Source organism: Vitis riparia, chromosome 19 (assembly GCF_004353265.1).
Source record: "Vitis riparia cultivar Riparia Gloire de Montpellier isolate 1030 chromosome 19, EGFV_Vit.rip_1.0, whole genome shotgun sequence".
Taxonomy (NCBI): Eukaryota; Viridiplantae; Streptophyta; class Magnoliopsida; order Vitales; family Vitaceae; genus Vitis; species Vitis riparia.
The window spans coordinates 844,390-959,901 of NC_048449.1; the positions used below are offsets into that span (position 1 = coordinate 844,390).

General features: G+C 31.3%; 7 protein-coding genes across 8 annotated transcripts; 1 reads left to right on the top strand and 6 right to left on the bottom strand.

The window, feature by feature from the left end:
• Positions 1 to 7,591: 7,591 nt before the first annotated feature.
• On the bottom strand, positions 7,592 to 41,842 carry LOC117909208 (putative disease resistance protein At5g05400). The gene is made up of 7 exons (XM_034823149.1): positions 41,803 to 41,842; positions 23,014 to 23,195; positions 22,821 to 22,881; positions 14,924 to 14,988; positions 8,552 to 11,549; positions 8,171 to 8,217; positions 7,592 to 7,848 (listed from the first exon to the last, which is right to left on the bottom strand). The coding sequence occupies exons 2-7, from the start codon at positions 23,160 to 23,162 to the stop codon at positions 7,809 to 7,811; spliced, it is 3,360 nt and encodes a 1,119-aa protein (XP_034679040.1). The 5' UTR covers positions 23,163 to 23,195; positions 41,803 to 41,842; the 3' UTR covers positions 7,592 to 7,808.
• LOC117909210 (probable disease resistance protein At4g27220) lies at positions 34,107 to 41,700 on the bottom strand. The gene is made up of 5 exons (XM_034823152.1): positions 41,623 to 41,700; positions 41,417 to 41,487; positions 35,066 to 38,054; positions 34,679 to 34,731; positions 34,107 to 34,358 (listed from the first exon to the last, which is right to left on the bottom strand). The coding sequence occupies exons 3-5, from the start codon at positions 37,019 to 37,021 to the stop codon at positions 34,340 to 34,342; spliced, it is 2,028 nt and encodes a 675-aa protein (XP_034679043.1). The 5' UTR covers positions 37,022 to 38,054; positions 41,417 to 41,487; positions 41,623 to 41,700; the 3' UTR covers positions 34,107 to 34,339.
• Positions 37,100 to 38,041, bottom strand: LOC117909026 (probable disease resistance protein At5g43730). Its single transcript, XM_034822928.1, has one exon. The coding sequence runs from the start codon at positions 38,039 to 38,041 to the stop codon at positions 37,100 to 37,102; it is 942 nt and encodes a 313-aa protein (XP_034678819.1).
• Positions 41,843 to 52,607: 10,765 nt separating the features above from the next.
• Positions 52,608 to 84,418, bottom strand: LOC117909209 (probable disease resistance protein At4g27220). Of its 2 annotated transcripts, XM_034823150.1 has the most exons (5): positions 84,316 to 84,418; positions 84,100 to 84,162; positions 53,591 to 56,576; positions 53,201 to 53,256; positions 52,608 to 52,878 (listed from the first exon to the last, which is right to left on the bottom strand). In XM_034823150.1, the coding sequence occupies exons 3-5, from the start codon at positions 56,561 to 56,563 to the stop codon at positions 52,854 to 52,856; spliced, it is 3,054 nt and encodes a 1,017-aa protein (XP_034679041.1). In that variant the 5' UTR covers positions 56,564 to 56,576; positions 84,100 to 84,162; positions 84,316 to 84,418; the 3' UTR covers positions 52,608 to 52,853. The 2 variants fall into 2 exon arrangements, with proteins under 2 accessions (XP_034679041.1, XP_034679042.1); XM_034823151.1 differs by lacking the exons at positions 84,100 to 84,162; positions 84,316 to 84,418 and adding an exon at positions 57,825 to 57,907.
• On the top strand, positions 70,834 to 71,847 carry LOC117909027 (uncharacterized mitochondrial protein AtMg00810-like). The gene has a single exon (XM_034822929.1). The coding sequence runs from the start codon at positions 70,834 to 70,836 to the stop codon at positions 71,845 to 71,847; it is 1,014 nt and encodes a 337-aa protein (XP_034678820.1).
• A 5,687-nt stretch (positions 84,419 to 90,105) lies between the features above and the next one.
• LOC117909028 (probable disease resistance protein At5g47250) lies at positions 90,106 to 93,382 on the bottom strand. Its single transcript, XM_034822930.1, has 2 exons — positions 93,317 to 93,382; positions 90,106 to 90,738 (listed from the first exon to the last, which is right to left on the bottom strand). Exons 1-2 carry the CDS (start codon positions 93,380 to 93,382, stop codon positions 90,106 to 90,108), a joined length of 699 nt encoding a protein of 232 aa, XP_034678821.1.
• Positions 93,383 to 102,941: 9,559 nt separating this feature from the next.
• Positions 102,942 to 104,581, bottom strand: LOC117909030 (cellular nucleic acid-binding protein-like). Its single transcript, XM_034822931.1, has 3 exons — positions 104,390 to 104,581; positions 103,380 to 103,472; positions 102,942 to 103,185 (listed from the first exon to the last, which is right to left on the bottom strand). The coding sequence occupies exons 1-3, from the start codon at positions 104,494 to 104,496 to the stop codon at positions 102,942 to 102,944; spliced, it is 444 nt and encodes a 147-aa protein (XP_034678822.1). The 5' UTR covers positions 104,497 to 104,581.
• Positions 104,582 to 115,512: the final 10,931 nt, after the last annotated feature.

Sequence of the window (115,512 nt, forward strand, 5' to 3'; positions counted from 1 at the left end):
TACAATTACAAGACTGTTAGCCTAATTCATATTTCAAAAATTCAATCAAATGATTATGAGCATATAAAAATATGCCATAACTATAAACATTGCATTCTAAAGACACTTAAATGGATATAAAATTCTTGCAGAATATCTTGTATTAACAAAAATTAGCCTAACAAAGAGCCTATATATTATATGATGTCATGTGAGAATAAGACAAGTTCTTTTAGATTAAACAAAATGATTTGTTTTTTAAGATAATAAAATATCATTTAATTATCCGGATTATATTTTTTTAACTATTTTTAAAAATATAAAAATATCGAGAAATTGAAGGCAATCCAAATATTATCATGACAACTCCAAGGGAAGAGTCATGCCCTCCAAAGACACAATTCACAGTTAAGAAGGTGAGGAGAAGTGAAAAAGTACATGGTTGTTTTTAAAATATAGAACTTCTTTAAGTTTTTAAAGATGTTGGAATTGTTTAAAGAATTTTTAAGATTTTCAAAGTTTGTTCAAAATGCTAAGATTTTCGAAACTTCAAGTTTCAAGTTTTAATCTTCAAGGTTCAAATTTGTTAAAAACTTCTATTATAGATTAAGTCGTTAAAGTTTTTAATCAACAATCTCGAAAAAACTTAGAAATTCAAATACCACAAAATTTTTTTCATTTAAAATTAAGCTCTCTAAGCCTCAGTCATATCTTTCAAACGAATCTAAGTCTTAATAAGATAGATTTAAACATTCAAATGATAACTAAAGACCAGGCTAATACCAAATAAGTATTCAAATCATTAATACTCTTATTAAATCAAGAATCAAACCCGAATCTAAACCTAATGCTAAAGTTAAGACTTTGAGGTTGTTTTGTAAAACAACTTAATTACTTAATAATTTAATTTAAATCATAAATAGATTAAGTCATATTTAATAAAATAATTCAATACCATAACTTAAAGTGAAAAATAATTTCAAATATTAAGTTAAAATAGTTTACTTATTTTTAATGGGTATTTGGTAAATCCAACTTAATGATTCAATATCACTTAATAACTTAATTTAAGTTATTAAATAAATTAAGTTTGTTTTGCAAAATAACTTTATATATTAACTATTCTTAATCTCAAAACATTTTTACCCCATTTACCTATGTTTAGTGAAAATATATTTTACAATTATGACTATATCCACAATTCATCTTTCATTGTATAAATTATTTTAGTTATATATCATGTTTCTAAAATACTTTAAATATAAATGTTTAACAAATAAACTAATTATTTAAGATTGGTGAAAATATAAATATTTGTTAAAATTAATAAAGGTAAATATATTAATTTGATAATTTAGAATAAAATTCAAGTTAACTTACCAAATAACTTTAATATTTAAAATAAAAAATGAGTAATAAGTTTTAAGCCAATAACTTAAGAAAAAATTAATTTAAACTCAACTTAAGCTATCAACTAATAAGTTTTACCAAACATCCTCTTAATTTCAAATCTCTTTTGCCTCATGTGCCGATGTTTTGTGAGATATTATACAATTATAGACCAAAAATTAAATAAAATTATTATCTATAATCGGAAAAAAAAAAAAAATGGGGGTTAGATTAATTTATAAAATGAAAACAAATAATAATCACCTCCTCCCATGGTTGTGTTTGATTCTTGCAGAATCCAGCAACTATGCCACCAGGCCCACCACTGGGCCCGTCCTATCTGCCCTTGAACCAATTTTTTAATCCAAGTCTTCATTTTAATATTTTAGACTATGTTTCATTTTTCATTCTTACAAATTATTAAAAAAAAAATGTTTAAAAACGATTTTTTTTTCTTTTTAAGTTTAGTATCATGGAAAAATAAGAAACAAAATTTTTCAATATATAACAAAATAAGGAGAAAATTTTTAAAAACTTTTTTCGTTTCACTGTATTTTTTATTTTCATTTTCTTTCGTTTTTTTTATTTTATATTTTTCTACTCCATTTTTTTTCCCACACACCAAATATAATAATCTGGTTTTTGGTTTTGTGGAGTTCTATATATTTTTAATACACGGTTCATGGATTTCAAATGACTTCTATTTAATGAAATTTTTTTATAATAAAAATGAAATAAATTGAACGTTATTTAATGGAAGTTTTCTTTCATAATTTTTTGTATATTGAGACTTAATTTTTTTTTAAAAAAAAATCTTCAATGCAAAATGTCTCTCCCAATTTTGTCCCTCCTAACTTTATTAAAATAAAAAAAAATCCAAAATCCAAATTACTTCTATTTTTGCTTTTATTCAACTACAAATAAGAGAAAGAGATTGGGATTGATGATATTTTGGTTTTTGTTATTATAGCAAATTTTTCTACCAAAAATCCTAGGCATTTTCTTCAAAAATAAAAAATAAAAATATAAGACCTCACACAAAGGATGACTTTAACTATTTTTGTCATGTATGGTTTAAACTTTTGAATTATTTTTTGATAAGTTGATTGCATAAATAATTATATAAAATAAAAGTTATTAATTAAGGATATTTTTATAACCGTTCTAATTGGTGAAGGGAAAAAATTTAAAAATGAAAAATGATATTTATAGTCTATTCCAAATAGGTAGATATGTGCGAAAGAGTTGAGGGTACTTAATAGAGTTAAAATTTTTGTATTAAATGGGAAATACCAATAGAATGAAGATTGTCCTTGTATAGATATAAAGAATAAAAAATATAAGATATTTCTCGTCTCTAGAACAATTATTTCTCATCCGTAAAAATAAAAATAATTTGACCAAACCATATTAAAAGTCTGTGTATTTTTATAGGTGTAATTTATTTATTTTAATATATTTATGTTATTGTACTAAACTCATGATGCTAAAGTTTCCAATATCCCAACATAATTCTTAATAGCATTCAATGATTCTAAAGGTTAAACCCAATTATAATCATAAAATATAATTTAAACAACTTGGAATGAGAAAATTAAGCAAAAAAATAAAATTGAAATATAAATAAAAATAAAATCTGACCTTGTTCTAATGTTCTGATGGAAGGAAAGAAGATTAGGGCAAAGGGTTGAAGGAGATGAATTATCTGTGTGCTGCAATATTAAACAACAAGTGGTGAAAATCACATAATCCCCTTTGGAATGAAGTGTGTAGCTTCAAAATACATGGGCACATGCTTCAAACCGGAAAATGAAAGCTTTGTTAGATGAATTCAAAGTAAAACTGACCTTGTTCTTAGATGAAAATCAGAGGGATAGAAACTTGATGCCAAAGAGATGAACTAAGTCTCAATGACTACAATATTGAAGGATATGTTGTATGCAAGAGGAGACCTTCCAAGTAAAAAGTCATCATCCAGGGAATCATTCAATTGCATTATTGGTGAAGTGCTTATAATGTAAAGACTATACTTTTTCAAAAGGTGGGGGCTAAGATAAGAAATAACGGAGAAGTGGGGAAAAGGTGGGAGACAAGACAAGAAATAAAGGTGAAGTGAGAAATCAAATCATCCTACTGCTTTTGGAATAAAAAAAGAATATTCTAAGAGTAGAAATATTAGAAAAAAAGAAGATTGTAGAAAAAATTTATTTATTTATATTATTTATTATTTAAATATTCTCCAAAAATGAAATCAAACGTTTTATATGATTAGAAAAGAATCCTTAAATAAAAAATAAAAAAATATTTGAGTCCTAAAAATAAATGCACATAAGAAAGAAACCTAAGAGGCTTCATAGAAGACCACCTTTGGTAGTGGGAAAATAAGAAATTTGACCCAAGAAGATAATGATATGATTGAGGAAAGAAAAAAAGATGTGGGGTTAGGCTGTCCCTTCATTTCTTCCTCTATGACTTTCTTCTCTTTTTCCTCTTCTTTTCCCTTTTTATTTATTTATTTTATTTTATTTTTTAATATGGTGTGAACTGTGAACTTCACTGCTGGGCCCATTGATGAAAAAAGGTTCTTGGGGGGCAGTTGGTCATGCCTAATCTTGGCCTCTAAAACCTTGGGCTTTGTTTTTGGGTCTATGTAGTAGTAGCCCAACAGGCCTGGAACGATTTAGTAATTGGGCTGGGTAGCACATCTTTGGTTCGGATCTTAGAATTTTTGAGAGAGAGGGACCGGAAAATAAATGGATAAGAAAAATTAAAAGGAAAAAAAAATGTTTAAAAATAAGTTTAAACTTTAAACCAAATAAATTATGCGTCCACATGCTTTTAAGGCTGCAACTCGAATGAGTTGGCCGGGTTGGAAGTCAATCAAAGCTCAATCCCACCTCACTTTAGGTTGGACATTTTTATTAATAAAAATATATATTTTTATTTCATATATTAAATATATAAAAATAAAAATAACTTTCATATGATTTAAGCGTAACAAAAGGTTTATATATTACATGATGTCACATGAGACTAAGACAAATGCTTTTTTACATTAAACAAAACAATTTCTTTGTTAAATAATAAAATATCATTTAATTATCATAATTATATTTTTTGATAAATAATTAAATTGCCTTAAATTCTTATTTGATAAATAATTCTTTTAAAAAGAATGCCATAAAGCATAGAATAAGTAACTTTTGTAGGTTCTAATGGAGGGTGAGAGCAATTGTGTAAAAGTTTGGAAATGAGGTGCGAAGTTCAATTATGCAATTATGAGACTATTAGCCTAATTCATATTTCAAATAATCAATCAAATGATTATGAGCATATATTTAAGTAGAAATAAGAGAAAGAGATTGAGATTGATGACACTTTGGTTTTTGTTATTAAAGCAAAATTTTCTAACAAAAATCCTAAGCCTTTTCTTCAAAAATAAAAAATGAAAAAATAAAACCTCACACAAAGGATTGATTTTAACTATTTTTGTTATGTATGGTTTAAACTTTTGAATTATTTTTTGATAAGTTGATTGCATAAATAATATATATATATAAAATAAAAGTTATTAATTAGGAATTATTTTATAACCGTTCTAATTGGTGAGGGTAAAAATTAAAGTCCAAGCACAGAGCCACCCTGAATTAATCAAAAGTATGGAAAATAGTACATTTTGACTCCTCTATATATGGTTTCCAGCAAAGTTTATTTAACATTATTGCCAAGAAAAATCCACCCTTTGACCATCACAATAGCATGGTATTATTTTTTTATATTCCAAACACCCCAGCGGAGAAGAAAAAATTCAAGAAGATTATGAAAATTTACCATTTAAGAATAGCCATGAAAAGGAGGTAAGGAAAATAAAATAGTAACCTTCAAAGCTTAAAAATCCACCAATTTGCTTAATGGCATAAAGATGAATTTTTAAATTATTTATCCAATTTGCCCTTTAGGTGTGTCAACATGAAAGCATATTTTTAAAGCTTTTAAAATGATAAAATCTTCATAAATTATTTTTAAAATTATATTTTAACACATCAGATAAATTATAAAAATTATCCTTATATTTTTAGGGACTAATGTGAAAATGTAGGGATAATTTTATAATTTATTATAATATATTATTATTATTTATTTATTTAATATTAAAATAAAATAATAATTTACTTTACCAGCCTATAATAAATAAATAAAAATATTTACACGTAAAATAAAAGTAATAATACAAAAATAAACAAATTTTTAGATAATGTTTGTCCTTTTATAATCATTTTTTAAAATATGTATAATTAAAAAAGATGGGAGGGTAGTTTAAACATTTAAGCGAAAACCAACACATGAAAAAGCAACTCATTAAAAAGGTATCTGAGAGCGCGCATGAGTCGATGAGTGAGGGTGACGTATTCATAACACGTGGCAGATAGAGAGAGCGACACTTTGTAATCGTTTGGTGGGGGTCTACGGTGAAAACCTTGGGGCCAATGACAGGGGAGCAGCAACGAAGGTGTCAAGCTTCGACACACGTGTGAATGTAGAGGGCCTCACACCACATGATGTGTGAAGTTCTCTGCTGCCTCCCCCTCACGTGCCCTTGACCGTGACACAAATGCGATGGGCCAAGCCCATGATGAAAAAGAAAGGCTCTTGTGGGGCAACAGGTCACGAATGGCCCTCATGACACAAGCCCATTCTTGAAATCTAGAACCTTGGGCTTTGTTTTTGGGTCATTGTGGGCTTAGCCCAATAGGCCTGGAATAATTGGGAAATTGGGTTAGGTGTCATCTGTTTAGATCTGATCTTAGAAATTTTGAGCCCAAGCCCAATCCTGGCATCTCGAATCTTGGGCTTTAATTTTAGTTCTATGTAAGCTTAGCCCAACAGACCTTGGTAATTGGGCAAGTTAGGATCTCTTTAATTCAAATCTTAGAAATTTTGAGAGCCCAAGCCCAATCTTGGCCGTTTTCAGCTCAATGCAGGCTTAGCCTAAAATCATAAATTTTATGTTCACATGCTTTTAAGGCTGCAACCGAGATGTGGACATGTTAGAAGTCAATCAAAGCTCAATCCTACCTTACTTTAAGACCTAGGTTGGACATTTTTATCAATAAAAGTATTATTTATTTATTTCTGCGATAAATATATAAAATAAAGATAATGTAATGTCATATGGTGAACAGAAATGTTTTAGAATAAGTATCAAAGTGGATATGCTTCCTATTTTCCGTTTTTGATATTAAAAAATAATAGTAACTTTAAAATAAAATACAAGAAATCTCAATGGCTCATATAGAAAAAGTAATGGTTTTAAAAATTTATTAAAAAAAATTAAAGTATCAAGAGATTTTGCTATATGAAATTTAAAATTTTTTAAGGATATATAAGGTAAATTTATATTTTTTATATAAGATATTTTACTTTTTATATAAAATTTATTATTATTATTTATTTTAAAATAAAAAAATAAATAAAGTATCTAAACGAAACATTGTTATATTCAACATTGTTTAGTTACATTCAATGAAAAAATGTATGCATAATTTGATATTTTTTTTTTTCATTTTTACGATTGGGCCAAAATTATATGCTATTTTATTGTTTTATGTATAGTTACACATTTATAATATTTTATATTTAAATTCAAAAATCATAGAATATGCAAAGAAATGACTTTAATCTAATAGCATTTGTAAAATTAGAAACATTAGAAATAACAAAGGATGCAACAATTATAATTATGAAAAAAGATGTTATTGATTTATATTTTAATTTTTATTGTTCCATAAAAGTCAGATTTACTAACATTTTATTACAAATGAAGTTTGATGTCTATTGTAATTTCCTTTTTATTATCAATTTTCCATTAGCCTCATTTATATCATATTACTCATCATAAAAATTAGATCTTCCTATAACATTTTTGGTACATGCTTAATTTTTTTTTTTTTTAAATACCATGCCACAATTGATTTTTCTTTTAGTTTAATTAAAAGTGATTTTCTTAAAAGTTGCAATCACAGCTCATACGGACTAGGATAAAAGTTGATATATAGTGAAATATATAGCTACCAAATTATTAAAATGCTAAAAAAGAATGTTAAAATATGTCATTTATGTAAGGTTTCTCTAGAATCGCATAAATGTAGTTTGATCTTTCTAATTCTAATAAAATGATTCATTTAGGTCGTGGCTTGAATATTAAGACAATCATACACTCATATATCATATGATACCATAAAAATACTGACATTACAAGCATAACATAACAATGAGTCATCTTAAATAATATCTTCAAATAAATACAACATTATAATTAGACATGAGATTAAAAAAAAAAGTTTGAAACTTTTAGTGTCTTGCAAATTAAAAGGATCAATATGCATATACAAATGCATTTTGATGTCATGTTGCCCAATCAAGAATCTTCCGAATTGATTTCACATCGTCTCAGCATCAAAATTCCTATTCAAAAAACACCTATCCAAAAAATAAAAATTGTGTTAAAACAAATATATAGGAACTCTATATGCATTCTCAACAAAATAATAAAATAAAGATAATAAAATGTATCAATATACTAGTTCAAGCAATTTAATATATAGAAAATTATATTGATATAATCATACATGTATTAAATGTTTGGATCAATGTCATTGTAAGAGATTTTTTCCATAGTGTGGTTTAATCCTTATGTCATATAAAATAAAAACTAATAAAATGAAAATAAATAATCACATCAATATAAGCATCTTAAAACAATGTCAATATTTATAATAATTTTCAAGGTAGAGCCACTTACACATCTTCAAAAATATCTTGTACATCAATCATGAAATCAGATATTATCTGCATTGAACCAGAAACAACAAAGAAGTTTTAGATCATGTTAACTTGATTGAACAAATATCTTCATGAAGCTACCATTGATTTCAAATTCCATTAATTAGTACCTCTATGAATGTATTTCATATATAAAATTTATTTTTTTGAGAATTATTAAATATATTTATATAAAATATTTTTACCTAAATCTCTTTAAAAATTTAATTTTGTAAATGGAATAAATTTAAAGAAGTACAAATTGACAATATTTAAAAACAATAGCGATTAAATGTATTTTCACCAAATTAATCTTAGGTGTTATCGGAGAAATTAATCCATTATATAAAATGATACTAACCGAATAATAATCCGTGTCGCTTTCAAACGTAGTAAGGGGTTCAAATATAGATTTGGCATGAGGTGTGTTCCATTCCAACCCATCCCACCACTCTTTTTGTCCTCTGATTTGTTTGAGGGGCGGTGTTGAAGCTCGTCTTTCTCCACTACCATCGTTTATTTGCACAGAAAGAGGAAGCCTTCTAAGCTTTGGGCAATTGAATACTGTAAGTTGTTGTAGAGAATCACAAGTCATTGTTCCCTTCCATATGCTCTTCAATTTTGGTAGATCTTCCAACATCAAACTCTGTAAGTTGGGGAAACAGAGGATGAGATTATGCCTTTGATTAATGACTTCTTCTTCTTCTTCTTCTTCTTCTTCTTCTTCTACCTCTGCTGCTACTATTAGATCCTCCATTTGTCTGCAATTGCCGACATGAATGCTTTGAAGGTTTTTGAGGTGGTACTTCACTAACTCAGGCGTGAACAAGTGCTTGAGATTGTGACAGTAACTCACGTACAAGCTCTTGAGACTGGAACAACGTACAATATCGATTGGTCTCAATTTGAAGAGAACCCTTAAGCTTGGCAATTTATCAAGCCACAATGTGTTTAATGAGGCAATGCAGTCCTCTACCCACCACAAGTATTCTATCCCCTTGCATCTTGATATCAAACATGCTTTTAAATCCGTCGCCATCTTGAGGGATTGAGAAACGTCCAATAAGCCAGTGGGAAGATGGCATTGTTTTATCTGGAAAAACTGGACATTGGTAGGGAGCACAAGATGGTAGTCATCATTGTCTTTTCCTCCTTCCAGATTAAATTGCTCCACTGTTACTGCTTTACAAATTCCAGTTTCTCCTGATAGAAAATATCCGAATCCATTTAATCCAACATGATAGTGAGTAAGTCTTCCGTAGTGTTCTGTCATCATGTAGCTATTGAAATTGTGTAGACTGGAAAACTTGACTTCAAGGATCTCCAACTTTCTCAACCCACTCAGCTCCTCCACTCCTACATCCGGAAGTCTTGAATCATCAAGTCTTAGACACTGCAGTTGAACAAGATAGGAAAAAAGATTGGAAAGAGGATTGGAAAGAGGATTGGAATAGAAAGAATCTGAGGACCAATTGAAATGTTTAAGGTGGACCAATTTCTCTATACCATCAGGTATTGTTTCCATTTGACTATCACTGATATTCAACTCTCTCAATTCTTTAAGCTTTGCCAATGAACCTACCCGCTTTAATTTTGGACAATTACAAAGAATTAGAGCTCGAAGTTTCACTTTGTCATAAATAGAATTTGGTAGGAATGCAATGTTTGTGTCTGACAGGTTTAGAACTCTAAGGCCCAGCATGTGCACAAAGGAGGAATTTGGAAGACCTCTATCTAGAGTATGCCGAGATGAATAAGAAAGCATGTTATTTTGAAGAAACAGGGTGGAAAGCTTAGGCCAGTTTGGTACAAACATCAAAGTTGAAAGGACGCCACTTCCCATTAATGAAGCTCTTTCTACATTATTATTTGACCACTCTATATCGCTTGGGAGATCTTCCAGATTTCTTCCGATTTGCACCATGAATCGAGAATTCTTTTTCGATATGTTGATAGCCATGTCCCTAATCACATCATGCATCTTTACATATTTTCCATTGTCACATCTTTCCAACAAACACACATTTTCAAGTTTGTCCAATATAGCATGCCCTCTATCACGCTCTGCTTGCCAACTTCCCATTTCTTCTACCAACACCTCAGCAATCCAGTATCCGATCAAAGACACTCTTCTAATCTTATAATCTTCAGGAAACAATGCACAGTACAATAAACATTCTTGAAGTTTTTCATTATTCAAGCGATTGTAGCTGAATTCCAATATTTTAAATACATCATTTTCCATGTCGATTGTGTGCCCTTCAACATGTTCCCTCAACTCATTCAATGCATTCCTCCATCCAGCAATGCTATACTCAACACTCATACTTCTAGCTGTAGTGACAATGGCAAGAGGCAAACCGCCACATTCCTTGATAATATCCTTGGCTATTTCTTCTTCGTTTTGACTCAGTGCATTGTACCGCTCAAGTGTTTTGTTGAAAAGCTCCCATGCTTCTACCTCAGAAAGTGGTTCCATTTTGATAATTTCTTTGCATCCCATTCTTAGGCACACATCCCTTGATCTGCTGGTTATGATTAGTTTTCCTCCATCAACTCCAATTGGAATTCCAACCGCCCGTGGGACATAAACTTCCCATACGTCATCTAATAGAAGAACAAATTTCTTTTTCTTCTGCAATGCTTCTGATAATAAAGCAGCTCTTATCTTTTCATCTTCCTCTTTTGAGAAATCTAAATTTATTTTTCCAGCAATAGCATCCTGCAACCTACGAATGCTGGAGTCTTTTGATACAGTCACCCAATAGACATGACCGAAAGTGTCCCTATTTTCCAAGAGCAAATCGTGAATATGAGTAACGACAGTTGTTTTGCCAATCCCTCCCATTCCCCAAACTCCAATGCTTTGGATTTCACCTTTCTCTAAGCATGTCCAAATGTTCTCCAAATTTCTTTTGTATGTAGTTTCACCTATTAGCTGTGCTGTTAACAATGCATTTCCTTCATCTTGATGTACATCAATTAAAATCCCATTAGGAAAATTCCCCGACTCAAACATCTCATCTACCTTTTTCATATTCGCTTCAAATTGGCTTAGGAAACTGAATCTTGAAAAATATCTTCTCTCTCCAGCTTCTTGTTCTATCTGTTGTGCATCGTCTTTTACAACTTGCACTTCCATCAACCAATTTTCAACTTCTCTCTTTGCCTTCTTTCGACGGTTGTTCTGTGCATTTTCTAACACAGTATTGATATCTTCTTCTCGACACTCGAGTCTTCTCCTTTTCTCTCTTAGAGTTGTGAGATTCTCATTAAGAATTTTGTGGTAGTTGAAGTAATTAGAAATGGATGACCACATATCTTTCAATAGCTCCACATACTCCATTGCAAAATACAACCTGATTATATTAAATTAATGTACCATAAATATTTAAATTAACAACATATATCATTAAAAAAAACCTCAACAATAAAAGTAACAACTTTTGAGCCATATAAAACTACCACTCAGATATAATAGTCTTTAAGCTTTTTCTTTCTTTCAATTGATTAAATTGCCTTAAATTCTTATTTGATATATAATTCTTTTGAAAAAGAATGCTATATGGTATAGAATAAGCAACTTTTGTAGGCTATACCAGAGGGTGAGAGCAGTTCTATAAAAGTTTGGAAATGAGGTGTGAAGTTCAATTGTGCAATTACAAGACTCTTAGCCTAATTCATACTTCAAAAATTCAATCAAATGATTATGAGCATATACAGATATGCCATAACTACAAATATTGCATTCTAAAGACACTTAAATGGATATAAAATTCTTGAAGAATATCTTGTATTAAAAAAAATTAGCACAACTAAAAGCCTATATATTACATAATGTCACGTGAGAATAAGACAAGTTCTTTTTAGATTAAACAAAATGATTTTTTTTTAGATAATAAAATATCATTTAATTATCTGGATATTATTTTTTTAGCTATTTTTAAAAATATAAAAATTTTGAGAAATTAAAGGCAATCCAAATATTATCATGGCAACTCCCAGGAAAGAGGCAAGCCCTCCAAGGACACAATTCAAAGTTAAGAAGGTGAGGAAAAGTGAAAAAGTGTATGGTTTGTTTTTAAAATATAAACCTTCTTTAAGTTTTTAAAGATGTTGGAATTGTTCAAAGAATTTTTAAGATTTTCAAAGTTTGTTCAAAATGTTAAGATTTTCGAAACTTCAAGTTTCAAGTTTTAACCTTCAAGGTTCTAATTTGTAAAAAAACTTTTATTATAGATTAAGTCATTAAAATTTTTAATCAACAATCTCGAAAAAACTTAGAAATTCAAATACCACAAAGTTTTTTTCATTTAAAATTAAGCTCTCTAAGCCTCAATCACATCTTTCAAACGAATCCAAGTCTTAATAAGATAGATTCAAACATTCAAGTGATGACTCGAGACTAGGCTAATACCAAATAAGTCTTCAAATCATTAATACTCTTATTAAATCAAGAGTCAGGCCTGAATCTAAACCTAATGCTAAAGTTAAGACTTAGAAGTCGTTTGGTAAAACAACTTAATTACTTAATAATTTAGTTTAAATCATTAATAGATTAAGTCATATTTGATAAAATAATTTAATACCAGAACATGAAGTGAAAAATAATTTCAAATATTAAGTTAAAATAGTTTACTTATTTTTAATGGGTATTTGATAAATCAACTTAATGTTTTAATATTACTTAATAACTTAATTTAGGTTATTAAATAAATTAAGTATGTTTGGTAAAATAAATTAATACCACAATTTAAAGTAAAAAATAATTTTATATATTAACTATTCTTAATCTCAAAACTTTTTTTACCTCATTTACCTATGTTTAGTGAAAATATATTTTACGACTATGACTATATTCACAACTCATCTTTTATAGTATATATTTTTGTAGTTATATCTTGTTTCTAAAATACTTTAAATATGAATGTTAAAGAAATAAACTTATTATGTAAGATTTGTGAAAATATAAATATTAATTAAAATTAATAAAGGTAAATATGATAATTTGATTATTTAGAATAAAATTCAAGTTAACTCTACCAAACAACTCTAATATTTAACATAAAAAATAAGTAATAAGTTTTAAGTTAATAACTTAAGAAAAATTTAACTTAAAGTCAATTTGATTTAAATCATCAATATTTAAGAAGTTTTACCAAACATTTTCTTAATCTTAAACCTCCTTTGCTGTCCGTGTTTAGTGAGAGTATTATACAATTATAGATTAGAAATTAAATAAAATTATTATCTATAATTGAAAAAAAAATATATGGGGGTCAGATTAATTTATAAAATGAAAACAAATAATAATCACCTTCCCCATGGTTGTGTGTGATTCTTGCATAATCCAGCAACTATGCCACCAGGCCCACCACTATGCGCACTACTGCCCAGTCCTATGTGCCCTTGATCCAATTTTTTAATCTAAGTCTTCATTTTAATATTTTTAGACTATGTTTCATTTTTCATTCTTACAAATTATTTAAAAAAAACAGAAAAATGTTTTAAAACGATTTTATTTTATTTTATTATTATTATTTTTTTTTTTGTAAAGTTTAGGTATCATGGAAAAATATAAGAAAAAAATAATAAGAAACATAATTTTTCTATATATAACAAAATAAGGAAATTTTTTTTATTTTTTTTCTTTCATTATATTTTTTATTTCCATTTTCTTTCTTTCTTTATATTTTTCTATTTTTTTTTTCTGGTTTTGGTTTTTGTGGAGTTCCATATATTTATTTTTAATACATGGTTTTTGGAATATATCATTTCTATTTGAAGTTCAAATGACTTCTATTTAATTAAATTTTTTATAATAAAATCAAATAAATTGAACATTATTTAATGGAATTTTTCTTTCATAATGTTTTGTATATTGAGACTTAATTTTTGAAAAATTTTCTTCAATGCAAAATATCTCTCCTTTTTTTTTTCCTCCCAACTTTATTCAAACAAAAAAAAAAATCAAAATTCCAAATTACTTCTATTTTTGCTTTTACTTAAGTACAAATAAGAGAAAGAGATTGCAAAAGTTAGTTTTTGTTATTAAAGCAAAATTTTATACCAAAAATCCTAAGCATTTTTTCAAAAATTAAAAAAATAAAAAAATAAAACCTCATACAAATAATTGATTTTAACTATTTTTTTATGTATGGTTAAAAATTTTGAATTATTTTTTGATAAGTTGATTGCATAAATAATTATATAAAATAAAAGTTATTAATTAAGAATATTTTTATAATTGTTCTAATTGGTGAAGGGAAAAATTTTGAAAATGAAAAATGAAAAATGATATTTATAGTCTATTCCAAATAGGTAGATATGTGAGAAAGAGTCGAGGATACTTAATAGAGTTAAAACTTTGTATTAAATGTGAAATACCAATAGAATGAAGATTGTCCTTGTATAGATATAAAGAATAAAAAATATAAGATATTTCTCGTCTCTAGAACAATTATTTCTCATCCGTAAAAATAAAAATAATTTGACCAAACCTTATTAAAAGTCTGTGTATTTTTATAGGTGTAATTTATTTATTTTAGTATATTTATGTTATTGTACTAAACTCATAATGTTGAAGTTTCCAATATCCCAACATAATTCTTAATAGCATTCAATGATTCTAAAGGTTAAACCTAATTATAATCATAAAATATAATTTAAACAACTTAGAATAAGAAAATTAAGCAAAAAATAAAATTGAAATATAAATAAAAATAAATCTGACCTTGTTCTGATGGAAGGAAACAAGATTAGGGCAAATGGTTGAAGGAGATGAATTATCCGTGTGCTGCAATATTAAACAAGAAGTTATGCACATGTAAATAAAGGGGAAAATCACATAATCTCCTTTGGAATGAAGTGTGTAGCTTCAAAGTACATGGGTACATGCTTCAAACCGAAAATGAAAGCTTTCTTAGATGAATTCGAAGTAAAATTGACCTTGTTCTTAGATGAATATCAGAGGGATAGAAACCTAATGCCAAAGAGATGAACTAATTCTCAATGACTACAATATTGAAAGATATGTTGTGTGTAAGAGGAGACCTTCCAAGTAAAAAGTCATCATCGAGGGAATCATTCAATTGCATTATTGATGAAATGCTTATAATGTAAATATTAAACTTTTTCAAAAGATGGGACTTGCTTTATTAGTAAAAATATCATTACAAAATAAAGAAGTATTAACTTTTTTGAAAATGTGGGGGATAAGATAAGAAATAATAGAGAAGTGGAGAAAAGGTAGGTGACAAGACAAGAAATAAAGGTAAAGTGAGAAATCATCCTACTGGTTTTGGAATAAAAAAAGAATATAAATATTTTGTATGTATATTCATTTGATTTTAAGACCTATAGAAAATAAAATGCTTATAATAGGAATCCATATTTAACTGAGAGATCTCTTCAAAGTTCTAATTTACTGGTGAACTTATCTAATACAGGTTTTAGGCTGTATTGGTTATTGTTTTCTGGATTTCTATTATTATTATTTTGTTTTTGAATTTCTAAATATTTTTTAAAGTATTCTCTCTGAAGTTCTTTATCAAGAATATTTTCTATGATTTCTATGAGAAAGTTTGACTTACTAGATATCATATTAACCTATTTGATTTGACAAAGGCAATTTTCTATACAGTCACAAGATGATTGGGAAGAAGAATTGGTTGACTCATTTGAAGAACTTTCTTCAATCAGAAGAAACTGGTTGTCATTAGATGTTTCCATCGGGGAATAACTAGATGAATCAGACTCAGTTTTGATAAGGTTTATCATTTGCCTTTTGAGATGTTTTCCTAAGTCTAGTTCAACAATTATTTCTTTGATTTTGCAATTAGGAGCTATATGCCTCTTTTTGCCACGTTTGAAACATTTAATGTCTTTTTCTTCCTTCTTTTTAAAGGAAAAGTTTTGATATTTTTTATGCTTCTTATGTTTGGGTTTCCTATAAAATGGATCTTTCTAATTAGATTTTTATTCATTAAATCTTTTATTTCTTCTTTACAACACTCAAGCAATTGAGCATTTATTTGAATGGGTCTTGCTTTAGTAGGAATTTGACTTTCATCAAATCCTTCAACACAAGGCAAGGAGTCTTTATGTTTCTTTCTATTCCAAAAAGTATTGGGTATAGAAGAACATAAATGTGTTTCAATTTAGCTTTTTATCTTTTCAATTCTTGTTTGAATTTCTTTTTGTAAAAAATTTTCTTCTATTTTTTGTAATGTATTTCTTTTCCAAGAAATTTGATTTGTTGCTTTTTCTTTTGAATTAGATTTACTTGATTATCTAGACTATTCAATTCTTTTATATCTGGAGAACTAAGAAAGTCAAAGCGAATTTCTTGTCCTTCAAAAATAGTTTTGATTCCTTTTGCATTAACTCTAAAGGGATAAAGAAGACTAAGGAAGGGGGTTCCTAAAATTATTTCTTTGTTCATGTCTTTTACCCATAAAAGAGAAATTTTATAACAAATATTTTTGTTACAAACATGAGCATTTGAAATTTTATAATTTATTTGTAAGAGTTGTTTGTTTGCCCCTATAGTTGTTTGAAGAGTTTGTTCAAAATACTTAAAAGGAATTAATCCTTTTTGGATATAGTTAATATCAGAACCAGAATCAACTGATGCGATAAACTCTTTTGAAAAATTAGGTTTGATAAAAAGTTTTATTTTGATATGCCATTTTTGAGTTATCATTTTCGTTATAATGTTTACAAACATTTGAGAAGATTCCCCTTCTTCTAATTGTGTATTCTCAATATTTTCAGTTTCTTCAACAATTTGATTTTTTCCATTTTCTAAGACTTTTAGTCTTGTTTCTAAGTCTTCATTTTGAATTATCATTGAATTGATTTGAAGTTTTATTTCACTAATCTCATTTTGAAGGTCCTGTATTCCTATAGACCTAGGTTTACCAGTGAACTTCTCTAATACAGTTTTTAAGCTGTATTGGTTATTGTTTTCTGGATTCCTATTATTATTATTTTGTTTTTGAGTTTCTAAATATTTTTTAAAGTATTCTCTTTGAAGTTATTTATCAAGAATATTTTCTATGATTTGTATGAGAAAGTTTGACTCACTAGATATCATATTAACCTATTTGATTTGACAAAGACAATTTTCTACCCAGTCACAAGATGACTGGGAAGAAGAATTGGTTGACTCATTTGAAGAACTTTTTTTAATCAGAAGAAACTAGTTGTCACTAGATGTTTCCATCGGGGAATAACTAGATGAATCAGACTCGGTTTTGATAAGATTTATCATTTACTTTTTGAGATGCTTTCCTATGTCTAGTTCAGAAATTATTTCTTTGATTTTGCAATTAGGAACTATATGCCTCTTTTTGTCACATTTGAAACATTTAATGTCTTTTTCTTCCTTCTTTTTAGAGGGAAAGTTTTGATATTTTTTAATGCTTCTTATGTTTGGGTTTCCTATAAAACGGTTCTTCTTTGAGTTTTGAATATTTTCTATTTGCTCTTTTCCTTTTGGACTTATAGAACTTTTCTTGTCTAACTAAGGGACAAAGAGGAATGTCATACCCATATTGGGCATAGAACGATCCTAACTCTTTCTTATCAGATTTAAAGTCCTTTTTGATGGTAGCATTTACCTTAATCAATGAACAAAGGTTTAATGCTTCTTGGCTAACAAAGTTTGCTAGTTGGCCATAGGTTAAAGAATCATAAGGGATAATACCATTGTACATCTCTTTGATTCTTACTTGTACTCTTTGACTAAAAACTTTAGGTAACCCATTAAGAAAACGCTATTTCCAATAGGGTTGGTTACAACATGTTCTTGAGTGTACTTTGGCAAAGTATACTTCCTTATACCACCTGTAATCACTCAATTTCTTACAATGAAGATTTTGAAGAATTTCTGAACTTTGGGATTGGAAAGAGGCTGGGTCTCTAAGGAAGTGTTTGGTTATAGCATAGATTAAGGTGTGAACTGAATTCTGGTTTCCTACTTCATCTAGGTTATTTTGAATGCATCTTTTCTCCTCTTCAGTGAGAGCATTATCCCACCATCCTTTGAGTTGGCCTGTAAACCCTGCAATGAGGTGTGTAGACATTGCCTGGTCAGAGTTTCCTTTGGATTTGTAGGTTGTGGAGGCCATGATCATTTCTTGAAGAATATTTAAGACCTGATGATCACTAACGCTATCTATGTTCCATTCATAGATGTCATCCCCATCATACTTTGATTGGAATATTTGACTTCATTCTTCATATTGAAGATCAGGAGGTGTTGGCCTAGGATAATAATTTCTAGTGCTAGTTTGTTGTTTGAATTTATGTGCAATCCTATTTACTTGAGGATCCTTTTCCTCAAACATAGCCTAAATTTGTTCTACATTTTTAGGATTGATTTTTTCTGTCATATTGACAGACTTTGTATTTGAAGTTGACACTCTATTTGAAAGATCTAATTGTGCAATTTTATTTGTTAAAGTTTGCATCATGAACAGAAAATAAAGAAAACAATTCTTCTTAAATTTGAAAATCGATTAGAATTTTGAAGAAATCTCCCAGTTAAATCTAGAGGAGTTACAATGGTCTCACTTAAAACTCAGATAACTTTGACAAAGCTTTCATAAAATACTCAGACTTTCAAAAATAGAAGATGAAAGAGAAGATGAATATGATGCACCGTAAAAACTAATGTACGGTTGAATTTGAAATTGAAAATTTCATTCACAAAGATAAAATTTACAAGAACTTTGAAAGAGCTGTAACTTACAATCTTTGAAGCAAGCTTAAAAACTTTGAGAGCTTTGACCTTTCTCAATACAAGGCTTTCAGAGGGAAATCCCACTTGTTTTTCTCTCACTAGAATTCTCTCTCAAATTTTTGTGATGCCTTCAACTGAGAAATGGAGTCCTTTTATAGACTTTTTGAAGCGGATTTGAAGACATTCGAAGTTCGCGGATATGAAATCATTTCTAATCCATGAAAAGTCCTTTATCATTTTGAGCAGCTGTCTTTGCTTTTGAAAGACGGTTTTTCAGCCCACCGAAATGATCCATAGTTTTGAAAAGTGGTTTGAGTTGTTCAGCAACATGTCATTGTAATGAACTCCTGTCATACAATTGTCCTCATTGTCATCAGTTTGAAATGTGAGGTTACCTATTCCCCGGGTTTTGAGATGGTTGAGTAGGCGACAGTCTTTTGAAAAGATGAGACGAGAATATCCCCAAAAATCTTGTGCACATTTGTCATGAGTGGAGTCTCGTAGAGAACCTTTGACAAGTAACCCAATTTGGCTCTTTTGAAGTGATTTGAAAATGGAATTTGAAGAAGTCTTGGATGCATCAACCCAAGGGTGTGTATGGCAGGCCACAACACATGTCTTCGTTAACATCCCCTAAGAAAGCAGAGGATGCAGTATCATCATCATCAAAACTAGAACCAAAAAACTAGGATAGTGTTTTATAAGCTTTTTTCTTTAAAAGTTTGAGATGTTTGATGAACTCCTTATCAGAAGGAAAAACAGTTCAAGATAAAAGAAAAACATCAACGGGAATTGGAGATGGATCCTTTGAAGGAGAAGGAGTTGAAGTAGAATTTTTCCCTGAAATCCAATGGCGAATAGCAGGAAGCTGTTGAGTATTTGAAGGAGAAAAGTTTGACCACCATTTGACTTTGAATTGCTTATCCAAATGCACAGGAAAAGGAAAGGGAATCATCTGAATGAGAACAAAATCCCAACAGAGGATCCAAGGAATTTGAAATTTTGAAAGGAAAAATAAAATTCTTAAACAAGAAGTTAGGACCAAATGACTTCCATGTTCAATAAAATAAGAATATCCTTCCTGAATTTGAGGACAAAGGATGTCCTGAACGACACAAAAAAATAGTCACCATTCCTGAAACCAATTTGGAAAATCATTTTGAATTTTGATTTCATCACCCCAATGAAAAAACCATGAATGATCAAAAGGGCGATAGAAAAAAATATAGAACCAAGCGTTTATATAATCATGATAATCATAAGACTTTGGCCTAAAGTTTTTTAAAAATGTTTTGTGAGTATCAGGAGATTGACCCCACGATTTGTGAGTAAGCACTTTGAAAATTTTGCATTTTGAATAATAAATTTCTGTAGAAGATTCATTTTGAATATGGGAAATTTCTACAGACTCAGTGTCCACCAAAATAAACTCATAAAATCTACGAGTTTTATCCAAATTGTTTTGAAGAAAATATTTTCCTTTGAAAAATATTTTTGAAAGTTTTGGTTTCCTAGAGTTTGAAATTTGAAAAATTTCGAGAACCTGTACCTTCATTGTGTGGGCCTTATCCACATACTGTTGATTTTGACTTGAAGAAATCCTTTGAGCAAAGGTTTGTTTGGGCTGGTTTGAAGGTAGGTTTTCAAGAACTTGGAATCTGTTTAGACTTTGAGATTTGGGCTTTTCTTGTTGGGCCTGGGGCATTGCATAAGAGGCTTTTGTGGTCTTTGAGGATTTATATTTTTGAGAGCTCATTTTCCTTGTAAAATCTCACACAAAAGAAAATCAGGTAGAGAGAGCTCATTTTCCCTATAAAAATCTACCTGATTTTTTTTTCGCGTGAGTTTTTACAAGGAAAATGAGCTCTCTGATGATGATGATACTGCATCCTCTACTTTCTTAGGGGATGTTAATGAAGACATGTGTCGTGGCTTGCCATACACACCATTGGGTTGATGCATCCAAGACTTCTTCAAATTCCATTTTCAAATCACTTCAAAAGTGTCAAATTGGGTTACTTGTCAAAGGTTCTCTGCGAGACTCTACTCATGACAAATGTGCATGAGATTTTTGGGGATATTCTCGTCCTAGCTTTTCAAAAGACCGTCACCTACTCAACCATCTCAAAACCCGGGGAATGGGCAACCTCACATTTCAAACCGATGACAATGAGGACAGCTGTATGACAGAAGTTCATTACAATGACATGTTGCTAAATAGCTCAAATCCATAGTTCAAACCACTTTTCAAAACTATGGATCATTTCGGTGGGCTGAAAAACTGTCTTTCAAAAGCAAAGACAGTTGCTCAAAAGGACAAAGGACTTTTGGTGGATTAGAAATTGTTTCAAATCCGTGGACTTCGAAGGTCTTCAAATTTGCTTCAAAGAGTCTATAAAATGACTCCATTTCTCAGTTGAAGGCATCACAAAAATTTGAGAGAGAATTCTAGTGAGAGAAAAACAAGAGAGATTTCCCTCATGAAAGCCTTGTATTGAAAAAGTTCAAAGCTCTCAAAGTTTTTAAGCTTGTTTCAAAGATTGTAAGTTACAATTCTTTCAAAGTTCTTGTAAATTTTATCTTTGTGAGTGAAATTTTCAATTTCAAATTCAACAGTGCATTAATTTTTATGGGGTATCATATTCATCTTCTCTTTCATCTTTTATTTTTGAAAGTCTGAGTACTTTATAGAAGCTTTGTCAAAGTTATCTGGGTTTTAAGTGAGAACCATTGTGACTCCTCTAGATTTAATTGGGAGATTTCTTCAAAGTTTTAATCGACTTTCAAATTTAAGAAGAATTATTTTCTGTTCATCCTTGATCTTGTATTTTGAGTGGGTTAGAGATTCCCAAGGGATCTCTACAAGTGTTTGAGTGGGTTAGAGTTCAAATGACTTCTATTTAATGAAATTTTATAATAGAAATCAAATAAATTGAACATTATTTAATGGAAGTTTTCTTTCATAATGTTTTGTATATTGAGACTTAATTTTTGAAAATTTTTCTTCAATGCAAAATATCTCTCCTTTTTTTTCCTCCCAGCTTTATTCAAAAAAAAAAAAAAATCCAAAGTCCAAATTACTTCTATTTTTGTTTTTATTTAAGTACAAAATAAGAGAAAGAGATTGCAATAGATGATATTTTAGTTTTTGTTATTAAAGCAAAATTTTCTGCCAAAAATCCTAAGCATTTTCTTATACCATCTAATTACCTTATTTCCTCTATGAGGGAGAAAAAAAATTAACAAAAATAAAAAAAATAAAACCTCATACAAATAATTGATTTTAACTATTTTTCTTATGTATGGTTAAAACTTTTGAATTATTTTTTGATAAGTTGATTGCATAAATAATTATATAAAATAAAAGTTATTAATTAAGGATATTTTTATAACCATTCTAATTGGTGAAGAGAAAAAATTTAAAAATGAAAAATGATATTTATAGTCTATTTCAAATAGGTAGATATGTGAGAAAGAGTTGAGGATACTTAATAGAGTTAAAAATTTTGTATTAAATGGAAAATACCAATAGAATGAAGATTGTCATTGTATAGATATAAAGAATAAAAAATATAAGATATTTCTCGTCTCTAGAACAATTATTTCTCATCCGTAAAAATAAAAATAATTTGACCAAACCATATTAAAAGTCTATGTATTTTTATAGGTGTAATTTATTTATTTTAGTATATTTATGTTATTGTACTAAACTCATGATGCTAAAGTTTCCAATATCCCAACATAATTCTTAATAGCATTCACTGATTCTAAAGGTTAAACCCAATTATAATCATAAAATATAATTTAAACAACTTGGAATGAGAAAATTAAGCAAAAAAATAAAATTGAAATATAAATAAAAATAAATCTGACCTTGTTCTGATGTTCTGATGGAAGGAAAGAAGATTAGGGCAAAGGGTTGAAGGAGATGAATTATCTGTGTGCTGCAATATTAAACAAGTGGTGAAAATCACATAATCCCCTTTGGAATGCAGTGTGTGGCTTCAAAATACATGGGTACATGCTTCAAACCGGAAAATAAAAGCTTTCTTAGATGAATTCAAAGTAAAACTGACCTTGTTCTTAGATGAAAATCAGAGGGATAGAAACTTGATGCCAAAGAGATGAACTTAGTCTCAATGACTACAATATTGAAGGAGATGTTGTATGTAAGAGGAGACCTTCCAAGTAAAAAGTCATCATCCAGGGAATCATTCAATTGCATTATTGGTGAAGTGCTTATAATGTAAAGACTATACTTTTTTCAAAAGATGGGGGCTAAGATAAGAAATAATGGAGAAGTGGGGAAAAGGTGGTAGACAAGACAAGAAATAAAGGTGAAGTGAGAAATCATCCTACTGCTTTTGGAATAAAAAAAAGAATATACATATTCTGTATGTATATTCATTTGATTTTAAGACCTGTAGAAAATAAAATGCTTATATTTCTAGAATATTTCTTATTTAAATACGAAATAAAATGTTTTATGCATTGCATTTTTCATAGACATCATAATTTTCAAGATTAAATAAATTTTTATTAATAATTTCTAAGAGTAGAAATATTAGAATAAAAGAAGATTGTAGAAAAAAAATATTTATTTATATTATTTATTATTTAAATATTCTCCAAAAATGAAATCAAAATTTTTATATGATTAGAAAAGAATCCTTAAATAAAAAAATAAAAAAATATTTGAGTCCTAAAAATAAATGCACATAAGAAAGAAACCTAAGAGGCTTCGTAGAAGACCACCTTTGGTAGTGGGAAAATAAGAAATTTGACCCAAGAAGATAATGATATGATTGAAGAAAGAAATAAAAGATGTGGGGTTAGGCTGTCCCTTCATTTCTTCCCCTATGACTTTCTTCTCTTTTTCCTCTTCTTTTCCCTTTTTATTTATTTATTTTATTTTATTTTTTAATATGGTGTGAACTGTGAACTTCACTGCTGGGCCCATTGATGAAAAAAGGTTCTTGGGGGGCAGTTGGTCACGCCTAATCTTGGCCTCTAAAACCTTGGGCTTTGTTTTTGGGTCTATGTAGAAGTAGCCCAACAGGCCTGGAACGATTTAGTAATTGGGCTGGGTAGCACATCTTTGGTTCTGATCTTAGAATTTTTGAGAGAGATGGACCGGAAAATAAATGGATAAGAAAAATTAAAAGGAAAAAAAACGTTTAAAAATAAGTTTAAACTTTAAACCAAATAAATTATGCGTCCACATGCTTTTAAGGCTGCAACTCGAATGAGTTGGCCGGGTTGGAAGTCAATCAAAGCTCAATCCCACCTCACTTTAGGTTGGACATTTTTATTAATAAAAATATATATTTTTATTTCATATATTAAATATATGAAAATAAAAATAACTGTCATATGATTTAAGCGTAACAAAAGGTCTATATATTACATGATGTCACATGAGACTAAGACAAATGCTTTTTACATTAAACAAAATAATTTCTTTTTTAAATAATAAAATATCATTTAATTATCATAATTATATTTTTTGGTTATTCTTAAAAATATGATAACCCAAAAATATGTAAATCCTAAAACATTAAAGACAATCCAAATTTTATCATGACAGGAAGAGCCAAGCCCTCCAAGGACCAATCTTCAAGTTGGAACGAGAAAAATATTGAAGTTTCCAATGCCATAACATAATTTTTAATAGCATTCAATGATTCTAAAGGTTAAATTAACCATTTTTTTTTTTTTAAATATACAATTTAAACAACTTGGAATGAGAAAAATAAGCAACCAAAAAAAAAAAAAAAAATTGGAATAGAAATAAAAATAAATCCAACCTTGTTTTTAATTAGATGATTGATGGAAGGAAATAAGATTGGGGTTTAAGGAGATGAATTATTTGTATGCTGCAATATGAAAAGATAAATTATGTGCATGTAAACAAATATGAAAATCATACCATTGCCTTTGGAATGAAGTTCCTAGCTTCAAAAAATTATCATTGTGGGAATCATTCAATTACTTTATTGATATTCAAAAGATGGGAATCACTTTAAATTAAAGAAAAATTAAAGAATGAAGAGAGTTAACTTTTTCAAAAGATGAAAATTGCTTTATTAATAAAATAGCATTACAAAATAAAGAAGTATTAACTTTTTGAAAAGGTGGGAGACAAGATAGGGAACAAAAGTAAAGTGAGAAATCATGCATGCTTTTGCTTTTGGTATTAGTAAATAACAACTCCACTGTATCTACAAATCCTAATATTTATATTCATTTGATTTTTATTTTATTTTTTTTATTCTTCCATAAAGGCAGATTTACTAACATTTTATTTACCTTTTATGCAAAATGAAGTTTGAATTCTAATGTTATTTCCTTGCTATCATCAACTTTATGTTAGCCTAATTTATATTATATTACATGGCTCATTACCTCATCATAAAATTTAGCAAGATTGTCCTAGAACATTTTTTTATATTTGCTTAAAAAAAAAATTAGAATGACGAGGTATGACATTAAATATTAAAATAAGGGTAAAAATATTTAGAAATAATGAAGTTTTTTAAAAGAGTGATTGAAAAGAAGAATTTTGATTTTAGAGTTTCATATAAGGGTTTTATAAATGTCATTGTTAATTTAGTTGTTGCTTCACATGACAGTTTATTTGTTTAAATGACATTTTATTTATGCAAAATACAATATTTTCATGTCATTTAGCAAAAAGTCATAAATATAATTTTAAGTGATTAGTCTCCTCGTATGAAATAAAATATGTTTTCATTTGTTTTGGGTTGAAATAGGGAAAATTTAGTTATAATTTTTCATATACTTTCATCTTACTATATCTTATCTCAATTTTTTCTTGTTCTTTTGGTAAAATCAAAAGTACCCTTTGAGGGTATGGTAAAAGGATTATCTTTGTTAGATGCACTAATGATAGACCCTAAATAAAGGAAAGGTTGATTTAGATTGATGAGCTTGTTAAAAGAATAAAAATGAAAATGATCAAATATACCATTTAAGCAAGGTTTCTCTAAACCGCTATGAAAAAAAAATGATCAAATATCTCTATGACTTATTTTAGAGATGTCATAATGTATTAACCTACTAGTTCCATAAATTTAATAAACAAAGAATATATTGAGGTAATCATGCACTTAGTGAATGTTTGGATCAATATCATCATAGAGATAGAGGAGATTTTCTCACCATGTTATTTAATGGAGAATTTTAATAAATAAGCTAACTTGTCATACCTTGTTTAATCTTTGTGTCATAGAAAACAAAAATTAATAAAATAAAAATAGATAGTCACATCCATATAAGCATGGTCAGTGTTTGTAATAATTTTAAAAGTTAAGTTGCTTACACTTCTCCAAAAAAATATCTTCTAATTTGTTCATCCAAGGATGTGGCAGCTACTTTAAACCAAAAAAAAAATAAAAAGAGGTGTTAGATAATCTTGACTTGGTGCTTTATCAAACAACATATATATACACTAAATGATACTTGCCAAAAGAGGAGATTCTACGACTTGCAATCTTTGATTTATAAATAGGGGTTGAAAAATAGATTTGGCATGAGGATTTGTGTCTTATTCCACCACTTGAGCCTTTTAAACTTTGGGTAATTAATTACCTGAATTTGTTGTAGAGAATCACAAGTCGTTGTTCCCTTCCATATGCTCTTCAATTTTGGTAGATTTATCAACTCCAAACTCTCTAAGTTGGGGAAACGGAGGATGAGATTATTTATTTCATTAACGTCTTCTTCTTCTTCTTCTTCTTCTTCTTCTACCTCTGCTGCTGCTGTTACTAATAGATCATCCATTTGACTGCACTAGCGGTCATAGATGGTTTGAAGGTTTTGGAGGTGGTATTTCACTAACTCGGGCGTGAACATGTGCTTGAGATTGTCAGTCACTCACGTACAAGTGCTTGAGACTACAACAACTTATAATGTCTGTTGGTCTCAACATGAATAGGACCCTTAAACTTCGCAATTCATGAAGACACGTACAGTGCATTTACTGAAGCAATGCAATCTTCTTCCCACCACAAATATTCTATATATCCCCTTGCATTGTGATATAAAACATGTTTTTAGCTCCATGGCAATCTTGAGAGATGGAGCTACATTCAATAGACTAGTAAGAAGGTGGAAATTTTCTATATACAAGAGCTGGATATTGCTAGGGAGCACAAGTTGGTTGTCATCATTGTCTTTTTCTCCTTCCTTCAGCTCACATCCGCATTGTCCTACTTTACAAAAATCATGTGGTTGGAACTGATGAAAAAAATATCCCATTCCATGTAGGGGGAAACGATAGTAAGTCTCTGGTAGTGTTGTGTCCTCATGTAACTATTGAATTTGTGTAGACTGGAGAATTTGACAGAAAGGATCTCCAACTTTCTCAATCCAATCAGCTCCTCTACTCCTACATTTAGAAATCTCATATCTTCAAGCCTTAGACACTGTAGATGGAGAAGATTAGGAAGAAAATTGGGATGAAGATTGAGAAGATGATTCAGATGTGCCCACCTTAAATCGTGTGAGATCCAACTGAAATGTTCAAGGAGAACCAATTTCTTTATCTCATTAGGTATTGCTTCCATTCCACTCCAACTAAGGTCCAACTCTCTCAATTCTTTGAGCTTTGCCAATGAACCTACCTGCTTTAATTCTTCACAATGACAAAGAATTAGAGCTCGAAGATTTACCATGTCATAAATAGATTTGGTAGGACTGCAATGTCTATATATGACGAGTCCAGAACTCCAAGGCCTAACATGTGAACAAAGAAGGACTCTGGAAGACCTTCATATGTACCAGGTCTACTTTGAAGAAATGACTTATAAAGCTTGGGCAATTGAAGATTAGGCTACTGGGGGGTTTGAAAAAACAAGGTATCAAGCTTGGGGCAATTTGGTACAAACTTCAAAGTTGAAAGTTCCCTACCCATTAACTGAACTCTTTCTAGATTATTTGACCACTCTAGCTCGCTTGGGAGATTTTTGAAATTTCTTCTGATTTTCACCATGAATCTAGAACTCTTTATATTTTATTTTCATTCCAATTTCTTATTCATTAGAATCAATTTAATGATTTCTATTTTTGTATTTAAATATATCTATTGAAATGATTATTTATTTCCATTTCATTATATAAATTAATATGAAAACAAAAATAATTTAAAAATAATATCTTCAAATAAAATTTAAAATAAGTTTTTATCAATTCTCTCTACCTTTTTTTCTTTTCTTTTTTTCTTTTTTTCTTTTTTTTTATTTTTTTTCCTTTTTTTGTGTGTACTTTAGTTACGTGAAGGGTTAAGAATTAAAATAAAGTTCATTCTTAGTTAATAAATGAAATAAATTATAAAATTAAATTTTTAATTAATAAAAAGAAATTCAGTCGGCCCCACATCACATGATGTGAACTTCACTACTGCCTCCCTCACGTTTCCCTGATCATGACCCGAATGTGATGGGCCGGGCCCATTGATGAATAAAAGGTTCTAGGGGGCAGCAGGCAACACATGGCCCTCATGGCCCAAGCCCATTCCTGGCCGCTATAAATTTGGTGATTGGGCTGGGTACCATCTCTTCAGTTATGATCTTAGAAAATTTGAGAGCCCAAGTCCAATCCTGGCCTCTAGAATCTTGGGCTTTATTTTTGGGTCTATGTGGGCTTAGCCGAAAATCCTAAATTTTAAGGCTGCAACCGAGATGTGTTGGATGGGTTAGAAGTCGATCAAAGCTATGCCCTACTTTAGGACCTAGGTTAGACATTTTATCGATAAAACTAAATTTTTTATTTTATGTCATAAATATATAAAATAAAGATAACGGACGATCATATGGTGAACAAAAATGTCAAACGCTTATGCCTAAAAAATAATGATTTAAAAAATTTATTAAAAAAATTGAAATATTAAGAAAATTTTGCTATATGAAATTTTAAAATTTGTAAGGAAATAAGGAAAATGTACTCTTCGTGTAGAATTTATTACTATTTTTTATTTATAAATAAATAAATAATGTATCCAAACAAATACTAATATATAAAACATTTTTTTATTACATTTCATGAAAAAAAAAAAAATGGGTGCATAATTTGAATTTTTTTAAATTTGTTTTTATGATTGGAGAAAAATTATATGCTATTTTATTGTTTTATTTATCTTTACAAATTTATAATGCTTTTATATTTAAATAAGAAAATCATAAAATATGCAAAAGAAAAAAAAAAGACTTTAATCCAATAGAATTTGCAAAATTAGAAACATTAGAATTAAGGAAGGATGAAACACTTATAATTATGGAAAAATATTTTATTGATCTATATTTTAATTTTTTATTGTTCCATAAAAGTCACATTTACTAAAATTTTATTATCTTTTAAGCAAAAATGAAGTTTGATTTCTATCATTATTTCCTTGAAATTATAAACTTTCAATTAGCTTGATTTATATCATATTACTCATCCTACAAATTTGATATTCCTATAACATTTTGGTATATGCTTAATTTTTTTTTTAAGTGAAATCAATCCTACTTTCAACAAAAAGTCAAAAATGTAATTTTATATGATTCATCTTCATATTTGGAATTATCATTATTATTATTATTATTATTATTATTATTATTATCTTTTTGGATAGAACAATCTTGGTTCAATACTCACTTCCTCTTCTTTCTTTTAGTATAAATAATAACACTCCTTAATAGAAGAAGAGTCAATGATTAAATACAATTAGCTTTGTTAAAAGATTTTTTTTAAAAAAAAAAAAAAAGTCAAAATATATCATTTAGGCGGGACTACTATAAATGTAGTTCGATTTTTCCAATTCATACTATTTTTTTCGAATTACCATGCCACAACGGATTTTTCTTTTAGCTTAGTTAAAAGTGATTTTCTTACTATGATATAAAAGAAAATTGAAATATGTCATTTGTACAAGGTTTCTCTGGAGTGGTATAAATGTAGTTTGATTTTTCTAATTCTAATAAAAGTCTCCATTTTAGGTCATGACTTGAATATTAAGACAATCGTGAGCTCATATATAATATAATACCATAAAAATACCTAGATTACAAGTGTTAAGGTCCTATGCATGTGTTATGGGCCCCACACCACATGATGTGAACTTCTCTGCTTCTTTCCCCTCACGTGCCCCTGACCGTGAGGTCCGTGACATGAATACGATGGGCCAGGCCCATTGATGAAAAAGAATTGTTCATGGGGGCAACAGGTCACACATGGCTTTCATGGCCCAGGCCCATTCTTGACCTCTAGAACCTGGGGATTTATTTTTGGGTCTATGTAGGCTAAGCCCAACAGGCCTGCAATAATTTGGAAATTGGGCTGGAAATCATCTGTTTAGATCTGATCGTAGAAATTTTGAGAGCCCGAGCCCAAGCTCGATCTTGGCCTCACAAATCTGGGCTTTGTTTCTAGGTCTATGTAAGCTTAGCCCAACAAACCTTGGTAATTGGGCTAATTAGCATCTCTTTAGTTCGGATCTTAGAAATTTTGAGAGCCCAAGCCCAATCTAGGACATTTTCAGGTCTATGCAGGCTTAGCCCAAAATCATAAATTTTATGTTCACATGCTTTTAAGGCTGCAACCAAGATGTGTTGGACGGGTTAGAAGTCAATCAAAGCTCATTCCCACCTTACTTTAAGACCTAGGTTGGACATTTTTATCAATAAAAGCTTATTTATTTATTTATGCGATAAATATATAAAATAAAGATAATGTAATGTCATATGGTGAACAAAAATGTTTTAGAATAAGTATCCAAATGGATATGCTTCCTATTTTCTATTTTTAAAATTAAAAAATAGTAGTAACTTTAATATAAAATACAAGAGATTTCAAAGGCTTACAGGAAAAAAGTAATAATTTTAAAAATTTATTAAAAAATTTGATTGTGCTTTGATCACCTTATAAAACTACCACTAAGTTATAATAGTAAAAAGTAATGATTTTAAAATTTTATTAAAAATTTTGATTGAGCCTATCAGATTTTGGTCACCTTATAAAACTACCACTAAGTTATAATAGTCTCTAAGTTTTTTCTTTCTTTTCACTTTATTAAATTGCCTTAAATTCTTATTTGATAAATAATTCTTTTAAAAAGAATGCCATAAAGCATAGAATAAGTAACTTTTGTAGGTTCTAATGGAGGGTGAGAGCAATTGTGTAAAAGTTTGGAAATGAGGTGCGAAGTTCAATTATGCAATTATGAGACTATTAGCCTAATTCATATTTCAAATAATCAATCAAATGATTATGAGCATATATTTAAGTAGAAATAAGAGAAAGAGATTGAGATTGATGACACTTTGGTTTTTGTTATTAAAGCAAAATTTTCTAACAAAAATCCTAAGCCTTTTCTTCAAAAATAAAAAATGAAAAAATAAAACCTCACACAAAGGATTGATTTTAACTATTTTTGTTATGTATGGTTTAAACTTTTGAATTATTTTTTGATAAGTTGATTGCATAAATAATATATATATATATAAAATAAAAGTTATTAATTAGGAATTATTTTATAACCGTTCTAATTGGTGAGGGTAAAAATTAAAGTCCAAGCACAGAGCCACCCTGAATTAATCAAAAGTATGGAAAATAGTACATTTTGACTCCTCTATATATGGTTTCCAGCAAAGTTTATTTAACATTATTGCCAAGAAAAATCCACCCTTTGACCATCACAATAGCATGGTATTATTTTTTATATTCCAAACACCCCAGCGGAGAAGAAAAAATTCAAGAAGATTATGAAAATTTACCATTTAAGAATAGCCATGAAAAGGAGGTAAGGAAAATAAAATAGTAACCTTCAAAGCTTAAAAATCCACCAATTTGCTTAATGGCATAAAGATGAATTTTTAAATTATTTATCCAATTTGCCCTTTAGGTGTGTCAACATGAAATCATATTTTTAAAGCTTTTAAAATGATAAAATCTTCATAAATTATTTTTAAAATTATATTTTAACACATGAGATAAATTATAAAAATTATCCTTATATTTTTAGGGACTAATGTGAAAATGTAGGGATAATTTTATAATTTATTATAATATATTATTATTATTTATTTATTTAATATTAAAAGAAGATAATAATTTACTTTACCAGCCTATAATAAATAAATAAAAATATTTACACGTAAAATAAAAGTAATAATACAAAAATAAACAAATTTTTAGATAATGTTTGTCCTTTTATAATCATTTTTTCAAATATGTATAATTAAAAAAGATGGGAGGGTAGTTTAAACATTTAAGCGAAAACCAACACATGAAAAAGCAACTCATTAAAAAGGTATCTGAGAGCGCGCATGAGTCGATGAGTGAGGGTGACGTATTCATAACACGTGGCAGATAGAGAGAGCGACACTTTGTAATCGCTTGGTGGGGGTCTACGGTGAAAACCTTGAGGCCAATGACAGGGGAGCAGCAACGAAGGTGTCAAGCTCCGACACACGTGTGAATGTAGAGGGCCTCACACCACATGATGTGAAGTTCTCTGCTGCCTCCCCCTCACGTGCCCCTGACCGTGACACAAATGCGATGGGCCAAGCCCATGATGAAAAAGAAAGGCTCTTGTGGGGCAGCAGGTCACGAATGGCCCTCATGACACAAGCCCATTCTTGAAATCTAGAACCTTGGGCTTTGTTTTTGGGTCATAGTGGGCTTAGCCCAATAGGCCTGGAATAATTGGGAAATTGGGTTAGGTGTCATCTGTTTAGATCTGATCTTAGAAATTTTGAGCCCAAGCCCAATCCTGGCATCTCGAATCTTGGGCTTTAATTTTTTGTCTATGTAAGCTTAGCCCAACAGACCTTGGTAATTGGGCCAATTAGCATCTCTTTAATTCAATTCTTAGAAATTTTGAGAGCCCAAGCCCAATCTTGGCCGTTTTCAGCTCAATGCAGGCTTAGCCTAAAATCATAAATTTTATGTTCACATGCTTTTAAGGCTGCAACCGAGATGTGGACGTGTTAGAAGTCAATCAAAGCTCAATCCTATCTTACTTTAAGACCTAGGTTGGACATTTTTATCAATAAAAGTATTATTTATTTATTTATGCGATAAATATATAAAATAAAGATAATGTAATGTCATATGGTGAACAAAAATGTTTTAGAATAAGTATCAAAATGGATATGCTTCCTATTTTCCGTTTTTGAAATTAAAAAATAGTAGTAACTTTAAAATAAAATACAAGAAATCTCAAAGGCTCATATAGAAAAAGTAATGGTTTTAAAAATTTATTAAAAAAAAATTAAAGTATCAAGAGATTTTGCTATATGAAATTTAAAATTTTTTAAGGATATATAAGGTAAATTTATATTTTTTATATAAGATATTTTACTTTTTATATAAAATTTATTATTATTATTTATTTTAAAATAAAAAAATAAGTAAAGTATCTAAACGAAACATTGTTATATTCAACATTGTTTAGTTACATTCAATGAAAAAATGTATGCATAATTTGATATTTTTTTTATTCATTTTTACGATTGGGCCAAAATTATATGCTATTTTAATGTTTTATGTATAGTTACACATTTATAATATTTTATATTTAAATTCAAAAATCATAGAATATGCAAAGAAATGACTTTAATCTAATAGCATTTGTAAAATTAGAAACATTAGAAATAACAAAGGATGCAACAATTATAATTATGAAAAAAGATGTTATTGATTTATATTTTAATTTTTATTGTTCCATAAAAGTCAGATTTACTAACATGTTATTACAAATGAAGTTTGATGTCTACTGTAATTTCCTTTTTATTATCAATTTTCCATTAGCCTCATTTATATCATATTACTCATCATAAAAATTAGATCTTCCTATAACATTTTTGGTACATGCTTAATTTTTTTTTTTTTTTTAAATACCATGCCACAATTGATTTTTCTTTTAGTTTAATTAAAAGTGACTTTCTTAAAAGTTGCAATAACAACTCATACGAACTAGGATAAAAGTTGATATATAGTGAAATATATAGCTACCAAAATATTAAAATGCTAAAAAAGAATGTTACAATATGTCATTTATGCAAGGTTTCTCTAGAATCGCAAAAATGTAGTTTAATCTTTCTAATTATAATAAAAGGATTCATTTAGGTCGTGGCTTGAATATTAAGACAATCATAAACTCATATATCATATGATACCATAAAATACTGACATTACAAGCATAACATAACAATGAGTCATCTTAAATAATATTTTCAAAGAAATACAACATTATAATTAGACATGAGATTAAAAAAAAAAAGTCTGAAACTTTTAGTGTCTTGCAAATTGTTCATAAAAGGATCAATATGCATATACAAATGCATTTTGATGTCATGTTGCCCAATCAAGAATCTTCTGAATTGATTTCACATCGTCTTAGTTAGCATCAAAACACCTATCCAAAAGATAAAAATTGTGTTAAAACAAATATATAGGAACTCTATATGCATTCTCAACAAAATAATAAAATAAAGATAATAAAATGTGTCAATATACTAGTTCAAGCAATTTAATATATAGAAAATTATATTGATATAATCATACATGCATTAAATGTTTGGATCAATGTCATTATAAGAGATTTTTTCCATAGTGTGGTTTAATCCTTATGTCATAAAATAAAAACTAATAAAATGAAAATAAATAATCACATCAATATAAGCATCTTAAAACAATGTCAATAATTATAATAATTTTCAAGGTAGAGCCACTTACACATCTTCAAAAATATCTTGTACATCATTCATGAAAGCATATAGTGTCTGTAACTGTATTAAACCAGAAACAACAAAGAAGTTTTAGATAATGTTAACTTGATTGAACAAATATCTTCATGAAGCTACCATTGATTTCAAATTCCATTAATTAGTACCTCTATGAATGTATTTCATATATAAAATTTATTTTTTAGAGAATTATTAAATATATTTATATAAAATATTTTTACCTAAATCTCTTTAAAAATTTAATTTTGTAAATGGAATAAATTTAAAGAAGTACAAATTGACAATATTTAAAAACAATAGCGATTAAATGTATTTTCACCAAATTAATCTTAGGTGTTATCGGAGAAATTAATCCATTATATAAAATGATACTAACCGAAGAACGATACGTGTCCCTTTCAAACGTAGTAAAGGGTTCAAATATAGATTTGGCATCAGGTGTGTTCCATTCCAACCCTTCCCACCACTCTTTTTGTCCTCGGATTTGTTTGAGGGCCGGTGTTGAAGCTCGTCTTTCTCCACTACCATCGTTTATTTGCACAGAAAGAGGAAGCCTTCTAAGCTCTGGGGAATTCCATACTGTAAGTTGTAGAGAATCACAAGTCATTGTTCCCTTCCATATGCTCTTCAATTTTGGTAGATCTTCCAACATCAAACTCTGTAAGTTGGGGAAACAGAGGATGAGATTATGCCTTAGATTAATGACTTCTTCTTCTTCTTCTTCTTCTTCTTCTACCTCTGCTGCTACTATTAGATCCTCCATTTGTCTGCAATTGTCGACATGAATGCTTTGAAGGTTTTTGAGGTGGTACTTCACTAACTCAGGCGTGAACAAGTGCTTGAGATTGTCACAGTTACTCACGTACAAGTTCTTGAGACTGGAACAACGTACAATATCGATTGGTCTCAATTTGAAGAGAACCCTTAAGCTTTGCAAATCCCGAAGAAACAACCAGTTTAATGAGGCAATGCAGTCCTCTACCGACCACAAGTATTCTATCCCCTTGCACCTTGATATCCAACATGCTTTTAAATCTGTCGCCATCTTGAGGGATTGAGAAACTTCCAATAAGCCAGTGGGAAGATGGCATTCTGTTATGTGGAAAAACTGGACATTGGTAGGGAGCACAAGATGGTAGTCATCATTGTCTTTTCCTCCTTCCAGATTACATGCCTTCACTGTTACTTGTTTACAACTTCCATTTCGTTCTAATGGAAAATATCGGAATCCATTTAATCCAACATGATAGTGAGTAAGTCTTCGGTAGTGTTCTGTCATCATGTAGCTATTGAAATTGTGTAGACTGGAAAACTTGACTTCAAGGATCTCCAACTTTCTCAACCCACTCAGCTCCTCCACTCCTACATCCCGAAGTCTTCGATCATCAAGTCTTAGACACTGCAGTTGAACAAGATTGGAAAAAAGATTGGAAAGAGGATTGGAAAGAGGATTGGAATTGAAGGAATATGAGGACCAATTAAAATGTTTAAGGTGGACCAATTTCTCTATACCATCAGGTATTGTTTCCATTTTATTATCACTGATATCCAACACTCTCAATTCTTTAAGCTTTGCCAATGAACCTACCCGCTCTAAATACTGACAATCACAAAGAATTAGAGCTCGAAGTTTCACTTTGTCATAAATAGAATCTGGTAGGAATGCAATGTTTGTGTATGATAGGTCTAGAACTCTAAGGCCCAGCATGTGCACAAAGAAGGAATTTGGAAGACGTGTATCTAGAGTATGCTGAAATGGATGAGAAAACATGTCATTTCGAAGAAACAGGGTGGAAAGCTTAGGCCAGTTTGGTACAAACATCAAAGTTGAAAGTTCGTCGCTTGGCATTAATGAAACTCTTTCTACATTATTATTTGACCACTCTATCTTGCTTGAGAGATCTTCCAGATTTCTTCCGATTTTCACCATGAATCGAGAATTCTTTTTCGATATGTTGATAGCCATGTCCCTGATCACATCATGCATCTTTACATATTTTCCTTTCTTACATCTTTCCAACAAACACACATTTTCAAGTTTGTCCAATATAGCATGCCCTCTATCACGCTCTGCTTGCCAACTTCCCATTTCTTCTACCAACCCCTCAGCAATCCAGTATCCGATCAAAGACACTCTTCTAATCTTATAATCTTCAGGAAACAATGCACAGTACAATAAACATTCTTGAAGTTTTTCATTATTCAAGCGATTGTAGCTGAATTCCAATATTTTAAATACATCATTTTCCATGTCGATTGTGTGCCCTTTAACATGTTCCCTTAACTCATTCAATGCATTCCTCCATCCAGCAATGCTATACACAACACTCATACTTCTAGCTATAGTGACAATGGCAAGAGGCAAACCGCTACATTCCTTGATAATATCCTTGGCTATTTCTTCTTCTTTTTAACTCAGTGCATTGTACCGCCCAAGTGTTTTGTTGAAAAGCTCCCATGCTTCTTCCTCAAAAAGCGGTTCCATTTTGATAATTTCTTCGCATCCCATTCTTAGGCACACATCCCTTGATCTGGTGGTCATGATCAGTTTTCTTCCATCAACTCCAATTGGAATTCCAACCTCCCGTGGGGCATAAACTTCCCATACATCATCTAATACAAGAACAAATTTCTTTTCCCTTTGCAATGCTTTTGATAATAAAGCAGCTCTTATCTTTTCATCTTCCTCTTTTGAGAAATCTAAATTTATTTTTCCAGCAATAGCATCCTGCAACCTACGAATGCTGGAGTCTTTTGATACAGTCACCCAATAGACATGGCCGAAAGTGTCCCTATTTTCCAAGAGCCGATTGTGAATATGAGTAACGACAGTTGTTTTGCCAATCCCTCCCATTCCCCAAACTCCAATGCTTTGGATTTCACCTTTCTCTAAGCATGTCCAAATGTTCTCCAAATTTCTTTTGGTTGTAGTTTCACCTATTAGCTGTGTTGTTAACAATGCATTTCCTTCATCTTGATGTACATCAATTAAAATCCCATTAGGAAAATTCCCCAACTCAAACATCTCATCTACCTTGTTCGTATTCGCTTCAAATTGGCTTAGGAAACTTAATCTTGAAAAATATCTTCTCTCTCCAGCTTCCTGCTCTATCTGTTGTGCACCGTCTTTCACAAGTTGCACTTCCATCAACCAATTTTCAACTTCTCTCTTTGCCTTCTTTCGACGATTGTACTGTGCATTTTCTAACTTAGTATTGATATCTTCTTCTCGACACTCGAGTCTTCTCCTTTTCTCTCTTAGAGTTGTGAGATTCTCATTAAGAATTTTGTGGTAGTTGAAGTAATTAGAAATGAATGACCACATATCTTTCAATAGCTCCACATACTCCATTGCAAAATACAACCTGATTATATTAAATTAATGTACCATAAATATTTAAATTAACAACATATATCATTAAAAAAAACCTCAACAATAAAAGTAACAACTTTTGAGCCATATAAAACTACCACTCAGATATAATAGTCTTTAAGCTTTTTCTTTCTTTCAATTGATTAAATTGCCTTAAATTCTTATTTGATATATAATTCTTTTGAAAAAGAATGCTATATGGTATAGAATAAGCAACTTTTGTAGGCTATACCAGAGGGTGAGAGCAGTTCTGTAAAAGTTTGGAAATGAAGTGTGAAGTTCAATTGTGCAATTACAAGACTCTTAGCCTAATTCATACTTCAAAAATTCAATCAAATGATTATGAGCATATACAGATATGCCATAACTACAAATATTGCATTGTAAAGACACTTAAATGGATATAAAATTCTTGAAGAATATCTTGTATTAAAAAAAATTAGTGCAACAAAAAGCCTATATATTACATAATGTCACATGAGAATAAGACAAGTTCTTTTTAGATTAAAAAAATGATTTTTTTTAGATAATAAAATATCATTTAATTATCTGGATTTTATTTTTTTAGCTATTTTTAAAAATATAAAAATTTTGAGAAATTAAAGGCAATCCAAATATTATCATGGCAACTCCGAGGGAAGAGGCAAGCCCTCCAAGGACACAATTCAAAGTTAAGAAGGTGAGGAAAAGTGAAAAAGTGTATGGTTTGTTTTTAAAATATAAACCTTCTTTAAGTTTTTAAAGATGTTGGAATTGTTCAAAGAATTTTTAAGATTTTCAAAGTTTGTTCAAAATGTTAAGATTTTCGAAACTTCAAGTTTCAAGTTTTAACCTTCAAGGTTCAAATTTGTAAAAAAACTTCTATTATAGATTAAGTCGTTAAAGTTTTTAATCAACAATCTCGAAAAAACTTAGAAATTCAAATACCACAAAGTTTTTTTCATTTAAAGTTAAGCTCTCTAAGCCTCAATCACATCTTTCAAACGAATCTAAGTCTTAATAAGATAGATTCAAACATTCAAGTGATGACTCAAGACTAGGCTAATACCAAATAAGTCTTCAAATCATTAATACTCTTATTAAATCAAGAGTCAGGCCTGAATCTAAACCTAATGCTAAAGTTAAGACTTAGAAGTTGTTTGGTAAAACAACTTAATTACTTAATAATTTAGTTTAAATCATTAATAGATTAAGTCATATTTGATAAAATAATTTAATACCATAACTTAAAGTGAAAAATAATTTCAAATATTAAGTTAAAATAGTTTACTTATTTTTAATGGGTATTTGGTAAATCAACTTAATGCTTTAATATTACTTAATAACTTAATTTAGGTTATTAAATAAATTAAGTATGTTTGGTAAAATAAATTAATACCACAATTTAAAGTAAAAAATAACTTTATATATTAACTATTCTTAATCTCAAAACTTTTTTTTTACCTCATTTACCTATGTTTAGTGAAAATATATTTTACAACTATGACCATATTCACAACTCATCTTTTATAGTATATATTTTTGTAGTTATATCTTGTTTCTAAAATACTTTAAATATGAATGTTTAATAAATAAACTTATTATGTAAGATTTGTGAAAATATAAATGTTAATTAAAATTAATAAAGGTAAATATGTTAATTTGATGATTTAGAATAAAATTCAAGTTAACTCTATTAAACGATTTTAATATTTAACGTAAAAAACTAGTAATAAGTTTTAAGTCAATAACTTAAAAAAAATTTAACTTAAAGTCAATTTAAGTCATCAATATTTAAGAAGTTTTACCAAACATTTTCTTAATCTTAAATCTCCTTTGCCTGATGTGTCTGTGTTTAGTGAGAGTATTATACAATTATAGATCAGAAATTAAATAAAATTATTATCTATAATTGAAAAAAAAATATGGGGGTTAGATTAATTTATAAAATGAAAACAAATAATAATCACCTTCCCCATGGTTGTGTGTGATTCTTGCATAATCCAGCAACTATGCCACCAGGCCCACCACTATGCGCACTACTGCCCAGTCCTATGTGCCCTTGATCCAATTTTTTAATCTAAGTCTTCATTTTAATATTTTAGACTATGTTTCATTTTTCATTCTTACAAATTATTTAAAAAAATAAAACAGAAAAATGTTTAAAAACGATTTTATTTTATTTATTATTATTATTATTTTTTGTAAAGTTTAGGTATCATGGAAAAATATAAGAAAAAATAATAAGAAACATAATTTTTCTATATATAACAAAATAAGGAAATTTTTTTTATTTTTTTTCTTTCATTATATTTTTTTATTTCCATTTTCTTTCTTTCTTTATATTTTTCTTTTTCTTTTTTTCTGGTTTTGGTTTTTGTGGAGTTCCAAATATTTATTTTTAATACATGGTTTTTGGAATATCTCATTTCTATTTGAAGTTCAAATGACTTCTATTTAATTAAATTTTTTTATAATAAAATAAAATAAATTGAACATTATTTAATGGAATTTTTCTTTCATAATGTTTTGTATATTGAGACTTAATTTTTGAAAAATTTTCTTCAATGCAAAATATCTCTCCTTTTTTTTTCCTCCCAACTTTATTCAAAAAAAAAAAATCCAAATTCCAAATTACTTCTATTTTTGCTTTTATTTAAGTACAAATAAGAGAAAGAGATTGCAAAAGGTTTTTGTTATTAAAGCAAAATTTTCTACCAAAAATCCTAAGCATTTTCTTCAAAAATAAAAAATAAAAATATAAGACCTCACACAAAGGATGACTTTAACTATTTTTGTCATGTATGGTTTAAACTTTTGAATTATTTTTTGATAAGTTGATTGCATAAATAATTATATAAAATAAAAGTTATTAATTAAGGATATTTTTATAACCGTTCTAATTGGTGAAGGGAAAAAATTTAAAAATGAAAAATGATATTTATAGTCTATTCCAAATAGGTAGATATGTGCGAAAGAGTTGAGTGTACTTAATAGAGTTAAAATTTTTGTATTAAATGGGAAATACCAATAGAATGAAGATTGTCCTTGTATAGATATAGAGAATAAAAAATATAAGATATTTCTCGTCTCTAGAACAATTATTTCTCATTCGTAAAAATAAAAATAATTCGATCAAACCATATTAAAAGTCTATGTATTTTTATAGGTGTAATTTATTTATTTTAGTATATTTATGTTATTGTACTAAACTCATGATGCTGAAGTTTCCAATATCCCAACATAATTCTTAATAGCATTCACTGATTCTAAAGGTTAAACCCAATTATAATCATAAAATATAATTTAAACAACTTGGAATGAGAAAATTAAGCAAAAAAATAAAATTGAAATATAAATAAAAATAAATCTGACCTTGTTCTGATGTTCTGATGGAAGGAAAGAAGATTAGGGCAAAGGGTTGAAGGAGATGAATTATCTGTGTGCTGCAGTATTAAACAACAAGTGGTGAAAATCACATAATCCCCTTTGGAATGAAGTGTGTAGCTTCAAAATACATGGGTACATGCTTCAAACCGGAAAATGAAAGCTTTCTTAGATGAATTCAAAGTAAAACTGACCTTGTTCTTAGATGAATACCAGAGGGATAGAAACTTGATGCCGAAGAGATGAACTAAGTCTCAATGACTATAATATTGAAGGGTATGTTGTATGCAAGAGGAGACCTTCCAAGTAAAAGTCATCATCCAGGGAATCATTCAATTGCATTATTGATGAGGTGCTTTAATGTACAGACTAAACTTTTTCAGAAAATGATATCATTATAAAACAAACTAGTACTAACTTGTCTGAAAAGGTGGGAAAAAAGAGAAGAAATAATGGAGAAGTGGGGAAAAGGTAGGAGACAAGACAAGAAATAAAGGTGAAGTGAGAAATCATCCTACTGCTTTTGGAATAAAAAAAAGAATATACATATTCTGTATGTATATTCATTTGATTTTAAGACCTGTGGAAAATAAAATGCTTATATTTCTAGAATATTTCTTATTTAAATACGAAATAAAATGTTTTATGCATTGCATTTTTCATAGACATCATAATTTTCAAGATTAAATAAATTTTTATTAATAATTTCTAAGAGTAGAAATATTAGAATAAAAGAAGATTGTAGAAAAAAAAATATTTATTTATATTATTTATTATTTAAATATTCTCCAAAAATGAAATCAAAATTTTTATATGATTAGAAAAGAATCCTTAAATAAAAAAATAAAAAAATATTTGAGTCCTAAAAATAAATGCACATAAGAAAGAAACCCAAGAGGCTTCGTAGAAGACCACCTTTGGTAGTGGGAAAATAAGAAATTTGACCCAAGAAGATAATGATATGATTGAAGAAAGAAAAAAAAAGATGTGGGGTTAGGCTGTCCCTTCATTTCTTCCTCTATGACTTTCTTCTCTTTTTCCTCTTCTTTTCCCTTTTTATTTATTTATTTTATTTTATTTTTTAATATGGTGTGAACTGTGAACTTCACTGCTGGGCCCATTGATGAAAAAAGGTTCTTGGAGGGCAGTTGGTCATGCCTAATCTTGGCCTCTAAAACCTTGGGCTTTGTTTTTGGGTCTATGTAGTAGTAGCCCAACAGGCCTGGAACAATTTAGTAATTGGGCTGGGTAGCACATCTTTGGTTCGGATCTTAGAATTTTTGAGAGAGAGGGACCGGAAAATAAATGGATAAGAAAAATTAAAAGGAAAAAAAAAACGTTTAAAAATAAGTTTAAACTTTAAACCAAATAAATTATGCGTCCACATGCTTTTAAGGCTGCAACTCGAATGAGTTGGCCGGGTTGGAAGTCAATCAAAGCTCAATCCCACCTCACTTTAGGTTGGACATTTTTATTAATAAAAATATATATTTTTATTTCATATATTAAATATATGAAAATAAAAAATAACTGTCATATGATTTAAGCGTAACAAAAGGTCTATATATTACATGATGTCACATGGGACTAAGACAAATGCTTTTTACATTAAACAAAATAATTTCTTTTTTAAATAATAAAATATCATTTAATTATCATAATTATATTTTTTGGTTATTCTTAAAAATATGATAACCCAAAAATATGTAAATCCTAAAACATTAAAGACAATCCAAATTTTATCATGACAGGAAGAGCCAAGCCCTCCAAGGACCAATCTTCAAGTTGGAATGAGAAAAATATTGAAGTTTCCAGTGCCATAACATAATTTTTAATAGCATTCAATGATTCTAAAGGTTAAATTAACCAATTTTTTTTTTTTTTAAAAATATAGTTTAAACAACTTGGAATGAGAAAAATAAGCAAAAAAAAAAAAAAATGGAATAGAAATAAAAATAAATCCAACCTTGTTTTTAAACAAATATGAAAATCACACCATTGCCTTTGGAATGAAGTTCCTAGCTTCAAAAAATTATCATTGTGGGAATCATTCAATTACTTTATTGATATTCAAAAGATGGGAATCACTTTAAATTAAAGAAAAAATAAAGAATGAAGAGAGTTAACTTTTTCAAAAGATGGAAATTGCTTTATTAATAAAATAGCATTACAAAATAAAGAAGTATTAACTTTTTGAAAAGGTGGGAGACAAGATAGGGAACAAAAGTAAAGTGAGAAATCATGCATGCTTTTGCTTTTGGTATTAGTAAATAACAACTCCACTGGATCTACAAATCCTAATATTTATATTCATTTGATTTTTATTTTATTTTTTTATTCTTCCATAAAGGCAGATTTACTAACATTTTATTTACCTTTTATGCAAAATGAAGTTTGAATTCTAATGTTATTTCCTTGCTATCATCAACTTTATGTTAGCCTAATTTATATTATATTACATGGCTCATTACCTCATCATAAAATTTAGCAAGATTGTCCTAGAACATTTTTTTATATTTGCTTAAAAAAAAATTAGAACGACGAGGTATGACATTAAATATTAAAATAAGGGTAAAAATATTTAGAAATAATGAAGTTTTTTAAAAGACTGATTGAAAAGAAGAATTTTGATTTTAGAGTTTCATACGAGGGTTTTATAAATGTCATTGTTAATTTAGTTGTTGCTTCACATGACAGTGTATTTGTTTAAATGGCATTTTATTTATGCAAAATACAATATTTTCATGTCATTTAGCAAAAAGTCATAAATATTATTTTAAGTGATTAGTCTTCTCATATGAAATAAAATATTTTTTCATTTGTTTTAATTTGGGTTGAAATAGTGAAAATTTAGTTATAATTTTTCATATACTTTCATCTTACTATATCTTATCTCAATTTTTTCTTGTTCTTTTGGTAAAATCAAAAGTACCCTTTGAGGGTATGGTAAAAGGATTATCTTTGTTAGATGCACTAATGATAGACCCTAAATAAAGGAAAGGTTGATTTAGATTGATGAGCAAATATACCATTTAAGCAAGGTTTCTCTAAACCGCTATGAAAAAAAAATGATCAAATATCTCTATGACATATTTTGAAGATGTCATAATGTATTAACCTACTAGTTCCATAAATTTAATAAACAAAGAATATATTGAGGTAATCATGCACTTAGTGAATGTTTGGATCAATATCATCATAGAGATAGAGGAGATTTTCTCACCATGTTATTTAATGGAGAATTTTAATAAATAAGCTAACTTGTCATACCTTGTTTAATCTTTGTGTCATAGAAAACAAAAATTAATAAAATAAAAATAGATAGTCACATCCATATAAGCATGGTCAGTGTTTGTAATAATTTTAAAAGTTAAGTTGCTTACACTTCTCCAAAAAAATATCTTCTAATTTGTTCATCCAAGGATGTGGCAGCTACTTTAAACCAAAAATAAATAAAAAAGAAGTGTTAGATAATCTTGACTTGGTGCTTTATCAAACAACATATATATACACTAAATGATACTTGCCAAAAGAGGAGATTCTACGAGTTGCAATCTTTGATTTATAAATAGGGGTTGAAAAATAGATTTGGCATGAGGATTTGTGTCTTATTCCACCACTTGAGCCTTTTAAACTTTGGGTAATTAATTACCTGAATTTGTTGTAGAGAATCACAAGTCGTTGTTCCCTTCCATATGCTCTTCAATTTTGGTAGATTTATCAACTCCAAACTCTCTAAGTTGGGGAAACGGAGGATGAGATTATTTATTTCATTAACGTCTTCTTCTTCTTCTTCTTCTTCTTCTACCTCTGCTGCTGCTGCTGTTACTATTAGATCCTCCATTTGACTGCACTAGCAGACATAGATGGTTTGTTTTGGAGGTGGTATTTTACTAACTCGGGCATGAACATGTGCTTGAGATTGTCAGTCACTCACGTACAAGTGCTTGAGACTGGAACAACTCATAATGTCTGTTGGTCTCAACGTGAATAGGACCCTTAAACTTCGCAATTCATGAAGACACGTACAGTGCATTTACTGAAGCAATGCAATCTTCTTCCCACCACAAATATTCTATATATCCCCTTGCATTGTGATATAAAACATGTTTTTAGCTCCATGGCAATCTTGAGAGATGGAGCTACATTCAATAGACTAGTAAGAAGGTGGAAATTTTCTATATACAAGAGTTGGATATTGCTAGGGAGCACAAGTTGGTTGTCATCATTGTCTTTTTCTCCTTCCTTCAGCTCACATCCGCATTGTCCTACTTTACAAAAATCATGTGGTTGGAACTGATGAAAAAAATATCCCATTCCATATAGGGGGAAACGATAGTAAGTCTCTGGTAGTGTTGTGTCCTCATGTAACTATTGAAATTGTGCAGACTGGAGAATTTGACAGAAAGGATCTCCAACTTTCTCAATCCAATCAGCTTCTCTACTCCTACATCTAGAAATCTCATATCTTCAAGCCTTAGACACTGCAGATGGAGAAGATTAGGAAGAAAATTGGGAAGAAGACTGAGAAGATGATTCAGATGTGCCCACCTTAAATCGTGTGAGATCCAACTGAAATGTTCAAGGAGGACCAATTTCTCTATCCCATTAGGTATTGCTTCCATTCCACTCCAACTGAGGTCCACTCTCTCAATTCTTTGAGCTTTGCCAATGAACCTACCTACTTTAATTCTTCACAATGACAAAGAATTAGAGCTCGAAGATTCACCATGTCACAGATAGATTTGGTAGGACTGCAATGTCTGTATATGACGAGTCCAGAACTCCAAGGCCTAACATGTGAACAAAGAAGGACTCTGGAAGACCTTCATATGTACCAGGTCTACTTTGAAGAAATGACTTATAAAGCTTGGGCAATTGAAGATTAGGCTACTGGGGGGTTTGAAAACACAAGGTATCAAGCTTGGGGCAATTTGGTACAAACTTCAAAGTTGAAAGTTCCCTACCCATTAACTGAACTCTTCTAGATTATTTGACCACTCTAGCTCGCTTGGGAGATTTTTGAAATTTCTTCTGATTTTCACCATGAATCTAGAACTCTTTATATTTTATTTTCATTCCAATTTCTTATTCATTAGAATCAATTTAATGATTTCTATTTTTGTATTTAAATATATCTATTGAAATGATTATTTATTTCCATTTCATTATATAAATTAATATGAAAACAAAAATAATATCTTCAAATAAAATTTAAAATAAGTTTTTATCAATTCTCTCTACCTTTTTTCCTTTTCCTTTTTTCTTTTTTTTCTTTTTTTTTTTTTTCCTTTTTTTGTGTGTACTTTAGTTACGTGAAGGGTTAAGAATTAAAATAAAGTTCATTCTTAGTTAATAAATGAAATAAATTATAAAATTAAATTTTTAATTAATAAAAAGAAATTCAGTCGGCCCCACATCACATGATGTGAACTTCACTACTGCCTCCCTCACGTTCCCCTGATCATGACCCGAATGTGATGGGCCGGGCCCATTGATGAATAAAAGGTTCTAGGGGGCAGCAGGCAACACATGGCCCTCATGGCCCAAGCCCATTCCTGGCCGCTATAAATTTGGTGATTGGGCTGGGTACCATCTCTTCAGTTATGATCTTAGAAAATTTGAGAGCCCAAGTCCAATCCTGGCCTCTAGAATCTTGGGCTTTATTTTTGGGTCTATGTGGGCTTAGCCGAAAATCCTAAATTTTAAGGCTGCAACCGAGATGTGTTGGATGGGTTAGAAGTCGATCAAAGCTATGCCCTACGTTAGGACCTAGGTTAGACATTTTATCGATAAAACTAAATTTTTTATTTTATGTCATAAATATATAAAATAAAGATAACGGACGGTCATATGGTGAACAAAAATGTCAAACGCTTATGCCTAAAAAATAATGATTTAAAAAATTTATTAAAAAAATTGAAATATTAAGAAAATTTTGCTATATGAAATTTTAAAATTTGTAAGGAAATAAGGAAAATGTACTCTTCGTGTAGAATTTATTACTATTATTTATTTATTTATAAATAAATAAATAAATAAAAAATGTATCCAAACAAATACTAATATATAAAACATTTTTTTATTACATTTCATGAAAAAAAATGGGTGCATAATTTGAATTTTTTTAAATTTGTTTTTATGATTGGAGAAAAATTATATGCTATTTTATTGTTTTATTTATCTTTACAAATTTATAATGTTTTTATATTTAAATAAGAAAATCATAAAATATGCAAAAGAAAAAAAAAAAAGACTTTAATCCAATAGAATTTGTAAAATTAGAAACATTAGAATTAAGGAAGGATGAAACACTTATAATTATGGAAAAATATTTTATTGATCTATATTTTAATTTTTTATTGTTCCATAAAAGTCACATTTACTAAAATTTTATTACCTTTTAAGCAAAAATGAAGTTTGATTTCTATCATTATTTCCTTGAAATTATAAACTTTCAATTAGCTTGATTTATATCATATTACTCATCCTACAAATTTGATATTCCTATAACATTTTGGTATATGCTTAAATTTTTTTTAAGTGAAATCAATCCTACTTTCAACAAAAAGTCAAAAATGTAATTTTATATGATTCATCTTCATATTTGGAATTATCATTATTATTATTATTATTATTATTATTATTATTCTTATCTTTTTGGATAGAACAATCTTGGTTCAATGCTCACTTCCTCTTCTTTCTTTTAGTATAAATAATAACACTCCTTGAATAGAAGAAGAGTCAATGATTAAATACAATTAGCTTTGTTAAAAGATTTTTTTTTTAAAAAAAAAAAAGTCAAAATATATCATTTAGGCGGGACTACTATAAATGTAGTTCGATTTTTCCAATTCATACTACTTTTTTCGAATTACCATGCCACAACAGATTTTTCTTTTAGCTTAGTTAAAAGTGATTTTCTTACTATGATATAAAAGAAAATTGAAATATGTCATTTGTACAAGGTTTCTCTGGAGTGGTATAAATGTAGTTTGATTTTTCTAATTCTAATAAAAGTCTCCATTTTAGGTCATGACTTGAATATTAAGACAATCGTGAGCTCATATATAATATAATATCATAAAAATACCGAGATTACAAGTGTTAAGGTCCTATGCATGTGTGATTTTATGGGCCCCACACCACATGATGTGAACTTCTCTGCTTCTTTCCCCTCACGTGCCTTTGACCGTGAGGTCCGTGACATGAATACGATGGGCCAGGCCCATTGATGAAAAAGAATTGTTCATGGGGGCAACAGGTCACACATGGCTTTCATGGCCCAGGCCCATTCTTGACCTCTAGAACCTGGGGATTTATTTTTGGGTCTATGTAGGCTAAGCCCAACAGGCCTGCAATAATTTGGAAATTGGGCTGGATATCATCTGTTTAGATCTGATCGTAGAAATTTTGAGAGCCCGAGCCCAAGCTCGATCTTGGCCTCACAAATCTGGGCTTTGTTTCTAGGTCTATGTAAGCTTAGCCCAACAAACCTTGGTAATTGGGCTGATTAGCATCTCTTTAGTTCGGATCTTAGAAATTTTGAGAGCCCAAGCCCAACCTTGGACATTTTCAGGTCTATGCAGGCTTAGCCCGAAATCATAAATTTTATGTTCACACGCTTTTAAGGCTGCAACCAAGATGTGTTGGACGGGTTAGAAGTCAATCAAAGCTCATTCCCACCTTACTTTAAGACCTAGGTTGGACATTTTTATCAATAAAAGCTTATTTATTTATTTATGCGATAAATATATAAAAAAAGATAATGTAATGTCATATGGTGAACAAAAATGTTTTAGAATAAGTATCCAAATGGATATACTTCCTATTTTCTATTTTTAAAATTAAAAAATAGTAGTAACTTTAATATAAAATACAAGAAATTTCAAAGGCTTACACGAAAAAAGTAATAATTTTAAAAATTTATTAAAAAATTTGATTGAGCCTATCATCACCTTATAAAACTACCACTAAGTTATAATAGTAAAAAGTAATGATTTTAAAAATTTATTAAAAAATTTGATTGAGCCTATCAGATTTTGGTCACCTTATAAAACTACCACTAAGTTATAATAGTCTCTAAGTTTTTTCTTTCTTTTCACTTTATTAAATTGCCTTAAATTCTTATTTGATAAATAATTCTTTTAAAAAGAATACCATAAAGCATAGAATAAGTAACTTTTGTAGGTTCTAATAGAGGGTGAGAGCAATTGTGTAAAAGTTTGGAAATGAGGTGTGAAGTTCAATTATGCAATTACGAGACTATTAGCCTAATTCATATTTCAAATAATCAATCAAATGATTATGAGCATATATTTAAGTAGAAATAAGAGAAAGAGATTGAGATTGATGACACTTTGGTTTTTGTTATTAAAGCAAAATTTTCTAACAAAAATCCTAAGCCTTTTCTTCAAAAATAAAAAATGAAAAAATAAAACCTCACACAAAGGATTGATTTTAACTATTTTTGTTATGTATGGTTTAAACTTTTGAATTATTTTTTGATAAGTTGATTGCATAAATAATATATATATAAAATAAAAGTTATTAATTAGGAATATTTTTATAACCGTTCTAATTGGTGAGGGTAAAAATTAAAGTCCAAGCACAGAGCCACCCTGAATTAATCAAAAGTATGGAAAATAGTACATTTTGACTCCTCTATATATGGTTTCCAGCAAAGTTTATTTAACATTATTGCCAAGAAAAATCCACCTTTTGACCATCACAATAGCATGGTATTATTTTCTTATATTCCAAACACCCCAGCGGAGAAGAAAAAATTCAAGAAGATTATGAAAATTTACCATTTAAGAATAGCCATGAAAAGGAGGTAAGGAAAATAAAATAGTAACCTTCAAAGCTTAAAAATCCACCAATTTGCTTAATGGCATAAAGATGAATTTTTAAATTATTTATCCAATTTGCCCTTTAGGTGTGTCAACATGAAATCATATTTTTAAAGCTTTTAAAATGATAAAATCTTCATAAATTATTTTTAAAATTATATTTTAACACATTAGATAAATTATAAAAATTATCCTTATATTTTTAGGGACAAATGTGAAAATGTAGGGATAATTTTATAATTTATTATAATATATTATTATTATTTATTTATTTAATATTAAAATAAAATAATAATTTACTTTACCAGCCTATAATAAATAAATAAAAATATTTACACGAAAAATAAAAGTAATAATACAAAAATAAACAAATTTTTAGATAATGTTTGTCCTTTTATAATCATTTTTTAAAATATGTATAATTAAAAAAGATGGGAGGGTAGTTTAAACATTTAAGCGAAAACCAACACATGAAAAAGCAACTCATTAAAAAGGTATCTGAGAGCGCGCATGAGTCGATGAGTGAGGGTGACGTATTCATAACACGTGGCAGATAGAGAGAGCGACACTTTGTAATCGTTTGGTGGGTGTCTACAGTGAAAACCTTGGGGCCAATGACAGGGGAGCAGCAACGAAGGTGTCAAGCTTCGACACACGTGTGAATGTAGAGGGCCTCACACCACATGATGTGAAGTTCTCTGCTGCCTCCCCCTCACGTGCCCCTGACCGTGACACAAATGCGATGGGCCAAGCCCATGATGAAAAAGAAAGGCTCTTGTGGGCAGCAGGTCACGAATGGCCCTCATGACACAAGCCCATTCTTGAAATCTAGAACCTTGGGCTTTATTTTTGGGTCATAGTGGCCTTAGCCTAATAGGCCTGGAATAATTGGGAAATTGGGTTGGGTGTCATCTGTTTAAATCTGATCTTAGAAATTTTGAGCCCAAGCCCAATCCTGGCATCTCGAATCTTGGGCTTTAATTTTAGGTCTATGTAAGCTTAGCCCAACAAACCTTGGTAATTGGGCCAGTTAGCATCTCTTTAGTTCAGATCTTAGAAATTTTGAGAGCCCAAGCCCAATCTTGGCCGTTTTCAGCTCTATGCAGGCTTAGCCCAAAATCATAAATTTTATGTTCACATGCTTTTAAGGCTGCAACCGAGATGTGGACGGGTTAGAAGTCAATCAAAGCTCAATCCTACCTTACTTTAAGACCTAGGTTGGACATTTTTATGAATCAAAGTATTTATTTATTTATTTATAATATAAATATATAAAATAAAGATAATGTAATGTCATATGGTGAACAAAAATGTTTTAGAATAAGTATCCAAGTGAATATGCTTCCTATTTTCTGTTTTTAAAATTATAAAATAGTAGTAACTTTAATATAAAATACAAGAAATCTCAAAGGCTCATATAAAAAAAGTAATGGTTTTAAAAATTTATTAAAAAAAATTAAAGTATCAAGAGATTTTGCTATATGAAATTTAAAATTTTTTAAGGATATATAAGGTAAATTTATATTTTTTATATAAGATTTTTTACTTTTTATATAAAATTTATTATTATTATTTATTTTAAAATAAAAAAATAAATAAAGTATCTAAACGAAACATTGTTATATTCAACATTGTTTAGTTACATTCAATGAAAAAATGTATGCATAATTTGATATTTTTTTTATTCATTTTTACGATTGGGCCAAAATTATATGCTATTTTATTGTTTTATGTATAGTTACACATTTATAATATTTTATATTTAAATTCAAAAATCATAGAATATGCAAGAGAAATGACTTTAATCTAATAGCATTTCTAAAATTAGAAACATTAGAAATAACAAAGGATGCAACAATTATAATTATGAAAAAAAGATGTTATTGATTTATATTTTAATTTTTATTGTTCCATAAAAGTCAGATTTACTAACATTTTATTACAAATGAAGTTTGATGTCTATTGTAATTTCCTTTTTATTATCAATTTTCCATTAGCCTCATTTATATCATATTACTCATCATAAAATTAGATCTTCCTATAACATTTTTGGTACATGCTTAATTTTTTTTTTTTTTAAATACCATGCCACAATTGATTTTTCTTTTAGTTTAATTAAAAGTGATTTTCTTAAAAGTTGCAATCACAACTCATACGGACTAGGATAAAAGTTGATATATAGTGAAATATATAGCTACCAAATTATTAAAATGTTAAAAAAGAATGTTAAAATATGTCATTTATGCAAGGTTTCTCTAGAATCGCATAAATGTAGTTTGATCTTTCTAATTATAATAAAATGATTCATTTAGGTCGTGGCTTGAATATTAAGACAATCATAAACTCATATATCATATGATACCATAAAAATATTGACATTACAAGCATAACATAACAATGAGTCATCTTAAATAATATTTTCAAAGAAATACAACATTATAATTAAACATGAGATTAAAAAAAAAAAGTCTGAAACTTTTAGTGTCTTGCAAATTGTTCATAAAAGGATCAATATGCATATACAAATGCATTTTGATGTCATGTTGCCCAATCAAGAATCTTCTGAATTGATTTCACATCCTCCCAGAATCAAAACACCTATCCAAAAGATAAAAATTGTGTTCAAACAAATATATAGGAACTCTATATGCATTCTCAACAAAATAATAAAATAAAGATAATAAAATGTATCAATATACTAGTTCAAGCAATTTAATATATAGAAAATTATATTGATATAATCATACATGTATTAAATGTTTGGATCAATGTCATTATAAGAGATTTTTTCCATAGTGTGGTTTAATCCTTATGTCATATAAAATAAAAACTAATAAAATGAAAATAAATAATCACATCAATATAAGCATCTTAAAACAATGTCAATAATTATAATAATTTTCAAGGTAGAGCCACTTACACATCTTCAAAAATATCTCGTACATCATTCATGAATGATGCATAATATATCCACGACTGCATTAAACCAGAAACAACAAAGAAGTTTTAGATAATGTTAATTTGATTGAACAAATATCTTCATGAAGTTACCATTGATTTCAAATTCCATTAATTAATACCTCTATGAATGTATTTCATATATAAAATTTATTTTTTAGAGAATTATTAAATATATTTATATAAAATATTTTTACCTAAATCTCTTTAAAAATTTAATTTTGTAAATGGAATAAATTTAAAGAAGTACAAATTGACAATATTTAAAAACAATAGCGATTAAATGTATTTTCACCAAATTAATCTTAGGTGTTATCGGTGAAATCAATCCATTATATAAAATGATACTAACCGTAGAAGGATTCTCGTCCGTTTCAAACGAATCCAACGTAGGTTCAAATATAGATTTGGCATGAGGTGTGCTCCATTCCAACCCATCCCACCACTCTTTTTGTCCTCTGATTTGTTTGAGGGGCGGTGTTGAAGCTCGTCTTTCTCCACTACCATCGTTTATTTGCACAGAAAGAGGAAGCCTTCTAAGCTCTGGGCAATTCCATACTGTAAGTTGTAGAGAATCACAAGTCATTGTTCCCTTCCATATGCTCTTCAATTCTGGTAGATATTCCAACGTCAAACTCTGTAAGTTGGGGAAACAGAGGATGAGATTATGCCTTTGATTAATGACTTCTTCTTCTTCTTCTTCTTCTACCTCTGCTGCTACTATTAGATCCTCCATTTGTCTGCAATTGCCGACATGAATGCGTTGAAGGTTTTTGAGGTGGTACTTCACTAACTCAGGCGTGAACAAGTGCTTGAGATTGTCACAGTAACTCACGTACAAGCTCTTGAGACTGGAACAACTTACAATATCGCTTAGTCTCAATTTGAAGAGAACCCTTAAGCTTTGCAAATCCTGAAGAAACAACCAGTTTAATGAGGCAATGCAGTCCTCTACCGACCACAAGTATTCTATCCCCTTGCATCTTGCTATCAAACATGCTTTTAAATCTGTCGCCATCTTGAGGGATTGAGAAACGTCCAATAAGCCAGTGGGAAGATGACATTCTTCTATCCGGAAAAACTGGACATTGGTAGGGAGCACAAACTGGTAGCCATAATTGTCTTTTCCTTCTTCCAGATTACATGCCTCCACTGTTACTTGTTTACAACTTCCATATAGTTCTGATAGAAAATGTTGGAATACATTTAATCCAACATGATAGTGAGTAAGTCTTCGGTAGTGTTCTGTCATCATGTAGCTATTGAAATTGTGTAGACTGGAAAACTTGACTTCAAGGATCTCCAACTTTCTCAACCCACTCAGCTCCTCCACTCTTACATCCGGAAGTCTTTGATCATCAAGTCTTAGACACTGCAGTTGAACAAGATTGGAAAAAAGATTGGAAAGAGGATTGGAAAGATGATTGGGATTGAGGGAATCTGAGGACCAATTGAAATGTTTAAGGTGGACCAATTTCTCTATACCATCAGGTATTGTTTCTATTTTATTATCACTGATATTCAACTCTCTCAATTCTTTAAGCTTTGCCAATGAACCTACCCGCCTTAATTTTGGACAAGAACAAAGAATTAGAGCTTGAAGGTTCACTTTGTCATAAATAGAATTTGGTAGGAATGCAATGTTTGTGAATGACAGGTTTAGAACTCTAAGGCCCAACATGTGCACAAAGAAGGAATTTGGAAGACCTTTAACTAGAGTAGGCCGAAGTAAATAAGAAAGCTTGTCATTTTGAAGAAACAGGGTGGAAAGCTTAGGCCAGTTTGGTACAAACATCAAATTTGAAAGTTCGCCACTTCCCATTAATGAAGCTCTTTCTACATTATTATTTGACCACTCTATATCGCTTGGGAGATCTTCCAGATTTCTTCCGATTTTCACCATGAATCGAGAATTCTTTTTCGATATGTTGATAGCCATGTCCCTAATCACATCATGCATCTTTACATATTTTCCATTCCCCCATCTTTCCAACAAACATACATTTGCAAGTTTTTCCAATATAGCATGCCCTCTATCACGCTCTGCTTGCCAACTTCCCATTTCTTCTACCAGCCCCTCAGCAATCCAATATCTGATCAAAGACACCCTATGGATTTTAAAATCTTCAGGAAACAATGCACAATAGAGCAGACATTCTTGAAGTTTTTCATCATTCAAACGATTGTAACTGAATTCCAATATTTTAAATACATCATTTTCCGTGTCAATTGTGTGCCCTTTAACATGTTCCCTCAACTCATTCAATGCATTCCTCCATCCAGCAATGCTATCCACAACACTCATACTTCTAGCTGTAGTGACAATGGCAAGAGGCAAACCGCCACATTCCTTGATAATATCCTTGGCTATTTCTTCTTCTTTTTGACTCAGTGCATTGTACCGCTCAAGTGTTTTGTTGAAAAGCTCCCATGCTTCTACCTCAGAAAGTGGTTCCATTTTGATAATTTCTTTGCATCCCATTCTTAGGCACACATCCCTTGATCTGGTGGTTATGATTAGTTTTCCTCCATCAACTCCAATTGGAATTCCAACCTCCCGTGGGACATAAACTTCCCATACATCATCTAATACAAGAACAAATTTCTTTTTCTTCTGCAATGCTTTTGATAATAAAGCAGCTCTTATCTTTTCATCTTCCTCTTTTGAGAAATCTAAATTTATTTTTCCAGCAATAGCATCCTGCAACCTACGAATGCTGGAGTCTTTTGATACAGTCACCCAATAGACATGACCGAAAGTGTCCCTATTTTCCAAGAGCTGATTGTGAATTTGAGTAACGACAGTTGTTTTGCCAATCCCTCCCATTCCCCAAACTCCAATGCTTTGGATTTCACCTTTCTCTAAGCATGTCCAAATATTCTCCAAATTTATTTTGGCCGTAGTTTCACCTATTAGCTGTGCTGTTAACAATGCATTTCCTTCATCTTGATGTACATCAATTAAAATCCCAGTAGGAAAATTCCCCAACTCCAACATCTCATCTACCTTGTTCATATTCGCTTCAAATTGGCTTAGGAAACTCAATCTTGAAAAATGTCTTCTCTCTCCAGCTTCTTGCTCTATCTTTTGTGCACTGTCTTTTACATGTTGCACTTCCTTCAACCAATTTTCAACTTCTCTCTTTGCCTTCTTTCGACGGTTGCATTGTGCATCTCCTAACTCAGTATTAATATCTTCTTCTCGACACTCGAGTCTTTTCCTTTTCTCTCTTAGAGTTGTGAGATTCTCATTAAGAATTTTGTGGTAGTTGAAGTAATTAGAAATGGATGACCACATATCTTTCAATAGCTCCACATACTCCATTGCAAAATACAACCTGATTATATTAAATTAATGTACCATAAATATTTAAATTAACAACATATATCAATAATATATATATATAAAAAAAACCTCAACAATAAAAGTTATAAGTTTGAGAATGAGTTAATACTTATCAACTAATTAACTTAAGAAAAATAAAAATTAACGACAAAGAAATTAAATAATAATAATAATAATTCATTTAGATGTGGGGTTAGGCTGTCGTTGCTGGTAAAAGAGCAACAAAGAAGGAAAAAAACTTACTGATTAAAGTATAAAATTGATGAAAAGTGTGAGACTTTTAATATCATAGTGATATTTTAAATTAGATTATCATATTTTTTAGGGGTATATTATGTAATTTATATCTAGTTATTTAATATTAAAGTAAGTTTTTTTTTTTTTATCTTTTATTTTAGATAATAATGAAGGAAAAACTGAAAATAATAATGTGATAGGGAGATGTCTTACAAAATTATTATTATTTTTTTAAAAGGGTAATACTCGAATTAAAGATAAATATGTTAGAGTGTATTATATATGTGTATAAATCCTAATATTCTAATTTTTCTGGAAAAATTAATTACTTAATATGATATTAAATATAATTTGTTGAGTTCCCATGAAAGTTTAAAAGAGATTTGCCTATAATTTATTTATTTACAAACTTGTTTGTTTCTTTTTATGTCCATGTGTGAGTATAAGTATGAGATCAATAGGACTTCTCATATGTTTGGTTCTTCAATCAAATGCTAAAACAGCATTAAAAGTAAAATTAAGGCATTATAACTAATTAATGTAAAAAATTCAAATTCTTTAAACAATCCTTAAAATCATTATTTTTTCAATATAAATATTTAAATTAAACATGTTTTTATTCAGCACTTATTCAGTTCATGAGTTCTATGTGAATTTGCAAACTACATTAATTTTAAAATTATGCTTTGTAGAATGGTTTTTAATTTTTTTTAAACAAATAATGGTATATAACCACAAACCAATGCTGGATGATCTAAAATAACTTTTGCAGAGTAAATGAACCCATAGATGAAATTAAAATACATCTAACAACATGTTTTATATGGTGTATTTGTTTCTCCAAACAAAACCCAGATGCATAATCACATGTAGATAAGCATGATAATTAAGTTTGAAAATAATTCACTTCTTGTGAACTAATTAACTAGAAAGAAAAAACAAAAAATAAATAAATGAAAAGCTACACTATGATTAAGACAAAACAAAAATAAGCCTTAATTACCTGGTTTATATTGTATGTCTAAGAAGAGCTTTAGAATCCAGACGACCTCTGATTGTGATGAAAAATGCTTCTGAAGAACTTTGAGAAAGAGGTAGAAGATTGTTTGAAGGTCAAGAAATAAAGAAGTCCTTCAAATAAAATAATAATTGTTTTAGATGTGGGATTAGACGGACTTGGTCCAAAGGCCAAGCTAGTCAACAATTAGTTTAGAGAGTAATTACTTTGTTATAAGTACTAGATGGTGGCAATATAATATTATCAACCTTTCTATTTTTCATAGGGCGGCAACAATATTTTATCATGGAAATGATACTTTTAAACAAGTGGTAATAAATTATCAAAAGATTTTGGTAAGACAATAACTTATCACTATAACAAGGTTTGATACAATTTCATATATGTATATAACACCCCAATTCTATTTCTTTACTTTGATTTTTATTGACTACAAGCAATTTACAATAATAGAAACTGAACTCTTATTCTTATCAGTCTAATCCCTAGATATTTGATCATTTCAACTATAAATTCTACTATCTCTCAAAAGAATCAAATTAATTAAGGAAAAATATTATGGGCGTATATAAAAGAAAACCATGTAATTTTTTTTTTAGTATTTTAAGAAAGTAATTAATTGAGTCATTGATAGATGATCCATCCGGAAATTATATATATATAGAATTGTTTAAACTTTTATATATTAACTTTTTATCACATTTATTATTTATAAATTTGTAAATTATATATGTATAATTGCTCCAGAGTAAAAAAAATAATCACATTATTTTTTAATGAATGATAAGGTTGTAAAAATAGGATATTAAATCTTTTAGTTTTCCCAAAGAAAAAAAATAAAAATAAAAAAGGTCAACACTCATATTTTGAAAAAGGAAATATTTTACAACATCGTGGATGGGTCCTTAGAAATAAGGACAAGACACTCTTTAAAAGAGAATATTTTAAAAACATCTTACAATAATTGACATTTGAAAAATGAAAACATCTTATAATATCACAAAGTAGATCCATAGGAAAAAAACAAATTTAAATTTTAAAAACAGGGAAGAAAAATCTTATAAATCAAATGTGGGTCCATAAAAAATAATTTACTTTTTGAAAAAGAAAACATCTTATAAACGTCACATGGTGGGTCCATGGAAAAATAAATAATGGTGCCAATGAAGGTTTGACACTTGTAAACATCTAATAAAGGGCTATTCTCTACATTTTTTTAAGAATAAAAGTATTTTATACTTAGCTTTTCCCTTGCTTAGTATGCCATTTGTGAGGGTTAAAAGTTTTTCTATCAAAGGTTTTTTTCATCTTGTATTTAATTTAATTATAAAGTAATTTAAATTATGAAAATAATAAGATTTTTTTTTTATTAAATTAAAGGTTATAACGTTCTAACTTTTAGAGATAAAAATAATTGTTTAATTTAAATATAAAAATAGAAATAAGTAAATAAAAGTAATTTAATTTATTTTGTAAAATTAATTCCACTTTTAAAATAAAATTAGAAATTTATCTTCCAAAATGAAAACATCTTATTGTAATGGTATACCAAAATAAAGCAATATATAATTAATAATGTGAAGTAGTTGCTTCTACAAAGCAATACTTCACCAACCCAAAACCAATATTAGATTAAAATGTAAAAAATTAAATAAATTACTAATCAACAAATTGATTATATTTGCAAACAACTAATATCTCCATATAGTTATCCTATTTACACATCCACTTTAAAACATAAATCTTATCAATTAATTCATTTAATATCATTGGTACACCTAAATTGCTCTTCTCATTCTTCTCTTTCATACACCATCTTCTGTATTTTATTTTTATTTTTTATTTTTTTATGTTTTCTTCTCAACAAACCTTAATGCAAATTCTTCTTCTCCCAAGCTTGTTTGTCGATAAAAACGTATTTGACTTAAATTTAAAATTAATTTCAATTTCTTTTATGACTTTTTTAATGCATATACTAATATTATGCTCAGTTCACATATATTTAAGAGGTTACTATTTAAAGTAATTTTTGATAAATAGTTACTGTAATAATAGTTAAAAAAAAAACATTTGAAATAATTACGAAGTGGGAATATTTAAGTGACATTTTAAATTATTGTATTAAACATAATTAATGAAGTTAATTCTTTTAATTATGTCACTAGCTCAATAAATAATCAAATTTAGACCATTATACCAAATTAATGCATCTTTATATTTACCATGTATAATTTTCACATTAAATTTGTTTAATAAAATCTATTTTTCTTAAATCTGTTAAGTATGATATATTTATCCTAATAAATATTAAATAATTTCCCCGTAAAATAGGAACAAAGAAGGAAAAACCTAATAATTATGGTACAAAACTGATGAAAAGTATCAGAAGTTAAATATTGATACAGAATTATTTTGGCTTTAAAAAGTCATTCTACTTTAAGTTAATTTTGTTTTTGTACTACAAAATATTTTACGAGTTTAATAATTGAAATTACATCTTTAAATCAATAGTTAAACCAATTTAAATCATTATAACATATCAAACTATTGCATTCATACACTTAAGTGATGCATTAATCGTTCAAACATTTTAGCTTGATGGAATAAGGTAAAAATAATTTATGCCCTAACATCTATTAATTAAATGAAAAAAAATATTTAACCTTTTTTCTATTTTTATTTTTCATTTTTTTCTTCTTTGCCTCCAAAAATTAAACCACATCAAAATAATAATAAAAATGATAAAATTGGTAAATAATAATAATAATAATAACAATGTGTAAAACAAAATAATAATGAAGAAAATGAAGGAATGTAAGAACCCGAGTTCAAATGAAATAAAATTTTCATTTTTTCATGTGTTTGTATCTCAAATTTAGAATAAGTAAAATTTTAGTAAAATAATTAAATTCCTAATGATTAACAATAATTTGGAAAGTTAAATAATCTCAAAACTATGTTAGAAAAGAATTATATTCACTAGACCATCAACGTAAATGTAATTAATTTGGGGATGTATTAGAAGTGTCACTTGTCACACTTAAGGGTTGTCACATATCATATTTAAAAATTATGTTAACTTATATTTAAAAAGGAAATATAAAAAGGAAAGATTTAAAGAAAATCATCTTTCTTCATTGCCCTAGGGTTTTTTTTTTTTTTTTTCTTCTATTATCCTCTTCTTCTTCACTCTTCCTTCAGAAAGTGTTGTTTGAAAATGAGGTTATTAAATGTATGAAAATTTGTACTATTTTTAAACCATTATTTTTTTACTTCATAACTGTTTGGTTGCTAAAAGAGTGAAGGAAAATATTATATTTTTAAATTTAGTTAACATATAAATTGTTGGAAAGTGTACCAAATTTTAAATTATTTAATTTTTATATTGAAGATTTAAAATAAGTTAAATGAGTTAAAAATAACATATAAAAATAATTTATTAATTTTAAATCTATTTTTTTTCTTTTTATTTTTATTTTTTATTTTTTTTCCTTGCATTTTTCCTTAAATTTTTTAAGAATCAAACTAATTTGTTTTAATATTATAAGGACATAAATCAAGCTCAACCAACTCCAACTCAAATATAATAGATTGAGTTAGGCTTATGAAGGTAACATAATAAAAAAAAGGGTTTTCCCATGGATGAGGAATACTTTTTCTTTTTTGCTTTTTTTTTTTTTTACCAGCTTGTGATTTTTGAGTTTATGAGATTTTTTTTGTAAATTATTAAAAACCTAAATATTTTTACCAAATAATAGACTCAATAAATATTATAACAATTTAAGTCTTATTACATTTGGACCATGTTTACCCCATGAAAAAATTTCAAGCAGATTGGGAAGCACATAGGAGAGGCTCATAAGGATAATTTGGACCAATTGTGTTTCTCAAACTTTTTTTCAATTTTTTTTAAATAATATTATACTCTAAATAGTATTAGACTCCTTAAGAAATCTAATTTATAATTTTCACCGAATTTGAACATTGATAACCTAGTATAAAAATTCCAAAGAAATGGATAAAAAACAGAATGGTTCAACTAGGAAAATTTTGAATCACTTAAGTTTCTTAAAAATTTAGGTTGGCTGACCATCATGATTCTTAATTATTTTTATATGTTATTAAAAAAAAAAAAACTATGGAGTCTAATTTTTTATATAATTCCTAATTCATTTTGAAGGGGAATAGTTAAGAAAACATTAATGAATTTTTAATATTTCATAGAATATGATAAGGTTTATAAAAAATTTACATCTTAGTGTTATGATATCCTTTTAGAAAATAATATTTCATAGAATATGATAAGGTTTCTTTGTAAGCTATATCAGAAGGTGGAAGCAGTTGTGAGAGAGTTTGGCAGAGAGAAAGAAACAAGTTCATTTGTGGACCCTGTATTTCGGCTCATGCGTTTCCCACTCGATGGCGAGCTCGAATTTTATTTGAAAAATTGATTTTTATTGATTAAGAAAATGACTTGGAGTCGCCACTTATTTTTGTTTTATTTTTAAAAGGGTAAACAAAATAAGAAAGAAAACCCTAAGTGCGACTCCTAATTTTGGAAAAGATGATCTACGAGAAACCGGATCGGGCTCGGGGGTCAGGTTACTTATCAGGAAGGTACGGTAAAAGACCATAGCAGCCCTCTAAGTCCCTAAAATCGGGTCTCTACTAATAAAATGAAGCTGACGTGGCAATTTACGAGTAAATCAATTAATATCCTGAATGATCATGCACACATAAGAGTCGAGACATGTATAGACAACGATTAGAGGGAAAATGGGTACATACCTGGGCAACGAACCTCCATGCGCTATCAATAGAGAGGGTTAGTACACCATGTGAGTGTTTAGCTAGGTTGGCAATTCCGGACAAAATTCCTAAGTGCCCCCTAACTTGGCTTTCCTATTCCTATTCGGACTACTTGACTTTGAAGACTAAGACTTTGCTAAGAGGCCGAGGTATGTAGTCAAGTGTGGAGTGATTGGGTGTAAATCAGCCCGGTTTTTAATCTTTAAATGTGTTAGAAAGTTGGGAAAAATGGTTTTTGGTGCAAGGCTTTCATTCCTCTGTTTCTGGATCGATCCAAGTGTAGGGGTGGATCTATCCAACTAATGTTTTTTTTATCAAATCTCAGCCATTAGATTAAGGGTTTCTTTTTACACTTTAAAAACCAATCTTCTCTCATTTTCTGGTAAGAGAGACTGTAGAAAACGTGGGGAGAGCAGCCACACCAGGGGTCTCCAACGGGCGGGTCGGGCCGGGCTGTAAATAGGAGGCCCGCGGCCCAGCTCGGGCTGGGCCTATGGGCCCGTTGACTGGTCAACGGGCCGGGCTGGGCCATGCTAAAATGCTAGGCCCGCGGCGGACCAGGCCAGCGGGCTTTTTGATTTAAGCCAAAATGGCTTTCAAAAAAACCAAGGGAAGGGAGAGGGGGGGATTCGAACCCCTCCCCTCATGCTTAAACCTTAAGGGTCTAACCAACTAAACTACATTCTTTTTATGTTTATTAATTGAGTTAGTTATATGTATATAAAAATAAAGTATATTATTTTTTAAAAAAAAATTAAAGGCTCCAACGGTCATGTGACCGTTGGAGCCTAGCTCCAGCCCATGTGACCGTTGGAGCTAAGCCTCCAACGATCACATGACCAATTATTTTGAATTTTTTTTTTTAACCTTCCTATAAATACATTTTCTTCCTTTTCATTTTTTCATCAAATTTTCTCTATTTCTCTCTCTATTTCTCTCACATTCTACAATATTTCAAATTCTTTTATTTTTCCCTCAAATTATACAATATTGTTGGTGGTGCAAAACAAGCATTGGTGGCTCCAAGAGTTCAAATTTGCTAGGAATTTCTGCATCGGTTCTCTAATTGAGTAACATACTTCACCCCTACTACTTTATTTTTTTGTTACATTTTTTTTATATTTATTACTTTATTATTTTTGCATAATATTTTATCAATAATTATAATATGACAAGTGCTTCTTCATCTAGTCCATGTGATGAAATATCATCAAACAAAAAATTTACTTCAAATATATGGAATTTTTTTGATAGAATAGAAATAATTTTAGAAAATAATAAAAAAGAAATAAAAGCAAAATGTAAAATTTGTAATAAATTTCTTACTGGTGGCTCAAATGCAGGCACAAGTCATTTAAAAAGACATCATGAAAATTGTAAAACTAAAAATAATGTAGATATTAGAAATTATATGCAATTAGGTAAATATGAAAATGAAAATTTAAAAACATTTTCTTATGATGAATCTAACTGTCGTGAAGAAATGATTGATTATATAATAAGAGCAGAACAACCTTTCAACATGATGGAAACTCATGATTTTGCAGGAACAATTCAACGAGGTATTAATCCTCAATTTAAAGGTTGGTATGGAAATACAGTTAAAAGAGATATTATGAAAAAAATTTATACACAAAAAGAAATTTAAAAATTTTTTTTTGCAAATTTTGAAGGAAATATTTGTTTAACATCTGATATTTGGACATCTTTAACTCACACTGGTTTTTTATGTATAACTGCTCACTACATTGATAATGAATGGAAATTAAATAAAAGAATAATTTCATTTAAATTAATAAATGCTCCACATAGTGGTAAAAATATAGCATCTTTAATAAATGATCAAATTATAGATTTAGGCATTCGTGATAAAATATTGACAATAACATTAGATAATGCTGCTAATAATGATGCAACAATACATAGACTAAAACTATATTGGCAAGTAAAAGAAGATCATGCTAAAATATTTCATGTGCGTTGTTGTGCACATATTTTAAATTTAATTGTAAAGGATGGATTAAAAAATGTTGATAGTACATTGGAAAAAATTAGAGCCATTGCATATAGTATTAATAGTTCTCAAGCAAAACATGAATTATTTTTTGATTGTTGCAAAATGTTAAATATGAAAAGAAAAAATATAAATTTGGATATGGCCATTAGATGGAATTCCACATATAAACTTTTACAAAATATTACAAAATATAGAAAAGTAGTCAAATTATATGAAATACAATTAATTAACAATGATTGTGAAGCATATATTTATGCATTAAATGATTATGATTGGCATATTGCGGATCTTTTGAGAGATCTTTTTGAAATTTTTGATACTTCAACAAACATTTTTTGTTGTGTATATTATCCAACTTCAAATCGAGTTATTATGCAAATAACTGATATTTTTATTGTACTTCAAAAATATTTAAGTTTTGAAATATTTAATGATACAATATTTGCAATGATAGAAAAATTTAGAAAATATTGGAGAGAAATACCTTTAATTTTTTATATTGCTTTAATTGTGGACCCTAGATTGAAATTTGAAGCTTTGGATGAATGGTTAACAATTATTTATTTTAATGACCAAATAAAAATTGAAGAAATTAAAAATAAAATAAATTCATTATTATATAATTTATATAACTATTATAAAGAAAAATATGGTAATGATATTAATACTATTAAATTACCACCTACATCTACAAACTCCTCATCTTTTTAAAAAGAGCTCTAGAAATGTTGAAAAGTCGAAAAAAGACAACAAATAGTTCTCCAAATAATACATCTGATTTAGATAAATATCTTAATACTGATATAATTTCATTTGAAGATCAAGAAGATTTTGATATTTTAATATGGTGGAAATTACATCAACACAAATATCCTGTGCTTTCTATAATTGCTCGTGATGTACTAACAGTTCCTGTGAGTACAGTTGCATCAGAAGCTGCTTTTAGTGCAGGTGGAAGAGTAGTTAGTAAAAAACGATGCAACTTAGCGCCAGATGTTATTGAAGCAGGGATATGTGTGAAAGATTGGGAAATAGCAGATAAAAGGATGTACGATTCCATTCGAGAAACAGAGATGCTTGCCGATATGGAATCTTTAAAATTATCAAGATCTTCATGGATGCATGATAGTTCTCCATCACCGCCAGAAAATAATGACTAAATGTATATTATATTTTTATTTTTATTTTTTGTGGTTGAAAAATACAGATGATTGACAAATAAATAGGTGCCAACCTAGTTGGGATGTATTTATTTTGTAGTGATGTAAACTTTTCTCACATTTTCAAATGTAATTATACATTAAATGAATAAAATTTTGAAATGAATATTTTTTTTAATACTTTTTATTTTTTTAGTTTTTTTTTAAAGGGGCGGGCCCGGCCCACCCAAAAACGGGCTCGGGCCCGGCGGGCTTGGGCCGAGCCTAAAGCGGGCCGCGGGCCGCGAGCTTTTTGGAGACCCTTAAGCCACACTCCAAGTGTTCTTCATTTTCTCATTTTTGCTTTCCTAATTTGGGGTTTTTGATTGCAAAGAAAATCCACTTCTCTTAATGTTTTCAAAACTAGTTTTCAATGGATTTTCTTGAGCAATAAATGGGTTGATTCATTCCTTCATTCACATCTAAATCTCTCACTCTATTTGGGTTGTGCAAAAACCCATTTTCTTCTTGTGTGGATTCAATAAGAGGCCGAGATTGAGCTTGGTGCGGACTCCAAGTGTGCTCCAAAAGGAGAAGCTGAAAATGAAGGTACTAGTCAAGTATTCTGGGAAGGATTGGTTAGCTTGAGCTAGGTAAAACCTTGTACTCAGTTTTTATTCTTCATAGTGGAGTTTTCAATCGATGATAGGCTCATGGTTTTTGATCTTTTCGGAGGTTTTCCACATTAAAAATCCGGTGTTCATTGTCTATTTCTCTCACTCTATATTTTGATTTATTTTTGAGGAGTGTTGAAGCATTTGCATGTGTTTTGCATTTATAAATTTTTGGGAGAGTGTTGATGCATACATTATTTCTTGTGGATGTTTTGCTTTGTTGAAAAGTTATTGGAAGAAAAAAAAAATTCTTGACATTAAGATAGTCTAAGGTTAGGTAATCTTTGTTGGGAGAATTTTTAAATTGTTCTACAACACCTATTCACCCCCCTCCAGGTGTAGTTCATTATTGAGATTCACATTTTCAATTGGTATCAGAGCGGGTTTTTAAAAGAAAAATCATTTTCGGTCCTTGAATCTCAATCATGGAACCTCATCAAGAGGAAGCTTCCATTGGGAGACCACCATTTTTAATCGGCAAAAATTATTCTCATTGGAAAGTGAGAATGCAATATTTTCTCAAAATGCAAAGTGAAAAAGTTTGGAATACAGTTGAATTTGGTTGGTCTCCACCTAAGGTGTTGGATAGAGAAGGAAGACCAACTAATGTTATCAAGCCTAAGTTGGAATGGGATAGAGGTGATAATGAAGCTAGTGAGAACAATGCTAGAGCCATGTATTCTATCTTTAATGCCATTAGCACGGATGAATTCCGTAGGATAGCCACATGTACTTCGGCTAAGGAGGCTTGGGATATCCTCCAAGTGACTCATGAAGGCACTAATGCTGTGAAAGTGTCCAAACTTCAAATGTTAACATCTAGGTTTGAGACAATTAGGATGGAGGATCATGAGAACTTTGGAGAGTTCTATGCAAAACTGATGGACATTGTGAATTCTAGTTTTAATCTAGGTGAGCCCATCCCTAATTCCAAAGTGGTTAGAAAAATTCTAAGATCTCTTCCGGAGAGATTTAGAGCAAAAGTCACTGCCATTAAAGAGTCCAAGGATGTGGATTCTTTGAAAGTGGATGAACTTGTGGGTTCACTCCAAACCTTTGAAATGACTCTTGGATTACCTAGGAAATCAAAGGGCATTGCCTTGAATGCCATTAAAGAGGAGTCCTTAAGTTCTGAAGGTGAGGGTAATGAGAAAATGTCGGATGGAGAGGTTGCTAGATTTGCTAGAAAATTCAAAAAATACATGAAGTTCAGGAAATATAAGAAGAAGTCCAAGGAAGATGCTAAAAAATGGAATAATCCAATGGGAAAATCAAATGTAAAAGACAAAAAAAAAGACAAGAGTGTCAAAAATGACCTTGAGGTTGAATGCTTCAAGTGTGGGGGAAAGGGACACCATGCCACAGAATGTCCCTCAAAGAAAAAAGGAAAGAAAGCCATGCAAGTCACTTGGAGTGACTCAGAATCATGTCAATCTAGTGAAAAAGAATCCAATGCCAGTGAGGAATGCACTAATTTCACAACCTTTATGGCAAGTGTCATTGATGAACCACTAAAAAAGGAGGTACTTAGTGAGTCTTGTGAGTCAAGTGACTCAAATGGTGATGAGATGAGTTTTGACTCTGCATATGAGACTTTGTACAAGGAGTGCTTAAGTCTCAAACAGGAACAAGTTGAGTGGAAGACTTCTAAAAAGAGTTTAATCAATGAGATTAAAACTCTAAAGGGAGAAAAAAAATCTTTGCTAGATAAGATTGCATTTCTTGAGGGCGAACATTTTGACATGAAGAAAATGTGTGATGAATTGAAGAGTGAAAATCAAGTGTTTAAGAATGAGTTGAGTCTTAGGAAAGAAGAGTCACATCCTAGCTCTAAAAGACTTAGTGATTTGATCAATTTAGGGAGGAAATCATTTGATAAAAGAGGCTTAGGTTTTGTTGATGAAGCTACCACTCCAAGTAGTGGTAAAACAATTTTTGTCAAGTCTTGTGAAGAAGTGGTCCCTAAGAAAATTCCTCCAAAACTGAAACTTCATTGCACTCATTGCACTAAAATGGGACACACCATTGATAGATGTTATGCTAGGATGTTTGAGAGTTTCCAAAGAAAGTTGACCAACCTAATGAATGAATCATTCACTTTGAGAAATAGGTTGTTACAAGGAGGCAAGAGAGTGTTCAAGAGAGATTCAAATGTCCCTCATTATAGTGGCTTCCAAGGAAGCACTTCAAATGGAATGACCAAAGTCACAAATGTAAAACAAATATGGGTGAAAAAGAGTGAGCTTAATTGCCTTGTTGTTCACACTGCATTTAGAGCTAGTGAGTTACACTCATGGTATTTTGATAGTGGTTGTTCACGTCATATGACAGGTAATAGATCATTCTTCACTAATTTCACTGAATTTGATGGAGGAAATGTGACTTTTGGTGATGGCAATGTTGCTAGTGTGAAAGGGAAAGACACAATTTGTGTTCCCGGGATCCTTAACCTTGAAGAGGTTTTATATGTGGAAGGATTGAAAGCTAACTTGATTAGCATTAGTCAAATATGTGACAAGAAGTTCAATGTTCAATTTTCACAAAATTTATGTAAAGTGTTTGATTTGAAGGGAAATTGTGTGATGATTGGTTTGAGAACTTCTGATAATTGCTATGTTGTTTGTCAAAATCCTTCTACCTCTTTTTCTTCTTCTCTTATGTGTGGTAGTTCAAAAATTGAATCAATCGATTTGTGGCACTGTAGGTTGGGTCATTTAAACTACCGTGACTTGATGAAGGTTGCAAATAATGAAGTCATCAAAGGGATTCCTAAGCTTGGAAAACCCTCTAATCCTATTTGTGGTCCTTGTCAAAAGGGAAAACAAACAATGAGTACACATAAGAGAGTTGATGAAATTTTGACCTCTAAACCTTTAGAACTCTTACATATGGACCTCATGGGACCAATGAGAACTGAGAGTTTAGGGGGTAAGAAATACATTTTGGTGATGGTTGATGACTATTCTAGGTATGCATGGGTTGCATTCCTAAGAGATAAGAGTGAGGCATTCATAAATTTCAAGGACATTGGTTTGAAAATTCAAAATGAAAAATGGCATCCCATTGAAAGAATTAGGAGTGATAGGGGGAGAGAATTTGACAATTCAATTTTTTTTGAATTTTGTCATTCTCTAGGAATCAAACATGAGTTTTCCGCTCCTAGAACACCTCAACAAAATGGGGTAGTTGAGAGAAAAAATCGTATCCTTCAAGAAATGGCCCGAACTATGCTAAATCAGCATGAACTCCCTACACATTTTTGGGCTGAAGCCATCAACACCGCTTGCTATACTTCCAATAGAACTCACATGCGTCCTCATACTAGGAAGACTTGTTATGAGCTGTGGAAAGGTAAGAAACCTAATGTGAAGTACTTTAGGGTGTTTGGAAGTAGATGTTATGTCTTGAAAGATCATGAAAATCTTGGAAAGTTTGAATCCAAGAGTGAAGAAGGGATATTCTTAGGATATTCCTCCAAAAGTCGGGCATATAGAGTATACATTTTAAGTTCAAAATGTATGGTGGAATCAATCAATGTGATTGTGGATGATATAGGATCAAGGTCAAGAGAGTGTGATGATGATAGAATTGATGTGTCAAAAGATACTGAAGTGATTGAAGAAAAATCTGAAGATGAAAAGTTAAGTGAAGATGAAGAAAAGAAAGATGAGCAAGGAAAGAAAGGAGATAGGGGGAGAATTGAGCCATCAAAGAAAAATAAGTCAATGGTACCTAAGAACCATCCTTTGAGCAATGTGATTGGGAACTATGAGGATAGCATGGTAACAAGGAGACAATCCAAGCTAAATGAGGTAAGCTATGTTTGATATACCTCCCAAATTGGACCAAAAAATGTTGAAGAAGCCTTGAATGATGAAGCTTGGGTAGATGTTCTTCATGAAGAGCTAAATCAATTTTCTAGAAATGATGTTTGGTTCTTAGTGCCTAGACCAAAAGATGTGAATGTCATTGGAACAAAATGGATTTTCAAAAATAAGATGGATGAAAATGGTGTGATTGTGAGAAATAAAGCTAGGTTAGTTGCTCAAGGGTTCAAGCAAATTGAGGGAATTGATTTTGATGAAACCTTTGCTCCAGTTGCAAGACTTGAACCCATTCGAATACTCTTAGCTGTAGCTTGTGTATGGAAATTTAAATTGTTTCAAATGGATGTCAAGAGTGCCTTTCTAAATGGGATCCTTAATGAAGAAGTGTATGTGGAGCAACCCAAAGGGTTTTAAGACCCTAGGTATCCAAATCATGTCTATAGACTTAGAAAAGCTCTCTATGGCTTAAAGCAAGCTCCTAGAGCTTGGCATGAAAGACTCACATCCTATCTTCTTAAGAGAGGATTCATGAGAGGGGGAGCTGATCAAACATTGTTCATTAGAAGAAATAATGAAGTGTTCTTGGTAGCACAAATCTATGTGGATGACATTGTGTTTGGCTCTACCTCCAGTGAGTGCGCTTTAGATTTTGCCAAAGAGATGAAAAGTGAGTTTGAGATGAGCATGGTAGGAGAATTGACCTATTTTCTTGGTTTCCAAGTGAAACAACTCAAGGATGGGATTTTCCTATCCCAATCCAAGTACGCAAGGGAACTTGTCAAAAAGTTTGGGCTTGAGTCAACTAAACATTTTAGGACACTAATGCCAACCAACCTAAAGCTAAGTAAGGATGAATCCGGGAAAGGGGTAGAGGAAACATTGTATAGGAGCATGATTGGTAGCCTCTTGTACCTCACTGCTAGTAGACCGGACATAGCTTTTAGTGTTGGAGTGTGTGCTAGGTATGAGGCATGTCCTAAGGAATCTCATCTCATAGCTCTTAAGCATATCATTAGGTACATTGCTGGTACTTTAGAGCTGGGTCTTTGGTATCCATTTGACACTCATTCTGATGTAGGTTGCTACATTGATGTCGATTGGGTTGGAAATGTGGATGATAGGAAAAGCACTTCAGGTGGTTGTTTCTATATTGGAAATTGTTTGGTTGCTTGGATGAGTAAGAAGCAAAACTCTGTTTCGCTTTCCACAGCTGAAGCGGAATACATTGTTGCCGGTAGTTGTTGTTCCCAGCTTTTGTGGATCAAGCAAATGTTGAGAGACTATGGGATTGATCAAGGAACCATGGTAGTGTTTTGTGACAATACTAGTGCAATCAACATCTCCAAGAACCCTCTTCTGTACTCTAGAACAAAACACATTGACATTAGACATCACTTCATTCGTGACTTAGTTGAAGACAAAGTGGTGTCATTGGAATATGTTCCAACTGAGGGTCAAATTGCTGATATTCTTACTAAACCTTTGGATGTGTCTAGGTTTGAATCACTTAGAAAGTCCATAGGTTTATGCACAGTCAATTGATTTTCTCTAGAACCTGTCTAGGACACCTTCTTGCATATCCTTGAGTCCTAGTTGTCTTCCTATGTTCCTAACTTTAATCAAGTTGATGTCCTTTTGTTTTGGTTCAATCCTTTCTTCATTTTTGATAAATTTTCAACATTTGTTGAGTTCATGAGAGTGACATGCTTACACTTTTGTTTAAGAGTTAAATTGACTCTTAATGATCTTAAAAGTTTCAAGATGTTTTTATCTCCTTGGCTTGATTGGTAAACATGATATTGAATCCTTGCTATTTTGATTTGATTAGAAAAACCTCAAAAGGTTAGCTTCATTTTTTTTAAGTGAGTAACAGCTCATGGTTGAACCTTGTGATTACATAAATTGTGAGTAATGTTCTTTATAGTCTAAATGCAAACTTATGTTTATCTATTAAGCATTAAAAAGTGAGTAAAGTCATCCAGAATATCCTTGAGTGTTTAATATTATTCTTCCTTGATTGTTTGCCCTTTCTTTGAAATTAAAAAAAAAAAAAGGAAGAAAAGAAAAATATTAAGTTTCCCAGAATGGTTATGGCTCCTTGGCAATGTTTCAAGAGTTAAAAAGCCTCCATTGCAAGAGTGGGACATTCCTTATGTTGTTATGTTGTAAAGGCCACCTTAGTGATCCTCAAATTTAAAAAAAAAAAAAAAAAAATGATCCTAAGAGTGAAGCTCATGTTTGTGAAATCATTTCAATGCTCAATGTGAAAAACAAATGTTGTATGAATTTTTTTTGGGATGTGAATAAGCCGTGTTAAACAGAAATCCGGCCAAGAGAGGTGCAAATTGACTTCTTGGAATATTATATTGAATTTCTTTAGGAAAGAAGTGTGTCTTGAAAATGATTTTTTACCTTATGGGTGGATATAGGTTTATAAGTGGAAAGAAATTAACATACTCACTATTTTATGGCGTCATGAGTAAGTCTTCTTTGAGCTTAAACATACTTGTTAGAATGTTGATAATCATTTGTTTTTTACCTATTCATTTAATAAATTTGGAAGGTTCTTCAATCTTTATGTTTATTAATTTTGTCTAAAGTTAAGCTCTTGGTAGCATTCTTGTTCAATATGAATCAATTCTAACTCATTGATTGAAAGATAAGTATGTCATCCTATTGAATCTTAGCTATGGTGAATCAAATTTTCAATGTTTGGAAAGCTTGTTGGTTTTCTTGTGTTTTTTTGTTGTAAATTTTTTGCCTAAGTCATTTTTCAGTAGGGTGTCGATCGATCTGCTGAATTTGTGGATCGATCCACTGTGTGCACAGTCATGTGACCGAGAGCCCTTGAACGATGTGTGGATCGACCCACCAAGATCGATACCACTTGACTCCAACACTTAGAAATTTTTTGTGAAAAGTTTCCTGCAGTTGCACAATTTTGTTCATTCACCGAGAGCTCTTGAACGAAGTGTGGATCGATCCACCAAGATCGATACCACTTATGCATTTGTGTCAAATTCCATTTTTGCCCTCATCTGGTTCAACTCCTTTGGTTTAATGAATCAGGGGTATTTTCATAATTTTTTTTATATAATTAAAAAAAAAAAACTCAAAATCCCTAAACATTTTTTCTTTGTTTTGTGTGAAAATTTCCAATTGGTGTCTCAGCTGATTCATGTCCAGCTGGTGCTCTTTGATTGAGAGAGTAATCAACAAAATTTATAACCTATATCACCATGCATTAGGATAACTTTAGCTAATATAGCATAGTGGCTCTAGGATCGTTCTCTGGGAAGGGTTTTCAACTCACAACTGATACTAATTTAAAGTAAATTTGTGCTTTTTCATTTCAAGGTTAGCTTAAGAAATAAAACACAAACTTTGGTTAAATGAGGTTTTGTTTCAAGCTAACTAAAAAGAAAGTAATGGAAATTACTTATGAAGAAAAACATTCCTTGAAGGTTTGGGTTCATAGGGGAGGTTCCTTATGCAAAAACAGAGTTCCGGTCATTTGGTTCATTTCCTCGCATTAGAGAATTAACATATAGTCATTTCTCTAACTGGTGTTGTACAAATGTATCCTTTAAATGGATTTCAGCTCTAATTCCCTCTCACTGATGCAACTTGCAATGGCTCGTGCCTCTCACCTAGCATTTTCCATGCAAGGTGATCTTTAACTTTGGACTTCCCTTCTCAAGCTCACAAGAGATAACCAATGGATGTCTCCTTGGAGTCCAAAAGCTTACCAAGTGTTGGCAATTCTAGAACTCGCCAAAGGTAAACTAGTGCATCTCCATGGACGGAGATCACTTGCCTTACCAAGTATTGGCTCAAGTGAATTGAAGGTGTTTTAAGTTAACTAAAAACATAGAAATCATTAAAGGATCACACTTTCTCTTCATTAATGGTTGAAACCACAAAGCTACTAATTCTTGCACTTGGAACCTTTCCCGGCAACCTTAGCTCCAAGGAACTAAAAGTCTAACCACTCATTCTCTGAGGAAACTTCCTCAGAGCTTGTTTGGCTAGTAAGAAAAATTAACAAGAAAACACAAATATGAAGGAAAACCAGAGCAAGTGCTCTGTAATATATATTTTTTTCCTCTCACCGATTACATATGTGATATATGATATCTTTGTAAAGAAGATTACAAAACTATATATATGAGGTTATTCACCCTTTGTTCTTACTTAAAGACTAAGGAATCCTATGATAGGTGGGTTACAAAGAGAGTTTGGGGATTTAGACATCAAATATCTAAAGCAAAATATCCCAAAATGTCGGTCGCAAATATCGGGAAGCTTCAGGAGAACACTGCAGCTGTGCATGATGGCTGTGAAATGGATCCGGCGAATCGCGAGTGTCTGACGAGCCAAGCTGTCCGGAGAATCTGAATAGTCGGCTGTGGATGCTCTCCGGGTAAGTGCTATCAGAGGATCCGAACATGTCTGACCGGGGAAGTTGAAACGTCCTCCTCTCCCATCCGGCGTCAGGTACCGGATGTGAAATATCCGGATAAGGGTGAAATGATGGCAGACAGAATTCCGGATGTGAGACATCCGGAGAAGGTGGAACTTAGGCCGGACAGAATTCCTACCCTCCCCTCCCTCCCGGGTGGAATGAGCTATGTCGCGCGTCGCAAGGGGGACCGTCTACGTGTGCAAGGTGTAGGGACCCCTCCTCCTGATGACACGGAGCGCGCATCGCTATCCGGAGCAATTCTATCCGGATCCCCAAGAAGACATGTGGAGCGCTCCCCTATCCGGACTCCCTCAGGGAGAAACACACGACACTCGTGATCATCACACCCCTTGACGATAGCATATCCTATCCGGATATGTTGTCCGGATCATTGACTAAAGTGAGCAAGCCTTGCTATGTCATTCCGACAGCCTGCCACAACTCACGTTCCGCCGCCCTCCAATGGTGTGTCCGGACGCCCTGTCCGGACATCTTTTGCCAAGGATTCCAAAGAACTCTCCTCAATCTCGGATTGCTTTGGTGATCAGAAAGTTATCAAAACACCAAAACTTAACACAATTTGATTAGAATTGATTGCAAGGGTCCTTAACATGCCAATTGAGTTAAAAAGTAATAACTACTACTCAAAAGTGTTTAAAAGAGTTAATTACAAGCTTATGAAATAGCACTTTTTGAGTAGTAATCACAGGTGCTACTAATGCTTTTCTTGAGATTTATTTGCAGGTATTGTAGTATCTAGGTTGTGGTTTTGAGTGAGTGAGGGGTCTTGTATGAGAGTTAGGTGGGGCTTACTTACTTGTACTCATTCGTGTTGTAAAGGGTTTTGTCTCAAAATTGCCAAAGGGGGAGATTGTGAGTGTTTAGCTAGGTTGACAATTCCGGACAAAATTCTTAAGTGTCCCTTAACTCGGCTTTCCTATTCCTATTCGGACTACTTGACTTTGAAGACTAAGACTTTGCTAAGAGGCCGAGGTATGTAGTCGAGTGTGGAGTGATTGGGTGTGAATCAACCCGGTTTTTAATCTTTAAATGTGTTAGAAAGTTGGGAAAAATGGTTTTTGGTGCAAGGTTTTCATTCCTCTGTTTCTGGATCGATCCAAGTGTAGGGGTGGATCTATCCAACTAATGTTTTTTTGATCAAATCTCAGCCATTAGATTAAGGGTTTCTTTTTACACTTTAAAAACCAATCTTCTCTCATTTTCTGGTAAGAGAGACTGCAGAAAACGTGGGGAGAGCAGCCACACTCCAAGTGTTCTTCATTTTCTCATTTTTGCTTTCCTAATTTGGGGTTTTTGATTGCAAAGAAAATCCACTTCGCTTAATGTTTTCAAAACTAGTTTTCAATGGATTTTCTTAAGCAATAAATGGGTTGATTCATTCCTTCATTCACATCTAAATCTCTCACTCTATTTGAGTTGTGCAAAAACCCATTTTCTTCTTGTGTGGATTCAATAAGAGGCCGAGATTGAGCTTGGTGCGGACTCCAAGTGTGCTCCACAATGAGAAACTGAAAATGAAGGTACTAGTCAAGTATTCTGGAAATGATTGGTTAGCTTGAGCTAGGTAAAACCTTGTATTCAGTTTTTATTCTTCATAGTGGAGTTTTCAATCGGTGATAGGCCCGTGGTTTTTGATCTCTTCGGAGGTTTTCCACGTTAAAAATCCGGTGTTCATTGTCCATTTCTCTCACTCTATATTTTGATTTATTTTTGAGGAGTGTTGAAGCATTTGCATGTGTTTTGCATTTATAAATTGTTGGGAGAGTGTTGATGCATACATTATTGCTTGTGGATGTTTTGTTTTGTTGAAAAGTTATTGGAAGAAAAAAAAAATTCTTGACATTAAGATAGTCTAAGGTTAGGTAATCTTTGTTGGGAGAATTTTTAAATTGTTCTACAACACCTATTCACACCCCTTTAGGTGTAGTTCATTATTGAGATTCACATTTTCACACCATATAGAGCACAAAACATACCACATGCATCACTAAGCAGGGATTAAAATTGTTCGAAGGAAAGCTGGATTTTTGAAATTCATTTGAGAATCGGAATCTTAGAGATTATTTGAAAATTGGATTCTTAGGAATTAAATGTAAGAATGAGAACTTTTAGAAATTAAATTTGAAAGAAAATTGGGATTTTGAAGAATTATTTGAAAGTTCAGGATTTTTAAGAAAAATTAAGTTATGAAAATTGGGATTATGGGAGTTAAATTTCGAAAGGAATCAGAATCGTAAGTTATTTGGGGCGTAGAAATTATGAAAGTTGATGTGTAAAAATTGGAAATCTTAGAAATCATTCGAAGGCAGAATTTATAGAAATAATGAATAAGATGATAATAATAATGATAATAATAAGTAGCGGGGTAAATGCAGGAATTGGAGCATGGGAAACTAGAAATTAAGTTCGGAGATAGGACAATTGGCATTTCAAGTAGCTAAATTTAGGAATCGGAATTTTGAACAATTAGACTCTAATGATTGAAATTTTTAAGAGAAATAAATGGGTAAATATGGAATAATGTTATTAATTAATCAAAACGATATTTGGACGGATGAATAGTGAATAGTGGGGTTTGTGAGATTAAAAATTAAATTGGAGAATTGGATATTGACGAAAGTGATATTTGAACGGATGAAAGTGAATGGTGAGATTTTGAAAATTAAGTTTGGAAGTCGGATCTTTGAATAATTGGACTCTAACTATTGGAATTTTTAGAAGAAAGAAAATAAGCAAACGTGGAATTCATAACAATGATAACAAAGATGATATTTGAATGAATAAAAGTGAATGGTAGAATTTTTGAGTCTCAAGGTTAAATTTGGAAATCCGGTTTTGAAGAATTGAATTTTAATGATTGAAATAAATAAACATGGAATAATGATACTAATTAACAAAAATAATGTTTAAACGAATAAAAAGGAGAATAGTGGAATTTTTCTAATTGAGAATTTGAATTAGGGCGTTGGATTTTTAAAGGATATGACTTTGAATAAATAGGTAGGTATGAATTATAATACTAATTAACGAGGATAATATTTAGGCGAATAAGGATGGATAGTAGAATTTTTGGGATCGAAGTTTTAATTAAGGCATGGGGTTTTCGGAAGATTGGACTTTGAATAGACATAGAATAATGATTCTAATTGATGAGGATACAATTTAGACGAACTGTAGAATTTTTAGGATTGAAAATTTGAGTTAGGACAAGAGATTTTTGCAGAACTAGGTTTTAAATAAATAGACGAATATGAGATAATAATCCTAATTGATGAAAATAAGATTTAAACGAATTACTGAGAAACTAAATTAAGACAGGGAATTTTTGAAGGATTAGGTTTTAAATAACTAAATAAACGTGGGATAATAATTCAAAAAAAATGTAATGAAAAGTCAAGATGGAAAAAAAAAAAAAAAAAACCACTCCCTAGGTCCCCACCCCTAAAGGGGGTCTACATCATTATATAAATTAAAGAAACAAATCCACTAGGGGTCTAATTGAGTGTTTCAACTTCAATGATTTTGAACTAACCCTACTTGAGGGTCTTAAGGTGTCTAGTTCAATTCTAGATATGTAAGAATAGATTATCAATATTTCTATACAATTCCTTTCACCTGTAAACTTATATCACTAGTGGAAAATTAATTGGTAACTAAAAGTAATCTCAAAATTTAATTCCTTATGAAAAATGATATTGAATATGATTAAAACATAAGAAAAAAAATGGAGAATTATCCCTTAGGATTTCCTATGAGACATGAAAGATATATAATTAGGCCAAAGATCTAAAAGTTCAAATATAACTAAGGTAGATGTAAATATTCATATATAATTGATATAGAGGATATTTAATTTAATATATCTAAAAATAAAATTTACATACGAAAGAAACCTAAATTCCTCAAATTCATTTAAAACATCGATTACACAAAGAAATACAATTATGGATTAGTATTTAATAATTAGTTAAATTTAGAAGAAAAATAAAATAAAAGGAACAACAAAGAAATGAAAATGTTATATATGAATAGAATAAAAGATGGAAATAAACTTTACCTTGATTATATGTTCTTCTCAAAGGAACCAAATTACCTAGAAGCATAAGAGAAAGACAACCAGAATGAGAGAGGCTTGGTAAAAGAGGCAGCCAAAGATGAATTGAGAGCAGATAATGATAATGATTGAAAGAAAGAAGTAAAAGACATGGGTCAATTTTTGTTTTTTATTTGGTTTTTTGGAAGAGTGAGTTTTTACCCATTAATTTTAAAAAATATATATATAGAAAAAAGAATTTTAATTTCTATAAATTAATTTTATTTTTATTCATTTAAAAATATTTTAAAATATATATACTTTTTCATAAATCAGATAATTATTTCTTGAAATAGCTCTTTTACTTGATAATATTAAGTAGAATTATAAAAAAATTAATTAATTATTTTGATTTGATAAAAATATATTAAAATAAATATATTATAAATAAATATATTATAAATATTTTATTATATAATATGAGATACAAATCATTTTAAAAATTTTTGTAAGTGATAAATAAAATCTTTCTAATTATCTAATTAATAATGATTTTATATCTTGTATTATATAAATCCATTTATTTTCTCATCCTTTTTTTTAATAAAATTGAATAAAAGTTTTATTAGTAGGCGTCAATAATAAATAAAAAATTATAAAAATTAAAAATACAATTAAAACTAAAATACTTAAAAATTAAATATAATTCAAACCAAAAAACTTAAAAATTTTAAAAATTAAATATTGACTTCTATTATATTTCTAACTCTTTCTCGATATTTATATTTTCTACGAGTGTGATTTAGTGAAGTGAAAGCTAATATTTCATTTTTAAATTTTAAATTTTAAATTTTTTTAGTTTTAATTTTTATAATTTCTTATTTTATTGATCTCAAATTAGTTCTCATGCTAAAAAAATTGTCAATTGATGTTACGAACCTAATAAGTAAAAGTCATTTTAGGAAATAATTATCCAAATTATGAAAAAAAAAAAATGTATGTATTTTAAAATATTTTTAAATAGATAAAAATAAAATGGATTTATAAAATTTTGAGTTTTTTTTATATTTTTTTAAATTAACGAGTCAAAACCCACTTTTTTTTAAAAAAAATCTTGTGTTCTTGGTTGGGCTTTAATAAGTGAAGGATTAAAAATTAAAATAGATTTTATTCTTAGTTAATAAATGAAATAAATTATAAAATTAATTTTTAATTAATAAAATGAAATACAGTGGGCCCCATATCACATGTTGTGAACTTCACTTCTGACCCCCTCACGTGCCCCTGATCGTGACCCGCATGAGATGGGTCTGGCCCATTGATGAAAAAAGGGTTCTTGGGGCCAGGAGGTAACACAAGGCTCTCAAGGCCCAAGCCCATTCCTGGCCTCTATAAACTCGGCCTTTGTTTTTGGGTCTACATAGGCTTAGCCCAACAGGCCTGGAACAATTTGGTAATTTGGCTAGGTAGCATCTCTTTAGCTCGGACCTTAGAAATTTTGAGAGCCCAAACCCAATCCTGGCCTCTAGAATCTTGGGCTTTATTTTTGGGTCTGTGTGGGCTTAGCCCAAATCCTAAATTTTATGTTCACACATTCCCAAGGCTGCAACCGAGATGTGTTGGATGGGTAAGATGTCAATGAAAGCTCAATCCCGCCCTACCTTAGGACCTAGGTTGGACATTTTATCAATAAAAGTAAATTTTTTATTTTTTGTAATAATTATATAAAATAAAGATAACATACGGTCATATGGTGAACAAAAATGTCAAAGGCTTATACCTATTCAAAGGCTTGTAATTTATAACAAATCTTGGAACACCTCTTTCAATTTCTGATGGTTTTTGAATATAAAAAGTAGCATAACTCCAAGGAGAGTGGCTCTTTCTAATCAAGTTTTTGTCTAAAAGATCGTTTATTTCTTTTTGACAATACTCAAACAATTGAGCATTCATTTGAATTGGTCTTGCATGAGTAGAAATTTGAGATTTATCAAATCCTTCAACATTGGGCAAATATACTTTATGTTTTTTCCTATCCCAAACAACATTGGGAACAAAATAGTTTAACTCTATTTCAATTTGCTTTTTAATTTTTTTTATTATAGTTTGAATATCTTTTTGTCCAAATACAATTAGTTTCTCCACCTTTTCCCAAGCATTTGGCAAGGGAATTCAAAGTCAAATGATGGTAAAATTTCACTCGTTCTGCTACTCAACAAATTCCTTATATCCGTCAATGAATTTCTTCAAAAAAATGCTCCGTTAAGAATTCCACCCAATAAGATAATGATATAATTGAAGAAAGAAATAAAAGATGTGGGGTTAGACCGTCCCTTCATTTCTTCCTCTATGACTTTCTTCTCTTTTTCCTCTTTTTATTTATTTATTTATTATTATTATTATTATTTTAATATGGTGTGAACTGTGAACTTCACTGCTGGGCCCATTGATGAAAAAATGGTTCTTAGGGGGCAGTTGGTCACGCCTAATCTTGGCCTCTAAAACCTTGGGCTTTGTTTTTGGGTGTATGTAGAAGTAGCCCAACAGGCCTGGAACGATTTAGTAATTGGGCTTGGTAGCATATCTTTGCTTCAGATCTTAGAATTTTTGAGAGGGAACGGAAAATAAATGGATAAGAAAAATTAAAAGACAAAAAAAAGGTTTAAAAACAAGTCTAAACCAAATAAATTATGCATCCACATGCTTTTAAGGCTGCAACTCGAATGAGTTAGCCGGGTTAGAAGTCAATCAAAGCTCAATCCCACCTCACTTTAGGTTGGACATTTTTATTAATAAAAATATTTTTTTATTTCATATATTAAATATATGAAAATAAAAATAACTTTCATATGATTAACAAAAATACTTTATACTAAGTATCTATGTGAATACAATTCTTATTTTCTATTTTTAAAATTAAATAATAATAATAATTTTCATATAAAATACAAGAATTTTTAAAAACTTACATTAAAAAAGTAATGATTTTTAAAAACTATTTAAAAAATTGAAGTATAAAAAAATTTTGTTACATGAAATTTTAAAATTTTTAAAAGTGATTTTTATAAATATGATTTAAATCTATATATTTTTTTACAAGAGGTTTCATTTTTATACAAAAATTATAATTGTTATTTTTTAAAAAAACAAAAAAAAATTCAAACCAACATTAAGTTATTCAACATTTTTAATTACATTTAATAAAAGAAATGTGTGCATAATTTGACATTTTTTATTTATTTATTTTTATGATTGGGCCAAAATTATATGTTATTTTATTGTTTTATTTCTCTATACACATGTATAATGTTTTTATATTTAAATAGGAAAATTACGTACTTTATGCATAGAAATGACTTTAATCCAATTGAATTAATTTTTTTATTGCGAATTTGAAGAATTAGAAGCATTAGAATAGAGGAAGGATTCAACAATTACAATTATGGAAAAAGATTTTATTGATTTATATTTTATTTTTTTGTTGTTCCATAAAAGTCGGATTTACTAACATTTTATTACCTTTAAGCCAAAATGAAGTTTCAATTCTAATGTTATTCCTAGTCTGATTTATATTATATTACATTGTTTAATACCTCATCATATGTTTCTAGAATATTTTTTGGTCTTGGTTTTTTTTATAAAAAAAAAAATTACAACAATGAGGTGAGGGGTATTAAGGTAATAAAAATTAAGGGTCATATTAAAAAGAATGAAATTCTTTTTGCAAATAAAAAGAAGTGTTTTGATTTAGAATTTCACATCGAATTTTATAAATATCATTTGTTAATTAGTTGTTGTTTGACGTGATAATTTATTGATTTACATGACATTTTACTTATGAAAAATATAATATTTTCTTGTCATTTGATAAAAGATCATAAATATAATTCTAAGGGACCTGTCTCTTTATATGAAATTATTTTTTGTTTAATTGTTTTGGATTGAAATAATGCAAATTTGATCACAAATTTTAAAATACTATCATCTTGCTCACATATCTCAGTTTCTCTTATTTCTTTTGGTATAGATAATAATGCACCCTAAATAAGAGAAGAGTCAATTATTAGATACAATTAGTTTTGTCGATGACATGAAAGACTCCAAGTCATGAGCTCAAAGCTCTAAATTCTATGCACGACTTAGGTATGTTGATATCATGAAAGACTCTAGGTCAGAAGTTCAGAGATCTAGATGTTATGCACAACTTAAGGTTGTGGATGACATGAATGACTCTGGATCACAAGTTTAGGGCTCTAGATACTATGAACAACCGAGTGTTGTGGTTGACATGACCAACTCTTAGTTGTGAGCTCAGTGCTTTAAATGCTATGAACAACTCAGGATTTTGAATAACAAGAGCTACTCTGAGTGGTGAGCTCAAGGCTCTGGATGCTATAAACAACTCAAAATTGTGGATGATATGAATGACTTGGGATCCTATGAGCTTATGCCTCTAGATGCTATGAACCACTCAAGGTTGTGAATTCTATGAAAGATTTTGCATCATGAGCTCAAGTCTCTAAATGCTATGAATGGGTCAGGGCTAAAAGACTTTGGGTTGTGAGTTCAAGACTCTAGCTTTTCTACCAAAAATCCTAAGCATTTTCTTCAAAAAAAAAAAAAAAAAAAAAAAAAAAAAAAAAAACCTCACATAAATGATTGATTTTAACTATTTTTCTTATGTATGGTTTAAACTTTTGAATTATTTTTTGATAAGTTGATTGCATAAATAATATATATAAAATAAAAGTTATTAATTAAGAATATTTTTATAACTATTCTAATTGGTGAAGGGAAAAAATTTTAAAATGAAAAATGATATTTATAGTCTATTCCAAATGGGTAGAGATGTGAGAACGAGTTGAGGAAACTTAATAGAGTAAAAAACTTTGTATTAAATGGGAAATACCAATAGAATGAAGATTGTCCTTGCATAAATACAAAGAATAAGAAATATAAGATATTTCAAGTCTCAATATAGAATAATTCTTTCTCATCCGTATAAATAAAAATAATTTGACCAAACCATATTAAAAGTCTGTGTATTTTTATAGGTGTAATTTATTTATTTTAGTATATGTACATTATTGTACTAAACTCATGATGCCGAAGTTTCCAATATCCCAACATAATTCTTAATAGCATTCAATGATTCTAAAGGTTAAACCCACTTATAATCATAAAATATAATTTAAACAACTTGGAATGAGAAAATTAAGTAAAATAATAATAATAATAATAATAAAATTGAAATATAAATAAAAATAAATCTGACCTTGTTCTGATGGAAGGAAACAAGATTAGGGCAAAGGGTTGAAGGAGATGAATTATTTGTATGCTGCAATATTAAACAATAAGTTATGTACATGTAAATAAAGGTGAAAATCACATAATCGCCTTTGGAATGAGGTGTCTAGCTTCAAAATACATGGGTACATGCTTCAAATTGGAGAATGAAAGCTTTCTTAGATGAATTCAAAGTAAAACTTACCTTGTTCTTAGATGAATATCAGAGGGAAAGAAACTTGATACGAAAGAGATGAACTAGTTATCAATGACTACAATATTGAAGGATATGTTGTATGTAAGAGGAGACCTTCCAAGTCAAAAGTCATCGTGGGGGATAATTCAATTGCATTATTGATGAAGTGGTTGTAATGTAAAGACTAGACTTTTTCAACAGATGGGACTTGCTTTATTAGTAAAAAATATCATTACAAAATAAAGAAGTATTAACTTTTTTGAAAAGGTGGGGGATAACATAAGAAATAATGGTGAAGTGGGGAAAAGGTGGTAGACAAGACAAGAAATAAAGGTGAAGTGAGAAATCATCCTATTGCTTTTGGAACAAAAAAAATACATATTCTTAATGTATATTCATTTGATTTTAAGACCCATAGAAAATAAAATGCTTATATTTCTAGAATATAAAGTATCTATACATTTCTAGAATATTTCTCATTTAAATACGAAATTAAATGTTTTGTGCATTGCATTTTCCATAGACATCATAATTTTCAAGATTAAATAACCTAATTTAAATAAATTTTTATTAATAATTTCTAAGAGTATAAATATTAGAATAAAAGAAGATTATAGACAAAATATATATATATATATATATATATATATATATATATATATATATATATATATATATATATATATATATATATATTTATATTATTTATTATTTCAATATTCTCCAAAAATGAAATCAAAATTTCTATATGATTAGAAAAGAATCCTTAAATATAAAAAAATAAAATAAAAATTTGAGTCCTAAAAATAAATGCACATAAGAAAGAAACCTAAATTTAAGCAAATGGGGGAGGCTTGGTAGAAGAGGCAGCTAAAGATGAATTGAGAATTGTTTGGTAGTGGGAAAATAAGAAATTCCACCCAAGAAGATAATGATATGATTGAAGAAAGAAATAAAAGATGTGGGGTTAGGCTGTCCCTTCATTTCTTCCTCTATGACTTTCTTCTCCTCTTCCTCTTCTTTTCCCTTTCCTTTTTTATTTTTTTTATTTTTATTTTTATTATTATTATATATTTTTTAATACGGTGTGAACTGTGAACTTCACAGCTTTCTTGGGGGGCAGTTGGTCACGCCTAATCTTGGCCTCTAAAACCTTGGGCTTTGTTTTTGGGTCTATGTAGAAGTAGCCCAACAGGCCTGGAACGATTTAGTAATTGGATTGGGTATAATATCTTTGGTTCGGATCATAGAATTTTTGATAGAGAGGGAACGGAAAATAAATGGATAAGAAAAACTAAAAGGAAAAAAAACATTTAAAAATAAGTTTAAACTAAATAAATTATGAGGCCACATGCTTTTAAGGCTGCAACTCGAATGAGTTGGCCGGGTTAGAAGTCAATCAAAGCTCAATCCCACCTCACTTTAGGTTGGACGTTTTTATTAATAATTTTTTTTATTTCATGTATTAAATATATGAAAATAAAATTAACTCTCATATGATTAACAAAAATACTTTATACTAAGTATCTATGTGAATACAATTCTTATTTTCTATTTTAATTATTAAAAATAATAATAATTTTCAGATAAAATACAAGAAATTTTAAAAACCTACATTAAAAAAAGTTATGATTTTTAAAAACTATTTAAAAAAATTGAAGTATCAAAAAAATTTGTTACATGAAATTTTAAAATTTTTAAAAGTGATTTTTATAAATATGAGTTAAATCTATATATTTTTTTAGAAGAGGTTTCATTTTTATACAAAAATTATAATTATTTTTATTTTAAAAACAAAAAAAAGAAGAATATTTAAACCAACATTAAGTTATTCAACATTTTTAATTACATTTAATAAAATAAATGTGTGCATAATTTGACATTATTTATTTATTTATTTTTATGATTGGACCAAAATTATATGCTATTTTATTGTTTTATTTCTCTATACACATGTATAATGTTTTTATATTTAAATAGGAAAATCATATACTTTATGCAAAGAAATGACTTTAATCCAAGTGAATTAATTTTTTTATTGAGAATTTGAAGAACAATTAGAATAGAGGAAGGATTCAACAATTATAATTATGGAAAAAGATTTTGTGATTTATATTTTATTTTTTATTGTTCCATAAAAGTCAGATTTACTAACATTTTATTACCTTTAAGCCAAAATGAAGTTTGAATCCTAATGTTATTCCTAGCCTGATTTATATTATATTACATTGTTTATTACCTCATCATATGTTTCTAGAATATTTTTTGGTCTTGGTTTTTTTATAAAAAAAAAATTACAACAATGAGGTGAGGGGTATTAAGGTAATAAAAATTAAGGGTCATATTAAAAAGAATGAAATTCTTTTTACAAATAAAAAGAAGAGTTTTGATTTAGAATTTCACATCGAATTTTATGAATGTCAAGTGTTAATTAGTTGTTGTTTGACATGATAATTTATTGATTTATATGACATTTTACTTATGAAAAATATAATATTTTCTTGTTATTCGCTAAAAGGTCATAAATTTAATTTTAAGGGACCTATCTCTTTATATGAAATTAATTTTTTTTAATAGTTTTGGGTTGAAATAATGCAAATTTGATCACAAATTTTAAAATACTATCATCTTACTATACATATCTTAGTTTATCTTCTTTCTTTTGGTATAGATAATAACACACCCTAAATAAGAGAAGAGTCGATTATTAGATACAATTAGCTTTGTTAAAAAATTAAAGAAAATGAAGTTAAAATGTGTCATTTAGACAAAATTTCTTGAGATTACTATGAATGTGGTTTGATTTTTTCCATTCACACAACTTTTTTTAAATGCCATATACCACAACTGATATTTCTTTTAACTTAGTTAAAAGTGATTTTCTTAAAGTTGCAATGCAACCGATCCTAACTAAAATAAAAGTTGGTATATAGTTAAATAACTACTAGATTGTTAGAATGATATAAAAGAAAATTGAAATATGTCATTTATGCAAGGTTTCTATAGTCGCATAAATGTAGTTTGATTTTTCTAATTCTAAAAAAAGGTTTCATTTAGGTCATGACTTAAATATTAAGACAATCATAAACTCATATATCATATAACACCATAAAAATATTGATATTACAAGCATAATATAACGAGTCATCTTAAAATAATATCTCAAAGGAAATACAAAATTATAATTAGCTATCAATTAAAAAAAAAAAGTCGAGACTTTTAGTATCTTGCAAATTGTTCATAAAATGATCAATATGCAAGTACAAATGCATTTCACTTCCATGTTGCCAAATTAAGAATCTTCTGAATTGATTTCACATTATCATAGCTATCACCTATATCACACAAAAACAGACATCCAAAAGATAAAAATTATGTTAAAACAAATATATTGGAACCCATTATACATTCTCAACAAAATAATAAAATAAATAAAATAAAGATGATAAAATCTATCAACATAATGGTTCAAGAAATTTAATATATAAAAAAATATATTGATGTAATCATACATGTATTGAATGTTTGGATCAATGTCATCATAGAGATAGATGAGATTTTTTCCATCATGTTGTTTAATACCTGTGTCATACAAAACAAAAATTAATAAAATAAAAATAAATCATATCAATATAAGTATCTTAAAACAATGTCAATGCTTAATATAATTTTCAAAGTCGAGCCACTTACACTTCTTCAAAAATATCTTCTAATTTGGTCATGAATTGATCTTCCTTCTGCATTAAACCAAAAACAAAAAAAGAAGTTTTAGATAATGTTAACTTAATTGAACCAATATCTTCATGAAGCCACCATTGATTTTAAATTCCATCAATTAATACTTCTATAAATGTATTTCATATTTAAAATTTATTTTTTAAAGAATTATTAAACACATCTATATAAATTTTTTTTACTTAAATCTGCTTAAAAATTTAATTTTGTAAATGGAATAAATTTAAAGGAGTACTAATTGACAATATTCAAGAACAATGGTGATTAAATGTATTTTCACCAAACCTTAGGGGTCTTAGCGAAATTAATCCAATATATAAAATGATACTCACCTTATGAAATGTCAATTCCATCTTAAATGTAGTAAGGGGTTGAAATATAGATTTAGCATGAGGATGTGTGTTCCATTCCAACCCATCCCACCACACTTTTTCTCCTTGGATTTCTTCGAGAGGCGGTGTTGAAGCTCGTCTTTCTCCTTCACCATCGTTTATATGCACCAAAATAGGAAGTCTTCTCAGCTTTGTGCAATTCAATATTGTAAGTCGTTGTAGAGAATCACGAGTCATTGTTCCCTTCCATATGCTCTTCAATTTTGGTAGACCCTCCAACACCAAACTCTGTAAGTTAGGGAAACAGAGGATGAGATTATTCATTTCATTAATGTCATTTTCTTCTTCTTCTTCTTCTCTTTCTTCTTCTTCTGACACCAAACTCTATAATTCGAGGAAACAACGGAATAGATTATGCCTTTGATTAATGTCTTATTCTTCTTCTTCTTCTTCTTCTTCTTCTACCTCTGGTGGTACTATTATATCCTCTATTTGTCTGCAATTGCTGACATAGATGGTTTGAAGGTTTTTGAGGTGGTACTTCACTAATTCAGGAGTGAACAAGTACTTGAGAATACGACAGTTACTCACGTACAAGTGCTTGAGACTAGAACAATGTACAATATCTGTTGGTCTCAATTTGAAGAGAACCCTTAAGCTTGGCAATTCATCAAGACCCAATGTGTTTAATGAGGCAATGCAGTCCTGTACCCACCACAAGTATTCTATCTCGCTGCATTTTGATATCAAACATGCTTTTAAATCTCTGGTGTCCTTGAGAGATGGAAAAACATTCAATAGGCTAGTTTGGAGGCGACATCTATATATATGCAAAAACTAGACTTTGGTAGGGAGCACAAGATGGTAGTCATCATTGTCTTTCCCTCCTTTCTTCAGCTTACATTTCCACACTCCTACTTCTTTACAAAAACTATGTAGATTTCGTTCCAACCCTAGAAGCTTAGAATATTCTCATCTCGTTCCATTTAATCGGACACTATAGTGAGTAAGTTCCTGGTAGTGTTGTGTCCTCATGTAGCTATTGAAATTGTGTAGACTGGAGAAATTGACATCAAGGATCTCCAACTTTCTCAACCCACTCAGCTCCTCCACTCCTACATCCTCAAGTTTATGATCTTCAAGTCTTAGACACTACAGTTGAAGAAGATTGGAAAGAGAATTGCCAACTGACTTGTATGAGGTCCAAGTAAATTGTTTAAGGAAGACCAATTTCTCTATCCCATTAGGTATTGTTTCCATTACATTCCAACTAAGATCCAACTCTCTCAATTCTTTAAGCTTTTCCAATGAACCTACCTGCTTTAATTCTGGACAGCTAGAAAGAATTGGAGCTCGAAGATTCACCTTGTCATAGACAGAATCTGGTAGGAATGCAATATTTGTGTATAACAAGTCCAGAACTCTAAGTCCTTGCATGTTCACAAAGAAGGAATTTGGAAGACCTTCATCTAGATCACCCCCAGAAGAAAATAGATAAAACTCTGCGTCGTTTTGAAGAAACAGGGTGGAAAGTTTATGCCAATTTCGTACAAACATCGAAGTTGAAAGTCGGAGGCTATGCATTAATGAAACTCTTTCTACATTATTTGAGGACCATATCTCGCTTGGCAGATCTTTGAGATTTCTTCCAGTTTTCACCATGAATTGAGAATTCGTTATGTTGATAGCCATGTCCCTGATCACATCATGCATCTTTACACATTTTCCATTTTCACATTTTTCCAACAAACACATTTTCAAGTTTGTTTAGTATTGCATGTCTTTTATCACGTTCTGCCTGCCTACTTCCCATTTCTTCTACCAACCCCTTAGGAATCCAGTATTTGATCAAAGATACCCTTCTAATCTCATAATCTTCAGGAAATAATGCACAATACAATAAACATTCTTGAAGTTTTTCATCATTCAAGAGATTGTAGCTGAATTCCAATATTTTAAATACATCATTTTCCATGTCAATTGTGTGCCCTTTAACATGTTCCCTCAATTCATTCAATGCATTCCTCCATTCAACAATGTCATACACAACACTCATACTTCTCGCTGTTGTGACAATGGCAAGAGGTAAACTCGCACATTCCTTGACAATATCTTTGACTATTTCTTCTTCTTTTTGGCTAAGTGCATTGTACCGTTCAAGTGTTTTGTTGAAAAGCTCCCATGCTTCTTCCTCATAAAGCGGTTCCACTTTGATGATTTCTTTGCACCCTATTTTTAGGCACACATCCTTTGATCTGGTGGTTATTATGAGTTTTCCTCCATCAACTTCAATTGGAATTCCAACCTCCCGTGGAGCATAAACTTCCCATACATCATCAAATATAAGAACAAATTTCTTTTTTTTCTACAATGCTTCAAATAAAAAAGCAGCTCTTATCTTTTCATCTTCCTCTCCTGATAAATCTAAATTTATTTTTCCAGCAATAGCATTCTGCAACCTAAGAATGTTGGATTTTTTTTATACAGTCACCTAATAGACATGGCCGAAAGTATCCTTATTTTCCAAGAGTCGATTGTGAATATGAGTAACGACAGTTGTTTTGCCAATCCCTCCCATTCCCCAAACTCCAATTCTTTGGATTTCACATTTCTCTAAGCATATTCAAATCTTCTCCAAATTTCTTTTGGTTGTAGTTTCACCTATTAACTGTGCTGTTAACAATGCATTTCCTTCATCTTGATGTACATCAATCAAAATCCCATTAGGAAAATTACCTAACTCAAACATCTCATCTACCTTTTTCATATTTGCTTCAAACTAGCTTAGGAAACTTAATATTGAAATACATTTTCTCTCTCCAACTTCTTTCTCTATCTGTTGTGCACTATGTTTTACAAGTTGCACTTCCATCAACCAATTTTCGATTTCTTTCTTTGCCTTCTTTCAACGATTGTACTATGCATTTTCTAACTCAGTATTGATATCTTGTTCTCGACACTCGAGTCTTTTCCTTTTTTCTCTTAGAGTTGTGTGATTCTCATTAAGAATTCTGTGATAGTTGGAGTAATTAGAAATGGATGACCATATATCTTTCAATAGCTCCTCATACTCCATTGCAAAATGAAACCTGATTATATGAAATTAATGTACCATAAATATTTAAATTAATAACATATATCATTAAAAAAAAAAACCTCAACAAAAAAAGTAACAATTTTTTAGCCTATCAGATTTTGATCACCTTATAAAATTGTCATTAAGTTATAATAGTCTTTATGTTTTTTCTTTCTTTTACTTTATTGAACTACCTCAAATTCATGTTTAATATATAATCCTTTTGAAGAAAAAAAAATTGCTATATAGTATATGAGAAAACAAAGACTATGCTTAGTTAAGAAAAACACCCAAAAGAGGGGGAGGGGAGAGGGGGGGTGAATTGGGTTTTTAAAATCTTTTCAATCACAATAAATTCAAACACAATATAAGCAAAATAAAGAGATAGAGTTTAGATAATTCAAACTCGGGTTTATAGTGGTTCGGCACTTCCTTGCCTACGTCCACTCTCCTCAACCTCCTAACCGAGTAAGGGTTCCACTAACTTGAAGCTTCAACCAAGCTTCCAATCTTCTTATACTTGGATTCTGGCTCCAATGGGCTCTTACACAATCTCTTCACGATTCAAACCTCTTGAAGGCTTTGACACTCAAATTTTTACAAGAAATGATCCCTCAACCTAGCTTAAGGATAGCTAAAATACAAGACAAAGCTAGGATGACACACAAGAGTGCACTAAAGGATATGCAAGTGGTGATTTAATGCACTATGAAAGAAATAAGATCTTTTTTATCAAGAACAGATAGGTAGGCTGTTGAATGCAAGTGTTCTCTTGTAAATAAATGAAGTGGAGCTCTCAATTTATAGGTTTCTAAGCTCGGGAGTCAAAAACAACAAAAGGTAACCTCGCTCGATCGAGCTAGGGGTCGACCGGTTTACTAGCCGTTGGAGCATTTAATGCATGATAGGTTACCATTGCCTCGACCGGTCCTCGATCGGACCTCAACTTGTAAGAGAATTACCTCGACCGGGAATAGAAAGCTATTGGGAGAGAGAGAAACTTTTTGTGCATCCTCGACTAGTTCTCGATCGGACGAGCACAACCGGTCGATCGGTTCCTCAACCGGTTGAGCCGGTTGGCCATAGTCTCGACCAGTTGAACATTTTTGGCCCCGAAAACCTATTTTTTAAATTCCTTTCTTTTCTAACACTTAGGCAAGGTCTTTAGGTGAAATATTAAGCCAATTATAAAACATTTTGCCTAAGGTACATTAGTAAAAAACTCGGGTTTTAATGAAATCGAAGTTTTAAAGAATAAACCGGGTTTTCTAAGTTGCATGAAACGTGTGAAAATCCTAAGTGCACTCATGCATTCATCTTACATTAGTTTCCTATGATCACAAGTCTTCCAAGCATCTCGATCTTGTATCAATTTGGTCATTTGATGAATTTTTGAGTTTATACCTGAGATTCTTAATCATTAAACCAATTAGTCACTTAACCATGGTTTGTTATCATCAAAACCCGATTAGGAGAACCCTTGGGCTAACAATCTCCCCCTTTTTTATGATGACAAACCTTGGTTATCTAGGAGAGAAAAAAAAAAATCTCCCATTCAAACCAATCATGGATCAATCAAACAATTTTTAATAGGAAACAATGTAAAACACGAAAATTTGAATAAGAAGCAATGGATCATGAATATATCATATCATATATATATGGAAACCTCACATGTACAAACAAGATAGATATGACAATGATGACAATGACATGCATGAGGGTCTCCTAGAACCCTATATATTTCTCCCTCTTTGGCAACATAAAAAAGAAACGGAGGGGGAACTTTAGATAATCTCAAGGCTAAGGGGGGTAGAAAAGGAAACATAGAGCAGAGGTAAGCCATCATCTCCTCATGCTGACTCACCTGACGACTCTCAATGCGATCAATGCTCTGCTGGAGATGCTCGAATGTAGCCTGCTGCTGATCCATACGCTCCTTTATGCACTCAAATTTCTGCTAGAAGTGATCAAATCTAGAAGTGACTCCAGTCTGATACTGATCCATGTGCTCCTCCATAGAGTAGAAACGAGAGTCATAGACTAAAGCAAGCTCCTCCATATGAGTCCCAAGGGAGCTGATCTGAGCTGAGACATCCATCCAAGGCGCATGATCAAGAGCGTGAGGTGTCTGATATGGTAGCTCGGTAAATGATGGCTGAGATGATGGTCCTGCTGTGTAAGATGGCTCAGTCATCATAGGCTCTGAGAAAGTGGCCTCAACATGAATGCCCTTTGACTGAGGTGGAGACGGAATGTCAAGCTCGGGTCCTCTCTACTCAAAATCCCTCTGAAGGTCTAACCCATCCTCCATCTCTCTTATCTCGGTCTCCTCCTCTGCTCCGGGATGCATCTGTCCCTGACCCAAAGCCTGTCGCTCAGCTCTCCTAATCCAGGAGTCATCAGGTGCCTTCTCGAATTTCATTCGCCCCAAGGACTGCTCATCATATGTGTCATAGCTAGTGGGAGCCTCGAAGTCCGTCTTTCTACTCAAGTCAACCCCGGCATCCTTGAATACAAGGGTAAGAAAGCAACCGTAGGGGAGTACTCGTGTCGTGCTCTCAACGCAGGATATCATATGCATCATCATCAAATATCTCACGTGAATCCGTCTCCCGATGATGATCGAGTCCACAATAAATGCCTCAAGGTAAGAGACCTCGTCTCGATGTCCTCCTCATGGCAATAAGATGGAGCAAATCATGTGATGAATGACTCGGTTGGGCACGGTCAGGCTGTGTGCCGATGGTTTGTCCATCCCCTAGGCATCTGCGAGTCCACACAACCTCTTTAGGCTCGAATCCCGGCACAGTGGGTCACGCCTTGGCCTCATACACTCGAAGTCCAACTGAAAGGATGTTGAGAATGCGATAGATACTCTCTAGGCTCAATCGGATCTCAACTCCTCTAACTGTGGACAATACCGGTCCTCCAAGACCATATGTCGCTTGTGAATAAAAAGCCCGCACTAGAGTCGGGAAGATCGGCTCGAAAATCGTCATGACTGGCAGCCATCCCATCCGACTGAAGAGTCCCTCAAACTCGAAGTGCTGAAGTTGGGAGAAATTGACACTTCTCCCTGGGACGACTTTCCTCTGGGCGAATTTTTGTTTGTATCGTTGATAATCTTCGACGGAACTAAAGAGGGTCGTGTCATACCTCGCCTTTCGGCGAGCCTCCGTTTGCTCAGGCTGAGATGGCTCAGCAGGGCGCTTGCCCTGAGCCTTGGAAGTGCCCGTCTCTCGCCTATGAGCCATCCAACGAACTGAAGGGAGAATGAGAAGTCCAAAAGGAGAATGAAATCAAACAAGAAGGAGAAAACACCAACTCGAAGCCCTAAGTGCACGGAGATGAAGCTGAACCAACCTTGAGGTGCGCGGTGCAGAGAGAAGACGCTCCCCAATCTGAAAACCCTAGGTTTCATATTGAAACCCTAGCTCAAATGAGTCCCAAAATCCACTCCAAAGCCTTCAATCAGTCCAAAATCCAACCCAAAATGGCCTTTGGAAGTAGGTATGTGAAGGGTTTTCAAGGGGTGAAGGAGAACAGTGAGAGAAATAACGCGCAGGGGGGCTCTTTAAATTCCTAGCCCCAATGAACCGCTTGGTCAGCGGTCAATGGTCAACGATCACGGTCAACGATCTAATTTTTGCTTTTTCTTGTCTCATGATCCTCCCCCTGCCCTTTTCAGTTGAAATCCCCAATCTTTTATGTCCAATGCCAAGGAAATTTTGATTTTTGGTCAAAATTTGACCTTTTTCCTAAGAGTGTTTCTATATGATGCATATGATATGAATTTCATGCAATCATAAGGTATATTCAATCAAGAATTCATCAAGCAATCATTTGATCATAAAGAAATCACCCCTAGTTGTCTTCTAATTTCAACAAATTGCTCTTCACATTGGGGTTTTGTAAAAATATCGGCAAGTTGATCTTTTGTGCTTACAAATTCAAGTGTAATGTCACCATTTTGTGCATGGTCTCTTAGAAAATGGTGTCTTATCTCTATATGTCGGTTGTCCTAGAGTGTTGCACCAGATTTTTTGAAATGTTTATGTCACTAGTGTTATCATATTTAATAGGAACATGCTCAAAAATTAAATTGAAATCACTAAGTGTTTGTTTCATCCAAAGAATTTGTGCACAACATACATTGGCTACTATGTATTCGGCTTTCGTTGTAGACAAAGCTACTGAATTTTGCTTCTTACTATGCCATGAAACAAGTGAATGTCCTAGGAAATGACAAGTGTCACTAGTGCTTTTCCTCTCAACTTTACAATCGGCAAAGTCAGCATCTGAGTATCCAATTAATTCAAAGTTATCACCCTTAGGATACCATAGGCCTATGTCCATTATCCCTTTTAAATATCTAAGAATTCGTTTTACAGCACTTAAATGAGATTCTTTAGGACGAGATTGAAATCTAGCACACAAGCATACACTATACATGATGTCGGGTCTACTAGCGGTCAAATATAGCAAATAACCTATCATGCCTTTAAACATAGTTGAGTTGATGGACTTACCTTTCTCATCCATGTCAAGCTTGATGGATGAACTCATTGGAGTCTTCATTGTTTTGGCTTCCTCCATATTGAACCTTTTGAGGAGATCTCTTGTATACTTTGCTTGATTGATGAAGGTTCCTTCCTTTAGTTGCTTGATTTGAAGTCTAAGGAAGAAGTTAAGTTCTCCCATCATGCTCATTTCGAACTCACTATGCATGCATTTAGAAAATTCTTCACAAAGAGAGACATTAGTAGCTCCAAAAATAATATCATCAACGTATATTTACACTAAGAGCATGTCATTTTCTTTGGTTTTTATGAAGAGAGTTGTGTCAATTTTTCCCATTTTAAAACCCTTTTTAAAAAGAAATTTACTCAATCTTTCATACCATGCTCTAGGTGCTTGTTTCAAACCATAAAGTGTCTTTTTAAGTTTAAAAACATGATTAGGAAAGTTAAAACTTTGAAAATTGGGTGGTTGTTCAACATATACCTCTTCATTTATAAAGTTATTTAAGAAATCACTTTTCACATCCATTTGATATAAAACAAAGTCTTTAAAACATGCAAAGGCAAGTAGCATCTTACTGGCTTCCAATCTAGCTACGGGAGCAAAGGTTTCTTCATAATCTATCTCTTCTTCTTGATTAAAACCTTGGGCTACCAATCTTGCTTTATTCCTTATAATTATGCCATTTTCATCCATTTTATTTCTAAAGACCCATCTAGTTCCAACAACACTTTGATTTTGAGGTCTTGACACTAATTCCCATACTTCACTCCTTTCAAATTGATTTAACTCTTCTTGCATGGCAATCATCCAATTTTCATTAACTAGAGCATCTTTTATATTTTTAGGTTCAATTTGAGAGATAAAAGCAAGATTATTGCAAATATTTCTAAGAGGTGATCTAGTTCTTACCCCACTAGATGGATTACCTATAATTTGATCTTGTGGGTGGTTGATGACAAGCTTCCAATCTTTAGGGAGGTCTTGGCTTGATTCATCTTGCACTTGTTGAGGAGGAGGTAGTGCCAAAGGTGATTCTTCTTTCTTGGGATCCTCTACAACTTCTTTTTATTGCCTTCTATCTTCAATTTGTAATTTTCCCATGGAGGTCTCCAAGCCTAATGATTACTACTCAAAAAGTGCTATTTGATAGCTTGTAATTAACTCTTTTAAATACTTTTGAGTAGTAGTTATCACCTTTTAACCCAATTAACATATTAAGGACCCTTGCAATCAATTCTAATCAAATTGTGTTAAGTTTTGGTGTTTTGATAGCTTTTTGATCACCAAACCAATCCGAGATTGAGGAGAGTTCTTTGGAATCCATGGCAAAGATGTCCGGACAGGGCGTTCGGACATACCATTGGAGAGCGACGGAACGTGGGCTGTAGTAAGGCTTGCTCACTTTAGTCAATGATCCAGACAACATATCCGGATAGGATATGCTATTATCCGGAGTGTGATGTTCACAAGTGCCGGATAGCATGGCGGCGCGTTTCCTCATGGGGAATCCGGATGGAGTTGCTCCGGATAGCATTGTGCGTTCTGTGTCATCAGGGAGAGGGGTCCCTACACCTTGTACACGCAGACGGTCCTCCTTGCGGCGCACGAATATCTTACATCTAGAATTTTGTCCGGTCAGACATGTCCAGATCCTTTAATCGGATATTTCACATCCGACGCCTGACGCCGGATGGGAGAGGCCGGATGGGAGAGGAGGGTGTTTCAACTTCCCCGGACAGACATATCCGGATCCTCTGATAGCGCTCACCCGGGGAGTTTCGCCGCCATTTTGCATAGTGTCGCAGTGTTCTCCTGAAGCTTCCCGATCTTTCCGACCGACATTTTGAGATATTTTGCTTTAGATATTTGATGTCTAAATCCCTAAAATCTCCTTGTAATCCACCTATCATAAGATTCCTTAGTCTTTAAGTAAGAACAAGGGGTGAATAACCTCTTATATATAGTTTGTAATTTCCTTTACGAAGGATATATATGAAATCAACGAACAAAGCACTTGCTCTGTTTTTCATATTTTTGTTTTCTCGTTAGTTTTCTTTCTAGCCAATCAAACTCTGAGGATTTTTCCTCAAATGATGAGAGGCTAGACTCTTCGTCTCTTGGAGTGAAGAAAGCCGGGTAAGTTTCCTCATGCATAAATTGGAAGTTTTGTTGTTTTAGTTTTTAATGAAGAGAAAGTGTGACCCGTTAATGATTTCTATGTTTTTAGTTAACTTAAAACACCTTCAATTCACTTGAGCCAACACTTGGTAAGGCAAGTAATCTCCGTCCATGGAGATGCACTAGTTTACCTCTTGCAAGCTTTTGGGAAGTGACTTGAAGGTAGGATTTTCTAGAATTGCCAACACTTGGTAAGCTTTTGGACTCCTAGGAGACATCCATTAGTTATCTCTTGCGAGCTTGAGAAGGGAAGTCCAAAGTTAAAGATCACCTTGAATGGCAAATGCTATGTGAGAGGCACGAGCCATTGCAAGTTGTATCAGTGAGAGGGATTTAGTGTTTGAACCCATTAAAGGGAAGCATCTGTACCACACCGGTTAGAGAATTAACTATATGTTAATTCTCTAATGCGAGGGAAAGAAACAAGTGACCGGAACTCCCATTTTGTACAAGGAATCTGAGCCCAGTGATCCAAACTCCAAGAAACACTTTTCTTTGTAAGTAAAATCAGTTACTATTTTTGGTTAGTTTAAAACCAAACCTTTTTCATTCAAACATCTTTATGTTTTCTTTTAAAGCTAACCTTAAAATGAAAAGGCACCAATTCAGCTCTTGAATTAATATCAATTGTGAAGTGAAAACCCATCCCAGTGAACGACCCTAGAGCCACTATGCTATGCTAGCTAAGGCTATCCTAGTACATGGTGTAATAGGTTATAAATTTTGTTGATTACTCCCTTCTGAGAACCACAATCAAGGGATACCAGCTGGACACGAATCAGCTGAGACACCAATTGGGAACGAATCACCTAAATCATCATCAAAGCTCTCTCTTTCTTGGAGAGAATTGTTAGATTCATCCAAAATAACATGGATGGAATCCTCAACAACCATGGTTCTTTTATTAAAAACTCTAAAGGCTTTACTTGAAGTTGAGTAACCAAGAAAAATTCCAACATCCGATTTTGCATCAAATTTTCCAAGATTATCTTTGGTGTTTAATATAAAGCATTTGCACCCAAAGACTTTGAAATAGATAATGTTAGGTTTCTTGTTTTTCCAAAGCTCATAGAGAGTTTTCTTAAGAATAGGCCTTAATAAAATTCTATTTAAAATATAACAAGAAGTGTTAACCGCTTCGGCCCAAAAGTATTTTGGTAAATTGTTTTCATTTAGCATGGTTCTAGCCATTTCTTGAAGAGTTCTATTTTTCCTTTCAATTATCCCATTTTGTTGAGGAGTTCTAGGAGCCGAAAAGTTGTGGTTAATACCATGCTCATTGCAATAGTCTTCAAAATCAATATTTTCAAATTCTCTCCCATGATCACTTCTTATACAAGTAATTGTAAAACCTTTTTCATTTTGAACATTGTTGCAAAACTTTGAAAACTCATAAAAGGCTTCATTCTTTTGACTTAAAAATAAAACCCAAGTGTATCTAGAGAAGTCATCCACAATAACAAAAGCATAAGCATAAGATTTTCCTCCAAGGCTTGGTGTCCTAGAGGGACCAAATAAATCAATATGCAACAATTCAAGAGGCCTAGTTGTTGAAATGAAAATTTTGTTTTTAAAAGAGTTTTTTATTTGCTTTCCCATTTGACAAGCTTCACAAACTTTGTCTTTTTGAAAATTTATTTTGGGAAGGCCTCTAACAAGTTCATCTTTGTTGAGTTGGTAAATAAGGTCCATGTTAGCATGTCCCAACCTTCTATGCCACAACCAATTTTGATCATGCATGCTTGAAAAGCATCTATCATGGCCATTATATTTTGAAATATTTATTGCATAAACATTATCACATCTATGACCCATGAAGATGGTTTTATCATTTTGAATATTTTTGATGATGCAATGAGATGCTTCAAAAATCACTTTAAAACCTTTGTCACAGAGTTGACTTATGCTCAAAAGATTATGTTTAAAACCATCCACTAATAAAACACTTTCAATAAGAGAGGATGTGTCATTACCAATGTTGCCTTAACCAATGATCCTTCCTTTTGAATTGCCTCCAAAGGTAACGTATCCTCTATTTCTCTTTGTAAGGAAAGAAAACTTGGATTCATCCCCGGTCATGTGTCTTGAGCATCCACTATCCAAGAACCACTTATTCTTTTTTGATCCCTACAAAATAAAATTTAAGTTGATTTAGGTACCCATATCTTTTTGGGTCCTTGAGGGTTAGTGACCTTGGATTTCTCAACCCAAACCTTTTTTGCTTTAGCATTTGAATTCTTTTGAGAACCATTTCTTAAGGGATATGTACTACTAATGTGTCATCCTCTTCCACAAAAGTTGCAAGTGGTAGAAGGACTTGCACTTGCGGATTCTTTTACAAAGTAATTTTTAAAATACTTTTGATTTTTTGAAGATTTGAATCCTAGCCCTTGTTTGTCAAAGACACATTTTTGGCTGGCTAAGATCATTTCAAAAGATTTTTGTCCACAAAAGAAAATTGAAAGAGAGGAGGTCAGCCATTCATTTTTCTTTTTCAAAATCTCATTTTCACTTCTCAAAATCTCATTTTCTTTTTCAAGATGAGTTTTAGATATTTCAACAATTGAAAATTTTTCCTTTACTTTTTCAAGTTCCTTTTCAAGTTCTTGAATTTTCTTTTTAAGAGAATTATTTTTCAAACTAAGTTTTTCAAAATCCTCATATAATTCTTCAAAAACATCATGCATATCTTCATCACTAAAGTTAGAGTTTACCTCATCAAGATCATCTATTACCATGAAGCACATGTTTGCCACTTCCTTCTCCTTTTCTTCTTCGGAGGACTCTTCACTTTCACTCCAAGTGGCCATCATTGCCTTCTTCATTCTTCTCTTGGCTTCACTTTTGTAGAGAGGACAATCATATTTAATGTGTCTCGATTTTTTGCACTTGAAGCATATCAAATCTCTTTTCTTTTCTCATTTCTCCTTGTCACCATGGGATGAAGATTCCTTCTTAGAAGGATCTCTTCTAGAGGTGAACTTCCTTCCTCTAAACCTTTCACCTCTCATGTATTTGTTGAGCTTTCTTGTGATGAGAGCTAAATCATCATCTTCATCACTTGGCTTTTCTTCTTCAACATCTTCTTCTTCCTTGGTTGTAGCTTTGAGAGCTATGCTCTTCTTCTTTTTGTCTTCACCCTCTTGTAGCTTCTTTGTCAAATTGATCTCATATGTCATTAATGACCCTATGAGCTCTTCCATAGGTAGCTTAGTCAAGTCTTTTGCTTCTTGAATTGCGGTGACCTTGGTTAGGAATGACAACGGGCGGGTTTGGGACGGGTCACCCCTATCCCATTCCCGTCCCAAAATATTTAGTTATTTCCTATCATGTCCCAAACCCGGGGCGCGGCGCGGCGGGGCATTCCCATCCCCGTTATAGAGTTAAAATTAAAATCCCATCCCCGACCCATCCCGACCCGGGTATATGTTGTCGAGGCGGGGCGGGGCGGGGCAGGGCTGGGCTGGGCTGGGCTGGGCTGGGCTGTGCTGTGCTGGGCTATGCTGGGCTGTGCTAGGCTGAGCTGGGCTAGGCTAGGGTTATTGATGAAACCAAATAGCTGTCAAATATCTTTCTTTAACAAGAACAATTGTAAAGCATTTGAAGATACTCGTTAACACCAATGTCCTCCATGTTATGAATGCACCCACTACAAAGGCAATGAACAACCCAATAACAATAAAAAGCTCCAAAGCAAGTAAATTGCCAATAAAAGGCTTGATGATGATGAACAAAAAACCAAATGCCCATTACAAGCTATTCAAATCCAGATTATTTCTGGAAGCAAGTTCAAGGAATAATACAAAAATTTAGAAGTATGGCATCCACCTTAGCCTGTTTCTCAAACATTGATGTGGTCCTAAAACATTCATGTATAGACACCCCAGAAGCAGAAGCATCTACAGGTCCAGAAACATTGCTTTGGACAGATTGCGACATTACACTTTGAATTATGCATCGATCAGTGTTCCCATTGAACTCCAAAGGCAACACAGATGATTCCATTCTTTCACAAATTTGATCAATTGGAGCCTAATAGAGCAAGCATCACCTCTATCTTCATACCTGTTGATCATAAATCCTAACCATGAAATAATGACACTAGCTTAGCACTAAAATGAGTTCCATTGCCATTCATAAATATCAGCAAGCTTTTCTTGTTGGTATTAACCCATAAAATACCTTAAAGAACCACAGCAGATATAACCCTCATTACCTTAAAAACTAGAGCCCTAGGTAGCCCACTTTTATTTGGTTGTAGAAAACTACTTATAAGTGTTGTTTTTATCAGTTTCTAATGTTTCAACTTTGATGGTAAAAACTATCATTCCTTTACTTGATTTTGCATTAGCATTTTTTACCTAATTTGTTGCATGAAAACCCAGTTACGGACTATATTCCCAATATAAATTCCAAACAGCAAGACTAAGGAAAATTAAACATAAAAAAAGAACACACAATTATTAGCTGTAGCAATTGTACTAATTTTGAAAGGAGAGGCTCATGAATATTTAACTTACTGGGACATATAGAAATAGCAGATATTAGAGGACCATATCTTCCTCTTTTAGGGATACATGTTGTCCCTTTCCCAGCCCAATACAAGCGGATCTCTAGGGTATTGTTCGTCACAGTCACATTAGTTTGTTTAATGACTTCTTTACCAATTCCATTTGCCTCCTCCATGATATTGAAATCCTCCCACACCAACTTGCCCTGAAGTAAAATGTCCCAATCAATAATTCTCCTTAAAATAGATAAATATGTTCTTATGATATAGTAACTGGCTACCTGAATATGTTGCAAGCTTTCTTATTGGTGCAGTCCGTAGCAATGTGGCCTGGCTTGTAGTAGTTGTTGCAGAGTCTCGCATCATGAGCAGGTAGACCTGGGCATAAGCAATCCCGAGCCAAGTGACCCATTTTGCCACACATATGGCACACTAGATCATTAGGACATTGGCTTGCAAGATGTCCAGACTCTTTACAGTTCCAACAAATGGTTGTTAAGTTACACTCAGCAGCTATGTGGCTACAAAGGAGAACATATTAAATCAGGTTTTTTCCAGAAACCAGTTTGGTGGGTGAATCAGGGTTTAAACTATCATGAGAAACCACCATACATGATACATCAACCAAGTATTGACATATTTTAATTCTAGAAATTGTTATCTCATAAAACATGAAATGTTCTAGAGAAACTAGAAGGGGAGGAATTCATCTTACCCAGGAAGGCCACAGTTGTTGCATACAGTCACATTTGGGCAATCTCTGGCAAAATGCCCTGGTCTCTTACATTTATTGCACAGATAATCTTGCCTGGAAATTAACAATATAATCGGTTGTGAATTGTGATAATTTAAACCAAAAGACAGCAGCAACTAAAAGATCTTGGTTTTAACAAAGGTAGAGTCCACACATCAAGGAGACCACTTTTGAGAGGAACACATTTAGAAAATCAACATATTGAAGATAGCAACCTCCAATGTTGTAGGCTTGGACTACCACAGACAATGTTAATATGTTTACAAGTAGATGTTCAATAGAATTCCAGAGGGGATTTCTTTCTCAATTTTATCTATTACAGTAGCTCTTTCAAATTGTTTAAGAAAATAATATATTTGTTAGAAAATAACCATACATTGATTTAAGTAATCACTCCAAAGCAAGACTCGAGGATCACATGCCCTATCCAAGTTATTCTCATCTATGGTATTTTCAATTTCTTCATCTTCATGTATCCTTTTTATTTTTTACTTTTGCATGAAATTTTGAAGTTACAACAAGAAAACATCCACCCAATTTTAAGCCATCTACACATGCATACACATTAAGTTCCTATATATGGTGTTTTCCAGAACTAGATAAGAACACTGCAATTTTTCAATAGTTGTAGAGAAATTAGTCTCTTCATGTTACCAATCTGAGGCAGACATACACAATGTGAATACATGATAAAAGCATAAGTTTTATCTTTTAGCACTACAAGCACCCGAACATAAGTGATTCCTAGTAATAAGCAAGGCCCAAGAAGAAAGAAAGAAGGAAAATTGTATCTAAGAACAAGTGAGAAATGGAACAGACAAAAGAACATAATCATCACTAAAAGCACACTTTTTAAACAAGAATCGCAACATGTAACTATAACATTTATGCAACATGGGCTATAAATGTGTGTGTGTGTATAGATAAAAGGAATAACAGTTAGATTTTGCTGAATTGATAAAGGAGCAAACCGGTGAACTCGACGATGCCTTGGGTAAGGTGTGTCTCGGTAAGAAGCACGGTCACTGCTACAAAGCCTCTTGGCTCGTGGTGGGCTTCTGCTTCTATCCAGAGTCATACTGGAAACCTGTAAGTAAACTTTCTCAAATATATGACAAAATGAAAGATAAAACACAACACTATCAGGCCCAAGAATTGCCAACTCCGACCCACCAAAAGTATCTGCTGCCTGCCTATATCACCACACAACCCAAACCATAAACATAAATCTAAGTCAACATGCAAGAACTCCAGCCCAAATTGCATTGAACACACTCTTAAATTCAAAAATAATAATAATAATACATGCACATAAAAGCATTATATTAAAAGGCAATGCCATGACAACAGAAGAAAGATAGGAGAAGGGGCACAAGCAAGACGCAGGAAATGAAAAAAAAAAAAAAAACTTAGATAACTGAGGAACCCAAAAGAAACTTATGTTTTTATATTTCATTTACTTCATTTAGCATTACAAACTGAATTGTTTTTATATGTAAGCGCAAAATTTGCCTCACTTGAGTTGGAAACCAAACAATTAACATTACTATTCACTGGTTATATCTAGAACTTACGACAAATCTTAAAGAGAAGAAAAGAGTCTTACAAGTTGTACTTCTGAGATAAGCTTTGGTAGCGATTTATATTTCTAATTCACATGATGAAAAATCATGTCAGGGAAGTTAAGCAGTAACTATATTGAATGCTACGCTTATGAATAAATCTACTTACTGAATTTCTTAGCAATCAACCGGCCAAGTAAAATTATTATAGGAAAGATCACTATGAGAAGAAACAAAATGAATATCAGATTCCAGACAATGGGAATAAATGGAATGCAGAAAAGTTAATGAGATTAGAAGAGTAAATCAGTATGACATTCAAAATTAACATAACTGAAATATCTGTAAAAAAAAAAATTACTTTCATAGAAGCTAATAGCAATTGATCTTTCTCTTTCAAGAAATGGACATATTTTTCTTTATATCTTAAATTTTAAAAATTCTTTTGCAACTTATCCAAAATTTGCTTTAAAGGATAGAAATTTTAAACAGGACTAAAAGGATGTTTCAGAGAATTACTTCCAATAAAAAACTAAAGATGATAGATTCTAGAGGGCCCAAGCAGAATCTGAAAAAGAACATATGAAACATATGGGATAAATGCACAGATTCCATCAAAACTAGAGGTATTATTATAAAATTCCTTCCCTAACTATTATCTGGCATTAAGAAAAGGATAAGGGAATTTTCCATTTAGTATTAGAATATCAGCATAAAAGAAAGTTCTTTTAAGCACCGGTTCAAGTTCAAAAAGGTAAAACTCATGCCATAAAAGGTTTAATGTGCACCAACTTCTACCAATAGATAGCTACCTACTTGTTTATCTAAGAAAGATCTTATTATTTAAAAAGAAAATAATAATAAAAATGATGATGATGCATGTGTATTCCAGCTAAATTGATCATCTATATCCAATCATTAGGTCTAGGGTATTTGTTTTCTCTCTTTCACAACTGCATTAAAAAGAACAAAGCAAGTCCATCCAGCCAATTTATGTCATCTATATGAAATAAATAGACTGTAGCGTGCAGCAATAATTCCCCTGCCTGGCAAAAAAGGAAAAATAAAATTAAAAACCATTGACGCAAAAAGTAAATGAAAAAAACAAGCAGGGTATTTTTCCTTTTTAAAGATCACTACTGATTACTAAACCTTGTAGGCAACCTAATTTCAAATGATAGATGCCAAAGAATAAAAACATTAATATCAGAGCCTTAATCAATGTACATATATTACCTTCAACCCTTGGTAACCATAAATTTTGCCATCTTCTTCAAAAAATCTATTCAAATCAACTGGATCAATACAGAAACTGTCTGATGCACCAACTTCATCTTTTCTAGAAACTGCAATACCAACAAACAAGCAATACACCATACTAAAAAGGACATTCGTTGTCCTAAATGAAGTGATAGAGAACTATGACAATGGACAGGCCCAATAGCATATGCCCATACACAACATACTGAAAATTAGAGTATTGAGGTTAAGCACATTCAACAGTAGCATAAATTATTGGGATACAGTGAACCAATCTTTTGAACTAAATAACTACCAAAGATAAATTTCAAATATATGACAATTTTCCAAGGACTTCAATCATTGCAGCTACCTAGTGAACAACAGTCAAAACACTTGAAACCCAAGCATAAACTTGGGCCCATACCAACCACCAACAGCCCCAAATTGAAGGGAAAAAAAAAAACCAATTCAACTAGAGACAACCCATTTGCTCTTACTGTTAACAGTTGAAGCAAATTAACAAATTTAACAGTTGGGGAACATAAGTTTCATAAAATTAGCTCAACATTCCAATTTTCCAACGCCAGCAGAATGGGTCAAATGCCAAAAAAATCAAAAATCAAACGGAAAATATACTAGTTTAATGTGCTAAAATCCCATTCATATCGCTTCTTGAAGAATACCTCCAACCATCTCCACACAAGGGAATGAGCATTGCATGACTGATTTAATTCTCTATTTCCAGGAACCCCAAGCATCAGATTCAGTGCAGCAGCTATTGACATAGCCAATTTCTCAGGATTAACAACAGCAACTATTATTGCCTGTAGAATGTGCTTAAAAGCTCGCACTATCATCTCATGAATACAAAGTGACTGCAGTTACAATAAAAAGAAATAATGAACTGTTTATTCAGGCATAGGAGATGAACTCTTACAGTGTGGAATGACACATTATCCTTGCCCATAAACTGGTACAGATCCACATTTTCAGGGTTCTTCTACCACTTTTCCTACTCAGGTGTATAGCATGCAATGATTGAAACATAAAATGTGGTCACAACATAAGTATATACAGAATGCACTTACTTTTCTTCAATGCATTGACAGTATATGCAATATATGGACATGATAAGAGAAAAAAATGATAGATGGATGAATGAAAAATCATAGCATGAGATTGTTTGCAACTTAAAAGGTTAGAGCATAAGGTATACATACATAAATTAATATAATCTGAAAATCAATTACCTCTAACATATTAGCAGAGAAATTGAATACTGTAGGTAGTGCTCTGCCTCCTATATATGCTTCTGCATCCACTATTATATGCTCAAACCGAACTTCAATGGTTGGAATATCAAGTCCAACTCTGTTTTAGGCAATTAGAAACCAACATAAATACATGATACAAAAAGGCTTCATAGAAAATAAGAAAAATAAAATAGCTCAGAATTCCTAAATCCCCTTTAACCAAGCTGGACTTAGAAGGCCTGTTAATGGCCTTTGGACTAGGCTAACCAGACCCACTTCCTATAACACAGGGTGTCAATCTAAAATAAAAGACCAGGTTCATTTGAGAATTTGTACCTTCCTTCTCAACGCATTGTTGGCTTCAATTAGCATATGTTCTTACACCCACATTTCCTTTCAAGGACTCTACCTTGCAAGTCTTGAACTTGATTGTAAAGAATGTGGTTCTTAGTTACAACCATGGTAATTAACATCATATAAGACATGCCAAAATATAATATCCAAAATTAAAATATATCCATAAGCTTAACAACATTGAAAAAAAAAAAAAAGACATTACAAAGAAATTGTTAGCAAAAAAGAAAGAAAAATGTCTCTAACATCATCTTAAGTAAAAAATCTAAAGCACAAGTAAATCATCATTTTCATCCATCATTGTGAGTTGGGGTTGTCAGTCATGAATTGATGAATCACCTAGTAAAAAAAAACACCAAAAAAAAAATATTAGAAAACTTTACTAAATATTTTAATAAAAAACAATTCATAAAATTGATAATTATGTAAATCGGTTACCTTCTTTTTCCTTCCATAACCAACTTTGAGCACACATTAAGGCCTCCAAAGTATCGGGATGAAGCCTACTGCGATGTTTTGATACCACCCTACTACCCATGCTAAAGGCTGACTCAGATGCAACTGTAGATACCGGAATAGCATAGATATCATGAACAATCATCTACAAAGTCGAATACTTTATACCATTTGTCTTCCACCAAATTAAAACATCAAAATTTGAATTCCTTGGCAGAATAGACTCCTCTAAGTAATAATCTAACTCCGACTTTGTATGACTTTCTCCAATGGTACTATGAACAAATAAGTCAAACTTTGAAAGAGGATCTTGTTCATCATAGTTTAACTCCAAAAGAGTTGAACCTGATGAAGTACCATAGGATGAAGTTTTTTGCCCCAAATTAGACTTTGATTGATACTCAGAAAGCAACTCATAACACATTCCACGGATTTTTTCTATCTCATTTGAAGCTTCAGACCCATACATTAGTGGAAAGTAAAACTCTAAAATCTTTATCTTGTATCTTGGGTCAAATATAGTTGCTATTGCCATCACAATATGACACCCACTCCAATACTTGTCAAACTTTTGCAACATACTTGATGCCATCATTTTCACAACATCATTTGAGCATATCAACCAATCATACAATGCCTCTTTGATTTCACACACTTTGATGAAGAAAGTATTTGCAGTGGGATAATTTCGTCCTGAGAACAACTCTGTTATGTTGTAAAACAATTTCAATCTTCCACATATTTCTTTTGCCATATTCCATTCTTCCTCTGATGGCACAACCATGTAGTATTTTTCACGTTGATTCAAACGTGGGAACACATCTTTATATGTTATAGCAATTGATAACATCAAGTATGTGGAATTCCATCGTGTCTTACAATCAAGACTTAACTTCTTATTGCATGGAATACGCAATTGGCGAGCTGCATCTTCAAACTTTTCCATTCTTGATGGGGTTGCTGACCAATATGCAACACTCTCACGAATTTTTTCAATTTCTACTTCAATGACATCCAAACATTCCTTAACAATTAAGTTCAACACATGTGCCGCACATCGCATGTGGAAAATTTTTCCATTCAATAAGAGTGAATCGCTCAAAGATAATTTCTCCACCAAGATATTGATCATTCTGTCATTACTTGAGCAATTATCCACAGTGATTGTAGAAACTTTTCTATCCATATTCCAATCCAACAAGAAATCCATTAATACATCTGAAAGAACTTCTTTTGTGTGTGGAGGAGGCACATAAACAAACCTAAATTAAGAATAAAAAATATCATTAACACAAACAATATCATTAAAGGATCAAATAAAAAAACACTTTGGAAGTTAAAAAAAAACAACATAACTAACCTTACAATATGATGGTGCAGTAACCAAGACTCATCAATGTAATGTACAGTGATAGCCATGTAGCCTTTCTTTTGATTTGATGTCCACATATCAGTTGTGATAGCAACTCTACTTTGAAGTTTCTCTAAGTAGCTAATCATCTTATCTTTCTCAACCTCATAAATCTTCATTATATCACCCTTAATCGTATTGCGGGAAATGATTCTTGCCTAATTGGTGTCTCAGCTGATTCGTGTCCAGCTGGTGCTCCTTGATTGAGGGAGTAATCAACAAAATTTATAACCTATTACACCATGAACTAGGGTAGCAAAGACAAAGCTACTATAGCATAGTGGCTCTAAGATCGTTCACTGGGATGGGTTTTCACTTTGCAAATGATATTAATTCAAAGCTGAATTGGTGCCTTTTCATTTCAAGGTTAGCTTTAAAAGAAAACATAAAGATGTTTGAATGAAAAAGGTTCGGTTTTAAACTAACCAAAAATAGTAACTGATTTTACTTACAAAGAAAAGTGTTTCTTGGAGTTTCAGATCACTAGGCTCAGATTCCTCATACAAAAAGGGAGTTCCGGTCACTTGTTTCTTTTCCTTGCATTCGGAATTTAACCTATAGTTATTTCCTGAACCGGTGTTGTACAGATGCTTCCCATTAATGGGTTCAAACACTAAATCTCTCTCACTGATGCACTTTGCAATGGCTCGTGCCTCTCACCTAGCACTTGCCATTCAAGGTGATCTTTAACCTTGGATTACCCGTCAAAAACTCGCAAGAGATAACTAATGGATGTCTCATTGGAGTCCAAAAGCTTACCAAGTGTTGGCTATTCTAGAAAATCCTACCTTCAAGTCACCTCCCAGAGGCTCGCAAGAGGTAAACTAGTGAATCTCCATGGACGAAAATCACTTGCCTTACCAAGTGTTGGCCCAGGTGATTTAAAGGAGTTTTAAGTTAACTAAAAAGATAAAAACCATTAACGGGTCACACTTTCTCTTCATTAAAAACTAAAACAACAAAACTTCCAATTTATGCATGAGGGAACTTACCCGGCTTTCTTCACTCCAAGAGACGAAGAGCCTAGCCTCTCATCCTCTAAGGAAAAATCCTCAGAGTTTGATTGGCTAGAAAGAAAAAGAATGAGAAAATAAAAATATATATGAAAAGCAGAGCAAGTGCTCTGTATTTTACTTCCTTGCAAATTTGTACAAAGGATGCTCTTGAGAACAAGCTCCCGAGAGCTATATATAAAGAAAATTACAAAACAAAATATCTGAGGTTATTCACCCCTTTTCCAAACTTAATAACTAAGGAATCCTATAATTGGTGGGTTACAAGGAGAAAATGGGGATTTAGACATCAAAAATCTAAAGAAAAATATCTCCAAGTGTCGGTCGCACATATCGGGAAACTTCAGGAGAAATTCCACAGCACTGTGCAAAATGGCTGCGAAATCATTTCGCAACAAAAGGGTGATTTCGCAGCCGTGCAAAATTCTTCCTTCAGCTTGGAGTGATTGGCTTCCAATGGCTGTAACTTCCTCATTTCAGCTCCAAATCGTACACGGTTTGAAGCGTTGGATTTTTTACTTCCTGAGCTTTGAAATGGTATATAGCATGTAGAAAATGGACTTTGGGAAGTATTCCAAAAGTGCGAAGGAAGACTGCAGCTGCTGTCCTCTGTTTTCTTCACTCTATTTTTCCTCTCTCCGTTGTTCTTTCCTTGCATACTTTAAACGACTTTGGCAAAGGGCTATGGAGCTCCAAATCTTGGTTCTTCATGAATTTGAGCTCTCCATTTCTTTGCCATGGATTCCAAAGAACTCTCCTCAATCTCATATTGCTTTGGTGATCAAAAAGCTATCAAAACACCAAAACTTAACACAATTTGATTAGAATTGATTGCAAGGGTCCTTAACATGTTAATTGGGTTAAAAGGCAATAACTACTACTCAAAAGTGTTTAAAAGAGTTATTTACAAGCTACAAAATAACACTTTTTGAGTAGTAATCAGGAAACCATCTTAAACAAGGGTTGGAGACTAGTAGCAAATTCTCTAAACCCCACATGGTTAACGATTGAAAGTGGGTACTCATGCAATATAATTGCACGTGCAAACTTCTCTCTTGAGATTTCTTGATCAAAGGTAAAACCACCAATTTGAACTTTTCCATGACCTTTTCTCTCTACTGCCAATAATTGTTGCCTAATATCAACATTTCTTCGTTTCATGCACCTATCTATGTGTACATGTAAGTGTTTTGTCCCATTCTTGCTATCGGCCTTAAGCTTTCCTTCACAGTGCTTACAAATAACATAATCTTGTCCATCTTCTATTATTTTATCAAAATCATTCCAAACAATCGAAGTCAACTTTCTTCTTTTAGATACCAAGGTTCCATCAGTAGTTGAAGTACTGCCTGTAATTGGAGTTGAACCTGCACTTGGCATGGAAAAGTTTTCCCCTTCTTCTGATGTCATTTTTCTTAATATAAAATAAAGTCTATGAGTAAAACATTCAAACCTAAATTAATAACCTAAAGCTTGGATATGGCTTGAAGCAAAGGTTTAAAAGGCAAGATTGTATTTAGGTTAACCTCCAAGAATTGCAAGATGTCAACATAGTTTCCATTAATAGGAAAATAAATGTAATAGAAAAGCATCAAGGGCAGTGCAACCGAAAGACACATGCAGTTTATATGGACAGCCCACAGGAAGTGAGAAAAAAATAAGAAAAAAAAACAGAAAACAAAGCAAACAAAGAATATTCTAAAAAATAATAACCAGAAAACAAAACAAAACCTTGAAATTAGGAATATTTAACCAATATCAAAACTATTAACGGACAAAATTTGCAAATCAAATTCTCTAAAGACAAAAGAATTTTAGGGAAGAATAATTCTATATTGAATGGCACAATATGGAGACCGCTAGCACAAAACACATACAACTGAAAAATATTGAATAGGATTTAACATGGAAGCAAAAGTGGCAGTTTCATAAAAATTAAACAAGAGCAAATGACTCATTTGTAATAGTTACTAGTAAAAAGCACGTGAATATTAGTGTCATTAGATTGTATCTTAGTGCGATACGCACTAGAAATGGGTTCATTGATGGAATGCATAGTAGATGTTCAAAGAGAAAAGAAGCACTAGTTAGAGAAAACAGGATTCTTTTTCCCTATTCTCAAGTTGAATGAATTTATCAATTGGTTTGCAGGATGCACTTAGAGAACTCTAGAGCTTAGCTTATCCTGGTAGGGAGCTCCCCTCTCTTAAGTCAGAGCTCTGGAAGGAGATGGGTTGGCAAGGTACTGATCCTTCAACAGATTTTAGGTGGGTAGAGGACTATATATAAACATCTGGTATTTACAGATTTCTCTCATGTTCATGTGTATTAATGTGAATTTGGTCAAACACATTTTAGGGGTGGCAGATTTATATCATTGGAGAATCTTATCTTTTTTGCCAAGAAATATCCGGTTTGTTTCATGTTCTTTCTTTCCTTTTCCTTCAATGACATCACTTGAATTTTTTTCCCCCTCATTTTAAGTCACGAGTATTTGGAAAACAGTTTGAGTGGTTCAGTAGTTGAGTAGGTAGAATAAAGTTTCTTTATGCAGTTGCAATGCCCTAGTCCATGTTCCAAAAGGTGTGGCTATGATCTTGGAAAAATCAAATATGGACTGGTTGAATATAAATTAGTCACTGTTACAAAAGTAGATCAGTGAGAGCTTTAAAATTCAAAATTGCATAAAAATGCACATAGATTTGGTTCCTTTTATGTTTTGCATAATATAAAACTTTTGGAGCGTACTTTGAGATGACTAACATTCCAAGAATCATTCCTAGGTGTTATGGCAGGATTGAGTATCATGTGGAACACAAAGCTGTTTCATAAGTCTATCAAACTACCAGAATCCTACTAATAGAAAAATAATAGCAAATACTAGATGCAGAAATTTTTATCCTTCTGAAACAACCACTCAATGCTTTCATCCATGTCATGACATATCATATCATAGCTTCAAATTTTTGGATGCTCTAGTTTTGTTCACAACTAGATGCCCAAAAGAGTTAAGCTAAGAACTTCAATGAATAACTGCATATTTGGTATTTAGGGATACTTATGTACTTCGTTATTCTGCTATTAATATGAAACCCTAGAAAAATTTGACAATAAGATCTGTTTCTCAATATGAAGGGAGTGGAAGCATTTGACGATAAGATCTGCTTAGTTCCTATTAAGATTCGCAAGAAACGGATTCAAAACCATAAATAGCAACCCGAAAACTAATAGAAAAAAAAAAATCCTTCAATAATCTGAAACTGGAAATGGAAAAATCCTAAATCTCGTATCTCTTTCCCGAATTAGAAACAGACTACAACGCCAAATCAAGGCATCATTCAACCAAAAAATCAACAAAAAATCTTACCGGTTTGTAGATACGTGAAGATAATAGTTGTGATTCTTGATTTCTTGTGAATATGGGATAAACAAGGATGAATCGAATGGATTATCTGATGGATTTCTCCATTGAGTGGGAGGAAAAACCCTAGCGTCAACAGGAACGAGAACTGAGAGAAGAAGACCTAAAATGAGGAGAGGAAACTAATATTTATAAGTGGAGGGTAAAGTTGTAATTTCATATTCGGGGCAGGGCGGGGCGGGTCAAATTATAACTACACCCGACCCCATCCCGAACCCGATTCGGGTTTTTAAAAAAAGCCTGAACCCAGCCCATCCTCGATTGCCATGTTCCTATACCCGTCCCAATAGGGTTGGGGCGGGTGACCCGGGAAACCCGCGAAATTGCCATTCCTAGGTGAATTGGGTTTTTAAAATCTTTTCAATCACAACAAATTCAAACACAATATAAGCAAAATAAAGAGATAGAGTTTAGATAATTCAAACTCGGGTTTATAGTGATTTGACACTTCCTTACCTACGTCCACTCTCCTCAACCTCCTAACCGAGTGAGGGTTCCACTAACTTGAAGCTTCAACCAAGCTTCCAATCTTCTTACACTTGGATTCCGGCTCCAATGGGCTCTTACACAATCTCTTCAAGATTCAAACCTCTTGAAGGCTTTGACACTCAGATTTTTACAAGAAATGATCCCTCAACCTAGCTTAAGGATAGCTCAAATACAAAACAAAGCTAGGATGACACACAAGAGTGCACTAAATGATATGCAAGTGGTGATTTAATGCACTATGAAAGAAATGAGAGCTTTTTGATCAAGAACAGGTAGGTAGGTTGTTGAATGCAAGTGTTCCCTTGTAAATAAATGAAGTGGAGGTCTCAATTTATAGGTTTCTAAGCTCGGGAGTCAAAAACAGCAAAAGGTAACCTTGTCAGGTCGAGTTAGGGGTCGACCGATTCACTAGCCGTTGGAGCATTTAATGCATGACAGGTTACCGTTGCCTCGATCGGTCCTCGACCGGTAAGAAAATCACCTCGATTGGGAAGAGAAGGCTACTGGGAGAGAGAAAAACTTTTTGTGCATCCTCGACCGGTCCTCAACCGGACGAGCACAACCGGTCGACCAGTTCCTCAACATGTTGAGTCGGTTGGCCATAGCCACGACCGATTGAGCCTTTTTTGCCTCGAAAACCTATATTTTTAATTCATTTATTTTCTAACACTTAGGCAAGGTCTTTAGGTGAAATATTAAGCCAATTATAAAACATTTTGCCTAAGGTACATTAGTAAAAAACTCGGGTTTTAATGAAATCGAAGTTTTAAAGAATAAACAGGGTTTTCTAAGTTGCATGAAATGTGTGAAAATCCTAAGTGCACTCATGCATTCATCTTACATTAGTTTCCTATGATCACAAGTCTTCCAAGCATCTCGATCTTGTATCCATT

Bases quoted from the DNA above. Each gene is read 5' to 3' on its own strand.
- LOC117909208 (XM_034823149.1), bottom strand. From the start codon at position 23,162: ATGCAATTGAATGATTCCCTGGATGATGACTTTTTACTTGGAAGGTCT. The intron at 8,218-8,551 runs GTTAGTATCATT...GGTTCAATGCAG, and splicing joins GCGACACGGATTATTATTCG to ATAATATCTGATTTCATGAT. The intron at 7,849-8,170 runs GTAAGTGGCTCT...TTTTTTGGATAG, and splicing joins CAAGATATTTTTGAAGATGT to GTGTTTTTTGAATAGGAATT.
- LOC117909210 (XM_034823152.1), bottom strand. From the start codon at position 37,021: ATGAGTGTTGTGTATAGCATTGCTGGATGGAGGAATGCATTGAATGAG. The intron at 34,732-35,065 runs GTTAGTATCATT...GGTTTAATACAG, and splicing joins GGGACACGTATCGTTCTTCG to TTACAGACACTATATGCTTT.
- LOC117909026 (XM_034822928.1), bottom strand. From the start codon at position 38,041: ATGGAGTATGTGGAGCTATTGAAAGATATGTGGTCATTCATTTCTAAT.
- LOC117909209 (XM_034823150.1), bottom strand. From the start codon at position 56,563: ATGGAGTATGTGGAGCTATTGAAAGATATGTGGTCATCCATTTCTAAT. The intron at 53,257-53,590 runs GTTAGTATCATT...GGTTTAATGCAG, and splicing joins CGGACGAGAATCCTTCTACG to TCGTGGATATATTATGCATC. The intron at 52,879-53,200 runs GTAAGTGGCTCT...TCTTTTGGATAG, and splicing joins CGAGATATTTTTGAAGATGT to GTGTTTTGATTCTGGGAGGA.
- LOC117909027 (XM_034822929.1), top strand. From the start codon at position 70,834: ATGAGAGGGGGAGCTGATCAAACATTGTTCATTAGAAGAAATAATGAA.
- LOC117909028 (XM_034822930.1), bottom strand. From the start codon at position 93,382: ATGGATCAGCAGCAGGCTACATTCGAGCATCTCCAGCAGAGCATTGAT. The intron at 90,739-93,316 runs GTGAGTCAGCAT...GAAGCATTGTAG, and splicing joins ATCGCATTGAGAGTCGTCAG to AAAAAAAAGAAATTTGTTCT.
- LOC117909030 (XM_034822931.1), bottom strand. From the start codon at position 104,496: ATGACTCTGGATAGAAGCAGAAGCCCACCACGAGCCAAGAGGCTTTGT. The intron at 103,473-104,389 runs GTTTGCTCCTTT...GTTAATTTCCAG, and splicing joins AGGCATCGTCGAGTTCACCG to GCAAGATTATCTGTGCAATA. The intron at 103,186-103,379 runs GTAAGATGAATT...TCTCCTTTGTAG, and splicing joins AACAACTGTGGCCTTCCTGG to CCACATAGCTGCTGAGTGTA.